The following is a 136,555-nucleotide window of genomic DNA, read 5'->3' as shown; positions in this document are numbered from 1 at the left end:
CAGAGAGTTCTTTGCCATGAAGTGCCATGTTGAACTTCCAGTGACCAGTATGAGAGAGTGAGAGCGAAAACACAAAATTTAACACACCTGCTCCCCATTCACACCTGAGACCTTGTAATACTAACGAGTCACATGACTCAGTGGACTGAAAATGGCTAATTGGGCCCAATTTGGACATTTTTTCTTAGAGGTGTGCTAGGTGTTTAAACATTAATGGCTGTGTGTTGAGATATTTTGAGGGGACAGCAAATTTACACTGTTATACAAGCTGTACACTCACTACTTTACATTGTAGCAAAGTGCCATTTCTTCAGTGTTATCACATGAAAAATTATAATAAAATTAGAGCTGCACGATTCTGGCTAAAATGAGAATCAAATTTTTTGCTTAGAAGATAGATCACAATTCTCTCACGAGTCTCGTGGTGTGACATCATATTTCACATTAAACAAAAAAAATGGGCTAACTTTACTGTTTCGTTTTTTTTTTTTAAATTCATTGAAGTGTATCTTTTCCCAACAAATTACATTTGAAAGACCGCTGTGCAAATACAGTGTGATATATAATATTGCAACAATTGCCATTTTATGTCCTAGGGTCCCTGATAATATATATATATATATATATATATATATATATATATATATATATATATATATATATATATATATATGTAACAAGTAATACAGAAATTAATCAATATGATTCCTGAAAATTTCAGTATTAAAACAGCGCTCTAAATAAAGTCCAAGATATATCCATAAAAAGTTATATCATAAAAGGTTAAAAAGAGTCCTTAATGTGCAGGAAAGTGACTGTAGTGATTTAGTCAACGTTGCAAGGTGATAACGGTGGTTGTTTCAAAGTGCTGTTAATATCGCTTCCACCAGATAATGGCAGGATTTCACCGTGTGTAATACGTCCCCCTTAGGGGGTTAAACTTACCAGACAAAGTTGAGCAAAAGAGCCTTAAGGAGGTATTCCCTCTCTAGGTTTACCAGATTTCATATGTCATCCACCAGGGTCCAGCTTTCAACAATGTTCCACAAATGTCATAAAGCAAAGCAGAGTGTGCACATAGCGTAATTCCGTTTTATTTAAAGTTAATTTCACAAGCTAGTAAAACATCCCATTTAATTATCTGCATACATTGTAAAAATAGATAAACAGCATTAAAAAGTTGTGTGTTTCACCATGTTTCCTAACGCCAGGACCGTCCACCTTTGTTCTACTGCAGACACTATGGGTGACTTCCTGGACCTTGGTTAGCGGTGGAACGCACTCCTCACTTCTGGGAACGCCGTGTAGGTCACGCACTGACGCGTTTCATCACTTCCGACTTCAACAGAGAGTGTGGCCACACAACACAACAGGCGAGCTTATATCGCCATGTCCACTACTATATATATATATATATATATATATATATATATATATATATATATATATAATGGTTGGGGGTTCCAAGTAATTTTCTAGCAAAAAATACAGATTTTTAACTTTGTAAGAAACAAGTGTCAGAAAAAGGTTTAGATTTTAAGTGCTTAAACTTCCTGCATTTACACACAGAAGTTTATCCCTTTGATCTAAGAAGGAAGAGTTACAATGTTTCTAAAACTCATTTCAAACCAACCCCAAACTGATTTCAAATGCAAAAAACGTTTGCATGCTTGGCTTGGAGTTGGAACACCTCGTAATCTAACCACTGATAACAGGAAATGTGGGGAGCTACAGGAAACCTTTACTTCCTTTAACCCAGGGTCTCAAACAGGTGGCCCTCCAGCTGTTGCTAAACTACAAGTCCCATGAGGCATTGCAACGCTGGCAGTTACAAACATGACTCCCATAGGCAGAAGCATGATGGGAATTGTAGTTTCGCAACAGCTGGAGGGCCACCAGTTTGAGACCTCTGCAAACCAAACCGACCATCTGATAGTAGTGGACAAATTACGTTGTATGAAAATTTCCACCTCTTTACATACTGTAAAGCGTGTAACATGAAGAAATGCCAAGTGCCTCCATGTTGTTACATTTGGAATTCAAAAACATATCTGTAATAGCAACTGGTTTGAGCTGTCTAAAGGCAAACTTTCATCTGTCTGAATAGTGGACTTTGAGATATAAATTTTCTTGCTGTCCTGGACCCCTCCTTGGCATCCTGTACATTATTCATATGAAATATAATGTTCATAAAGGTGGACAATACTAGAATATACAGCTTTATTTGAGCGTAACCAGGGTTGTCCTTGAAGATCACCAAAACATTAAACAAAAATATATGGTATTTCCTGAAGTTCTGCAAATTCTGCTTAGGCAATCAATTTTGGCCCTCTATACAGTATCTCACAAAAATGAGTACACCCCTCACATTTTTGTAAATATTTTATTCTATCTTTTCATGTGACAACACTGAAGAAATGATAGCTACAATGCTACAATGTAAAGTAGTGAGTGTACAGCTTGTATAACAGTGTAAATTTGCTGTCCCCTCAAAATAACACAACACACAGCCATTAATGTCTAAACCGCTGCAACAAAAGTGAGTACACCCCTAAGTGAAAATGTCCAAACTGGGCCCAATTAGCCATTTTCCTTCCCCGATTTCATGTGACTCTTTAGTGTTACAAGGTCTCCGGTGTGAATCGGGAGCAGGTTTGTTAAATTTGGTGTTATCACTTTGACTCTCTCATACTTGTCACTGGAAGTTCAACATGGCACCTGATGGCAAAGGACTCTCTGAGGATCTAAAAAAGAATTGTTGCTCTACATAAAGATGGCCTAGGCTATAAGAAGACTGACAAGACCCTGAAACTGAGCTGCAGCACGGTGGCCAAGACCATACAGCAGTTTAAAGCGGGACTGCACTGCGGAAAAAAAAATTAAAAGCCAGCAGCTACAAATACTGCAGCTGCTGACTTTTAATAAATGGACACTCACCTGTCCAGGGGTCCAGCGATCACTCGGCTCTCGGCTGCTGCCGTCACCATTCTAGGTGAGGGAATCAGAAAAAGAAGCGAAGCGGCTTCACTTCCCGGTTCCCTACTGCGCATGCGCGAGTCGCGCAGCACAATAGGAATTGTCCGCACTGTCTCTGGGACCCGTGTGTGTCCCAGCAGACAGTGCGCAGGGACAGGAAGAGGCATAGACTCCCGTGGGAGTCTATGCCTGGAAGTGGGTGTAAATACCTGTCTTTGACAGGTATCTGCACCCCCCTCCCCCCTGGAAGGTGCCAATTGTGACACCGGAGGGGGGGAGGGTTCCGATCAGCGGAAGTTCCACTTTAGGGTGGAACCCCGCTTTAACAGGACAGGTTCCACTCAGAACAGGCCTCGCCATGGTTGACCAAAGAAGTTTAGTGCATGTGCTCAGCGTCATATCCAGAGGTTGTCTTTGGAGAAATAGATGTATGAGTGCAGCCAGCATTGCTGCAGAGGTTGAAGAGGTGGGGGGTCAGCCTGTCAGTGCTCAGACCATATGCCGCACACTGCATCAAATTGTCTGCATAGCTGTCATCCCAGAAGGAAACCTCTTCTAAAGATGATGCACAAGAAAGCCCACAAACAGTATGCTGAAGACAAGCAGACTAAGGTCATGGATTACTGAAACCATGTCATGTGGTCTGATGAGACCAAGATAAACTTATTTGGTTCAGATGGTGACAAGCGTGTGTGGCGGCAACCAGGTGAGGAGTACAAAGACAAGTGTGTCTTGCCTACAGTCAAGCATGGTGGTGGGAATGTCATGGTCTGGGGCTGCATGAGTGCTGCCGGCACTGGGGAGCTACAATTCATTGAGGGAACCATGAATGCCAACATGTACTGTGACATACTGAAGCAGAGCATGATCCCCTCCCTTCGGAGACTGGGCCGCAGGGCAGTATTCCAACATGATAACCACCCCAAACACACTTCCAAGATGAACACTGCCTTGCTAAAGAAGCTGAGGGTAAAGGTGATGGACTGGCCAAGCATGTCTCCAGACCTAAACCCTATTGAGCATCTGTGCGGCATCCTCAAAATGGAAGGTGGAGGAGCGCAAGGTCTCTAACATCCACCAGCTCTGTGATGTCGTCATGGAGAAGTAGAAGAGGACTCCAGTGGCAACCTTTGAAGCTCTGGTGACCTCCATGCCCAAGAGGGTTAAGGCAGTGCTGGAAAATAATGGTGGTCACACAAAATATTGACACTTTGGGCTCCATTTGGACATTTTCACTTAGGGATGTACTCACTTTTGTTGCCAGTGGTTTAGACATTAATGGCTGTGTGTTGAGTTATTTTGAGGGGACGGCAAATTTACACTGTTATACAAGCTGTACACTCACTACTTTACATTGTAGACAAGTGTCATTTCTTCAGTGTTGTCACATGACAAAAATGTGAGGGGTGTACTCACTTTTGTGAGATACTGTATATATTGTACTATAGATACAAGTAGTACAAACAGCTATTACAGATACTGATTGATAAAAAATGAAACAATCTAACACAAGGCATTGCTTTATCTATAGATAAACTTGGATACAGTACATTGTGGTTAACACCAATGTCTTAGGGGTAATAGTTTTCCAATTAATTTCTCATTGCGATTTAATTGTGTTCACTTTGATTATGTTAATAACTTTACGAGATAAGAAGTGTCTGACTTTTTTGTATAGCTGGAGTTTCAATGAAAAAAAAAATGTTATGCCCCGTACACACGAGAGGGATTAAGTCTGACAGACCTCCAAAGGAGTTCCGCCGGAGTTCCGCCGGAGTTCCGACGGAGTTCTGGCGGACTTTTCGACCGAACGGACTTGACCACACACCATCACACCAAACTCCGACGGAGTCGAACGTGATGACGTACGACTGGATTCGACGTAGGAAGTTCCTAGACAGTAGCCAATAGCTGCCCTAGCGTCGGTTTTAGTCCGTCGGAGTAGCACACACACGAGCGGATTTTTCAAAGGGGACCGGGTCCGGCGGAGTTCCGTCGGGAAAATTTAAAGCATGCTTCATTTCTAAAGTCCGTCAGACTTTAGCTTCGCTAAAGTCCGTTGCAGCCCACACACGATCGGATAGTCCGCCGGACTCAGTCCGTCGGAGTTTGGATGTCGAAAAGTCCGCTCGTGTGTACGGGGCATTAGAGGGCTGAAACCCTTTGGGGGTTGTGATGGGAGCACCAGGGAAGTGAGATAGGCAGCGCTTGCTCTAACATATAAAATCCAACTAGTGCCTCAATAAAGCGGGAGTCCGCCGGGACTCCGCGTTTTTTTTTTTTTTTTAAAAGCCAGCAGCTACAATTACTGCAGCTGCTGACTTTTAAAATAGTGACACTTACCTGTCCAGCGCGCCCGCGATGTCGGCACCCGAAGCCGATCTCTCGATCGTCTCTCGGGTGCTGCCGCCGCCATCTTGGGTATGGGAATCAGGAAATTGAGCCTTTCGGCTTCATTTCCCGGTTCCCTACTGCGCATGCGCGAGTCGCGCTGCGCAATAAGGATGGACCCGCTGCCTCTGGGATCTGTGTGTTTCCCAGCAGGCAGCGGGGCACTTTCGGAAAGGGGCGTAATCTACGCCCCTTTCCGCAGAGAGCTATCCCGGAAGTGGGTGCAGATACCTGTACTGTACAGGTATCTGCACCCCCCTCCCCCCTGAAAGGTGCCAATTGTGGCGCCAGAGGGGGGGAGGGTTTCGATGAGCGGAAGGTCCACTTTAGGGTGGACCTCCGCTATAAATCACAAGTACCAAACTGTAAATGCCCTTATAGATGTGAATATAAATATATATAATATACAATGGGGCAAAAATTTTAAAGTGAAAATAATGCAAAAAGTCTTTATAGATTATGCAATCTTGAGTGCTTGGGTGGCTGGTTCCCAGGATATCCCCTGTAGAGAACATTCCACCTTGTGCTAAAAGTTTACTCACCACACTCACCAGATGTTAATGACTTCCTTATTGTACAGCAAGGGAAGTCATAAAGGCTTGAAGGTCTTTAACCACTTCAATACAGGGCACTTAAACACCTTCCTGCCCAGACCAATTTTGAGCTTTCAGCGCTGTCGCACTTTGAATGACAATTGCGCGGTCATGCTACACTGTACCCAAATGAAATTTTTATCATTTTTTTCCCACAAATAGAGCTTTCTTTTGGTGGTATTTGATCACCTCTACGGTTTTTATTTTTTGCGCTACAAATAAAAAAATACCGAAAATTTTGAAAAAAAAAATGTTTTTTTTTGTTTCAGTTTCAAAACTTTGTAAATAAGTACGTTTTCTCCTTCACTGATGGGCACTGATGGGGCTACACTGATGGGCACTGATAAGGCGGCACTGATGGGCACCAATGTGGCACCAATGAAGTGGCACTGATAGGCGGCACTGATGGGCGACACGGATGGGCGACACGGATGGGCAACACGGACGGACACTGATAGGTGGCACAAATTGGCACTGATAGCTGGCACGGATGGGCGGCACGGATGGGCGGCACGGATGGGCGGCACGGATGGGCATGGATGGGCGGCACAGGTGGGCATGGATAGGCGGCACAGGTGGGCATGGATAGGCGGCACAGGTGGGCATGGATAGGCGGCACAGGTGGGCACTCAGACGGCACAGGTGGGCACTCATAGGCGGCACAGGTGGTCACTCATAGGTGGCACAGGTGGGCACTCATAGGCGGCATCGGTGTTATAGTAATGGATGCCAATCAGTGCCAAACAATAATGCATGCCAATCAGTGATGCCCATTGTGGGCACTGATTGGCATCCATTATGGGCACTGATTGGCACCCATTGTGCTGACTGGCATCCCTGGTGGTCTAGGGAGGATTATGGCCTTTATTACCTTTTCCCTGGTGGTCTAGTGGCGTCCCTGGTGGTCCAGTGTGGGCATCCTTGGGGGGGCTGTGCTGATAATCGATTAGCACAGACCCCCCCTGTCAGAGGAGCAGCCGATCGGCTCTCCTCTACTCGCGTCTGACAGACGCGAGTGAGGGAAAGCCGATCACCGGCTCTTCCCATTTACACTGTGATCAGCCGTGATTGGACACGGCTGATCACATGGTAAAGAGTCTCCGTCGGAGACTCTTTACCGAGATCGTAGTTGCCGGGTGTCAGACTGACACCCCGCAACAACGATCGCCGCGATGCGCGCCCCCGGGGGTGCGCAGCGGCTCATAATCCTGATCACGTCATATGACGTCCGGTCAGGATTATGAAACCACTTTGCCACCGTCAATTCCCTATAGGGCGGGCAGCAAGTGGTTAAGGAGACCTGTCCCGGTGTTCCTGATGGTTTCCTAGTGCAGATCCTTACTTCTCCTCTGTGCAATCCCAGTGTTGCTCCAGATGGTTTAATTGGCAGGCAATATAATAAAAGTAAAAATAAAAATGGAGAGTGAGCCTCCCATAGTATAAAATCCCTTAGGATATATTTATTAGATAAAAATAAAAAAAGGCCACTTTTGCAATCATACAATGTAATACACTGTAAAAACTACTCGATCCAGGCGTGCGTTCCACTCGATGGGCCGGAAGTGATGCACGCAAACAGCCTCTTAACGTGTATAGTCATCAAAGAGTGACGTCTTCAGAAGCAGGGAAGTGCTTTGATTCCCCTCTCTACTCTATGGAAGGATTAAGCTAATTTCACATATAGATTTCCCTACACTTCTAAATTTGTAAAAATCTAGAGCCTACAGCCACTCATCCACCCATTAGTGCTCCTAATGTCCCGTACATACGATCGGATTTTCCGTCAGAAAAAACTTGGGTGGTTTTTCAGATGGAATTCCGCTCAAGCTTGGCTTGCATACAGATGGTCACACAAAAGTTCTCTGAACTTTTGACCGTCAAGAACGCGGTGATGTACAACACTACGACGAGCCGAGAAAATGAAGTTCAATGCTTCCGAGCATACGTCAAATTGTTTCAGAGCATGCGTAGGAATTTTGCGCGTCGGAATTGGTACAGACGATCTGAATTTCTGATCTGAACTTTTTTCGACTGAAAACTAGAGAACCTGCTCTCAATATTTTGCTGGCGGGAATTCCGCCAGAAAAGTCTTATGGATCATACACACGGTCGGAATTTCCGACCAAAAGCTCACATCAGACTTTTGCTGGCGGAATTTTTGATCATGTGTACGGAGCATAAGAGGGAAAAAGTATTCCTACCCTATAGTCACCATAGGGAGGATTAACTCAAACTGAACAGTACAAAATCTGGTGCAGCTGTACATGGTAGCCAATCAGCTTCCAACCTCAGTTTGTTCAATTAAGCTTTGACAAAAATCCTGGAAGCTCATTGGTTTCTATGCAGAGCTTCACCAAATTTTACATTCTCCAGTTTTAGTAAATCAATCCCAACCCCCCCATGGGAATGAGGGACACCTATTAGCAAAAGTATGTAGGCATAGGCCACGCCCCCTGCCACACCCCCTTAAAGGAGAATCGCATTGTCAGGCAAATCAGGTCCATAGTACAAATAAAGTGTCCTGGTGCATACATATGCGCATGCACAAACCCGGGGCAGATGTGCATGGACGTGGGCATTGGGCGCAAGTGCGGGCTATTGAAACAAGCTACAATATGGGCTCATTACTGTTTGGTTTGCAGCTTCTGTGTGTTTGTTTCCTGATTCCTGTGTTTGACCTCTGATCCTGACCCGGCTTACTCCTGATCTCGGCAATTATTGATTGCTAAGACACTTCAAGGTCTGGGGCGCGCAAGCGCGAAGCGGGCGACCCGCTCCCGATGTGATTGGACACAGCGGGAGCCAATCAGCTGGGCCAGCAGACTCAATGTCTGCCAGGACCTGCCGATCGTTCCCGAGAGAAGCAAAACGGCGGTCTGCCAATATAAAAAGACACACAAAATTTCTGCATTTGTAATTGCAAAAACCAATATAAAGGAATAGTAGTGGTAAAAAAAAAACACTTGTGGTTATTACCAATCTTGTTTTTTTTTGTACAGTTCTCTTTTAAGGGGCGTGGCAAGGGGTGTGTCCTATGCCTGCATACTTTTGCTGATAGGTGTCCCTCATTCCCATCTCAAAAAGTTGGGAGGTATACCTCCTGTATTACAGTGCCCCAACTCTGGATAAATGAGGGACACCTTTGGACAGCAGCATTGTCAGTCTTTTTTTTTTTATATATATATTCTTTATTTTTATTTTTCCTCTTTATACATACAAATTTATAAAAACATTTAGTACAATTTATTAAGAGGTCTTCTTTCACTTCCTCTTCTTACACCTTACATTCCTCTTAAGCACTCCTCCCATTATCCCCCCTTCCCCCGGGGCAAAAAAAAAGAAAGAGGTATGCCCCTCTCTCTCCCCCCTCTCTCATCCCTCTCTGTCCCCTTATCTCTCAAACATTGCACGACAGTCCCCCTTCTCCAAGAATGTCAGCCACCGTTGCCATATCCCTTGATATTTCCCTTCTGTGTCTCGTGTTTTATATATCGACTCTTCTATTAGCCTAATTTGTTCCACCCTCTTCACCCACTCCAGTATTGTTGGCACCTGTGTAGTCCTCCAGTGGTATGGGATCAACGCTTTGGCTGCATTCAACAAGTGCGGGACTATCGTGCCCTTATATTGCAATACTCCTTTCTCTGTATCATGGAACAAACATACCCATGGGCATTTTCTAATTCTATTTCCTGTCACCAAAAATATAATTTCTATTATTTTATCCCAATAAGGGGCTCTTTTAATACAATCCCACCATAGATGTTTGAGGGATCCCTGCTCTGAGCATTCCCTCCAGCAAGTTGATTGCTCTTCCCCTCTGAGCCTCCTCATTCTATGGGGCGTCATATACCACCTCACTATTAATTTGTATGACATTTCAAATGTTCGGGAATCTCGTGGGAGCAAGTGAGTCATTTTAAAGCGGGAGTCCGCCGGGACTCCGCGTTTTTTTTAAAGCCAGCAGCTACAAATACTGCAGCTGCTGACTTTTAAAATAGTGACACTTACCTGTCCAGCGCGCCCGCGATGTCGGCACCCGAAGCCGATCTCTCGATCGTCTCTCGGGTGCTGCCGCCACCATCTTGGGTATGGGAATCAGGAAGTAGAGCCTTTTGGCTTCATTTCCCGGTTCCCTACTGCGCATGCGCGAGTCGCGCTGAGCAATAAGGATGGACCCGCTGCCTCTGGGATCTGTGTGTTTCCCAGCAGGCAGCGGGGGACTTTCGGAAAGGGGCGTAGATCTACGCCCCTTTCCGCAGAGAGCTATCCCGGAAGTGGGTGCAGATACCTGTACTGTACAGGTACCTGCACCCCCCTCCCCCCTGAAAGGTGCCAGTTGTGTCGCCGGAGGGGGGGAGGGTTCCGATGAGCGGAAGGTCCACTTTAGGGTGGACCTCCGCTTTAAGTATTTTCACCCTGTGCTCTTCATTTCTTAGTGACCCTAATTCCCCTTCCCATTTTCCCAGATATGCCGGTAGTTCCAGATCTGCCTCCCGCCTTAATATTTTATATATTTTCGATACCCTTTTCACTAAACATTGTGAATCCTTAAGCAATTTCTCCAGTGGTCTTAAAAGTGTCTTTCCCTGTAAGGGCTGTGGGAGCCCTTGTGTGAAGTGCACTAACTGAGTATGTCTCCATCTGTCCAGTGGTTTGTGTCCCCACTCTTGTGTAATTTCACTATATGTGTATAACCTGTTCCCTTTAATCACCTCCCCTAATGTTATTTCCTTTCTCTTTGCCCATCTGCTAAAATATAGGCGTTCCTCCTTCCCTGGAAAAAAATAATTTGTGTCCAACAGTGACATTAATGGAGAATTGTGATTCCAGTTATGTGCCTTATTAATTTTATCCCAAATTTTTAGTGTATGTCTTGTTATAAAACTAGTGCTTACTCCTAAATTCCGCCAGTGAGGTGGTATCCATATCATTTTTGCTATTTCCGTCCCACACAGTCTAGTTTCTAGCTCTACCCAGCTCTTCTCTTTCTGATTATGTAACCAGTCTGCTACTCTGGATATTACTATCGCCTCATAATATTTTTTAAAATCTGGAAGTGCCACTCCTCCTCGGTCTTTTTCCTTTACAAGAACATTATGCGCAATACGCGGCTTTTTGGGGGCCCATATAAATGACACGACCAAAGACTTTAACTTCCTAAAAAAACTAATCGGTAGCGGAACCGGTATCATTTGAAATGTGTAAATTACAATTGGCAATATGAACATTTTTATTGCATTTATTTTACCCATCCATGATAATGCTTTGTACTTCATACTATTCATATGCACCTTTATTTTATTTAAGAGGGGAATATAATTAGCTTCATATAGATTAGACCCTTGTGCCGTTAATTTTATGCCCAAGTAACTTAACTCTCCTCTACACCATTTAAAGGGAAGGCTTGCGGAAAGAGATTTCTGCTCTATGTCTGGTAAGTTCAAGCATTGTCAGTCTTGTGGGGGATTGTTAAAGTGTTACTAAAACCAGTAATATGAAAATAGTTCATCTGCCCTCAAGTGCCCACAGCTTAAATCTTCTTTTTACATTAAAATATTGCCACTATATACCTTTTTGGATGATCTGTGTACCACAGTTAGATGATGAACTGCGTTGTTTCTCCAATGCTGAGAGTTCGGGTAGGAGGAGATTTCCACTACAGCCTGTATACACAACCCACATGTGTGATGTCAATATCATGTGACCTGGTTAGCTCCGATTAACAAGTAAATGTTCTCTCCAGCATAAAAAATACAACTGAGCATGTGCAGGTCGGCTACCCTGCCTGTGATAGCTGGCCTTCCCCAGATAGCCAGTGCAGGAGGGGAGGATCTGTGCATACAGGATAAAACAACCTTTTTACAAAATGCAGAGGATTAACCCCTTGCCAGAAACCAAGAATCAGACTGAGACAGAAGTACAGTTAAATCTCACTTGTTTAATAATAATAAAAAAAGGTAAACGGTGTAACGTAGTCAGAGTTCAGGAACCAGAATGGATAATCAGACAAGCCAAATGTCAGGAAGCCAGAGATGAGCGTAGTAGAACAGCAAGAAGGATCTGGAGCCAGAAGGAATGTCAGCCAAGCAAGTCTTTATTAGGAACAGAGGAGAGTGTCTCTAGAGTTATGACCAAGGTGAAGGCAGAGATCATCTGGGCTGGGTGGCTTAAAAGTAGGCAGGATTGACGAGCAGGATATCATCAACAGGTGAGTCACTGTGGAGAGATAGGAGCTGGAAATTAGCCGACAGCTGAGCGGCGGGCTCAGAGAAGGAAGGGCTGAACCCAACCATGACACCCCTTAAGTTCCACAGTGAGTCTCATAAGCATTCTATGCTGTATATACAGACTGATTTTACTGTTGTGGGTTTAGTAACACTTTATATACAGGGCTTGTTTTCAGTCAGGAATGTAGAGGGGGGGGTGCAGTTCTGACACCTCCAGCACAGAATGTATGTAATGGCAAGGGGTGCTAGAGTATGCTGGATGGTCTGTTGAATATGATAGCTTCTGGGGGTTCTATGGTCACTGGGGATCTATTGCTGTGGGGTGATTTAGTGTTGTTGGAGAGGTGGGTTATTGTTGCTGGCTGCCGGGAGATTTTGTTTTGCTAGGGGTGGGGGGATTTTTTTTGTGGCGGCTCTATTGTTGATGGGCTGATCTATTGTTGCTGGTGGGGTGTCTATTATTGATGGGGAGGGTCTATTGTTGATGGGGTCTTTTTTTTTGTTGGTTGTAGGAGATCGATTTTACTGATTTTCTTGTTATTAGTATCAAACTTCATACAAATTACTTGGTTCTGTATTCTGTGAAAGGGGTGGTACTGGAAGGTGGGTAGAGAGTGGAACCAAAGGACGATGCTCGGAGGTAGGTAGGGGGCGGAGACAAGGGTGATTCAGAAGGAAGGAGTATCTGCACTTATTCCCTGAGAAAAAAAGCACTGGCTTAGCAGATTTATTGTTTTTAATTTAATTTAAGGGTCTCTTAATTCAACATATTCTTGATTCTATGTAATATGTAGCACTGACTCCTGAAGGAGTGGCTGATTTTAATGGGCTTACCGTTACCTTCTTCACCTCGATTTGTGTCTAGGGGTTTCCTGTGGTAGATGGCCCAGAAACTATGGAGACTGACAACAGATCCGCTTAAAGGGATTTTTATTTGCAAAAACGTAGTAAACAACAATCTCTCAGTATAGGATCAGAGGGTTTAGGTGAAAAGTCCAGGTACTCCTAGTGTCAAAGTCAGTAATAAAGAACTTTCTTACTTTGAATAAATCCAGAGAATAGCCATTCACAGCTGGATGTTCACTCTAGTTGGATAGTCCTTCTCTTACCAGGCCTAGCAGCCAACAGGGTGCTTGAGTCAGGAACAAGTCTCTGCCACAGACTTTGTTATAGAACATGAACAAGGAAACTAGAAACTTGTAGAACACTAGTGTGGTACCAATATCTTGCAGCCGGTCCGGCGATACCGCATGAGATTGGATTCACTTAGGTCCTTCAGCTTTACCAGGCTCTTGCTAAGAAGCCAACCCTTGCGTGGCCTTCTTCTGAAGAGTCCTCCCCTGGATAACTACAAAGTTGCTGGGCCTCTCCACAACTTGAGACGGCACTGGACCACCTCCGAAACCTTTCCTTAGTTTCCTCTCCTTGGGCTAGCCAGCCCCGAGGCGTAAGGTCGGGTGAATCGGCACCCCAGGCCATAGGCATCCTAGGGGCTGGTCAGGAGGACCAGGACCATGGAGTCAGAACATACTTCTGGACCGGAACCCCGAACCACGGGAGATCCGCATCTTAAGTGCCCTCTCCTAGAAGGCACAGCAAGAGTGACACTCCCACTGGACTGACTCAGAGAGAAAGTAACCTTAAAGCACCCAACCAGACTGTGTTTCCATGCCTGCCAGAAGTGACAGCGCCTCCTATGGCCAGGCTGAACACCCTATAGTCTAGTCAGACTGATGCTGAGGTCAAAATTTGGAATAATTATACCCAAACCAAACTGAAGTTTAGGTGTAACGTTACATTTAAAAAACACATAGCGTGTGCTCTTCAGGAGCTGGCGCTACAAAAATATAAAAGAATTAATTGTTTTTCATAATTTGATATTTGGTTGCTCGATCTGATCAATTTGTATTTGGGTTTTGTCCCCCTTTTCACAACTCCCGGATAGGACGGTGTGGATCAGTTGGCCCTCCCCTTCTTTCATGTTTGTTGGGGCCATGTCATTTTTTACTGTTTGAACCGATATCCAGCATGTGTTGTTTCTGGATATCTTACTTTAACTCGTAAGTACATCTGTGGTTCCCCCCCCTTTTTTTTATATCTCTCTCTCTTTCTTTCTCTCATTTCTAATGTGAGTATAAATATGTTGCGCTTATAACATGAGTCACCCTGAAATAAAAAGGTGCACAAATTACAAAACCAATAAAAACAACAAATTCTGAGTGAACAAAATGTGCAGAATCTGTATGTGAAAGTCAATATGAGAAAAACCGATTGAGTCCATGACAAAAGGCAAAAAAAACTGTGTGATTCCAAAAGTATAAAAAAAAACAAAAATCCTTCAACCTTCACCCAAGAAGAGACAGAGGGTGAGACAGGGGGAGAAGTGAGGAAATCCTGGGATCAAAAGACCAAACACCACTTGGAATGTGAGGACCCTTACCAGAACTGGTGGACCCCCTAAAGAGCAAAGTCAAATGTGTCAGCATATTTAGCCCTCTGCAGGGTCTAACCAGCCTCCATCCTCCTGAAGCACTCAAAACGCAGCGGAAATCCTCTGTGATGTCCTGGTGTGGAAATGGAAAGTCCGGTCTGTGAACCGCACTCCGTACTCCTTAGCTCGTGCCTCACTCCCCAGCCAAGCCAGACACGCCTCCACATTGCTGGAAGCTCCCACTCGTCCGACAGACAAAACTAGGGGGAGTGGCTGCAAGTTTTGTCTGTCGGACGAGCGGGAGCGGGAGTGGGACGAGTGGGACGAGTGGGAGCATCCAGCTATATATATAAAAATATATAAATATATATATTTGAAACTTTAGCACAGTATTTATTTTACATTTATCATTTCTAATGCCCTGGTTTCTACCTGCAGTGCAGATATATGAGTTTTTAATTCTCCCGAGGAAGCGAGTATTGTCTCACAAAACGTGTCGGAAGAACACAATTCTCATGGAATTCCTGCAGTGTTGAAATTTACTTCTATTTCATGTATATCATTGCTGAGGTGTCCAGTATTTTAGATTTGAATCTTTTTAAGATATGTATCTTTAATAAAATGTAATCATTTTGTATCATTTTCAATGTGTCTCTCAAAGTCCCTTTGGGAATTGTTGTTTTGTGTATCCATTGTGTATTTAACTTGTTTACACTTCAAATAGATGAAAACCTAAATTTAAAAAAAATACCTTTTCTTTTTTGGCTATATGACCAGTGCCTACTGCAGAAATGTATGCAAAGTACACTATATCAGTGTTTCTCAACTCCAGTCCTCAAGGCGTCCCAACAGGTCATGTTTTCAGGATTTCCATTATTTTGCACAGGTGATTTGATCAGTTTCACCACATTAGTAATTACCACAGACATTTCATCTGAGGGAAATCCTGAAAACATGATCTGTTGGGGTGCCTTGAGGACTTGAGTTGAGAAACACTGCACTATATGACCAAAATCATGTGCATACCCATCTAGTGCAAGACATTTTAGACACCTGTGCGCCAACCTTCTGGAAACACTATGGTGAAGGCCTGTAACTGTTCCTGAAAGACTGTGTCCCTGTGCTCAACCCCTTCTTCATAAAGACATGGTTTGATGAGTTTGGTGTGGAGAACCTTGAGTGTCCTGCACAGAGCCCTAACCTCAACCCTAGTGAACACCTTTGTGAAGAATAGAACCACTCACTGCAAGTCAAGTTTTCTTATCTGACCTCAGTACCTGACTTTACAGATACTAGAGCAAGCAAGGCCATGGAAGTTCAGTTTGCTTGGTCTTCCTGCCCGGAAGTCTTGGATGGTTGTAGGTAGATCTCATCATCTCAATTTAGGAAAGGTCATCTAACAACTTTTTAATGATAAATTATACTGTACATTACCTGAAATGTTACTGAAAGGTTCACCATAAAAGGTTGAGAAGTATAAACAACACACAAAGCTTTTAAAACATTAAGATGTCTCAAAAAAAAAAAATTAAATTAGCATGATCATATTCACATATGTAAAAAGAAAAAAATAAGTATGCCTTTTAAGGGAGATATAGCAGAGTCAACAGTAACATTAGATGTTAGAAGATGCATGATATCACAGATATCCTATTAAAGCGGAATTAAACTCATTAATTTAACAGATTCAAAAAATAGTTATAGTGTGCTCTCAACCAAACTGTCAAACCATCAAATGGCTGGAGACATAACTGATCAGCACCATGGCAGGTAAAAATCAAACAGAGGCCAAGATGGCAACTTCCTTGGCTGAAAACCATAGAAAGGTTTAGTTCCGCTTTAATTTAGTGACATTACAGATAATTTAATTAACTCAGTAGTTGACAGTTGTCCACAATTTAAATCTGAGGGTTTGGGCCTGGAGATTGGAGGAATTTACCCGAGCTGATGAAGACCCTCTGACAAGTGTTGTAGGACCTTTTGTGCAGATAAGAGGTAGACAGCTCGAACCTCACCAGCCCTCAAAGGGATGCATCAGCCTGGAGTCTCAGAATTAGAAGGTAGATGACGGGCACCAGACTGTCTGTTGCAGCACTCATTTTCTAGAATTATGAAAGAACAGCCAAGACTAAGTCTATGACTAAGCCCTGTGTGTGGGATGAAACATGTCGGGGGTGTGGCCTGGGTTCAGCAGGGCTGAAGCCGTTCATTACTACGGACATGGGCTGAGCTGGTGTGCGGCGGATGGATGTTTTAGATTAGGAGTTGCATAGAGCCGGGAAAGCTCTCTCTTCCACCTGCACCCAAATAGTAGTAGTCACCGGACCATTGGATGCACATCCAGAGTGGCACCCTAGGTTCTGTGGTCATCAGAGGAATAATGTTTCATCTCTAATAAAGCTCAAAATGTTAGTCCCCAGGTAGATGAACTGATTCCTTCTGATAGTACATGCTTTGGGCTATGCGTGGATACTAAAATTATATGTCTTGGTTTTACAGAATCACCTAGGAAATGGTTATACGGGGCCTCCTGAAGGCAGCCATGCAGTGTGTAGACTTGTTGCAATAGGGCTGATGTTCTGATGTCAGAAATCTCAGCTCCAACCCAGACATCAGAACCAGCTGGACCATATAACCTATGGCAGTGATGGCGATCCTTGGCACTCCAGATGTTTTGGAACTACATTTCCCATGAGGCTCATCTACACTGCAGAGTGTATGAGCTTCATGGGAAATATAGTTACAAAACATCTGGGGTGCCAAGGTTCGCCATCACTGACCTATGGCCACTTTAGGAGGCCAGAACGTCTCCTCCCAGCAGGAGAGGTAATGACTCTAAAGGTGATTGTTCGAAGAAAATAAGTCCATCCCATCTCTTTCCTCTATATATTAGCTAGTCTAAAAAATTCACAATTGCATTTGTCTCAGAAAGTGTATTAAAGTTACACCATTTACAGATTTCTTTGCATTCTTCAATCAACAGGAAATTACAATATATTTATTTATATATTTTATTTTTCTGTATTCTCTCATTTTTGTATAGCATATAGCCTTTCTTTTTTTTTTCTTATATTTTTGTACATATTACTATACATTTCCTGCCTAGGAATAATAAATTATAAAAGTGCCTTCTATGTACTAAACTAAAATGTTATACTGCTAGAAAGATTTGTGCATTGTTTTACCAGTATCTGTATGTTCGGTAAAGGTTCATTGGTAATCTGCTTGAAATTGCATGGTGTATCTGTGGATTTCAATCTGATTAGTGCCAGCGTGTGTAAGTTAGCAGACCTACCAGTAGAGATCTACGCGTGTAGTTGCCTAGCAGATCAGTCAGCCAACAAACTACAGGTGGTGCCAAGCTAGTCTAAAGCCGGCCATAAATTAATGGAATCCCAACCGGTTCAGTAGGGACTGGCTAAGATTCAATCCATCTATGGGCAGGCTGGTTGTACTGAATTGATCCATGGATTGACTTCAGTACAACCAACCTGTTCGATTTTTGTCATGAGATCGCTGCCAACAGCTATAGCTGCCAGCAGTGATCATTGTGCTCTGCCAGCAGGGAATGCTCCCCACTGGCAGAACACAATAGCACTGGACAAGGGATTCCCCCATCAACACTGAATGTGTAACACTTCAAGAATATCTATCGTTATTGCATCATAAAAGCAATATAACATTGTGGGACATGAGAAAAGTCAACGCGTTTCACTCTACAGTAGCACTTATTCATGATTCATGTCATGATGTAGCATGAAACGTGTTGACTTTTCTTGTGCCTCACAGTGTTTTTTTTTTCTGTATTATGTTGCTTTCATGATGTAATAAAGATGGACATTCTTAACCTGTTCCAGCTGAGTGTACACAGATATGCGTACTCAGTTTTCGGGGGTTATACCGGGATGATGCCCGCAGCTGCAGACATCATCCCGGTACCTTGGTTTACAGCGGGCGATTGGCTATCCAGGGATAACAACCGATGCGGCTAAAGGCCGCTCGGCTGTTATCCCGGAGGAGCGGGAGGGTATGTCCCTCCATGTAGCCGATGAATGCCCGCTTCTTCCCCCTCCCTTCTGCAGACATTCAGAAGTTGCAGGAGGAAAATGGAGGGCATTGGTTCCTCTACATCAGGCATATGCACTTAGCAGACCTCCAGTTGTTGCAAAACTACAAGTCCCATAATGCCTCTGCCTCTGGGTGTCATGCTTGTGACTGTCTTGCGATGCCTCATGGGACTTGTAGTTCTGCAACAGCTGGAGGTCCGCTAATTGCATATCCCTGCTCTACATGCTACTCCCGCTGCTTTCTTTTCCATGTCCTGCTGCCCCTCTCCCCTCCTGCTCGCCCCTCTGTAACGCTACTGGGTTTCCCCCTCCCACCGGATGCTGCAGGGGATGTGTCAGATGTAAGAGCGGAGAAGGGGCTGGTAAATGTGTCATAAAATAAATGTGTCAAAATGGTAAAAAAGTGATAAAACAGCAACAACAAAAAAAAACTACTGACACCAGTAGTGGAACTACCAGATTTGCACTTGCAACTGGCCTCTGGTGTTCCACCACTGTGGGGGGACCCCAAGACAGCAGGAAGGTAGCCCGCTGCGGGACCATAATAAAGGGTCCCACAATGGGAGTACAGAGCCCTAGGATCAGTAGGAAGGGCCCCGGTCAGGGTGGGGGGGGGCCTTCGATGATTTCTTGCACCGGGGTCCTGAAGGTTCTAGTTATTTCTCTGCCTGACTCCATCCTATATGTCAAGAACTAATTTCAGTAAACAAGCCCCGGTCTAGTCACTTTGTGGAGGAATCAAATGTGTCTTTTACAGTGAATGCTAATGGAGAATGGAGTGTAAAGCCACGGTGATAATGAAGTAAGCAAAAGAGAGTAACATCTGCATAAAGACAAAAAAGCAGCCAATTTGGTAGAGGGAGCGATGGTGGTCAGTGTCAGAAGGCCCGTTGAAGAAGTGGACTGATGACTGTTTGATCTGCCCTTACTAACAGTTGGGACCCTATCTTAGGACTCGCATATTGTATTGTGGCTTCCCTCCATGCCCTTGAAGGCAACCCCCCTTATACCTACCTAAACCCAATCTCGATCCAGCGCTGACTACAGGAGCAGCCGTTCTCTCCCTCTTCACTGGCCATGAAGTCAGCAGTTGGAGCCATTGGATCCTGCTGCTGTCAATCACAGTACAGGGGGCAGGGCTGAACTATGATCTGTGTCTCTGCTATGGGGACACTCAGCAGGGGGAAGGAGCTAGAAGCCCTGGCAGGGGACATAAGAAGAGGAGGATCAAGGCCAGAGCAGGTAAGTATGACATATTTGTTATTCCCTTTAAAATCACTTTCCGTAAGCAAACATAACAGTTTGCTGGATTGCGTGCAATCCCCCCATGCCGCCAACATATTTTTCCTGTGTGTTGATCATCACTGCAAGTGAAAAAAAATCCCACATTTTTGGTTATACCCAGAACAGTAACAGAGTGGAACATCATTTAGTGGAAACAATATATTCACACTCTTTATTTTTCCTGTTTACCGTTATCATCGATTGTGAAAGTAAAAGAAAATCCTGAATTTTGGGCTGACACCAGTACAGTAATAGAAGGAAAATCTTCCAGTAGGGACACTAGTTCTGGTGACAACCAGGGATTCCCTCACTTTGTAGAGGCTTCCTCTCACTTCCTATGGAACAGGAAGTGAAGTAAAATCTCCCAAATTGCATACAGATGACAAAAACAAGCCAGACAGGGGTTATAATATTTAATTTTTGCCTTTACTTCTACTTTCAGGCACTCCTGTTATGGGTTGACACCTGTGTACCAATGGTGCCTCCTTGTTGTCACCCTGACACATGACCTTTCTATGGAGGTGGCTAGTTCAACTCACATTGCACAGGCATGATCAATATCACCATCATGTAATTCATTTAGGGTTTACATCTACTTTAAAAGTTTTGCGGAATGAATAAATGGATGTGAATAAATAATTGGAGCAAGTGGTCTGTCCAGTACTACTCACATAACCAAAATGGTTAGACCATTGGCCAGTCCAATAGACCTTTTTCTCCAGGGAAGGAAAGTGCTACAAATATTTTATTACTCTTTATTTATCTAAAAAATATTGTTAACCGCCTGTCAAACCCAGGAGACCCTTTAACAAAGTCTATACACCCCGGGGACGGGAAGAACTGGAAAGTCTCTATACCACTTTGATTGGCTGCCACAGAGGTCACATGAATGGAGCTGGTCCTACCAGCTCCCAATTGTTAGTAGAGACTGAGAGCTGTCTTTGACACCTCGGTGAGCGCGCTCTCATCACAGAAAGCTCTACCGCCCATTGATGCATATGGCGTGTTGGCGCTAAAGCTCACACTCTTTGCCAACCCACATATGTGTTATGTGGACGTCAAGAGGTATTCATAGTTTTATGGTAACATTTGAGTATCAGTCCACTTTAACAACGTAACATCAAGATTTAGAAGTCCAACTTTTCCACTTCTGGTGCCTCTTTCTACATCCAGTGGAGTCTATGATTGACGAGCCATAAGCTCATCTTTGTGCGTTCACATTATTCCTACTGATGAAATCTCTTCCATCAACGCGGCTTAATAACAGCATACTCCGTCTCAGGCTCCATCATCTCCATACTGGGTTTAGGTTTCATCATTGCAAAATTGATGCTGGCATACTGCACTTCCCCGCAGTTCATGTATACTGTCCCATCATCTTGCGCCAAGTTTTTATTCGGGATCTGCTGAGATATTTCACCATTCTGTTTCAGAAACAAAAAAAAAGTTGATAAGCTATTTATTTGGTTATTCTACTAAAGGCAGCAAATAGCGAGGTTCATGGAGGAAGGTAAGTCTTTGGGAATGTATGGTGGGAAATGATTAAAGACAATATTTTCAAAAGTACAGTTGTCCTTTATCACCCAACCTCCACTAATATATAAATATGTGTTTATGGAATTATATGGTCTCTATTTGGCTCTCCATCTTCCCATCAACTCTGACCAGCTCCCCTGTCCCTACTGAAGAAAAGCTTCCCCACAACATGATGCTGCCACCAGCATGTTTCACGGTGGGGATGGTGTGTTCAGGGTGATGTGCAGTGTTAGTTTTCCACCACACATAGCGATTTTTAGGCCAAAAAGTAAAATTTTGGTCTCATCTGACCAGAGCACCCTCTTTCACATGTTTGCTGTGTCCCCCACATGGTTTCCCACAAACTGCAAAGGGGATTTCTTATGGCTTTCTTTCAACAATGTCTTTCTTCTTGCCGCTCTTCCATAAAGGGCAGATTTGTGGAGAGCACGACTAATAGTTGTCCCGTGGACAGATTCTCTCACCTGAGCTGTAGATCTCTGCAGCTCCTCCAGAGTTACCATGGGCCTCTTGGCTGCTTCTCTGATTAATAATCTTCTTGCCCAGCCTGTCAGTTTTAGGTGGACGGCCATGTCTTGGTAGGTTTGCAGTTGTGCCATACTATTTCCATTTTCGGATGGTGGATTGAACAGAGCTCTGTGAGATGTTCATAGTTTAGGATTTTTTTTTTTATAACCTAACCCTGCTTTAAACTTCTCCACAACTTTATCCCTGACCTGTCTGGTGTGTTCCTTGGCCTTCATGATGCTGCTTGTTCACTAAGGTTCTCTAAGAAACCTCTGAGGGCTTCATAGAACAGCTGTATTTATACTGGGATTAAATTAAACACAGATGGACACTATTTACTAATTCGGTGACTTCTGAAGGCAATGGGTTCCACTAGATTTTAGTTAGGGGTATCAGAGTAAAAGGGGAGGGGGGGGGGGGGTGAATACAAATGCATGCCACACTTTTCACATATTTATTTGTAAAAAAAATTGAAAACCATTTATCATTTTCTTTCCACTTCACAATTATATGCCCCTTTGTGTTGGTCTGTCACATAAAATACATTTACGTTTATCGTTTATGGATGTAACATGACAAAATGTGGGAAATGATGGTATGAATACTTTTTCAAGGCACTGTACAATGATAGGTAATGTACTATAGACTCTACTTACATTACAGAATACACTGGCGTTACTGTATATGGCGTCCTGGCTGTTAGAAGTCAGCTCCTTCTCGTCTTTACTTTCTTGTTTTAACTTCCTCCTACGAACACAAAGACGCTGATCTTGTTACTTTCCAGGAACTGAAATGTTAGTACGGCGGTTTATAATAACCCCGTGTTTGTTATATATGAATAGTGCTAATTGAAGGATACGGTGACAGCCCACTTACCTCCTGAAGTATTGTAATACGATAAACGCAGTGCCCAATATCACTGAAACAGCGAGAACAACAGACACGGCAGCTATCATCCCCAATGAGGACTTTTCTGACAAAGCTACAAAAAAAAAAAAAGGTTATTGCATAAGACTTTTTCAGAAGATTTTTTTTCTACTTCTCCGACCCCCATTGGGAAATCTCAGGGCTCATTCAAACCAGATGCATTGGATTCTGCTTGAGATGTTATAGTGACAGGGATCCCAGCTGGAGGATTTTTTTCCCTCACTTCTTGCTCTAAAAAAAAGCATTAAAAAAAAAAACTCTAGATTCCCCATAATTTTCTGTCTCATTGCCCTCCCTACTGGGGATACAGACAGCAATAAAAACTCGACAGGGTGTCAAACCATTCACCAATTCACACAAAACAAATCAAAACTGTCTTTACATACACTTAAACTGCAGTAGGAAAAATTCAGACCTCTTGCCCTGCCACACAAGGTTGTACTGTGGCAGAGCTGTGTAAATTCAAGGACTGAATGTAAAAAAATACAAAAGCAATATTAAAAACAATATTATTTACCACCCCTGTTAGCCCCTGTACACACGGTCTGAGATTTCGACAACCAAATCCGTTGGATTTTGTCCGTCGGATCTTGTCCGAAACTGTTGCATACACACGGTCGGACTAAGTTGTCGAAAAATCCGATCATTCAGAACGTGATGACGTAATTTCGTTACGACGGGACTACGTTCAGGCTAGTAGCCAATAGCTTTGATGTAGGAATTTGATCTGAGCATGCGATCCGATCCGATCAAAATTCTCTACACATTATCGGAGTATGTCCGATCGAACCAGTTGGCCGGGAAATATTTCCAACATGTTGGAAAATTGGGTCCGACGGATATTCCGACGGAATCAGTCCGATGCATACCACACACAGTCGGATTATCCGACAACACGGTCCGATAGGACACATTCTAAGACTGTTGCTGGGTTCTGCTTCTCTGGATGTGATGTCAGAAACCCTAGTAAACGCAAAGCTGTCATTCAAGTGACACTCTATAGCAGTGTGGCAAACTGCCCAGGGGACAAAAGTGGCCCTTTGCCTGCCTTTATCTGGCCCTTGGGGCAGTATTACTCCCCCTGACACCAATGCAGGGTCACTGCTCCTCCCACTTTCACCAATGATGGGGCTCCATTCTTCCCAATGATGCCAATAATGATGCACTATTCCTCCCATGGACACCAACGATGGGGCACTATTCCTCAGTGATGGGGCACTATTCCTCAGTGATGGGCACTATTCTTCCCAAAGACACCATTGATCGGGCACTATTCCTCCCACTGACACCAGCAATAGGGCACTATTCCTTCCACTGACACCAATGATGGAGCACTATTCCTCAATGATGGAGCACTATTCCTCCCACTGACACCAACAATGGGGCACTATTCCTCCCACTGACACCAACAATAGGGCACTATTCCTCCCACTGACACCAATGATGGAGCACTATTCTCAATGATGGAGCACTAATCCTCCCACTGACACCAGCAATGGGGCACTATTCCTCCCACTGACACCAACAATAGGGCACTATTCCTCCCACTGACACCAATGATGGAGCACTATTCCTCAATGATAGGGCACTATTCCTCCCACTGACACCAATGATGGAGCACTATTCCTCAATGATAGGGCACTATTCCTCCCACTAACAGCAATGATGGGGTACCATTCCTCCCCCTGACATCAACAATAGGGCACCATTCCTCCTGATGACACCAATAATGGGGCACTATCCCTCCCACTGACACAAATAATAGGGCATTATTCTTCCCAATGACATCAATGATGGGATACAATTCCTCCCACTGACATCAACAATGGGGCACTATTCCTCCCACTGACACCAACAATGGGGCCCTATTCCTCCCACTGACACCAATGATGTTGCACTATTCCTCAGTGATGGGGCACTATTCTTCCCACTAACACCAATGATAGGGTGTCATTCCTCCCCCTGACTAGTGATGGCCGAACGGTTCGCCCGGCGGTCGTTTCGCGGCGAATTTCCGACTTTCGCCGTCCGCGGGTTCGAACGCCTTTTTCCGTCGTTCGCCCCGGCGGACTTACGTGTTTAATGTATACAAGAACTTTAACCTTTCGTGACACGTTTATCATGTGTTACAGGACAACCAATTGAGACATGACAGCTCATGGACACTTGGACATTCCCCCTAACCTATAAATACACCCGATCCGGTGGCCATTTTACATTCTTTCTTCTGTCACTGTAGGGAAAGGATCCTGTGTGGAGTAGGGACAGAGAAAACGCTAGCTATTTGGTACACAAAAGTTCTTTTCAGGACTGGTATAGGTGTTAGGTCAGCAGCCTGAGTTTCTTTTGTCAGTTTAGATAAAGGGACAGAGCGCTGTATGCTGCTATTTTAGGGACAGCTCAGCCAGATTAGTCTTTCTTCATCATCATCATCATCATCATCATTAGCTGTTACTATCAGGTCCACAAAAGAGCTGTTCCAGCTAATCGTTCCAGCCTACTCTTTTTTGCCAATTTGTATAGGGACAGGCAGGAAGCAGTGTGTCAGGCAGTGAGGATAATTTTAAAGACTTGCTGTTACTATTAGTTCCACAAAGGTTCTTTTCAGGACTGGTATCAGTGGTACGGTAATAGGCTTGTACACGTATAATATTCTTTCTTCCAAATATAGAAAGAATATTATACTTGACTGCTGCCCTTCTGCTGCAGTCTGCTAATCATTCACAACTCACTTGTTCCACAAAGCTCTTTATCAGGACTGGTAACTTGGTCTGTCTAGGGTGCTACGGTACATAGGCTTGGGTGCGGTACAGTCTGCTGTTCTGTAAGGACCGCTATCGGTCCACAATACATAGGGTTGCCGTGCACTACTGCTGACCGCTGCCCTATACTGCAGCAGTCCTTCAGCGGTATAGGGACTGACGCACAGTCTGCTAAACACTAATACACAACCTGCTTGGTCCACAAAAGTTCTTATAAGGACTGGTAACTTGGTATAGGGTGCTACGGTACATAGGCCTGAGTGCAGTACAGTCTGCTGTTCTGTAAGGACCGCTATCGGTCCACAATACATAGGGTTGCCGTGCACTACTGCTGACCGCTGCCCTATACTGCAGCAGTCCTTCATTGGTATAGGGACTGACGTACAGTCTGCTAATCACTAACACACAACCTGCTTGGTCCACAAAAGTTCTTATAAGGACTGGTAACTTGGTATAGGGTGCTACGGTACATAGGCCTGAGTGCGTTACAGTCTGCTGTTCTGTAAGGACCGCTATCGGTCCACAATACATAGGGTTGCCGTGCACTACTGCTGACCGCTGCCCTATACTGCAGCAGTCCTTCATTGGTATAGGGACTGACGTACAGTCTGCTAATCACTAACACACAACCTGCTTGGTCCACAAAAGTTCTTATAAGGACTGGTAACTTGGTATAGGGTGCTACGGTACATAGGCCTGAGTGCGTTACAGTCTGCTGTTCTGTAAGGACCGCTATCGGTCCACAATACATAGGGTTGCCGTGCACTACTGCTGACCGCTGCCCTATACTGCAGCAGTCCTTCAGCGGTATAGGGACTGACGTACAGTCTGCTAAACACTAATACACAACCTGCTTGGTCCACAAAAGTTCTTATAAGGACTGGTAACTTGGTATAGGGTGCTACGGTACATAGGCTTGAGTGCGGTACAGTCTGCTGTTCTGTAAGGACCACTATCGGTCCACAATAGATAGGGTTGACGTGCACCACTGCTGACCGCTCACCTATACTGCAGCAGTCCTTCAGCGGTATAGGGACTGACGTACAGTCTGCTAATCACTAACACACAACCTGCTTGTTCCACAAAAGTTCTTATAAGGACTGGTAACTTGGTATAGGGTGCTACGGTACATAGGCCTGAGTGCGTTACAGTCTGCTGTTCTGTAAGGACCGCTATCGGTCCACAATACATAGGGTTGCCGTGCACTACTGCTGACCGCTGCCCTATACTGCAGCAGTCCTTCATTGGTATAGGGACTGACGTACAGTCTGCTAATCACTAACACACAACCTGCTTGGTCCACAAAAGTTCTTATAAGGACTGGTAACTTGGTATAGGGTGCTACGGTACATAGGCCTGAGTGCAGTACAGTCTGCTGTTCTGTAAGGACCGCTATCGGTCCACAATACATAGGGTTGCCGTGCACTACTGCTGACCGCTGCCCTATACTGCAGCAGTCCTTCATTGGTATAGGGACTGACGTACAGTCTGCTAATCACTAACACACAACCTGCTTGGTCCACAAAAGTTCTTATAAGGACTGGTAACTTGGTATAGGGTGCTACGGTACATAGGCCTGAGTGCAGTACAGTCTGCTGTTCTGTAAGGACCGCTATCGGTCCACAATACATAGGGTTGCCGTGCACTACTGCTGACCGCTGCCCTATACTGCAGCAGTCCTTCATTGGTATAGGGACTGACGTACAGTCTGCTAATCACTAACACACAACCTGCTTGGTCCACAAAAGTTCTTATAAGGACTGGTAACTTGGTATAGGGTGCTACGGTACATAGGCCTGAGTGCGTTACAGTCTGCTGTTCTGTAAGGACCGCTATCGGTCCACAATACATAGGGTTGCCGTGCACTACTGCTGACCGCTGCCCTATACTGCAGCAGTCCTTCATTGGTATAGGGACTGACGTACAGTCTGCTAATCACTAACACACAACCTGCTTGGTCCACAAAAGTTCTTATAAGGACTGGTAACTTGGTATAGGGTGCTACGGTACATAGGCCTGAGTGCGTTACAGTCTGCTGTTCTGTAAGGACCGCTATCGGTCCACAATACATAGGGTTGCCGTGCACTACTGCTGACCGCTGCCCTATACTGCAGCAGTCCTTCATTGGTATAGGGACTGACGTACAGTCTGCTAATCACTAACACACAACCTGCTTGGTCCACAAAAGTTCTTATAAGGACTGGTAACTTGGTATAGGGTGCTACGGTACATAGGCCTGAGTGCGTTACAGTCTGCTGTTCTGTAAGGACCGCTATCGGTCCACAATAGATAGGGTTGACGTGCACCACTGCTGACCGCTCACCTATACTGCAGCAGTCCTTCAGCGGTATAGGGACTGACGTACAGTCTGCTAATCACTAACACACAACCTGCTTGTTCCACAAAAGTTCTTATAAGGACTGGTAACTTGGTATAGGGTGCTACGGTACATAGGCCTGAGTGCAGTACAGTCTGCTGTTCTGTAAGGACCGCTATCGGTCCACAATACATAGGGTTGCCGTGCACTACTGCTGACCGCTGCCCTATACTGCAGCAGTCCTTCAGCGGTATAGGGACTGACGTACAGTCTGCTAAACACTAATACACAACCTGCTTGGTCCACAAAAGTTCTTATAAGGACTGGTAACTTGGTATAGGGTGCTACGGTACATAGGCTTGAGTGCGGTACAGTCTGCTGTTCTGTAAGGACCGCTATCGGTCCACAATACATAGGGTTGCCGTGCACTACTGCTGACCGCTGCCCTATACTGCAGCAGTCCTTCATTGGTATAGGGACTGACGTACAGTCTGCTAATCACTAACACACAACCTGCTTGGTCCACAAAAGTTCTTATAAGGACTGGTAACTTGGTATAGGGTGCTACGGTACATAGGCCTGAGTGCAGTACAGTCTGCTGTTCTGTAAGGACCGCTATCGGTCCACAATACATAGGGTTGCCGTGCACTACTGCTGACCGCTGCCCTATACTGCAGCAGTCCTTCATTGGTATAGGGACTGACGTACAGTCTGCTAATCACTAACACACAACCTGCTTGGTCCACAAAAGTTCTTATAAGGACTGGTAACTTGGTATAGGGTGCTACGGTACATAGGCCTGAGTGCGTTACAGTCTGCTGTTCTGTAAGGACCGCTATCGGTCCACAATACATAGGGTTGCCGTGCACTACTGCTGACCGCTGCCCTATACTGCAGCAGTCCTTCAGCGGTATAGGGACTGACGTACAGTCTGCTAAACACTAATACACAACCTGCTTGGTCCACAAAAGTTCTTATAAGGACTGGTAACTTGGTATAGGGTGCTACGGTACATAGGCTTGAGTGCGGTACAGTCTGCTGTTCTGTAAGGACCGCTATCGGTCCACAATACATAGGGTTGCCGTGCACTACTGCTGACCGCTGCCCTATACTGCAGCAGTCCTTCATTGGTATAGGGACTGACGTACAGTCTGCTAATCACTAACACACAACCTGCTTGGTCCACAAAAGTTCTTATAAGGACTGGTAACTTGGTATAGGGTGCTACGGTACATAGGCTTGAGTGCGGTACAGTCTGCTGTTCTGTAAGGACCGCTATAGGTCCACAATAGATAGGGTTGACGTGCACCACTGCTGACCGCTCACCTATACTGCAGCAGTCCTTCAGCGGTATAGGGACTAAGAGTTTTGTCACAGGGTCATTTAAAAAATGACATGCAGAGGAAGAGGCAGGCCCTTCCGCAGGGGTGGTAGGGGTAGGGCAGGAGCAACAGGCTTGAGCCAAAGTGGGAAGTTGCAGAAGGTGCGTTCAATTACTTTAAAGGATGCACCAGACTTGGTTGAGTGGCTCGCTCAGCCTTACTCTTCTGCACCCTCCTCATCCTCTCGATCTGCACCCTCTTCTTCACTCTCTGCTATGTGCACCCCCAAAGACACTACCACCAACAACACGACCACCACCACCACCACCACATACCTTCCGCTTGAGTCACTGGAATTATTTTCCGATCCATATCAAGAGGACATTTCTGATGCGCAGCCACTCTTGGTATTGGATCAGGAAGAGGAGGTAGCAACAAGCGCTACTCAGCAGTCTGACGCCAGTACCCAGATCAGCCCAAGGAGGAGGTTGGTCCCCGGTGTTGCTGCCTACTCTACTTATAGCGGTGGGGAAGGTGACGTTGATGATGACGTGTCTAGTGATGTCACGTGGGTGCCCACAAGAGAGGAAGAGGAGGGGAGTTCAGAGGGAGATATGGACCAGCAGATAGGGAGGAGAAGCAGCAATGACTTACATTGCACAGCAGGGACAAAGCAGACTGCAAATGTATCAGGAGCGAGTCATCGACCATGTACGGTCACATCTGGCGCTCCCAGGACACCGGCACATGGCTCCGCAGTGTGGGCTTTTTTTAACGTGTCCGCTGCTGACAATAGCGTTGCCATCTGCAATCTTTGCAGTCAACGCGTTAGTCGCGGTAAGCCCAATACTCACCTAGGGACGACCGCCTTAAGAAGGCACATGAGCAGCCATCACCGAGCCCAGTGGGAGCAACGGAACACACAAAGCCACACTGCAGGCTCTCACCGTCCAGCCTCGTCTTCTACTTCTCCTTCTCCTCTCTCCTCACAATTGTCCTCCACTCCACCTTCCATCACGCCAAGCTCACATTTTTCTGCAAAAAGGCAGGCTTCCGTGGGCCTAATGTTTGAGCGTAAAAAAATGATGACGCCGGATAACCCTCTTGCCCAACGGTTGGCGGCTGGCTTGTCAGAACTCATAGCCCGCCAACTACTGCCATATAAACTGGTGGACTCGGAGGCCTTTCGCAAATTTGTGGCCATTGGAACACCACAATGGAAGGTCCCAGGAAGGAAGTATTTCTCAGAGAAGGGCATCCCAGAGCTATATGGCCATGTTCAGCGGCAAGTGAATGTATCTCTGGCACACAGTGTCGGTGCCAAGATACATCTGACCACAGACACGTGGTCTAGCAAACACGGGCAGGGAAGGTATATCAGTTTTACTGCCCACTGGGTGAACCTTCTGACGGCCGTCAAGCATGTAACCCGTGGCACCCGTGTAGATTTGGTTTTACCGCCACGGATTGCATGCAGGCCTGACTCTTCTTCTCCTCCTCCTACTCCATCCTCCTCCCTCTCCTCCTCAGCTGCCTCCTCCTTTTCCGCTGCTAGCGTCTCTTCCACTGCACCGCCCAAGCTCCCCAGAACCTATTCCACATGCCAGGTGAGACGTTGCCATGCCGTGCTGCGTCTGTTGTGCCTGGAAGCAAAGAGCCACACTGGCCCGGCACTCCTTTCAGCTTTGCGTTCACAGGCAGATGAGTGGCTAACACCGCTCAATTTGACAGTTGGTAAAGTGGTGTGTGACAACGGTGCCAATCTGCTTAGCGCATTGAAACAGGGCAAAATCACGCACGTGCCGTGCATGGCACACGTCTTAAACTTGGTCGTGCAGCGATTCCTTGTCAAATACCCTGGGGTCCAGGACATCTTGCGGCAGGCAAGGAAAATCTCGGCCCATTTCAGAAGATCTTACACGGCCATGGCTCGCCTTGCTGACATTCAGCGGCGACACCATCTGCCGGTCAGACGTCTTATTTGCGATTGCCCGACGCGATGGAACTCAACCTTCTATATGCTTGATAGGCTGCTCCAGCAGAAACGTGCAGTTAACGTCTACCTGTATGAACTCTGCGAAAGAAACGGTTCTGGGGAGCTGGGTTTTTTTTCACCGCGCCAGTGGCTGCTCATGCGCGACACATGCAGACTTCTGCGGCCATTTGAGGAGATCACCAAACTGGTCAGTCGCAGCCATGGCGCCATCAGTGACATGGTACCTTATGCCTTCTTTCTGGAGCGTGCATTGCGTCGTGTCATTGATCAGGCTGTGGAGGAGCAGGAGCGGGAAGATGAGGAAGTCGCAATGCTGGATGAATTCCCAGGGGGGGCTACTCTATCTGAGACAAGTCAACAACAGGAGTCTGATGAGGAGTCAGAGGAGGATGGTGCCGGGGCGGATGAGCAGGAGCAAGAAGAGCATGCTTTAAACCTTTCTGGGATCCCTGTTGTGCGAGGATGGGGAGAGGAGAATGAAGAGGACGACATTATCCTGGATGATGAGCAGGAGCCAGGCCACCACACCGCTTCCACTTTAGTGCAAATGGGGGCCTTCATGCTCCAGTGTTTTAATAGGGACCCCCGTATAAAAAGCATGAGGGTCAAGGACCAGTACTGGGTGGCAACGTACTTAGACCCCCGGTACAAACACAAAATGGCGGAAATGTTACCGCCGTCGCAGAGGGCTGTCAGAATGCAGCACTTCCAGGCCTTGCTTCGAGAAATGCTGCATTCTGCTTTTGCGTGCGCTGGCAGAGGAGCAATTCCCACTCCCAGAGAAGGATTTGCGGGTACCAATCCAACAGCGCCTGCAAGAAGAGGCCGGTTTGAAGATGTGTTGGTGACTTCGGATATGAGGTCATTCTTTCAGCCGACCCATCGACAGGTGTCATCCGGATCCAGCATCAGGGAACGCCTAGACCGTCAGGTGTCCGACTACATTGGGTTAACGGCCGATGTGGACGCTCTGAGGAGTGATGAACCCCTAGACTACTGGGTGGGCAGGCTTGACCTCTGGCCAGAGCTTGCCCAATTTGCAATCGAACTGTTGGCTTGCCCCTCATCCAGTGTCCTGTCCGAAAGGACGTTCAGCGCAGCAGGGGGGATTGTGACCGATAAGCGTACTCGCCTAGCTCACCACAGTGTTAACTACCTCACATTTCTAAAAATGAATGAGGCATGGATCTCGGAGGAATTCAACACATGTGATCAGTAGACCATGTATATGTCTATAAACAATTTTTGGAATCAAGCACACAGACCTTCTTAATTCATTTGGCTCACTTCCCTGACCCAAAAAAGCACACCGTACTATATGCCCCTACCCTCCTCTTTGAAGAGGTTGAGCGGTGTCATATTTCTACTGGGGCTGCTTATTATGAGGGGTTCCCACCATCCCTGTGCTGTGCTGACTTCCTCCTGGGTGTTCTTATTATGAGGGGATCACACCATCCCTGTGCTGTGCTGACTTCCTCCTGGGGGTTCTTATTATGAGGGGATCACACCATCCCTGTGCTGTGCTGACTTCCTCCTGGGGCTGCTTACGGTGCTGCTGTCAGCGCTGTATGTCACGGAGCTGCTGTCAGCGCTGTATGTCACGGAGCTGCTGTCAGCGCTGTATGTCACGGAGCTGCTGTCAGCGCTGTATGTCACGGAGCTGCTGTCAGCGCTGTATGTCACGGAGCTGCTGTCAGCGCTGTATGTCACGGAGCTGCTGTCAGCGCTGTATGTCACGGAGCTGCTGTCAGCGCTGTATGTCACGGAGCTGCTGTCAGCGCTGTATGTCACGGAGCTGCTGTCAGCGCTGTATGTCACGGAGCTGCTGTCAGCGCTGTATGTCACGGAGCTGCTGTCAGCGCTGTATGTCACGGAGCTGCTGTCAGCGCTGTATGTCACGGTGCTGCTGTCAGCGCTGTATGTCACGGAGCTGCTGTCAGCGCTGTATGTCACGGAGCTGCTGTCAGTGCTGTATGTCACGGAGCTGCTGTCAGCGCTGTATGTCACGGAGCTGCTGTCAGCGCTGTATGTCACGGAGCTGCTGTCAGCGCTGTATGTCACGGTGCTGCTGTCAGCGCTGTATGTCACGGAGCTGCTGTCAGCGCTGTATGTCACGGAGCTGCTGTCAGCGCTGTATGTCACGGAGCTGCTGTCAGCGCTGTATGTCACGGAGCTGCTGTCAGCGCTGTATGTCACGGAGCTGCTGTCAGCGCTGTATGTCACGGAGCTGCTGTCAGCGCTGTATGTCACGGAGCTGCTGTCAGCGCTGTATGTCACGGAGCTGCTGTCAGCGCTGTATGTCACGGTGCTGATGTCAGTGCTCTGTATTACGGTGCTGCTGTCAGTGCTCTGTATCTCCTGCACCCTCTTGTTTGCCTACCCTGGTCCCTGACCTTCCCTCTCCTCCATTGCCTTCATTAGCTCCATAGTCCTGAATTGTCAGAACAATTTCCCAAATAAAAAAAAAATGCTTGTAGTTATCGATCCCAAATTCACCTCATACATGTATTATGCTATTGTCCAGGTGGTGGGACTACGTGCTACCCCCTAATAATTACCCCGTGGCCGCAAATTCGACCTAAAGGTTTGCGAAATTCGCCTCCCATTGAAGTCAATGGAGCCCGCGGCGAACGGTCGTTTTCGCGAACGTTTGTGCCCGTTCGCGTTTCGCGTTCGCGAAACGTCCCGTCGGAAGTTCGTCCATCACTACCCCTGACATCAACAATAGGGCACCATTCCTCCTGATGACACCAATGATGGGGCCCTATTCCTCCCACTGACACAAACAATAGGGCATTATTCTTCCCAATGACATTAATGATTCCTCCCACTGACATCAACAATGGGGCACTATTCATCTCACAGACACCAATGATAGGGCATTGTTTATTCCACTGATGCCAAGATTATTTCTACTCCAACTGGCCACAGTTTGACACACATAAAGCCTTTAGGACAGCAAACTGTCCCTTTGTTTAAAAAGTCTGGAGACCCCGTTCTATTGTATTCTGCTTTGCTCCTCCCCCATGGTTATGTAGGGATGTGAGGGTGGAGGAGCTGGGCCAGCACAGAGAGTAATTAGACTCTCCCAGAAGAGGAGAGGGCCATCATCTGCAAGGAGGGAGTGAGCTGCGCTAGTGACTCAATACTTCCTGGAGTAGTCCAAATTCCTAACAAGTTCAAAAGAAATATTGCCAGTAAATATATTTAAAAAATGATAGAAATGAAAAACAAATGCAATTAGGCATTCAGAATACTTAATTTGTCTATACATTTGTCTATGCTTTTACTTGCAATTGAATAAGTCACTGACAGAGTCTATTTAAAACTCATCTCCAGGTAAAATCTAATAGAGTATAGATGGGGAGGGAGTTGGGCAGTCTGGAGAGCTGCTTTAAGAAGAAGGCACCATGATAAGAGATGGAAACAAATCAAACTGAACACAAGAACCATACAAATGATGCCCAAAGAAAAAAAGAAAAATCAAGAATAAAAAAAGTCTGCATTATGCATTCATTTATACATCTATGGAGTTCCTCATTTGCCCAGGCCATGGTTAGGGATGTGTTCAGATCCTAGTCCGATTCTACCCTTAGCAAGTCCACCAAGAAGTTGTCACCTGCACTGCCCCAATAATCTGCAGCCAGGGCATTCTCCATCCTGCAGTCACACCTATTATATTCAGCTACGGGCCGAGGAATGCCCTGGCTGCAGATGACTAGACTAGGAGAGGTGATGGCTTCCTGGTATGATGGCCAAAGTAGGTTCGGACTAGGATTCCAACATGCCTGAGCTCATCAGTAGTAATGGTATAGCTCCCTGGTATCAAACCTGTGGCTCTTTGGCACTTTTTGCACAGCCCCCTGAGCCCCTGCAAGCATTAATCTGTGTTTCCCTATTGCCCTGTTATGTAGTGATTTCTAGCAGACTCATGCCTCCAGTCGATGACTGTCTCCGAAAACATATCTCCAATAAGTCCTATAGCATGTCCACAATCCCTAACCATCTCATGTATCATGTTCACAGTCTTTGACCATCTTTTTAATCATGTCTATAGTCGGCTGGTGCTGTATAATTTGGGGGGGGGGGGGGGGGGGGGCAAACAAGAATATTCATTTGCTATTGTCACACAACTGGGTGGGCTCAGTACTGCGTCCTCGAGCCCACCCTTTTTTAAGTCAATTAGAGCCCCAGGCTCTAATCGTGTGCTTAAAAAAAAAACATTGGAATCCATGCGTCTGGTGCCCTGCACGTAGAATAGGGGTTGGACGCATGGATTAGAGGGAGCGGAGCCCTTGCGCCCCTAATGGATGAGCCACCACTGCTAAGGTCTCTGACCACCCCCTGTATTATGTCCACAATCTCTGACCATCTCCTGTATCATGTCCACAATCTCTGACCATCTACTGTCTACAGTCTCTCACCATTTCTAGTATCATGTCCACAGTCTCTTACCATCTCCTGTATCATGTCCACAATCTCTGACCATCTATTGTTTACAGTCTCTGACCATCTTCTGTATCGTGTCCGCAACCTCTGACCATCTCCCAGTGGCGTAACTAGAACCTTCAGGGCCCCGATGCAAGAAACCATGAAGGGCCCCCCTGAACCCCAGCCAGGGCCCTTCCCTCCGAGTCCGGCGGTGGAACTCCAGGGCGTGGTCACAGGTATGACGTTTGTGAGCCCTGTAGTTCCACCACTGGTATCAGTAGTTTTTATTTATTTATTTTTTTACATTTTTAGGTGCCCCTATTGGGGGACTGTCCCTAGGCAGGATTGGGTCCCCGTCCCCAGAAAAGATGAGGTCCTTTTCTCCAGGGCAGATGAAGTTACTGCCCCCAGGTGAGAAGGGGTCCCTGTCCCCGGGGGATGTGGGGGTCCCTGTCCCCAGGTGAGAAGGGGTCCCTGTCCCCAGGGGATGTGGGGGTCCCTGTCCCCACGTGAGACGGGGTCCCTGTCCCCAGGGGGATATGGAGGGGGTATGTAATAGTGTGTGCTAGCTGCCTATGCTGCTGCCGGCCATATGTAGAAGGGGCTGCATGGGCCCCCTGCATCACAGGGCCCAGTTGCAGTCGCGACTGCTGCACCCCCTATAGTTACGCCCCTGCCATCTCCTGTATCATGTCCACAATGTCTGACCATCTACTGTATCATGTCCACAATCTCTGACCATCTACTGTCTACAGTCTCTCACCATCTCTAATACCATGTCCACAGTCTCTGACCATCTGTTGTATCATGTCCACAATCGCTGACCACCTCCTGTATTACGTCCACAATCTCTGACCATCTACTGTCTACAGTCTCTGATCATCTCCTGTATCATGTCTGCAACCTCTGAACATCTCCTGTATCATGTCCGCAACCTATGACCATCTCCTGTATCATGTCCACAACCTCTGACCATCTCCTGTATCATGTCCGCAACCTCTGACCATCTTCCGCATCATGTCCACAGTCTCTAGTTATCTTTTGGATGATATCCAATTTCTGACCATCACCTGTATCATATCCATCCCCTGTTGTGTGTCTGCTGTGACCAGTGGCCCCCATATCAAGAAGTTGACCACCACTGGAATAGCTAGTAGTAGTTAAGCCCCGTACACACGAGCGGACTTATGTCCGACAGACGTCCGAAGGAGTTCTGCCGGAGTTCTGCCGGAGTTCTGACAGAGTTCTGACGGACTTTCCGAATGAGCGGACTTGGCCACACACAATCACACCAAACTCCGACGGATTCGAACGTGATGACGTACGACTGGACTCGAATAAGGAAGTTCATAGCCAGTAGCCAATAGCTGCCCTAGCGTCGGTTTTAGTCCGTCGGAATAGCATACACACGAGCGAATTTTTCGGTAGGAACTGGGTCCGGCGGAGTTCCGTCGGAAAAATTTGAAGCATGTTCCATTTTCTAAAGTCTGTCAGACTTTTGCGAATCAAAAGTCCGTTGCAGCCCACACGCGATCGAATAGTCTGCCGGAATCATTCCGTCAGACTTTGGATGTTGAAAAGTCCGCTCGTGTGTACGGGGCTTAACACTTTTAATTAACTTGTTCCTCAATATTTAAGAGATTATGATGAGCTTTTTCAAGCTGCTTCATATCCATCTTTTTAATTGTGATTTCATTTTTGTTTAAATGTTTTTTCCAAATGGCCTCACCTTCATTAGGTTGATCTGCCCATACATTTTTCAACATTATCCAAATAAAGTTTAAAAGAAAAAAAAATGGAGGCGAGTACTTACACTTCTTACTTAGCAAAGGTAGCATACATTTTTCATACTGATTAGAACTTATACATTCTATAGACGGGAAATCCTTTTGGTTAAAAGGAAGGCTCAGCGTGCTATTGGTCTCTGCTTTTATTCTAGAAGTGGTAATTTGGATGCCATTATCTGAAGTGTTGTAGGATTTCCCATCAATCTTCCACTGGATGTTGGCCACTGGAAATGATTCAACGATACAAGAACATTTTATATGATGTTCTGCTTCTTTGCAAGTGGAATTTTTTCCAGAAACAGACCTGGGTCCAACTGGCCAAACAAAAATGTGGGAAAAAAGATTATGCGTAAAAAAAAAGATGAAAATGTATTTGAAAAGATTATGATTTTAGGCCAAAATATACAGTATATGTATGATTAGAGAGTGGTACAGTTTCCCTTAAATCAAGATAAATGACAGTAACAACATATAATAACAATATCTTTTTTTTTCTTACGTACAGGTCACCTTGATGGTAACAGAGGCAGATGAATTCCCAAGTTTGTTTTCGGCCTGGCAAATATATGACCCATCATCACTGAGCAGTATTTCGGAAAAGCTGATTTCCCCATTTTGGTTTGTGTTGAAATGTGTTTGATTTTTGTAAGTTGTTGACCACTTCAATTTCGCTGGTGGAAAACTTTCCGCGGCACATCGTAGAGAAAGAGAAGATCCTTCTTTGATATAAATTGTTGTATTCCCATCAATGGGGCAGTCTGGAAGGTGAGAGAAGTAAGAAATTATATTGTTTAGACTTAGCAACTGTTAATTTCATTAAACAGTTGGGGATAGTCATTGACCACATTATCAGTTACATCCTTCTGGAAGAACAAGTGGCCAGTGGCAATGCTGAGATGGGCCAATTTGTGTGCATTTGTCTGCCTGGATATAAAAAAAAAAAAAAAATAACTCTTTAATCAATGCAAAGGCAAACGGTAAATTATGCTGAAGTTGATCCACTTTCCGGTCTAATGTCCATATACATCAGGGGCGGACTGGGCCAGAGGGCAGTTGTTCCCCCCCCCCCCCCGGGCCGCACTGATGCCCCATAACCACTTGACCTCTGGAAGATTTTCCCCCCTTAATGACCTGACCAGGCCATTTTTTGCAATATGGCACTGCGTTAATTTAACTGACAATTGCGCAGTCGTGCGACACTGTACCCGAATAAAATAAATGTCCTTTTTTTCCCACAAATAGAGCTTCCTTTTGATGGTATTTGAACACCTCTGCAGTTTTTATTTTTTGCGCTATAAATAAAAAAAAAACATAATTTCTTTTAAAACTTTATTTTTCTGCTATAAAACAAATCCAATAAAAAAATTGAAAAAAATTGAATTTCTTCATCAATTTAGGCCAATCTGTATTCTGCTACATATTTTTGGTAAAAATAAAAATTCCAATAAGCATTTATTGATTGGTTTGCGCAAAAGTTATAGCATCTACAAACGATGGGATAGATTTATTTATTTTACTAGTAATAGTGGCGATCAGTGACTTATAGCAGGACTTCAATATTGCAGCAGACAAATTGGACACTAACTGACGCTTTTGACCCTTTTTGGGGACCAATGACACTAAAGCCCTGTACACACGAGCACAATGTCGGGAACATTATATTGGCTGATATTCGACCCATGTGTCCGTCCATGCTATGTTTGAGCGGACTGTTTGCCAAAACTCGGTACAAAAGGTAAACCGCGCTACTCAAGCAACAAAAGAAAGCAACCTATAAGCAGCAACCCTAATCGTAATACTCCGATATCAAACTAAATAGGTGAACAAAATGAGCTGCGCTAAAAACAATGAAACTAGAAAATAATCAAACACCAAAAAACCTAATCAACCTATACCAATAAACGTAAAAACAATATTAAATTGACAGAAAAATGTGATTAGTGAATAGTATACATGAATACTAACGTATCGTCATAAAGTGAATAAAATGTATACTAGACCTAAAATGACATTAATGTGAGTATTACAAAGAAAACCCCCACAATAATTAATGTAGATTGACACAAAAAAAGGGTTATAATGTGTGCTAGATTTAAACGAATAGTATTAACTAAAATAATATTCAAAAAACCATAAAAAGTTCATATGTGATGAAAAAAATATTTTTATATAGTCCCAAGATTAATATTGGTTCTTCAAACTTGACATAAAGGTGCAAAAATATCCACAAATGCATCCCGTGAACACGTCCGTTCGTGACGAAACGCGCGTAGGGAGATAGGCGTTCTGACGTCTCCGCGTTCTACGCCCAACCAGGAAGTGCGGGCGGCACACGAGTCCGGCCGGCTCGTTTTTATATGATCGTTTTTTCTTTACGCATGTGAGTGTAAATCTTTTAAACTTTACTTTATTAAACCAAGTGGTTTTACGCTATGCGAGTGTCTTTGATTTTTTATATGATCCACGATACCTTCGTTCCCGGACTGGAGGCTTCGTATTGGAGATAGAGACAGCGTGGTGTCAGCAATCTACGACACCTTCGTTTCTTGATTGGAGGCTTCATATTGGAGATGGAGATGGTGGGATGCCTGTGACGGTTCACCCAGAAACCTCTGTGCTGTTGCCTTACTGATCTCACTAACACTGGGATCTAAAGCTCTGGTAAGCAGCCCCTCTTCTCACTGGTGGAGGATTGTTTTGAAAAAAATTTTTTGTTTTTATATACACGCATTTGTGGATATTTTTGCACCTTTATGTCAAGTTTGAAGAACCAATATTAATCTTGGGACTATATAAAAATATTTTTTTCATCACATATGAACTTTTTATGGTTTTTTGAATATTATTTTAGTTAATACTATTCGTTTAAATCTAGCACACATTATAACCCTTTTTTTGTGTCAATCTACATTAATTATTGTGGGGGTTTTCTTTGTAATACTCACATTAATGTCATTTTAGGTCTAGTATACATTTTATTCACTTTATGACGATACGTTAGTATTCATGTATACTATTCACTAATCACATTTTTCTGTCAATTTAATATTGTTTTTACGTTTATTGGTATAGGTTGATTAGGTTTTTTGGTGTTTGATTATTTTCTAGTTTCATTGTTTTTAGCGCAGCTCATTTTGTTCACCTATTTGTTTGCCAAAACTGTTTGACGGACAAAGTTGGGCGAACAGTCCGCGCGTGTGTACGCGGCCTTTGTCTTCTAGCCAATCCCTGCTGTGTCTGCACCAGCAGCCCCACCCATACTCCACCCCCTGATGTGGACAAAGGCGACAAATTGGAGGACACACACACGCCAGATCCTGCAAAATTGGTGAGTCCACCGTCCAACACGCCCCCCCCCCCCCCCCCAACCTTTACAATTGATTGTGTCCTTCCCTTGCCTCTGCTGCACTGAGTCTCTGATTGCAAAAGACTGCCATTCCTGTGAAAAGCAATCCCCACACAGATTTCTTTTTAGCCGCATTTTACAGGTGGTGACCACCTGTTTTAACTCCTTCAATGTTGCATCACCCCCACCACAACCATTATAATAAATAAATATTTGTACCTTTTGGTGTGAAACAATGGATCTGAGGTTCCCGAGGTGCATCTAAAATGAAACAGAACACAGCTGTAAAATCTGCTTTTCAAACTATTTGTATTTCTGTTCAGCCTGTCTTGTGATTTACACACCACTGCCAGGCACCATAGCCAGGAGGGTGACACCTCAAGTCATCATTGCAGCTTTTTAAGGTCCTGTGTCACTTACTTGCTCAATGGACTATGGAAGAGAATCATGACATTGTCCCTTGTGCTCATTAATTCTGATAGCTACCTGAACAGCTCCCTATGCAGCTCTCAGTGTATGAGAATTTGTTCTGGGTAATTTAATGTAGGCTTACACAAAGTGCCACATAATTGTGAAGTGGAAGGAAAATTCTAAATAGTTTTCAAAATGTTTTACAAATAATTATGTGAAAAGTGTGGCGTGAATTTGTATTCAGCCCCCCTTTACTCTGATACCCCCAACTAAATTCTAGTGGAACCAATTGCCTTCAGAAGTCACCTAATTAGTCAATAGAGTCCACCTGTGTGTATTCACAGTATAAATACAGCTGTTCTCTGACGCCTTCAGAGGTTTTTTAGAGAACCTTATGCCCTGTACACACGAGCGGACTTTTCAACATCCAAAGTCCGACGGACTGATTCCGTCAGACTATCCGATCGTGTGTGGGCTGCAATGGACTTTTGATTCACCAAAGTCTGACAGACTTTAGAATATGGAACATGCTTCAAATTTTTCCGACGGAACTCCGCCGGACCCGGTCCCTTCGAAAAATTCGCTCGTGTGTATGCTATTCCGACGGACTAAAACCGACGCTAGGGCAGCTATTGGCTACTGGCTATGAACTTCCTTATTCGAATCCAGTCGTACGTCATCACGTTCGAATCCGTCAGGGTTTAGTGTGATTGTGTGTGGCCAAGTCCGCTCAGCCGAAAAGTCCGTCAGAACTCTGTCGGAACTCCGGCAGAACTCCGGCAGAACTCCTTCGGAAGTCTGTCGGACATAAGTCCTCTCGTGTGTACGGGGCTTTAGTGAACAAACAGTATCATGAAGGCCAAGGAACACACCAGACAGGTAAGGGATAAAGTTTGGAGTAGTTTAAAGCACGGTTAGTTTATAAAAAAATATCCCAAGCCATCATCCGAAAATGGAAAGAGTATGGCACAACTGCAAACCTACCAAGACATGGCCGTCCACCTAAACTGACAGGCCAGGCAAGAAGAGCATTAATCAGAGAAGCAGCCAAAAGGCCTATGGTAATTCTGGAGGAGCTGCAGAGATCCACAGCTCAGGTGGGAGATTCTGTCCACAGGACAACTATTAGTTGTGCTCTCCACAAATCTGCCCTTTATGGAAGAGTGGCAAGAAGAAAGTCATTGTTTAAAGAAATCCATAAAAATTCCCGTTTGCAGTTTGCGAGAAGCCATGTGGGGACACAGAAAACATGTGGAAGAAGGCGCTCTGGTCGGATGAGACCAAAATTTTACTTTTTGGCCTAAAAGCAAAACACTATGTGTGGAGGAAAACTAACACTGTACATCACCCTGAACACATCATCCCCATGTGAAACATGGTGGTGGAGGTATCATGTTGTGGGAATGCTTTTCTTCAGCAGAGACAGGGAAGCTGGTCAGAGTTGATGGGACGATGGATGGAGCCAAATACAGGAAATCTTAGAAGAAAACCTGTAAAGCCCCATATACACTATCAGATTTTCTGCTGATTTTTTCCTTTATATTTACCAAAACCATATAATATGAGGTCAAACCTTAGGAGTTTCAATTTGTATGAAATCAGGCAGGCCCTTGCACTACATGGTTTTGGTAAATCTGAAGGAAAAATCTGCAGAAAATCTGATAGTGTGTATGGGGCTTTAGAGTCTGCAAAACACTTGAGACTGGGGATAAGGTTCACCTTCCAGCAGGACAACGACCCTAAACATACAGCCAGAGCTACAATGGAATGGTTTAGATTAAAGCATATTCATGTGTTAGAATGGCCCAGTCAAAGTCCAGACCTAAATCCAATTGAGAATCTGTGGCAAGACTTGAAAATTGCTGTTCACAGACGCTCTCCATCCAATCTGATAGAGCGTGAGATATTTTACAAAGAAGAATTGGCAAAAATGTCTCTCTCTAGATGTGCAAAGCTGGTAGAGACATCCCCAAAAAGACTTACAGCCGTAATAGCAGTGAAAGGCGGTTCTACAAAGTATTGACTCCGGGGGGGGGGGGGGTGCCATACAAATGCCCCCACACTTTTCACATATTTATTTGTAAAATATTGTAAAAACCATTCATCATTTTTCTTCCACTTCACAATTATGGGCCACTTTCTGTTGGTCTATTAAATAAAATCCCAATAAAATACATTTATGTTTTTAGTTGTAACATAGCAAAATGTAGAAAATTTCAAGGGGTATGAATACTTTTCAAGGCACTACATACAGTGGGGCAAAAAGTATTTAGTCAGCCACCAATTGTGCAAGTTCTCCCACTTAAAAAGATGAGAGAGGCCTGTAATTGTCATCATAGGTATACCTCAACTATGAGAGGCAAAATGTGGAAACAAATCCAGACAATCACATTCTCAGATTTTTGAAAGAATTTGCAAACTATGGTGGAAAATAGGTATTTGGTCACCTACAAACAAGCAAGATTTCTGGCTCTCACAGACCTGTATCTTCTTTTTTAAGAGGCTCCTCTCTCCTCCACTCATTACCTGTATTAATGGCACCTGTTTGAACTTGTTATCAGTATAAAAGACACCTGTCCACAACCTCAAACAGTCACACTCCAAACTCCACTATGGTGAAGACCAAAGAGCTGTCGAAGGACACCAGAAACAAAATTGTAGAGCTGCAACCAGGCTGAGAAGACTGAATCTGCAATAGGCAAGCAGCTTGGTGTGAAGAAATCAACTGTGGGAGCGATAATTAGAAAATGGAAGAAATACAAGACCACTGATAATCTCCCTCGATCTGGGGCTCCACACAAGATCTCACCCTGTGGGGTCAAAATGATAACTAGAATGGTGAGCAAAAATCCCAGAACCACACGGGGGGACCTAGTGAATGACCTGCAGAGAGCTGGGACCAACGTAACAAAGGCTACCATCAGTAACACACTACGCCGACAGGGACTCAGATCCTGCAGTGCCAGACGTGTCCCTCGGCTTAAGCCAGTACATGTCCGGGCCCATCTGAGGTTTGCTAGAGAGCATTTGGGTGATCCAGAAGAGGATTGGGAGAATGTCATATGGTCAGATGAAACCAAAGTAGAACTGTTTGGTAGAAACACAACTCATGTTTGGAGGAGAGAGAATGCCGAGTTGCATCAAAGAACACCATACCTACTGTGAAGCATGGAGGTGGCAACATCATGCTTTGGGGCTGTTTCTCTGCAAAGGGAATGGGATAACTGATCCGTGTACATGAAATAATGAATGGGGCCATGTATCGTGAGGTTTTGTGTGCAAATCTCCTCCTATCAGCAAGGGCATTGAAGCTGAAACATGGGTGGGTATTTCAGCATGACAATGATCCCAAACACACCACCCGGGCAACGAAGGAGTGGCTTCGTGAGAAGAATTTCAAGGTCCTGGAGTGGATTAGCCAGTCCCCAGATCTCAACCCCATAGAAAACCTTTGGAGGGTATTGAAAGTCCGTGTTGCCCAGCGACAGCCACAAAACATCCCTGCTCTAGAGGAGATCTGCATGGAGGAATGGGCCAACATACCAGCAACAGTGTGTGACAACATTGTGAAGACTTACAGAAAGCGTTTGACCTCTGTCATTGCCAACAAAGAATATATAACAAAGTATTGAGATGAACTTTTGATATTGACCAAATACTTATTTTCCACCATAATTTGCAAATAAATTCTTTCCAAATCAGACAATGTGATTGTCTGGATTTGTTTCCACATTTTGTCTCTCATAGTTGCGGTATACCTATGATGACAATTACAGGCCCCTCTCATCTTTTTATGTGGGAGAACTTGCACAATTGGTGGCTGACTAAATACTTTTTGCCCCACTGTATTTGGGTTGCGCTAATACCGGTATCAGTGCCAATACTAAACATTTGCAGGAGTATCATTTTTTATTTTTATTTTTAAATTAAATGTGCCTCTGCTTAACCCCTAATTAGCCCTTATTTTACTCTAAGCAGAACTTAATTAACTCCTTATTCTCCTTCTCCATTTAATTATTTTCCTGATGATTTTGTTTTCATTTCTATTTTATAAACTATTAATAAGTCAAATTTTTTTTGTTTGCTTTGTTCATTAATATTTTTATACCTTTAACATATATTTACATGTTTCACTTTCATTGGATCCTGGAATACCACAGGGTTCCTTCCGGGTTGCATGACTGATTGACAGGTTGTCATAACAATGGTGTGGGAAATTTCTCCAACGCCGCCATTTCTATGGCAACCTGCAATACACATAGTGCACATGCACGAGATCAGGAGGTGCATGCTTGGTAGCCAGCTGCAGCTAATCCCAGAAGAACTTACTAGCAGGCTTCAGATGGGTTTAAGGGCCAGTTCACACCATGCCTGCACATGATTCACACCGGAATGCACTGTGCGTCACTGTGCAGTCACACATGCGTCACACATGCAGTTGTGAATTCAGCCCATTTATTGTGAATGGGCTAAAATCGCACCGCACGGCACCAAAAGTAGTGCACGCGCTACTTTTTAAAATGCACTGCAACTGGATCGTATGGGCTGCAACTTGCGTTTGGGGTGTCATTCACTTTCTATTGACGCCCGCTTCAGAGCACAAATGGAGTGTGCTGAATCGCGTGTTCTTGATTTAAATATACAAGCTTAAAATGATTGTTTATTTTGAAAAAAATAAATAAGTGCATTGTATTTCACATAAGAATTGTGCTATACTTACAATGTACAGTGATGGTAACACTCCTGGTAATGGTTGAATGACTGTTAGTTGCTGAACATCGATATATCCCGGTGTCATTTGAATTAGCATTCTTCACACTGTAAATCGATGTCTGCCCATTCAATGTTTCAGGTAATGTAATGTCTTCTTTAGTCCAGGTAATAGTAGATTCGGGGTTACTGTCAACCGTACACTTAATAGTCTCTGAATCCCCTTCATTCACAATAATGGGTGTGTTCTCATTCTGGATGTTCTCTACCAAAACATGACAAGTAATGGGATTATTAATCATTGAAGGTTGTGTGCTCGCAATCTAACATATTTTATAGCATGGTCAACCTATGCAGGGCAGAGCCCAGTGCACCCATTTTATTTTTTCATTTAGTTTAACCACTTGCCAACCGGGCACTTTGACCCCCCCTTCCTGCCCAGGCCAATTTTCAGTTTTCAGCGCTGTCACACTTTGAATGACGCGGTCATGCTACACACAGTTTTTTTCACACAAATGGAGCTTTTTCTAGGTGGTATTTCATCACCACTGGATTTTTTATTTTTTGCTAAATAAACGAAAAAAGGCCAAAAATTTGGGGGAAAAAATAACTTATTTCATAGTTTGTTATACAATTTTGCAGGTAGTTTTTCTTCTACACTGATGGGCCTTGATAGGCAGCACTGAGAAGTGACACTAATGAGGAGGCACTGATGGGGTCTGATAGGTGGCAATGATGGGCACTGATAGGTGGCACTGATGGACACTGATAGGCAGCACTGAGGTGACACTAATGAGGAGGCACTGATGGGCACTGATAGGTGGCAATGATGGGCACTGATAGGTGGCACTGATGGGCACTGATAGGCAGCACTGAGAAGTGACACTAATGAGGAGGCACTGATGGGCACTGATAGGTGGCAATGATGGGCACTGATAGGTGGCACTGATGGGCACTGATAGGCAGCACTGAGAGGTGACACTAATGAGGACGTACTGATGGGCACTGATAGGCAGCACTGATGGATGGCACTGATAGGCAGCACTGAGAGGTGACACTAATGAGTGGGCACTGATAGGCGGCACTGGTGGGCACTAATAGGCAGCACTGACAGGTGACACTAATGAGGAGGCACTAACGGACACTGATAGGCAGCACTGGTGAGCACCAATAGGCAGCACTGATGGGCACTGATAGGCAGCACTGGTGGGCACTGATAGGCAGCTCTGATGATCACTGATAAGCAGCACTGAGAGGTGACACTAATGAAGAGGCACTGATGGGCACTGATAGGCAGCACTGATGGGCACTGATAGGCAGCACCGGTGGGCACTTTTGGGACTACACTGATAATCAGTGCCCGGTTTACCAGTGTAGATGTCACTTTAACAAAGCCGGTTATGGTCTCTCCTTTGCTCACACAGAAAGGGTGCGAAAAGGAATGCTAATAACCGCCTTCTGTTTACATCGTGATCAGCTGTCATTGGTTTTCAGCTGAATTAACAGTGTCTGTAAAGAGATCAGGGTGCGGCCTGGCCATCTCATGCCCAAGCAGGATGAGGCCCAAGGAGTAGTGACCCTATGCTTTTCATCCTCCTCAGGAACCTTTCCCTTAACGCCAGTACTGTTCCTAACAGGCAAGGTACCTGTCCCTACTCTGTCAACTCACAAATGCATGCTTAACCTGGTACCCAAGGCCTGAAATCGGAGCTCCACCCAAAAGAAGAAGTTCTGCTTGTTTGTACCCTCCCCCACTACATTGCCACATTTGGCACTTTTTGGGGGGGAGGTGGGAGCAGGCAAGGCCAGCCCTACCATGGGTCCCAGTGAGTCCATTGGACCCAGGCAACACTTTGAGAGGGGCAGCAAATTGAACCACGACCACCTCTCTTTCTCTTTTATTCACCCAGCAAATTGACGACTGAGATTTTTTTTCCAGCAGTTTTGAGTGTCGTGATGACAACTGCCCCCCTAGCCACTCCACCTGCCCCTATACTACTCTTGTCCGCCCCTATACTGCCCTAGCCTGTCTAAAACTACCCTAGCCGGTTTATATACTGCCCTAGCCTGCCCCTATACTGCCATAGCCTGTCTATATACTACCCTAGCCTGTCTATATACTGCCCTAGCTTGTCTATATAATGCCCTAGACTGCCCCTATACTGCCCTAGCCTGTCTATATACTACCCTAGCCTGTCTATATACTGCCCTAGCCTATCTATACAATACCCTAGCCTGTCTATATAATGCCCTAGCCTGCCCCTATACTGCCCTACCCTGTCTATATACTACCCTAGCCTGTCTATATACTGCCCTAGGCTGTCTATATACTGCCCTAGCCTGCCCCTATACTGCCCTAGCCTGTCTATATAATGCCCTAGCCCGTCCCTTGGAATTGAACATAATGGTATGTCATATAATTTTCCATATAGGCAAGGTGCTGTTGCATGTAAATCTGACCTCATGATAAATTTAATTTTAGCTTTAATTATCATGATATAAAAGAATGGATGTTAGGGCCTTTTGGTGGGCATGATTTATTTATTTTATTTTTTTTGGGGGGAAGGGGGGGCGGGCAGCATTTTATTCTTGGACCTTGGCAGCACAATGACTTTGGCGAGCTCTGGATGCAGGTACCTGCTTTTGACAGGTAACCGCGCTCCCACTTACAACTCAGACTGCCGCCTACCCCCCCCCCCCCCCCTTCACACATCACACATCCCAGGAGACTATAGGACCATTTACAAGGTGCAGCACGACTCCTGCATGCGCAGCAGGCTGTGATGCCACAAGGCTTCACTTCTAGTTTCCCTTACTTGAGATACCGACACCTGCACCCAAAGCCAGTTGAAAAAACGGGATCAAGGGAGGACAGCGCTTGAATCCCTGGACAGGTAAGTGTCTTTATATTAAAAGCTAGCAATTACAGTATTTGTAGCTGTTGACTTTTTATCCTTTGGGGGAGCCAATTGCTCCTCTTCAAATAAGCTCTGCCTGACCCAAGATGGCTGCTAGAGTCACATGGGGCGGCATAGCTTCCCCAGTGACCCAGGAAACCAAAAAGGAACTCCGTTCCTCTTGACTTCCTCTCCAACAACAGAAGAGTGCCACCTGCAGTGGAGAAAACAGACTACACCTGCCTACATGCCCTTTTTTTTAGGGGAAGTAAAACATTTTTGAGTTATCTCCAGAGAAAAATGCAAGGGGAAATCTAAATCCCCCAATGGGGTGAACTGTCCAAAAGGGGAATTTGCCTCATTTTATCTAATTTTACACAGGCTAATGAATATTGAATAAATAAATAGTGCCTGGGGTCCCCTTAGTCTGCCTGTAAAGTGGTGCATCTGTACTATATCAAGGAACCTGCTGCAGCAAAACGGGCATTTCAAAAAAAAAAAAAAAAAAAAAATTACATTTAAATTGGAAGTAATATACAAATGTTATAAATAAAAAATATAAAAAAAAAAATGTCATGGAGTCGTCCCAAAATCCATTCCAAACACTTATCCAAGCATGCAGCCTATGTAAATGAGTATGGGATACATTGTACCCATATCCATTCACCGAAAAAGTGTCAAAAATGAATAAAGACAAGAGGCAGTTTTTGACAATTCCTTAATAAAAAAATAAAAATAAAAAAACAATCTCCTCCAATAAAGATCCATCGCCAATCATGATGCCCACCACACCACTGAAAAAAAGAAAACACTCTGCCCGTGATGAAGGCTAACCGCCGAATGCCTGCTCCGCCATTTGCCGGTTCCTAAAAAGGTAAGGCTTCCCTTTAACAACCAGCTATTCACTGTGCCCTGATTGGGCAAAGTTTTGTCCAATCAAGACTTACAATGCACTGTGCAGTGCGCAGTGCATTGTGGGGTGCTTGGCAGGTGAACATCTCACCAAGCGCCCCGCAAATTCAGGCGTTCATCAAAATGGGCGAACATGCGTTGGGCCAAACCTTCGCTTGGCTCGAACTGTTCGCCCAACTCCGGTTTTAAGGTTTGAATTCTTCCCTTTTCCATCTAAAACCAAAATGAAAATTGGCCAAAAAATAGTAGACAAGACAATAGAAGAAAACAAGAGAGAAAAATAGCTATAGAGAAGCAAAACTATAAGAAGAGGATGTAAGAAGTAGAGATAGAGAATTAAGGAGATTAAAAAAAAAGATATACATGAAGATATAAAGCAGAGTAAGCTGGCCATAGATGGTTCGACCCTTGTATGGGCAGGCTGAATGTACCCAAGTTGATCGATCGAACAAACCGATTATTGCTAGAGGCTCCACCGAATGGAATCCACCATCAACAGTGACTGTGTTGATGGGCAAATCAAGCAATTTTCTTTTCCTGCAACCAAGAAAATCGCTCTGTCTATGGCCGGCCTTAGAAATAGAGAAAAAAAGAAAGAATGAAAATATAGAGGAAGAGAACAGAGGGGCAGAGATAGCAAGGAACAGGAGAGAGGGGTTATAAGATATATAAATGTATATCAAAAAATATGAGAGGTCTAATGGAAGAGGAAGTGGAAATAGAAAAGAGGAAGAGAAAACAAACTACCACAGATCACAAAAGAGGAAGAGAACATTGATACAGAGAAAGAGAGAGATAAGAAAGGAAGAGATAGAGGAAAAATAAGATAAGAGACAGTAATGCATTAAAGAAAGATATATATATATATATATATATATATATATATATATATATATATATATATATATATATATACATATACATATATATATATACACACATATATATATATATATATATATACATATATATATATATATATATATACACACACACACATATACATACTGTATAGATACTATATATATGTATATATATATATATCTATATATATACAGTATCTCAGAAAAGTGAGTATACCCCTCACATTTTTTTTGTAAATATTTTATTTTATCTTTTCATGTGACAACACTGAAGAAATGACACTTTGCTACAATGTAAAGTAGTGAGTGTACAGCTTGTATAACAGTGTACATTTGCTGTCCCCTCAAAATAACTCAACACACAGCCATTAAAGTGGTTGTAAACCCTTACAACACACTTTGACCTACAGGTAAGCCTAGATTAAGGCTTACCTGTAGGTCCAAGAAATATCTCCTAAACCTACATGGTTTAGGAGATATTTGCCGAAAGACAGGCACCGCTGTCTACGGCGTATGCGAATATGCCGATGGCGTATATGCCGCGCGTGGCGGCTCCCATGCGCATGCGCGGGAGTGACGTCATCTCGGCTTCGCCGAATGACAGCGGCGGAGCAGTGAGACCCCACCGAGAAGATGGATGCGGCGGACTACAGGGGACAGCGGTGACATTGCTGGCTCCTGTGTCAGGTAAGTGGCACATAATGGGCTACTATGCGATGCATAGTAGTCCATTTTGCTTTACCTTTGCAGGGAATGAAAGAGGAAGTAAACTCATCAGGGTTTACTTCCCCTTTAATGTCTAACCTGCTGGCAAAAAAAGTGAGTACACCCCTAAGTGAAAATGTCCAAATTGGGCCCAAAGTGTCAAAGTTTTGTGTGGCCACCATTATTTCCCAGCACTGCCTTAACCCTCTTGGGCATGGAGTTCACCAGAGCTTCACAGGTTGCCACTGGAGTCCTCTTCCACTCCTCCATGTCGACATCACAGAGCCGGTGGATGTTAGAGACCTTGCGTTCCTCCACCTTCCGTTTTAGGATGTCCCACAGATGCGCAATAGAGTTTAGGTCTGGAGACATGCTTGGCCAGTCCATCACCTTTACCCTCAGCTTCTTTAGCAAGAAAGTGGTCATCTTGGGGGTGTGTTTGGGGTCATTATGGTGGAATACTGCCCTGCGGCCCAGTTTCCGAAGGGAGAGGATCATGCTCTGCTTCAGTATGTCAAAGTACATGTTGGCATTCATGGTTCCCTCAATGATCTGCAGCTCCCCAGTGCCGGAAGCACTCATGCAGCCCCAGACCATGACACTCCCACCACCATGCTTGACTGTAGGCAAGACACACTTGTCTTTGTACTCCTCACCTGGTTGCCGCCACACATGCTTGACACCATCTGAACCAAATAAGTTTAACTTGGTCTCATCAGACCACAGGATGTGGTTCCAATAATCCATGTCCTTTGTCTGCTTGTCTTCAGCAAGCTGTTTGTGGGCTTTCTTGTGCATCATCTTTAGAAGAAGCTTCCTTCTGGGATGACAGCCATGCAGACCAATTTGATGCAGTGTGCGGCGTATGGTCTGAACACTGACAGGCTGACCCCCCACCCCTTCAACCTCTGCAGCACATACATCTACTTCCCAAAGACAACCTCTGGATATGACGCTGAGCATGTGCACTCAACTTCTTTGGTTGACCATGGCGAGGCCTGTTCTGAGTGGAACCTGTCCTGTTAAACCTCTATATGGTCTTCTCCACCGTGCTGCAGCTCAGTTTTAGGGTCTTGGCAATCTTCTTATAGCCTAGGCCATCTTTATGTAAAGCAACAATAATTTTTTTCAGAACTTTAGAGAGAGTTCTTTGCCATGAGGTGCCATGTTGAACTTCCAATGACTAGTATGAGAGAGTGAGAGTGATAACACTAAATTTAACACACCTGTTCCCCATTCACAGCTGAGATGTTGTTACACTAACGAGTCACATGACACCGGGGAGGGAAAATGACTAACTGGTCCCAATTTGGACATTTTCACTTAGGGGTGTACTCACTTTTGTTGCCAGCGGTTAAGACATTAATGGCTGTGTATTGAGTTATTTTGAGGGGACAGCAAATTTACACTGTTATACAAGCTGTACACTCACTACTTTACATTGTAGCAAAGTGTCATTTCTTCAGTGTTGTCACATGAAAAGATAAAATATAATAATAAATATAAAATATTTACAAAAATGAGGGTGTACACACTTTTGTGAGATATTGTGTTTTGTTGTAGCCCTGATGAAGAGGGAGTTTTTTGTCTGACCCCCAAAATGTTTTGGATATTTTTTTGTATAAACCAATAAATAAATTTGGATTCTTTCATTGTTTGGTTTTTTTTTTCTAGCAACTAGTAAAAGAGGGAGGGGAGAGAGAATCGTGAGAAGATAAGAAGTATAAAGATACAGAGAACAAGGAAGATAAGGGAGACAGAGATAGAGAAAGATAAGAAGGAGGCAAGGACAGGGTAGAAAAACAGAGCCAAGCTGGCTATACACCAACGGAATTTTGTTTAACCTCCTCCCCTCCCCCGTTATCCTGGGAGGACGTCTTTTTTCTTTACTGAGCAAAACAATAATATAAAAAAAAACTGTGGTGATTAAATACCACCTAAAAAAGTTATATTTGTGTTAAAAAATGATAAAAATGGGCACTTATAGCTGCACTGGTGATACTGGGCACAGATAAGCTGCACTGATGGACGACACTGATGAGTAGAGATAGGCTGCACTGATGAGCACAGATAAGCTGCACTGATGGGCACTGATAGGTGGCACTGATGGGTACTGATAGGCTGCACTGATTGGCACAGATAAGATTCAGTAATGGACACTGATAGGCAACACTGATGGGATCTGATAGGTGGCACTGATGGGCACAAATAGGTGGCACTGATAGGCTGCACTGATGAGCACAGATAATATGCACTGATGGGCATTGATAGGTGGCACTGATGAGCACTGATAGGCGACACTGATTGGCACTGATAGGCAACTTTGATGGGCACTAATAGGCTACACTGACGGACACTCATAGGTGACACTGATGGGCACGGATAAGCTACATTTATTGCCACTAATAGGCGACACTGAGGGGCACTGATAGGTGGCACTGATGGACACGGATAAGATGCACTGATGGGTACTGATAGATGGCCTTTATGGGCACTTATAACCTGCACTGATGGGCATTGATAGGCAGCACTTATGGGCATGGATAAGATACACTTATGGCCACTGATAAGCCGCACTTATGGGCACTGACAGGCAGCACTAATGGACACTGATAGGTGGCACTAATTGGCACTGATAGGCAGCACTGAGCGCCACTCATAGGTGGCACTGAGGGGCAATGATAAGCTGCACTGATGGGCACTGATAGGTGGCACTGATAAGCTGCACCGATGGGCACTGATAGGCGGCACTGATGTGTATGGATAAGCTCCACTGATTGCCACTGATAGTCGATACTGGTGGGCACTGATAAGTGGCACTGATGGGCACTGAAAAACTGCACTGATGGGCATGAATAAGCTGCACTGATGGGCACTAATAGGCAAAACTGATGGGCACTGATAGGTGGCACTGATGGGTACGGACAAGCTGCTCTTATGGGCACTGATGGGGCTGCACTGATAATCAGTGCCCTGATTATTAGTCTAAGCTGTGTGCTGACAGCTTTCTCGGTTAACGGCTCTCCTTTCCTCACTCAGCACATGAGGAAGTGACTGCCTATAATCGGCAAGTCTGTTTACATGTGACCAATCGGACACAGCTGATCACATGGTAAAGGGCTGCTTTGATTGGCCCTTTAACGCAATCTGTGTTCAGCTATGTCCAAAGGGCATAGCAGTCACAGAGAGTGCTGAATGTGCGGCCCAGGGGGCGTGCGGGAGGCAGGGTTCTGGAAGAACGTCCATGGACGTCCTCCCAGAACTGCAAACTTTAGCTGTCTTTTGGCCATAGGGTAAGCAGGGGTGCTGGTCCAGTCTTGTGCTGGAAAGATCTGAGGATTCAGAAAGTAAATCCCCTTTCTCCTCTCCCCTAGACCAAAAGGAGCAGCTGACCCGCGCAGGGCGGGCACATTCCATGGGTAAATGTTTCCTTGCCCGGAGATGGGCTTCCCAGTAGATCCACCAGTGCCAATTATCACTTGTATCACTCCAGCGCAAGCACGGAGCTTCAGAGCAACAGAGGGGAAAAGAGGAGAATGTTGTAGAGAAAAAATCAATAAAGTAACAAAGAAAAAAAGACGTAGAGAAAGAAGAAAAGACTGAAGAAGAGATAAAAAAAAAAAAAAAAAATTAAAACAAGATGCAGAGAGTAGAAAGGAGGTAAACAGCAAAAGAAAGGGACATTAATGGCAGAAACCAACTGCGGATTGTACTTCGAATGCTACATAACTTACCTTTAACTATGATGCTCACAACTGGAGGATCTGAAAAAGATAAAAATAGGTTATGCACACAATTTCAATAGAGAAACTAGGATAGGAGAATAGGATAGGATAGGAGAATATGGTATATAATAGTGTAGCCATAACAGCTGTGAATAATAGTCAACTGCGTTTAACCGCTTTAGGACCAGGCCTTCTTCTGACACTTGGTGTTTACAAATATTATCTGTATTTTTTTGCTAGAAAATTACTTAGAACCCCCCAAACATTAGATATTTATATTTTAGATATATTTTAGAGACCCTAGAGAACAAAATGGCAGTCGCTGCAACTTTTTATTGCATACGGTTTGTGCGCAGCAATTTTTCAAACAAAATTTTTGGGGAAAAAAAGAAACTTTAATGAATAAAAAAACAAAAACATAATATATACCCCAATTTTTTTTGTATGATATGAAAGATGATGTTACTCTGAGTAAATAACATGTCACGCTTTAAAATTACACATGCTTGCAGAATGATGCTTAAAAATCTCCATGGGCGACACTTTAAAAAAATCTATGGGTCTAGTGCTAGAATTATTGCTCTCGCTCAGACATTTGCGGTGTTACCTCACATGTGTGGTGAAAATATTGTTTAAAATATGTGGGTGTGACCTACGTATGCATTCACTACTGACGGGGGTGTTTTTATATATTTTTTTATTTTATTTATTTTTTCTTTTATTATTATTTATTTCATTAAAATTTTTACACTGTCCCTGTCCCAGGCAGCAGGGGGAATCTGTGCCACATTGGGTGTGCCCAGGTACCCCTGGCACCCTGTTTGCTCGCCTACGGATAAGACGTCTGACTTTCCTGATCTGCAGCACTGAAGCCAGAGATGACCAAACCTGACAGTTAGGACTTTTAGTTTCAGCAATGGCAGTTCACCTTATACTAGCACACATAGAGCCTTACAGCTCATGCGCAGAGCTGTATCTTCGCCGGGGACCCCACAGGTACAGCTGCCTATAGAAGTCATTGTCTGTATGCTGTATGCACTGATGGGCACTGATAGAAGGCACTGATAGGAGGAATTTATGGGCACTGATAGGAGGCACTGATGAGCACTGATAGGTGGGATTTATGGGCACTGATAGGTGGGATTGATGGGCACTGATAGGAGGCACTGATGAGCACTGATAGGTGGGATTGATGGGCACTGATAAGGGGCATTGATGGGCACTTTTATGTCACATTGATGAGCACTGATAGGCAGCACTGATAAGAGACACTAATATGCACTGATAGGCGGGATTGATGGGCACTGATAGGTGGTAATGATGGGCACTAAGGAACACTGATAGGCAGAAATCAGGCCATATGGGCACTGATGAGCAGCATTGAAGAGTACTCATAGGTGACACTGATGGACACTGTTAAGCGGCATTAATGAGCACTTTTAGGTGGTGCTGATAGGCAGGATTGATGGGCACTAATAGGCATTAATGAGCACTGATAGGTAACACTTGTAGGCGGAATTGATGGGCACTTATAGGTAGCATTGATGAGCACTAGGGATGAGCCGAACACCCCCCGGTTCGGTTCGCACCAGAACTTGCGAACGACCCCCGCGTTCGGTACGAACGTTAGAACCCCATTGAAGTCTATGGGACTCGAACGTTCGAATTGGAAAGTGCTAATTTTAACGGCTAATATGCAAGATAGTGTGCTAAAAAGGGTTTGGCGACCTGCCTCCTGCCTCAGGGGACATGGGTCACTGCAAAAAAAAGTTTTAAAAACTACCGTTTTGGCGGGAGCACTGATTTTAATGACGATTAAAGTGAAAAAAAAGTGAAATATTCCTTTAAATATGGTGCCTGGGGGGTGTCTGTAGTATGCCTGTGAAGTGCCACGTGTTTCCCGTGTTTAGAACAGTCCCTGCACAAAATGACATTAAACGGAAATAACACCATTTAAAACTGCTTGCGGTTTTAATGTTATATCTGGTTCCTGCAATATGGTTGAAAATCATTGAGAAACATGGCATGGGTAGCCCTCCCTGCCCATTACCAGCCTATTTGGGTCTTGTACACATATTAAGGGGAACCCCGTACCCATATTAAAAAAAGGAAATGCGTGTGGCCCCCAGGCCCTATATACTCAGAACAGCAGTATACAGGCGGTGCAAACAAGACAGGGACTGTGTAGGTTTGTTGTGTTAAGTTGAATCTGTTTGTCATTTTCAACCGGTACATTTTTAAAGTGTAGCTCCAGTCAAAAAAACTATCTTTAAGCTTTTTGGAAAACATAGGGAAGGGTTATCACCCCTGTATAATTTGTTTTGTCGTCCATCTTTTTTCATCTCACTTGCTGCTGTCTCCTTGCGTTTGCAAGTAGGAGATGTTTGTAAGTTGGATGTTTGAAAGTAGGGGCCTGCCCTATATTATAGCGGTATGTACTGGGTACAGAGCACGCAGACAGCACGCACTATCTCCTAACACTACTGACTGCAAGCTCTATTATTAACCACTTGTTAGCCCAATGTTTGCATAAAGTGAAAGATGAAGTTATGCTGAGTAAATAGATATCAAACATGTCACTCTTCAAAATTGCACATGCCCGTGGAATGGCGCCAAACGTCGCTACTTAAAAAATCCCCATAGGCGACGCTTTAAATATTTTTTTACTGGTTACATGTTTTGAGTTGCAGAGGAGGTCTAGGACTAGAATTATTGCTCTCGCTCTAACATTCTCGGCGATACCTCACATGTGTGGCACATGCGAGCACATGGGGACATGGGCGCTTTCATTTTTATTTTATTTTTTTATTGTTCATTTTACTTTATTTTAGTTTGACATTTTTTTTCCCAAAAATATATTTTTGATCACTTTTATTCCTATTACAAGAAATGTAAACATCCCCTGTAATAGGAATATGGGGTGACAGGTCCTCTTTACAGTGAAATCTGGGGGGTCAATATGACCCCACATCTCACCTCTAGGCTGGGAAGCCTGAAATAAAAAATTTAAAAAAAGATTCTGGCTTTGATCGTACTGGCGAGTTGGTAGAAGCACCGGAGGGCGGTGAGGGGTGGGGGGCGTCTATGGCTGGGTACTTCAGGGTATCACCGAGTATGGCTGGGTATCTCTGAGTATGGCTGGGTATGGCAATTTATGACAGGGTATTACAGAGTATTGGCGGGGTATTGGCGGGGTACTACAGAGTAATAGCAGGGTACTGCAGAGTATTGGGGGTACTGCAGAGTAATGGCGGGTACTGCAGAGTAATGGGGGTTACTGCAGAGTAATGGGGGTTACTGCAGAGTAATGGGGGTTACTGCAGAGTAATGGGGGGTACTGCAGAGTAATGGCGGGGTACTGCAGAGTATTGGGGGGTACTGCAGAGTAATGGGGGGTACTGCAGAGTAATGGGGGGTACTGCAGAGTAATGGGGGGTACTGCAGAGTAATGGCGGGGTACTGCAGAGTAATGGCAGGGTACTGCAGAGTAATGGCAGGGTACTGCACTGCAGAGTAATGGCAGGGTACTGCACTGCAGAGTAATGGCGGGGTACTGCACTGCAGAGTAATGGCGGGGTACTGCAGAGTAATGGCGGGGTACTGCAGAGTAATGGCAGGGTACTGCAGAGTAATGGCAGGGTACTGCACTGCAGAGTAATGGCAGGGTACTGCACTGCAGAGTAATGGCAGGGTACTGCACTGCAGAGTAATGGCGGGGTACTGCACTGCAGAGTAATGGCGGGGTACTGCAGAGTAATGGCAGGGTACTGCAGAGTAATGGCAGGGTACTGCAGAGTAATGGCAGGGTACTGCACTGCAGAGTAATGGCAGGGTACTGCACTGCAGAGTAATGGCAGGGTACTGCACTGCAGAGTAATGGCGGGGTACTGCACTGCAGAGTAATGGCGGGGTACTGCACTGCAGAGTAATGGCGGGGTACTGCAGAGTAATGGCGGGGTACTGCAGAGTAATGGCAGGGTACTGCACTGCAGAGTAATGGCGGGGTACTGCACTGCAGAGTAATGGCGGGGTACTGCAGAGTAATGGCGGGGTACTGCAGAGTAATGGCAGGGTACTGCAGAGTATGCACTGGTATTGCAGAGTATTGGCAGGGAATTGAGGGGTTAAATTCGGTGAGCAGCGATGTGGGCACTGCAGATGCAGCCCACATCGCTGCTGACACCGATCTCTTTCCCCTCCGCTGTACCGATCGGTACAGAAAGGGGAGGGAGGAACAGGCGTCATAACATGATGCCGGTTTGTTTCCAAGTGATCACTCTGTCATTTGACGGAGCAATCACGTGGTAAACGGCCGCTATGAGCGGCCGTTTATCGTGATGTGCCGGGTCCTATGGACCCGGCGGTCACGGATGCTCTCGAGTGCGCACACCTCGGGGCACGCGAGAGCAGAATTCTGGGAGGCCGTTAATTAACGGCCTCTCTGAGTTAAACAACCGCCCTGAAGCCGTTAATCGGCAATGGGCAGTTGTTAAGTGGTTAAAGCTAGATCACTAGCTATATAGGTGAGGTGAATATAGTGGTGTATACTGCAGTCAGGGCACAGACAACAACCACTACACAGCAGCAAGATAGGAAATCAGCCAAAAACGATTGGTGTGTACTGTGTTGAAGGTACACAGAACACCCACTGCTTCAGATGCAAAGTAACACACTACAGGAGGCCGCCTTAAAGGCGGCCTTATATAGTGTGGGGCGTGCACTACACAGTCTGAGCTATGATTGGCCACAGGCAGGATGCCTGTGGCCAATCATGGCTCTCCTCGCTGCCGGCGCTGCGATTGGCCAAGCATGCGGGGTCACAGTGCATGCTTGGCCAATCATCGGACAGCAATGCACTGCGCCAACGCAGTGCATTCTGGTCCGCGCGCGCGTCACTCGAATTTTGACGCGAACGGCCAAAACGTTCGGAATTCGCCGAACGCACGAACAGCCAATGTTCGAGTCGAACGTACGTTCGACTCGAACACGAAGCTCATCCCTAATGAGCACTAATAATAGGTGGCATTGATGAGCACTGATAGGTAACACTTGTGGGCGGCATTAATGAGCACTGATAGGTAACACTTGTAGGCGGAATTGATGGGTACTGATAGGCAGCATTGATGAGCACTAATAGTAGGTGGCATTGATGAGCACTGATAGGTAACACTGGTAGGCGGAATTGATGGGCACTGATAGGCAGCATTAATGGGCACTAATAGGTGGCATTGATGAGCAATGATCGATGGCACTGATGATTGGGGCACTGATTATCAGTGTAAACAAACACAGCAGTCCTTTCCTAACACAGACACAGCGTGGGAGGAAAGGGCTGCAGATTACCGGCAAGTCTGTTTACATGTGATCAGCTGATCACATGGTAAAGGGTCGCTGTGATTGCACTGGATGCATGTCCCAGGGGGCATGCGGGGAGCAATTTTTTGGGAGGATGTCCATAGACACCCTCCCAAAATTGAAGGCCCAGGGCTCGGGCAGAAGGGGGGCCCATCGTGGTTTCTTGAACCGGGGCCCTGAAGGTTCTAGTTACGCCTCTGGTTGGCAACACCATTCGGGAGAGAGGAGGGACTCCTATATGTGGAGCGCATCGAACTGTGTTAAATTCAAGATAGGGGCCTAGCCTGTAAAGGGGCTGTTGCTACTAAATTGTGCAGAATTCTGTGCTAAATTCCCAAGAAGGATCTGCTGAGTAGTGGAGCACGGAGCAGATCCACAGAGTGAGGGGAAACACTCCTGCCAGCAGTTACTGCAAGTTCATATTACTTTTCAAAAGGGCCCTTAGTCTGTGATGGGCTCTTGTCAAGGAGAATTGTACAAAAAAACAAGATTGGTTAAACCCTCAATTGCTTTTTTTACCACTACTATTCCTTTATATTGGCTTTTGAAATTTACAAATGCAGCAATTTAGAAATCAGATGAAAGGTTTAGCGCTGAGAAATCCCTTTTTGAAAGATAGAAAGTGCATTTTATTTACATATATAGATCAGACCAAAATGAGGGACACATGAGGAGGAATGAGGGACAGAGGGACATTGCTCCAAATCAGGGCCAGTCCCTCGAAATCAGGGACAGTTGGGAGCTATGCTTTAAGAAATGTGATTAGGCAGTCCTCTGCTAGAACACTAAAGGCTAAGGGATGGATTTACTAAGACTGTGCGCTTTGCAAGTGTAGTTGCTCCAAAGATTATTAAATGAAGTAAATCTTTACTTTACAAAAAATACCCAGTCACATGCAATAAAAATAAAATTTAAAAAACATAATTTTTGCTTGCACCTGATTGGATGATGAATTCCAACAGCGCTCCCCCTTATTTGCTAAGCTCTGGAGCAACTGCAGTTGCAAAGTGCACAGACTATTGATCTTTAGTAAATCAATCCCTATATTCACTGAGAGGCTCCGCTCTCCATTATGATCCAATGGGATATGCACATCGCAGCCCAACTCATTCATAAAATTGGGCCGCAGAGTATAGCTGGCAGAGGGGTTGATTGTCAGGCAATCCCCAGATGACGTCCACTTGTGACGAAACGCTGCATAGGGAGGTGTTTTGACGTCATCACATTTGCCTAGTTGGAGGTGTAGTTCTGCGGAGCACAGCAAGCAGGGAGAGTGTCATGGACACTGATGATTTTATATCTCGCTATATTGCAACTTTCTTGTAAGTGTGATATATTTATTTTTATTAAATTCTTTATTTAAATACTACACTAATGGGAGCTTTTATTATTTCCAAAATCTGGTCCAGCTCTGCATGGTAGCCAATCAGCTTCTGACTTCAGCTTGTTCAATAAAGCTTAGACCAATGATGGCGAACCTTGGCACTCCAGATGTTTTGAAACTACATTTCCCATGATGCTCCACTACACTGCAGAGTACAAGAGCATCATGGGAAATGTAGTTCCAAAACATCTGGGGTGCCAAGGTTCACCATCACTGGCTTAGACAATAAAACTTAGAAGCTGATTGTTTACTATGCAGAGCTGCACCAGACGTCACATTCTCCAGTTTGGGTAAATCAACCCCAGTGTCCAAATGTGCGCCAACGGACGGGAGACACTGCTAAGCTAAACTAAAGTAGGCAAATGAGGTCATCCAGGGCAGCGGCGTCCAATCAAACAGCTTCTCTCCCAAACCTCCCATCTTTTTGAGATGGGAATGAAGGACACCTACCAACAAACGTATGTAGGCATAGGACACGCCCCACTGCCACACCCCTTTAAAGGAGAATTAACCAAAAAAAAAAGTTCATTAAATCCACAAGGACTTTTTTTTTACCACTACTATTCCTATATATTGGCTTTTAAAATCTACAAATGCAGCAATTTAGAAATCATATGAAAAGTTTAGCTCTGGGAAACACTTTTTCAAAGATAAAAAGTGCATTTTCTATACATCTATATAGATCAGACCAAAATGAGGGACAAATGAGGGGGAAAGAGGTACAGAGGGACATTGCTCCAAATCAGGGACGGTCCCTCGAAATCAGGGACTGTTGAGAGCTATGCTCTCCTGATGATACCTTGGGGTTGATTTCCTAAAGGCAAATAGCCTTTGCACTTTGCAAAGTGCAGTTGCCCTTTGCAAGTGCAGCTGCTCCAGAGATTAGTAAATGAGCAGAAGCTCTGATGACTTCCATCATCCAATCATGTGCAAGCAAAAATGCTGTTTTTTTTAATTTTCCTTGCAGGTGATTGGGTATCCTTTGCAAAGTGGAGCCTTACCTCATTTACTTAGTTCTGGAGAAACTGTACTTGCAGAGGGCAACTGCACTTTGCAAAGTGCAAAGTCAATTTGCCTTTAGTAAATCGACCCTCTTGAGTTCCCCCCCAGAGCTGCACCGGATTTTGTACCCTCCAGTTGTAATAAATCAACCCCAAAGTCCCATGGAGTTCTCACAATGGGGCAGTGCAGCCATACAATTGCTTTTTAAAGTAGTACTTATATTTTAAAGCAACGGTAGGTATCCTTATTTTAGCCATCTGACTATCATTTTTCATTTTGCTGTAAAAAAGAAAAAAGCTATAATTTCTTGAAAATGACCTTCATGGACTGAGCCTGATCATGTGTTAGATGTAAAGACTTACCTGTACATTGGACTTACATTCAACATTTAAATTGATCTGAGTGCTGGTTGATGTAGAACTTGCTTGGAAGTTCACAATACAAGTTAGGGGTGACTGGTGGTCTTGCTTGGATGGAGTGAATGTGATATTGGAGTAGTATGTCTTGTTGCCATCTGGATGGATGGTCTGATAGGTGACACTTGACCCCTGTACTCGTCCTTTATTCCAGGTTATCAGAGGAGCAGAGCCATTGCACCTTCCAGGACTTTCACAGGTCAATGTCACCTCCTTGTCAGCCAATAACGCCGTCACCGGGGTGATCACTGGTTTATCCGTCAGTTCTATAAAAAGAGGAAGTGATTGGTTAAAAAGAAAGTTATCCAAGTTCCCATAATCAATATTTTATGGACTTAATATTTTTTTTTTTTTTAGGTTTTGATCATTTGGAAATAACCGTGTCTATGTGTATAATGTACACGTGACGCAGCCTCACACCTTCTGGTTTTCTACCGTGGCCTTCACTAGATACCCGACACATGGGACACATTCCTTGGGTCTCATAGATGGAGCTCAATACCTGAGAAGACCGCTAATGAAGCAAGAATTTCTGGTTGTCAGAGTGATTTGTCCTTTTGTATGCCAACAGAACTGGGTGAAGTGATCTTCCTCCTGGCGCTGCCTGCGTAGTGCCAACATGACCATCACTCAGCACCAGTGGTGAGGGACTTAGGCAGCTTCCCTCTAAGCTTCTGCTGACCACTATTGCATTAGAGATAATAGAAAATGAACATCAATTTATGGAGGGGGCATGCACCAACTAAAGAATATGTTACCCCAGCATTTCATTTTCCTAATATGTACCTGCTGTACCATGTACTTACATAGTTACATTGTTAGTAAGGTTGAATAAAGACACCAGTCCATCCAGTTCAACCTGAGTGAGTATCTACAATTGTCCCTATCCCTGTACATTGCACACTCACATCGGTCCCTACCCTACTTGTATGAAGAAGTCTCCTGTTCTCTTTGTATTGCTTCCTTTGTGTGAAATCCCTGGTGACCCTGACAATTCCTCTATGTTCCTATTAAAAACTGACCACACTAAGCAGGAGAGCACAGCATAGTCAGTTCCCTATGAAATCAGGGGGGTACTTATTAAAACTGGAGCACTCAGAATCTGTTGCAGCTGTGCATGGTAGCCAATCAGCTTCTAACTTCAGATTGTTCAATTAAGCTTTGGCAATAAAACCCGGAGGCTGATTGGTTCCTATACAGAGCTGCACCAGATCTTGCACTATTCAGCTTTAGTAAATAAACCCCTGTGTGAGCTTGTCTACAATGATCAGGCTTGTCCTGACAACCCCGCCCCCCCCCCCCCCCCACACACACACACACACACACACACATATCCATTCACTGGAAACATCAGTGTACTGCTGTTTCTCTTTCCCTAGCTCTTATGCAGCAGAGAACAAAGGAAATGTGATCACTTATAAAACAAAAGGGACAGAAAGGAGCTTCTAGGCCTCTTCTGCTGGTCACATGTTAAAAATAAATAAACAGCCTTTGGAATACAGAGTAAAAAGAAATAATTAACATCAATCAACTGTTTTAAATTATCATACAAATTTATATTTGAAATCAAATCTTTAGTATTTTCTTGCAGTAACATTGTGTGGGCGGATTTCTGCCAGTTACGGGCTCTGTCACACCCCTCCAGTCTGTTTCTTAAATTAAGAAGAGGGAGGTGAAGCCTCCATCAATCAAGATGCAATATCCCACCCCCCATTGTGTTTAACTTCAAATAGTTCAGGTGTTCACTCCAGGGCCGTCTTTAATATTGATTGGACCCTGGGCAAAACTTTTCTTTGGGCCCCTCCCCATGCAGTTTCACTTGCCACCTTCTCCGAGACATACAATAAATAGCAGCTAGACTCAAAATCTGTTTACTGAGTCAGATCAGGCAGCTATTGCGATTGGTTGCCAGAGGTTACAGTGTATCATTACCACTCACTGACTGGTTGCTAGAGGTTACAGCACACATTACGGCTCACTCATTAGTTGCTAGAGGTTACAGCACATGATTTCTGCTTGTTGATTGGTTGCTAGAGATTGCTGTGGATATGACCTCAGGGGGGCATGATATATATATCAATGCCGCCGGCCATCGCTATTTACATATAAATGCCACTGCTATTTACATATGAATGCTGGTAATTTACATGTAAACACAGGGTCTGCCAGTGAGTCACCTGTACACAACAATAGGGCAGAGCTGGGCAGCATTAGTAGCAGCACTTCACACTGAGATATCGGGACACAGCGCGGGACTAAAACCTCAAGGGATGTGGGAATTTAAACCCAGGATAGTTGGCAAGTATGAGGCAGCTGCTTTGGGCTCCACAACAATGACAGGGCCCAGGGCAGCTTCCCCTTTTCCCCTTCCTTAAAAATGTGCAAAACTAAATGGGCAAACTGACAGAGACTCCTTAACCACTTCAATACCACCCCCTTCCTGCCCAAGCCAATTTTCAGCTTTCAGCGCTGTCGCAATTTGCATGACTATTGCGCGGTCATGCAACACTGTACTCAAATTAAATTTTTATTTTTTTTTTCTCCACAAATAAAGGTTTCTTTTGGTGGTATTTGATCACCTCTGCGGTTTTTATTTTTTTGCGCTATAAACAAAAGAAGAGCGTCAAGTTTGAAAAAAAAAAACACTTGTTTACTCTTTGCTATAATAAATATCCCAATTTTTAAAAAAATAAATAAATTATTTTTTCCTCAGTTTAGGCCGATACGTATTCTTCTACATATTTTTGGTAAAAAAATTGCAATAAGTGTATATTGATTGGTTTGCGCAAAATTTTCTACAAAACAGGGGATAGATTTCTGGCATTTTTATTATTATTTTTTTAACTAGTAATGGTAACAATCTTTATTTATATCTTACGATTTTTATTGTGACTGCGACATTGCGGCGGACATTTCGGACACTTTTGGGACCATTCACATTTATACAGCGATCAGTGCTATACAAATGCATTGATTACTGTATAAATGTCACTGGCAGCGAAGGGGTTAACACTAGGGGGCGATCAAGGGGTTAAATTTGTTACCTATGGAGTGATTCTAACTGTAGGGGGAGGGGACTCACAAGGGGAGGAGACCGATCGGTTGTCCTCTGTACTGGGAACACAGGATTGGTCTCCTCTCCCCTGACAGGACGTGGATCTGTGTTTACACACAGAGATCCACGGTCCTGCTCTGTTAACAGGCAATTGCGGGTGCCTGGCGAACATCGCGGCCGACAGGCACGTGCATCGGATCCCGAGTGGCCGGGAAGCCCAGGACGTCATATGATGCCCGCCCAGGATGGGAGATCCCTCCTGCGGATGTCATATGATAATGGGCGGGATGGGAAGTGGTTAAAGCGGTATTAAAACCCAAAACCAAAAATGTTACATATTGCAGCATACCAATCATTAGATGTGATGGCTGCATTAGTGTTCTTTATTTTAGGCTTTTTTTCCCCTCTGTTTTCAGCTGGTGATCTGGCCAGTAACACACCTCCTGTATTAGAGTGCAGCCACTCTGGAGGAATGAGTACAGGGGGCACAGCAGCATTGTCACTCTGCAGGTGAGGGGAGTGTAATGCCCCGTACACACGATCGGATTTTCCGACAACAAATGTTGGATGTGAGCTTGTTGGTTGAAAGTCCGACTGTGTGTATGCTCCATCGAACATTTTTTGTCGGACAATTACGTTCATAATTGTTCGCTAACATTTGTGTATCTGTGTGACCGTGTGTATGCAAGACAAGTTGGAGCCAACACCCTTCGGACAAAATTCCACAGTTTTGTTGTCGGAAAGTCTGATAGTGTGTACGGGGCATTAGACGTACTAGCAGATTTAGATATACTAACAAACTGAATCCAAACTCCAGCTCACACTTTTTAATTACATTCAAATATAACATAGAATAAAAAAACACAGATTAAAAGAACATGCAAACTACCAAATACACCACTTTCTCTAACACCACCCCAAATAATAGCCAACACAATACCAACATACTATAAAAAGGGAAGTTATGAAATGTATGACTGCCCATACAAGACCTTTGTCATTGACTAAAGTTATAACCCCTGTCAGTTTTTTTTTTTCTTTTTCTATGTGTGTCCCAGTGGGGAGATTTCCCTTCACTTCCTGTCCCATGAACAAAACAGGAAGTTGGTGGAAATCCCTCCAAAGTGAGGTTGTCAGCAGAACTTGTGTCCCCACTGGAAGATTTCCCCTTCGCTCCTGTCGTGGTGACAACCCAAAATTTGGCATTTTATTTCAGTTTCAATGCGTACCTCCCAACATTTTGATATAGGAATGAGGGACACCTACTAACAAACGTATGTAGGCATAAGACACACCCCCCTGTCACACCCACTTAAAGGAGAATTAACCAAAAAAAAGGTTAATTAAAGTGGTTGTAAACCCTTACAAACCACTTTGACCTACAGGTAAGCCTAGATTAAGGCTTACCTGTAGGTCCAAGAAATATCTCCTAAACCTATACGGTTTAGGAGATATTTGCCCGAAGACAGGCACCGCTGTGTACAGCGCATGCACCGTAGACAGCGGCGCGCAGGCGCAGTGAGTGTGGCATTTCCAATAATGGAGCTGCCGCGTGTGTCGGCTCCCGTGCGCATGCGCGGGAGTGACGTCATCGCGGCTCCGCCGAATGACAGCGGCGGAGCTGCGAGACCCCACCGAGAAGATGGATGCGCCGGACTACGGGGGACAGCGGCGACTTCGCTGGCTCCTGTGTCAGGTAAGTGACACATAATGGGCTACTATGCGATGCATAGTAGTCCATTATGCTTTGCCTTTGCAGGGAATGAAAGAGGAAGTAAACTCATCAGGGTTTACTTCCTCTTTAAATCCACAAGGACTTTTTTTTAATCACTGCTATTCCTTTATATTGGCTTTTAAAATTTACAGATGCAGCAATTTAGGATTTGGATTAAAGGTTTAGCGCTGGGAAACACTTTTTGAAAGATAAAAAGTGCATTTTATATACAACTATATAGATCAGATCAAAATGAGGGACAAATGAGGGGGGGGGAGAGGGACAGAGGGACATCGCTCCAAATCAGGGACAATCCCTCGAAATCAGGGACAGTTGAAAGCTATGTCAATGGTATATTTATTTATTCATTTCAGGTTCTTATGCAGCGCCATTAATTTACGCAGCGCTTTACATATACATTGTCCATTCGCATCAGTCCCTGCCCTCAAGGAGCTTACACTCTACAGTGACGGTCCCCCTAACTCGCATTCATACACACTAGGGCCCATTTAGAGAGAAGCCAATTAACCTATCAGCATGGAGGAAGTCCACGCAGGGCTCAGGGAGAACAGGCAATCTCCAGGCCGGTAGTGCCGTAAATGATAATGATAAACAGGACAAATAGATAAGGGGTGTCTCTCTAATAGGGGCACAGGCAGATAAAAAACAGACAGGGGTTTTAATCCCTCTCCACTCTATCCAAAACGAAAGAAAAAAGCTTTGCCTTTAGTTATACTTTATGACATGGATCGGAAAAATCCAAATGGAAAATCAAAAATACAGGAACATGGGTTTATTGTCCTAATGATTGAAATAATGGAACTCACCTGTAACAGTTAATTGGATCCTGTAATTTATATAGTTGTAGCTTCCTCCTCCAACATCTTGAAGTCTAAATAAATAAGGTGTACCACCATCACTAGACTGGACATCATTTATAGACATGGAGCAGTCCAACTTTGGCGCGTCTCCTGTAAAGAAGATCCGTCCCGGATTTTGTGGAGGAGCCTTAGAAGGGTTTTGAGAAGAAGCAACTTCTCCGTTTGGATCGCCCTTGTACCAGATCCCATAGGCTTCCATTGATGGAGTTCCAGACTGCACAGTAAATGTGCATGGAATGTACACACATAGTCCTCTCTGCACCCTGATTTCACGTTGTACAATTACTGTGTATTTGGAATGATCAGTTTGCAAGATAGTAGTATCTGAAGAAAGAAAAATATATATACGTTATTCTTTTAAGGATAAACTGTAACGTTATGGAGTCAGTTTAAATTGTTTTATATCTTTTTCCTTTGCTCTGGACTTCCTCAAATCGGCTGCACCCTCCTCCACAAAGAGGCAGGGCCCGCCAGCAAGCCAACTCCAATGCAAGTCGGCTTCACTTAAAGTGTTCCTAAACTCACAACAGTAAAGCCTAGCTCCCAACTGTCCCGGATTTCGAGGGACTGTCCCTGATTTAGAACAAAGTCCCTCTGTCCCCCATTCCTCCTCATTTTGGTCTGATCCATATCGTTATATATAAAATGCACTTTTTATCTTTTAAAAAGTTTTTCCCAGTGCTAAACCTTTCATCTGATTTCTAAATACTTCCATTTGTAAATTTTAAAAGCCAGTATAAAATAATAGTATTGGTTAAAAAAAAGCACTTTTGGGTTTAACTAATCTTTCTTTTTTTTTTTTGTATAGTTCTCCTTTAAGGGGGCGTGACAAGGGGTGTGTCCTATGCCTGCATACTTTTGCTACTAGGTGTCCCTCGTTCCAATCTCAAAAAGTTCAGAGGTATGGTAAAATCAGTCTGCACATGCAGCATAGCATGCTTGTAATGCCCCATACACACGGTCGGAACTTCCGACGGGAAAAGTCCGATCGGATTATGTTGTCGGAAAATCCGTGTGTGGGCTCTATCTGACTTTTTCTGTCAGAATTTCCGACAGAAAAAGTTTGAGAGCTGGATTTAAAATTTTCCGACAACTAAATCCGATCGGACTTTTTCCGATCGTGTGTAGAGAATTCCGACGCACAAAGTGCCAAGCATGCTCAGAACAAAATTGGAAAAAAAAGCTATTGGCTGATGGCCTCTACGTAGTCCCGTCGTACGTTTTGTACATCGCCTCGTTTCCGAATGATTGGATTCTCCGACAACTTTGTGTGACCGCTTGTATGCTAGACAAGTTTCGGCCAAAATCCGCCGAAAAAAATAAGACGGATTTTGTGGTCGAAATGTCCAACTGTTTGTATGGGGCATTATACCCACTGTGGAACCTAAGAGGTTAATCCTAAAGCTGGTGATCCTGCCTTCTGTGATCCTCCCCTTCTTCCACAGTCCTCAATCCATCTCCTGATAGAACAGAGTCGTGGGGGCACTCTGTGCATTCTGTTGGTGTTTTGGGAGGGTGCATGTGATCAGCACAGGTAGGGTTGCCACCTGCCCGGGATTCACCCGGACAGTATGGGTTTTGAATCCTGTGTCCGCACAGGGCCAATCAGCGCTGTCCAGACAGAGGGTTAAGGGTCCTGCAGCCTCATAGGAGAGTCAGAGGGGAATGAAAACTCCTCCTACAAGCTTTAACCACACACTGATAGAAGTCACAAGACTGCTATATACTGCTGACGAGGAAAGGTGTTTAGCCGTTTATATTTACTAAATGAATTGCATTTCCATGTTCTGTGTACTGTGGGAGACCGGATATAATAAATATGCATAAAAGGTGAGTGGAGCACTAACCAAACAACAAGAAAAAATATTTTCAAAATGTATCCCAGTGCAAAAAAAAAAATTTTCATTATTTGCAAGGGAAAAATAAAAACTAAAGCAAAGTCCCAGTGCAAAAATCAATCCATATATAAGAAAAACAAACATCCATCCATGTGAAATGTTGGTGGCAAATTGTAAAAAATCGTGAAGAATCTTCAAATAAATGTGCATCCAGCTCCACACCCAAGTGACTAAGTAGCCTGCTTGCCAGCTATCTGTGACTGCTGAAAAAATAGATAGAATAAATGCAGGCTCCTGGGTTTAGTAACACTTTAAAATGGTTGTAAACCCTTACATATACCCAGTGAAGTGACTGGCCTCGAGTGTAAAATGTACCTGTTTATTTGCAGTCTTCTCTTCTCTATATCTGTTCAAAGTCAAGGATTTGTAAAGCATGTTTGAGCTTTCAGAAAACAGGGGGCAGAGAGCTGAAGTCCCACTCTGCAGAGCTCAGAGGAGAGCTCTGAGGGCTGATTGGAGGGAAGGGACACACCCCCTTCACACAGGAACAGACCCAGACAACCAATGGCCAGGGTTGTCGGGAAGAGGCCCTTGGCCTCATAAAAATGGGGACAAGGTGCTTTGGGGGGGCCGCAGGGCCCCCCCTTCCCCAAAGCACCCCCCCAGGTTGAGGGAACGCGGCCTGGTGGCATGCTAGGATAAGGGTCTGGTATGGACTTTGGGGGGATCCCCACACCATTTTTTCGGTGTAGGGGTTCCCCTTAAAATCCATACCAGGCGTCGGAGCTAGCAAGGTGTCAATCTTGCCGATGGAGGTGGCGATATTGACTTCCTTTCGCTAGTCCTGTCTACCTGGAGTCACGTTCAAAATGAACAGACTTTTCTCCGTGTGTGGGCAAGTCCGTTCATTTCAAAAGTCCGGTGGAAAGTTCGGTCGTGTGTGGGCGTGTGTGGGAAAGTCAGCTCGTTCACAAAGTCCAGCGGACCTCCGCTGCAAAGTCCGGGGGATTGTCCGCCATACTAAGTCCGCCAGATAGTCTATTCGTGTGTCTACATGGCATTAGTGCTATGGATTGAGACAAGTACACACTATAGAGGGATTTTGAACACAGGAGATCGGCTGCTGGACACAGGCAACATTCAGAGAACACTTTGCATTTTCTCAGTGAATGCAAAACACCTCACCACCACCTCATCCAATCTGCTTCACATTCACTGAGAAAACGCAAAAGTGATCTCTGAATGGTGCCTATATATAGCAGCCGATCTCCTGTGTTCATCACAATACACCAGGGCAGTTGTTTGGCACAGGACCTGGAAGCTGGTGGAGATCACCACAACTGTGCTGAATACAGTGATACCCAGCTTCTAGAGCAGTGATAGAGAACCTCGGCACCCCAGATGTTTTGGAACTACATGTCCCATGATGCTCATGCACTCTACAATGTAGTTGAGCATCATGGAAAATGTGTTCCAAAACATCTGGGGTGCCGAGGTTCTCCATCACTGGCCTAGAGGGATCTCATGAGGACGTTATATGCAGAGTTATATTGGTCCACGTTAGACCAGTGAAACTACATAAAATGTAGGTATTGTTGGACCAACAAAAACTATGTAACAATATTCCATTCCTGGATTTTTTTTCTTTAACGTCAATGTACAATATATGTGTAAAGCACTGTATAAATCTACAGCGCCATATAAGAACCTGAAATAAATAAATACGGAGTGCAATATTTTCCAAACACACCATTGACTGTCTTTGGCAAATCCATAGAGCTTGTTCGGCTCCTCCCCTTTGACAGTCAGGTGCAGCAACCCTGTGGGCTGGATCTGAAGTTCCCACAGCGCTGATCTGTGCTCAGCCATGTCTCATCCATCCATCCATACTCCATCCATGTCTCATCCATCCATCCATGCTTCATCCATGGCTCATCCATCCATCCATGCTCCATCCATGTCTCATCCATCCATCCATACTCCATCCATGTCTCATCCATCCATCCATGCTTCATCCATGTCTCATCCATCCATCCATGCTCCATCCATGTCTCATCCATCCATCCATACTCCATCCATGTCTCATCCATCCATCCATGCTTCATCCATGTCTCATCCATCCATCCATGCTCCATCCATGTCTCATCCATCCATCCATACTCCATCCATGTCTCATCCATCCATCCATGCTCCATCCATGTCTCATCCATCCATCCATTCTTCATCCATGTCTCATCCATCCATCCATGCTCCATCCATGTCTGATCCATCCATCCATGCTTCATACATGGCTCATGCATGTCTCATCCATCCATCTATGCTCCATCCATGTCTCATCCATCCATCCATGCTCCATCCATGGCTCATACGTGTCTCATCCATTCATCCATGCTTCATCCATGGCTCATACATGTCTCATCCATCCATAGCTCATACATGTCTCATCCATCCTTCCATGCTCCATCCATGGCTCATCCATCCATGACTCATCCATCCATCCATGCTCCATCTATGGCTCATTCATCCATGACTCATATGGGTACAATGTTGCATGACTGAGTAATTGTCATTTAAAATGTGAGAGCATCGAAAGCTGAAAATTGGTCTGGTTAGGAAGGAGTTTTAAGTGCCCAGTGGGTAAGTGGTAAAAAATAGCAAGGAAATGCTAATTATACATACGCAGCAGAGAAGACATGATGAAGAGCAGCAACAAGAAGTGGTCTACATCTGTAAATCCCATCTCGATGTGTATATGTGTATTCCTGTAATACAAATCTTGGAGTGAGTACGGCTTGGGTAGAAGTTTTATGTACAGTTCATTTTGCAATAATTGGCTCTAGTGACAATGTGAAATATGAAACAGCATCAGCACCCTCCAAAACAGGTCAGAGGCTTATTTGGTGGTAAAACCAGGATAAAAACGATGGAACTCTAACAGCAAACCAACAGTTGTGGTTCCCAAATATCTATTCTCATAGATTTACCTTAAAGAGGGATTCCACCAAAAAAATAAATATTAAAAGCCAGCAGCTATAAATACTACAGCTGCTGACTTTATTTTTTTATTTTATTTTTTATTTTTTTTAACTTAAAGGTTTATTGAAGTTATTTCCTGAGATACAATGTGTACAGGTTGTACCAAAACAAAAAAAGCAATTACATTCAATTACATTGATAAACACAAAGGTTGCTAAAGAGTATGTGGATGTCAACAACATGTTACGCTACTAATGCTAGCGTGCTTCTCAACAAAGAGATCAAATCTAGAATAGCAACAGTGTAAGATTCGATGGATGGAATAGGTAGCTATCATAGTGGATCTTACAATGAATTATATATGTCATACAGACAATATTAAAGAGGAGCTGCACCTAAAAAAAAAATATTAAAAGCCAGCAGCTACTAATATTGCAGCTGCTGACTTTTAATAATATCACACTTACCTGTCCCAGGTTCCAGCGATGTCGGCGGCAGATAACGAGCGATCGCTCGTCTCGCTGCAGCCACCGCCGCCATCCTCTGTCAGGGAATCGGGAAGTGAAGCATGAGGGCTTCACTGCCCGGTTCCCTACTGCGCATGCGCGAGTTGCGCTGCGCTTCTCTTATGGTCCCCCGCTGTGTCTCTGGGAACTGTGTGTTTCCCAGAACACAACGGGGGGGCGGAGCCATGCGGGGGTGGGCGGAGCCATGCGGCGGTCTGGCCGGAAGTGGGTGCAGATACCTGGATTATCCAGGTAACTGCACCCCCCTCCCCCCGAAAGGTGTCAATTGTGGCACCGGAGGGGGGAGGGATAATACTAGCGGAACTTCCCCTTTAGGGTGAAGAACCGCTTTAAGTATTGCCTGTATTCGTCATTAACCTATAGAATAAAACAATAAAAGTATAATATAAAACAGAACCGACCACTGGATTGGACTGATGTCAAAGTCATGTGAGTTGCGTGCTCCGCGGATCTTTAATCCACGGGTCCCAGTCCCTGAGAAACTTAGTCGTGGTAAGGTGGGCTTTAGAGAAGCTGTGTTCCATAATGAAGTTGGAGTTCAAGATTGTCAGTACTTCTTGGAGATCCGGAGGGTTAGGGCTTTTCCATTTGCGAGCAATCGCCAGTCTTGCTGCGATTAGGACGTGGGTGGACACTGTGCGGGACAGCTGCTGACTTTTAATAAATGGACACTCACCTGTCCCGGGGTCCAGCGATGCCGGCAGCCGAGGCCGATCGATCGCTCGGCTCTCGGCTGCTGTAGTCACCATTCTAGGTGAGGGAATCAGGAAGTATAGCGAATCGGCTTCACTTCCCGGTTCCCTACTGCGCATGCGCGAGCCGCGCCGCGCAGTAGGAAATCTCTGCGCTGTCACTGGGACCCGTGTGTGTCCCAGCAGACAGCGCGGCAGGGCAGTAAATGGCGTAGACTCCCACGGGAGTCTATGCCCGGAAGTGGGTGAAAATACCTGTCTTTGACAGGTATCTCCACCCCCCTCCCCCCTGAAAGGTGTCAATTGTGACACCGGAGGGGGGGAGGGATCCGATCAGTGGAGGTTCCACTTTAGGGTGGAATCCCGCTTTAAAGTGTTGGGAAAGTCGCATGGGGGTTGATTTACTAAAGGCAAACAGACTCTTCTTTGCAAAGTGCAGTTGCTCCAGAACTTAATAGATGAGGTAAAGCTTCACTTTGCAAAGAATACCCAATCACATGCAAGGAAAAAAAAAGTCAGCATTTTTGCTTGCACATGATTGGATGATGGCAGTCAGCAGAGCTTCTGCTCATTTTCTAAGCTCTGGAGGCACTTCTCTTGCAAAGTGCACAGTCTGTTTGCCTTTAGTAAATCAACTCCCCCCAAAGACTTTACTGGTACCTTCTCTGGATTATGCTGGCATTAACTACAGTGTATTGTTTTTTTTTCAAATGAAAAGGCTAAATACTATTTGGCACAACGCTGCTGTGCGGTCACATAATCACTCCCCGCTCTTCTTCCCCGATCTGTGGAGAGAGGCGGGACGGACAGAGATTCCGGTTGAGCAGCATTTATATTGTTTGCTGCCCCCCCAAAAAAATATACCCCTAGCCAGTGACTTCCCTCGGCTGGCCAGCTTATGTCACAGCGGAATCTCTGCCCGTCCCGCCTCTCTCCACAGATCGCAGAAGAAGAACGGGGAGTGATTATGTGACCGCACAGCAGCGTTGTGCGAAATAGTATTTAACAGTCGGGTCATAGGCACCCTCACGGTCGGTCGGTCAGTTACCAGCTCCGCACTTACCCCATCTAGGTTGCAGGCAGTGCTTCCTCTGGGCAGTGGCTTCACCCTGCGTCTCCTCCTCCTAGGCTTTGGTGGCTTCCCCTGCGTCTCCTCCCTGGTCCTGCTCCTTTGTGGCCAATAGGATCGGTTCTCCTCTTGGCCAATCGGGTGACAGGGACCCACTTCCTGATTGGCCCAGGAGGAGAATCAGAAAGACAATAGCGAATATTAATTCACAAATGGGTGGGCTGGGGGCGCTCAGTGCTCTGGACCCCGAGCTCACCCTTTTTTGAAGCCAATTATAGCCTCAGGCTCTAATCATGTGCTTCAAAAAAAAAACATTGGAATCGATATGTCCGGCGCCGTCCATGACAATTAGGGGCTGGGCGCATGGTTTAGGACGTATGGATGGGTCGCCACTGGTATAGCTCCCAACTGTTCCTGATTTGGAGCAATGTCGTTCTGTCCCTCTTTCCTCCTCATTTGTCCCTCATTTTGGTCTGATCTATAGAGTTGCATATAAAATTCACTTTTTATCTTTCAAAAAGTGTTTATCCAAATTCTAAATTGCTGCATTTGTAAATTTTAAAAGCCAATATAAAGCAAAAAAAAAAAAAGCCCTTGTGGATTTCATTAACCTTTTTTTTTGGTTTAAGGGGGTGTGACAGGGGGCATGTCCTATGCCTACATACATTTGCCAGTAGGTGTCCCTCATTCCCATCTAAAAATGTTGGAAGGTATGGCCACTGGTGACCACACCGCGGCAGTGTGGAAAATGGTATTTAGCCTTTTCATAAAAAATGAAAAAAAATACATATGCTGTAGTTAATTCCAGCATAATACGGAGGGGATACGTGTATTTTTGCTGCATATTGCAGCTGAATAGAGTCGGGAGGGGCGGGGATGAGAGCTGCTCTCACTCTGACAGGCAGGGAGAGAGGGGTAGAGGGGAGAGACTCTCACAGCAGAGAGCGGGATGATGGAGGCACGTAGATTGAACATGGTATCCTGGCTCAGCAGCCATGATTACCGTGGTCGGCACAGGGGGACACAGGAACAGGCAGGATCAAACACGTATATTGCAATATAATAAGGGACATTAAGCACTGTGCTATAGCTCACGCCTTAAAGGAGCAGGATCTTCTTTTTTTTTTGGGTTGCAACCACTTTAACTTCTTGCTGACCACACAGAGTATATTTGTGTTAACAAAGATGGTGGACCCTAACAGCCACATGCTGCAAATATGCGTCCATGGAGGATGAGGTTTTCATGCTGAGAGCATGCTAAGTGTGTGCTTCCATTGCAGTCATCAACATCTCCCAGTCTCTAGCTATGATTAACAGCCTGCAGGATGGCCCTCCCAATCATGTGACCTTTGGGACAACCCATGGCAGCCCGTCCCATGATGAACCATGGCAGCCGGCCCCCCTAATCCATGCTCCCGGACCCTAATCTACATGCAGGTCGCAAGATACATTGATTTCAATGTTTTTTTTTTTTCTTTGAAGCATGTGATTAGAGCTTGAGACTCTAATTAGCTTCAGAAAAGGGTGGGCTCGGGGTGCAAAGCACTGCATCCTGAGCCCATCCAGTTGTGTGACAATAGCAAATTAATATTCGCTATTGTCTTCCTGATTCCCTTCCCGGCCACTCAGGAAGTGGGTCTTAAGACCCAATTTGCCAAGACGGGAAGCGACCATATTGGCCGCTGAGGAGGAGGAGACGCAAGGAGAAGCTGCCGTGAAAGCCTCTGAGGAGGAGACGCAGGAAGGAGCCAAAGCTGCCTGCGACCTAAATAGGGTAAGTGCGGGTTTGGTGGGCAGACAAGCAAGCTACTGGGGGGTGGGGGGGGGGTTTGATTGATCGGCCCGCCAAGGAGGGGGGTTGGTGGGGGGGTTGCGGTTTGTTTGCTCCCAACCCCTCAAAAAATGGAGCATCAGCCACCACTCGTGACAACCAATCAGAGTGGTCACGTGATTAGGAAGTCCTCCACATCTTCAGACCTAGTTAAAGGGTTGTTGTGAGTAGGAAAGAAGAAAGAAATTTTTTTGCATATGGAGTGGACTGCTGAGGTCATTCTTCAATATGCTCGTCCCCACCCCCTTTTCTGACCGGCCGGGCTGCATGCTCGGATAAGGGTCTGGTATGGACTTTGGGGGGACCTCCATGCCATTTTTCTGCGTAGGGGTTACCCTTAAAATCCATACCAGGTGACGGGGCTCGCAAGGTGTCAATCTCGCCGATGGAAGCGGCGACATTGACTTCCTTCACTAGTCCCGTTGTACCTGAAGTCACGTTCAAAATGAACGGACTTTAGTCCGTGTGTGGGCTAGTCCGTTCATTTGGACTAGCACACAGACGAGTCCGGTGGACAATTTTGAGTCAAGTCTTCTTTCAAAGTCCACCGGACTTTTGGGAAGAAAAGGTACACCGGAGCCCACACACGATCTGTCGGATAGCCCAATCGTGGCATTCGATTTTTAAAAAAAGTAGCACCTGGTGTCCAGAGAAATGTGTCTTCTAAAATATGGCTCATAGACCTTTAAAGTGGTTGTAAAGGCAGAAGATTTTTTATCTTAATGCATTCTATGCATTAAGATAAAAAGCCTTCTGTATGCAGCAGCCCCCCTAATACTTACCTGAGCCCTCTCTCATTCCAACGATGTTGCATGAGAGACTCAGCTGCAGTGGCAATATCCGGTGCTTAATATATTGGGGGGGCAAGCAAACAAACCTGCCCCCCCCCCCCCTCACTGGCACTAACAACACCCCGGGAGACGGACAGTAAAGCGACGATCAGAGGCCTTACCTTAGGAAGCAGATGGAGAGGATCTGGGGCAGGGCTGCAGGGCTGCTGCTCCTCCTGGCCTAAGCCAGAGCCATTGCTTTTCCTCTTGGCCTAACAGGTAGTGGGTCCTGAGACCTGTATGGCTGGGAGTCCTAAGAGGCTTCATGGCAGCTTCTCCCTGCGTCTCCTCCTCCTCGGCGGCCAATATGGTCGCTTCTCGGCCAATTGAGTCCCGCTTCCTGTGTAGCTGGGAATGGAATCAGGAAGACAATAGCGAATATTAATTCGCTATTGTCACACAACTGGGTGGGTTTAAGATGCATGCAGTGCTCTGCGCCATGAGCCAATTAGAGCCTCAGGCTCTACTCATGTGCTTAAAAAAAAAAACATTGAAATCCATGCGTTCCGGCACCCTGCATGCAGATTAGGGACGGGCACTTGGATTAGGAGGACAGCCCCCTGCTTCCCTTATCAATGGGCCGCCACTGCTCGGCTGTATGGGACTATCCCTCCTGATCGGCTGAGACAGCAGTGGGGTGCCATTTGCTCCCGCTACTGTCAATCAAACTCAGTGAGCCAATGAGAATAGAGAGGAGCTGGGGCCTAGTCACAGCTTGCTCTGGGGGCACTCAGCAGGAGGGAAGGGCCAGGAGCGCCGGTGAGGGACCTGAGATAAGGAGAACAGGGGCTGCTCTGTGCACAACCAACTGCAGAGCAGGTAAGTACGACATGTTTAAAAACAAAAACAAAAAAAAAATCTACTTTAATATAACATAACAAAAAGTACATCAAGCCTATGCATTTCAGGGGGGTAGACTCCTCCCTTCTTCATGGCCTTTTATTTGGTGGGAACAATTCCCATGAGGGGTTATGTTGGATTAAGGTTTCTGAATGGCAGGATGTGGGAAGTTGTATAGGCAGTCATTCATTTCAGCCTAGGAAAAGTACCCGGACTGGAGATCAAGTAAGGCATTTTAATGAAATGTGGGGCTTATCTGAAAATGTATCTTGTTGAATATTTTGATAGGTCGGGAATTTGAAAAGTTACACTTTAATTTTATTATTTTGTATGCCAGCCCAATTTTTGATATACCAGCGATCAATAGGCTGATCGAATAGGTTGCTGCTACATCTTGTAATGTCCAGGTCATCTTCTACTCTGAAAGCTGAGCCTGGAGTCTCCCATTGTGAAAAATGATCAACAGCATTCAATACAGAACAGAGAGGACACAATGCAATCCAATGCCAAGCCAAATAAAAGATATGGTCACCATAGATCTACACTGCAAAAGAATGGATGTGAACAATAACAGTCATCACTATACTATCACAACAGTATCAAATGCCTTAAAATCTATGCAAAATAAAAAAAAATTGTATATTCAAACTAAAGCAGTCCATACAATGATAATTTTTTGCTGTTTGAACAAAAAAATTAAAAAAATAAAAAAATGATCCAGTTTCCCCCATTCATGGGGAGCCTTCCCTACCGGCAAAATACAATGATCAGTGTTGCCAACTACAGCCAACAACACTGATTGTACACACGTCGACCAATCCTTCCTAGGAAAGTAAAAAGTATTTTTTTTTTAAAATGCAAGAAAAAAAAAAACTGAATGCAAAAATCATTGTACATCATTAAGTAAAAAGTAATGAATTTTTATTTTTTTAAATGCAAGTGAAAAAAAAACTGAATACAAAAATCATTACTTTTTACTAATTATTTTTAGACCAATAACAATCAGACATGGTTCTAAGCCTTGAAATAGAAAAGGGCAACACAACATCATGGACCTAAAGAATATTTTGAGGTCGAAGAATGACATATAAACAAAAAAGATGCAAATAAAATCCTTCCTATAATAGTAAAAAGTCCTGATTATAAAAAAAAAAAAAAAAAATATGCAAGTAAAAAAAATTAAAATAAATGAGAAAAGTCATTACATTTTACCAATAAAATTATTTTTAAACCCATAAAAATCTGACAGGATTCTAATTTGCAAATGAGAAAAATCCTTTCTATTAAAGTAAAAAGTTATGAAAAAAATGCAAGTAAAAAAAAAAAATACTGAATATAAAAGTCATTACTTTTTACCAATAAAATTATTTTTAGACCAATAACAATCAGACATGGTTCTAATCCTTGAAATAGAAAATGGCAGCACTCCATCATAGACCTCAAAAATATTTTGAGATCAAAGAATGACATATAACAAAAAAGATGCAAAGAAAATCTTTCCTATAATAGTAAAAAGTCCTGATTATAAAAAAAAAAAATATATATGCAAGTAAAAAAAAAAAAAATAAAATTAGAAAAGTCATTACATTTTACCAATAAAATTATTTTTAAACCCATAAAAATCTGACAGGATTCTAATTTGCAAATGAGAAAAATCCTTTCTATTAAAGTAAAAAGTTATGAAAAAAATGCAAGTAAAAAAAAAAAAATACTGAATATAAAAGTCGTTACTTTTTACAAATAAAATTATTTTTAGACCAATAACAATCAGACATGGTTCTAATCCTTGAAACAGAAAATGGCAGCACTCCATCATAGACCTCAAAAATATTTTGAGATCAAAGAATGACATATAACAAAAAAGATGCAAAGAAAATCTTTCCTATAATAGTAAAAATTCCTAAATTATATAAAAAAAAATATGCAAGTAAAAATTAGAAAAGTCATTAAATTTTACCAATAAAATTATTTTTAAACCCATAAAAATCAGACAGGGTTCTAATCTGTGAATGAGAAAAATCCTTTCTATTAAAGTAAAAAGTTATGAAAATTAAAAAAAAATGCAAGTAAAAAAAAAAAAAAAATACTGAATATAAAAGTCATTACTTTTTACCAATAAAATTATTTTTAGACCAATAACAATCAGACATGGTTCTAATCCTTGAAATAGAAAATGGCAGCACTCCATCATAGACCTCAAAAATATTTTGAGATCAAAGAATGACATATAACAAAAAAGATGCAAAGAAAATCCTTCCTATAAAAGTAAAACGTTCTGATTCTAAAAATAAATATGCAAGTAAAAAAAAAATTATAGAAAAGTAATAACATTTTACCAATAAAATTATATTTAAACCCATACAAATCTGACAGAATTCTAATCTGTGAACGAGAAAAAAATCAGTGCTCCATCATAGACCTCAATAATGTATTGAGAACAAAGCAAGATATATAACAAAACCGATTCAAGAAGCATCCTTCCTATAAAAATGAGAAGTCATGATTATAAAAATAAATATGCACATAAAAATAATGAATAAAGAAAAAGTCATTATTTTTTTTCCTAATAAAATAATTGCAATTGTAATTAACAAAATAGATGGAAAAAAAGCATCCTTACTATAAGAGTGAGAAGTCTTGAGTATAAAAATAAATATGCAAATAAAAATAATGAACAAAAAAAGTCATTATTTTTTTTCCTAATAAAATAATTGCAATTGTAATTAACAAAATAGATGGAAAAAAGCATCCTTACTATAAGAGGGAGAAGTCTTGAGTATAAAAATAAATATGCAAATAAAAATAATGTATAAAAATGTTATTATTTTTTACCAATAATATAAATGAAATTATTTTCTAATTACCAAAACAGATGCAAAAAAAAAGCACCCTTCCTATAAAAAGTAAGAAGTCAAGATCATAGCTTGGACTTGATGGACTTGTGTCTTTTTTCAACCTCACCTACTATGTAACTATGATTATAAAAATAAATATGCAAGTAAAAAATAATGAATAAACAAGTCAACAATAAAATAACTTAAACGTTTTGACCAACAAAACATGGTTCTAGTCCTTAAAAAAAAAGGCCAGTGCTCCATCATAGACCTCAAGAATTTGCTGAAAGCAAAGTATAAAAGGTGCAAAAAACATCCTCCACCAAAGTTTTGGGTCCCTTTGGCTTGGTTCGGTTCTAACCCTTCCACATTCTATCCAAAATAATAAAATAAAAAGTTTTGGCACGTCAATCAACTTTTTCCTTAAAGTATAAGAAATACATTTTTAGCAAACGTCTCCCCCCTTCAACTGAGGTCCTTCAAGCTCTGTACTTGACCTTCATCAGGTCGTTTCTTACCTGTAAAAATTCAGTAGTCCATTTCATGGAGTCCACATCTTGGCATATTGCTTGTCTTCAGACGTTCTATCGCAGTCCACCAATCTACGACTTGTTCTTCAGAAATTGAATCATTTGGCAAACTCTTCTCCCCTTCTTGCTCTCTGACTGGTGTGGATATTGTGTTTGCACACACGGTGTGGTTACAAAATTCTCTAAGTGAAAAGCAGAAGTAAGAATACGAAACAAACACATGAAGCCGGCTTTAGCAAGAAGTTATGCCACTCTTGGGATCAGTTAACACGCTACACATACAGTAATTACATGCTAATATGTCAATTGTAAGGCTGCGTTAGCTTTCAATGAACGTTGTGACTAATTATGGAGTGCTGCTTAAGCAGGTGAACAAAAATATAATATATCGCAACGTACCAATCATTAAATGCTCTAGCTTTATTTTCTTCTTTTTTTTCATAGACCTTTTTTCTCTTTACGTCTGCCTAGTGTTCCAGCCGGTGACACCAGTGCTGGGACAAGGTCACCTAAAGCCCAGGATGACATGCCAAATTGCACCCCCCCACCTAAAGTGTATGATTATGTGTCAGCAAAAATCCCCCCCCCCAAAAAAAATATTGAGCACTAATCTGCCAGCTTAACTCCCCCCGCCCCCGCCTTCAGGCATAAATCCTCCTTCCTCCCAGTACAAATCCACCCCCCTGCTGAATTCTCCCCTCCTGGCACAAATCTTTGCCCCCCAAGTTCAAATCCTCTCTCTCCCCATATGCCCCCAGCACATATCTCCCCCAACAAAAAAAAATTCTTCCTCCCAGTACAAATCCTCTACCCCTTAAATTTCCCCTCCAAGCACAAATCCTCTCCATCCCACTTCAAATCCCCCCTCCTAGCACAAATACCCCCTAATCATCCCTACTAGCACAAATCCCACCCCCAACAAAAAAAGGGGGGGGGCTGCACACAGAAGGTGTTTTATCTTTATTTACCACTTTAACCTCTGTTTTCCATAATCCACTGGACTCCTGAGCATGCCTAGGGGATATACATTTCCCTTTCTTGGCAGCTCAGATGGACTACACCTAATGAGGCAGTGGTGGCTGGGCATGTGATCTACAGACAAGTGTACAATCCCCTACTGTTATGCACAGTATGTGGGCAGACAGCCAGGAGCCCTATAGCACAGTTTCTCTGGAAGAACCAGCCACTAAAGAGAGTGTTGTGCTTCAAGTGGGTTGGCTGGGTGTGTCTGTAGCTACCTATCTAAGCTACCAGCTCTGGGACTCCTCCAGCCGCTCACCTGTGGTGCCAGCTCAGAGTTCGCTACAGATATTTGCCTGTGTACACAGACCTACCTTGGACTTTACTATGAAAGATGCTGTGGCAAAGGTTAAGCTAAGTAGCATATATCATAGCTCCCAACTGTCCTTGATTTCGTTGGACTGTCCCTGATTTGGAACAAAGTGCCTATGTCCCTCTTTTCTCCTCATTTGTCCCTCATTTTGGTCTGATCTATAGAGTTGTATGCAAAATGCACTTTTTACCCTTCAAAAAAGTGTTCCCAAGTGCTAAAAGTTCTATATTGCTGCATTTGTAAATTTCAAATGCCAGTATAAAGAAATAGTAGTGGTAAAAAAAGCACTTGGGGGTTTAACTAATCATTTTTTTGTAGTATTCTCTTTTAAGGGGGTGTGACAGGGTGTGTGTCCTATGTCTACATACTTTTAATAATAGTTGTCCCTCATTCACATCTCAAGAAGTTGGGCGGTATAGTTGGGCCTATTATGAAGGAAGGTACATATGGGGGGGGGGGGTTTGCGATGTTGGAAGGTACTTAGTTGGGCCTAGTAGGAAGGAAGCTACACATGGAGGGCCTGTGATGTGGGAAGGTACTTAGTTGGGTCTAGTAGGTAGTAAGGTACATATGGGGGCCTTTGAAGTGGGGAAGTACTTATTTGGGCCTAGTAGGTAGGAATGTACATACCTGTAATGTGCAGTGTTGGTCATCAAGTAATTAGTTAAGTTACAAATTACTTCTCCCAAAAAGTAATTGCGTTAGTAACTCAATTACTACATTGGAAAAGTAATTAGTTACTCAGCAAAATAACTGTGACTTTTTTTTTAAATATTCTATAGACTAGCAAAGGAAGTGAATGTCACCGCCTATATTGGTGAGATTGACACCTCGCAAGCCCTGTCGCCTGGTATGGATTCAAAGGGGAAACCCTACGCCGAAAAAATACCCCCCCCCCCCCCGAACCATACCAGGCCACGTGCAGCTCAACATGGGGAGTGCTTTGGGGAAGGGGGGACCTTGAGCCCCCCCACCCCAAAGCATCTTTTCCCCCTGTTGATGAGGACAAGGGCCTCTTCCTGACCACCCCCGGCAATTGGTTGTCAGGGTCTGCTGGCGGGGGGCTTATCAGAATCTGGGAGCCCCCTTTAATAAGGGGGGCACCAGATTCTGGCCCCCTACCCTATGTGAATGAGTATGGGGTACGATATACCCCTACCCATTCACCTGGGGAAAAAAGTGTTAATAAAAAAACATAACACAGTAGTTTAAGTAGTTTATTAGACAGCTCCGGGGGTCTTCTTCCAACTTCGGGGGTCTTCTCGCGGGGCTCCTCCGATATCTTCTGCTCTTTTACCACAAGCTCTTTTACTAGCGGAGGATCCCGGCTTTCTCCTTCGTCGCCGCCGGCATCTGGGGGTCTTCTTCCGACTTCGGGGGTCCTCTTCTGACTTCGGGGGTCTTGTCACACTCGTTTCGCTTCTTCTGCCGGGCCTCCGCTATCTTCTTACAGCTCTTTTACTAGTGTTGGCCCAGTCTTGTCGCTGTCGCTTGTTGCTGTCGCCGCCTTCTTGTTCTTCATCTTCTTTTCTTCTTCTTCTTCCTTCTGATGTTGACACAACGCTCTCTCCGGCCTTAATGGTAGTTGCTCCAGAGCTTAGTAAATGAGATAAAGCTTCACTTTACAGAAGAATACGCAATCACATGCAAGAAAAAACAGCATTTTTTGCTTGCACATGATTGGATGATGGAAGTCATCAGACCTTCTGCTCATTTACTAAGCTCTGAAGAAATTGCCCTTTGCAAAGTGCACAGTCTTTTTTGCCTTTAGTAAACCAACCCCATTGCTTTCACAAGCTTCTGTTGTCAAAGCTTCATAATCAGTTTAACATTGTTCTGTACTGTATGCACACCTTTATGCCAGTTCAACCCTGTCTGTATCCCACTTTGTGCTTGTTTAATAAAGTTCAAATAAAAGCTACCTACTGGGGTTGATTTACTAAAGGACTGTGCACTTTGCAAGAGAAGTGGCTCCAGGGCTTAGTAAATGAGCAGAAGCTCTGCTGACATCTATCATCCAATCCCGTGCAAGCAAAAATGCTGTTTTTTTGTTTTTTTTTCCTTGCACATGATTGGGTACTCTTTGAAAAGTGGAGCCTTACCTCATTTACTAAGATCTGGAGCAACTGCATTTTGCAAAGTGCATGGAAAGGCAAATCCACTTTGCACTGAAAGTGCACTTGGAAGTGCAGTCCATCTAAATCTAAGGGGTAGATCTTAAATGAGGGGAAGCTCTGCTGATTTTATCATCCAATCATGTGCAAGCTAAAAAGCTGTTTTTTATTTTCCTTGCATGTCCCCCTCGGATCTACAGCGACTTTACTTCCAAGTGCACTTGCAGTGCAAAGTGGATTTTCCTTTAGTAAATCAACCCCTCTGTCTGATCATTCTGTCAGTTCCTCTACCTGTTTGAAAATTGCTTGAAAAGGATTTCCAGGAATCGTCCTCTAGTCAGGCAGACAGAAATAACCCACCATGAAAAATCATTCACACCTCAGGAATACTGATTTATCGCTCATGTGTGAGCGATAGCATCATAAACTGCAATGTGTTTTGGCTGGTACATTCTTAGTAATGTAAAGCTGGCCATATATTGGTCGATATCCAGCCAGTTTAGTAGCAACTGGCTGAATTGTGATCCATGTATGCAAGGAAATGCGGCGCTACCTAAAAAACTAATAAAATACAATAATAAAACACATATAATGCAACAGTGAATCCACCTCACTAAAGTGATAAATGTGCAATGTTAAACCGTGAATTCAGATATATATTTTTTTACACATTTAATAATAGTCAGGTGGAGCGCATTAGTTTCGTGCATTGATCCATGTATGGCAGTTCCCATTCACAAGAAGTCAATCTATCGATTGACTTTTCATGAACAGGCTTTCTAGAAAATTTCTGCTGGATCAGCGCATGCAGCCAGTGGGCCACAGCTCCGATGAGCCTATTCTGACAGCAGGGAGGTCTCACTATTGAAATACAATGACACAGCAGGGAGCATTTCCACATCCACCTTGAAAAAAAGGGCCAGAGTAAATCCCAAAGGCAATAAACAGAGGGCCGGTGTCATGTCAAATAGTGTCCCCCATCGGAAAGTGTCCGCTGTGTACTGCGCATGCGCAGTACACATGACAAGCAGATACCGAAAATATCCGAAGATGAACGGCGCCTGCACTGTGAGTCCAGGTTCAAGCCCCACCATCCAAGTGGACATAGAGTTAGAATAAAAAGTGCAGAGCGAAGCGTGGCGACTGAAGCGAGCCCGCGAGGGGCCCTCTAACTATGTGCAGCCCTATGTCCACTTGGAGGGTGGGGCTTGCACCTGGACTCACGGCGCAGGCGCCGTTCATCTTCAGAAGTTTTCCGAATCTCCTTGTGCTCTGTACTGCGCAAGCGCTGTGCCTGTGCATTACACAGTGGACACTATTCGATAGGCAGACATTTTTGGACAGAACACCGGCATGACAGGGGTTAAAGGGGCTTGGGACAGGGAAATAAGCATCAGTGGGGCTGTTGTAGGATGGAGTTGGTAGGAGACTGGCTGGGCATGGTCTGGATGGAGCATTGGGGGAGTGGTGAAGAGACCGGATGGGGAAGGTCTTCAGTCTGAGCAACAGGGTAGAACAACTTCTCACCATCCAGCCCTACATTGGGAGAGTATTGATGGTTTTGGATTTGGGTGATTGGTAGAGCCAGTAGTGGCAATTGGCAGGGTGCAAGGTCTTTTTTTAGGTTCATATGGGCACAAAATGTATGGTGTAGGGACCCATCTGAGGTACGGCTCCCAGTTGGTGGATGTGTACCTGCGGCTGCCAGTCGGTGGTTTTTGAGGCTGGAGGCCTGTGAATTGACAAGCAGGTACTGTCCTGGTTTATGCCTATTAGGACCTTGTGGCTCCTTTCTTTAATAAAATGTCTGGTCTGGTTTTTAGGTTATTGATCTGTTAATTATTGGTTATTTATATTTTGGATTAATAAAAAGGCTGCTACGGACAATTTAACTCCAATCTTGTGTGGTGTGGTTACTATTGGAAGGGTGGGGTTTTTGGAATAGCAGTCAGCAAGACTTATTTAATATCATAGTCATATGTGAGTAGGGAAACTGGCTTAATTTTTTTTTTCGTTCAGCCACTTCAGCCGAGCCATGTATGGCCAGCTTACGTACTAGAGAAACTGCATCATTGTCTCCAGTCACCCATATCCCTGCTATTCCAAGTGACCTGGGAAAAGTGTGTGTGCCCCTCAGGCTCGATAAGCAGGGGGTATGTAGACAGAGTGTCCGCAGCTGCTGCTAGAGTGCTGAACGGGGATGGAGCCTGTCCTGGCTCCTGCAAGAGTTCAAGGAACGAAGGGTAAACCTTAGAATTCGCACATCTATGGTGCGATGAATGGAGTGGCAACCTCAGCCTGGACTCTGTGTGGCATGGTCGCAGTCCAGACTGAGGTTGCCACTCTATTCATGGCAGTAGGACACCATAGATGTGCGACTTCCAGGAGTCACCCTTCCTTGAACCCCACTGTTCCAATCTTTGCTTATTTTTTCAGTATGGGGAATCGGTCATGTACTATCATGCACATGCAAGCTAAAAGCCTTTAGAAGCCAACAAATGAGGAAGAAGGTATTTTGCTTCCCCTCCAGTTGCACCCATCCGCTCGCCTAACACTAGTTTTTACTATTATTTTAAGCTTACCATTTCACCATTTCCACATCTCTTCAGGCTGTTTATGTAATGTTGAGATTTTCTCCAGAGGTGGGCAGTCTTCAATGACGCAGAAAGCAGCACTTATGTGATGATGTCAGCTCTGCTTTCTGTATCATTACACTTTAAGAGCCGGGTGCTGTGGTGACGCACCCCCGAGGGGGTATGTTTGTGGCACTCTGCACTGACAGGATGTCCTCAATCTCCTGGGTTGAATGACGCTGGAAGGAAGACTGAGAACATTTAATGTCGGAAAACAATTACTGTGGGTGGAAGTGGTGGAGATGAGGTAAGTCATGGAGCCGGAATTGCTTTTATGCTTTAAATCCATCTGCTAGGGGACTATTAAAAAAAGATGGGTTTTCATTTCATAATTCCATGAGTTGGGTTTTCATTTCACAATTCCATGAAAACTGAATGACTGAGTTGAACATTAGGGCAGAATGTCCCAGGTGACTCTATCCTTCTCTTGGGTGCCACCATTATGGTGCATGTACCCATGGGCTTTGCCTGGTCTTCAGGCTTGGCAAAGCCCAAGAGCACATCTGTGCATCCATGCACACACAAAGACAAGGAAGGTTTTGGGCTTCCCTGCTAGCAGTCTTTGGCACGTGCGTGGGAAACCTTGTGCATGTGCAGATGGCCTGGAATGAGCTCTCTCTGGACCTGAATCCTGTAGTACATGTGCACTTACACAGGGGAAGGGAAGAACTTCTCCCCCAGGCAAGAAATGTCAAAGTGTTGCTCTGCAGTACAAATAAATTACTTTGCCAAAATAAAAATAAAAATGTCAATTTGTAAGAGACGGAGAAGGGGAGGAGTTAAGGTGACACAACATGACCGTTAGGGTGAAGTTCTACTTTACGCTACCATGAATCATTGTTTCCTGTGAATTTCATTATTTATATAAAATTGACATCGTAATAACTTTTTGAACTGTTTAAAAAAAGTTATACTCCTCTGCCTATTATAAACCAGAGTCTGTGAGTCTCCAGACTAGGTTCTATTAAGCAAGACTTGGTAATAACATGAGGAAATAGTGCTGCACCAAAGGAGCTAAGATTAATACAGTATGTATTGAGTCAGTATGTGTCAACATGAAAACATTTTTGTGTAATGTGTTATAGAAAAAAAGCCTGTGTCACAGCATGACAATGTTGTGTAGTGGGGGAGCATGTGCAATATTTAGGCAGTTCCTGTCTGGACCCAGGGGTGTTGACCATGTCTTAAAAGTGTACTGCAAGCAAAGGGAACTAATATCCTCAGCCTTGCATATGGAGGCACTTATCGGATGACCTATCTTGGCTTAACCGGTAGCTGTTGTTAAGGTATCAGTTAAGTCATGCTGGCTGAACCAGAACCTGTTCCTCTACCCACCTATTTCAAGCTATACAACAATGAACCACTTCTGCAGGCACAAATATACAAATATGGTTTCTAGGAAATTGCCCCATACAGATGCAAGAGGAAGACGGGGTCCAAACCAAGAAAGCATTTTTAATGATTTAAGAAATACATAAAGCAATAATAATAATAATAATAATAAATATTTACACACTTTAACCATTCATTAAAGGTGGTGCCACTTGGCTTTAAGTTGCAAACATTTCAGAATTATTTAGAGAGATGTGTCATGAGAAGAAATACAAGAGACCCATTATCTATAGTAAGGGTGCCCCAGAGTCCAGCATCTCAAAGCAGGGGATAGTCTGGGGATAGAGTCCTTCCACTGCTACAGGGGTGTAGGTGGGGTAAAGCATGGTGTGGCACCAATAACCCATAATGCAGTCCAAGTGCAATGTAAAGAACTTGTATTGAAGTAATGCAGACAGTTCACAATAAACCCAGGGGGAAGACAACCCCAACCGCGAACATTTATGACTCCAAAGAGCAGGTTTCAGCCAAACTGAGAGTGCCTGTTAGGAGGGGCAGAATGAGGCCTGGCCATCTCCTACCCAAGCGTGAAGATGTCCAGAGAAGTTGTGAACCCCACGCTTTCCCACTTTGTCTGGAATCTTTCCTTGCTGTTAGTTCTGTCTCTATCAGATGGGAAACCTGTCCCTACACTACCTACTCGCAAATGCACCCCAAGCCTGGGAGCCAGGACCTTAAATAGGTTCTGCCTGACCCAATATCAGGACCGTCTTAATAGCATCATGGACCCCTGGGCAAAGTATTGCTCTGGGGCCCCTACAATGGAGACAGCGCAGGTAAACAGATATCAGGTAGGCAGGAGGCAGACAACTGGAGCTTCCCTTTTGGATGGAGATCCGCTTTAACAATCATTCTGTACAGCAACGAAACAGTGGGAAAATACTACATACATAAAGTAACAAAGCTGGTCTGTGCATACAATATATCTGCTAGAATGATGCTCAAAAGGACAGCTGTAACAATTATAGACACGGTCGCCAATAAAAATCATGAAGCCCCATCCAGACTGACAGGGGCCTCAGATACCCCCAAAATTGTAACCCCCTCTACATCTCTTATATACATCCAGCACTCTTAACTCTGCACAACCACCCCCCCCCCCCCCCACACCCACACACACACCAAGTTTCCCCCACCATTGTTATCCTGTTACCACCTCCACCCCCCTGTTTTCTCAAACCCCAAATACCTCCCCTGCACTCTGACCCCTCTACACCCCAGATACCCCCCAGCAATTTGACCCCTCTACATCCCAGGCATCCTCCCAGCACTCTGACCCCTCTACACCCCAGATATCCTCCCCCCAGCACTCTGACCTCTCTACTGCCTAGGGGCCCACCATGCAGCTGAGGCCCCTGGGCAGTGGCAAGGTGTGCCCAATATGGCTTCTAGAGTCACTGGGGTTGGCAGCATCCAATTGGATAGCTTCCCCAGTGACCCAGGAAACCATAGAGGAACCATGCTCCTCTTGACTTCCCCTTCAACTGCAATGCCAGTGAGGGTGAGAGCCACCTGCAATGGAGACAGTAGACTGCACCTGTCTACAGGCTTCCCCCTAAGGGGAAGCCCAATGAGTAATGCCAAACAGCTTATAAAAAGAATCTGGTCTACCCACAGAGACACGCAGTAATTTCTCTTAGCCACTAGTTCAGAAAGCTCTCTGCCTTCCTAATATGCTTTTACATTTTTTTACCTTTTTTTTTTTCCATCAGCCCACTCCCAACAGTTGCTATATCTTGCATCTCTTGACCCTCCCTTTTAGATTGTAAGCTCCAACGAGCAGGGCTCTCTGATTCCTACTGTATTAAATTGTATTGTAATTTCACTGTCTACCCTCCTGTTTCAAAGCGCTGCGTAAATTGTTGGAGATATTTAGATCATGTAAATAATATACAAATAATAATATTAATAATACTTTGGACTTTGGACCCCATGATACAGCCATTTTGGCAGATAGTTGAATCCTTCATTTTCATTCTTTTGCAAATTAAACTCCCTCTTCAACTGTCCATGTACAGTATCTGACAAGAGTGAATACACTTCTCACATTTTTGTAAATATTTTATTTTATCTATTCATGTGACAACACTGAAGAAATGACACCTTGCTACAATGTGCCATGTTGAACTTCCAGTGACCAGTATGAGAGAGTGAGAGCGATAACACCAAATTTAACACACCTGCTCCCCATTCACACCTGAGACCTTGTAACACTAACGAGTAACATGACACGGGGGAGGAAAAATGGCTAATTGGGCTCAATTTGGACATTTTCACTTAGGGGTGTACTCACTTTTGTTGCCAGCGGTTTAGACATAAATGGCTGTGTGTTGAGTTATTTTGAGGGGACAGCAAATTTACACTGTTATACAAGCTGTACACTCACTACTTTACATTGTAGCAAAGTGTCATTTCTTCAGTGTTGTCACATGAAAAGATAGAATAAAATATTCACAAAAATGTGAGGGGTGTACTCACTTTTGTGAGATACTGTATCTACTGGGTCTTCCTCCATCTGTAATCTCTAAAGGTGCTGGAAAGTTGCTTTTACATGTACTTACAGCCACCAGACCCTTGAACACCTCTCACTGGAAGAGGACACACAGACTGACTCAGACTCTTGCATTTGTGAAGTAAAACTCATGGAAGCCCTTACAACTATAATGAATAATGCCCACGCTGCTTTCGAATAGGTGTGGGATAACTATGTCCATGTCAAGGCTTCTCCATAGAATCCACACCTGAAATACTTCCTAGTGCAGCCTTTCTCAACCTTTTCAACACAGAGGAACCCTTGAAATAGTTCTCTGGTCTCCGGGAACCCCTGCTAAATTTTAGAAATCTACAACTCATGATACACTAGTGTGATGGTCAGTGAGAAGAATGGTCCTTACACTTGTGGTCATTGGGAAGAATTACCTCCTTACAGATAGCTAATAAGATCAATGGTGTTGGTGGGAACTTATCTGAGCGTCAGAAATTGCCCAATACTGAAGGAACCCCTAGCAACCTTTGGAGGAACCCTAGTTGAGAATCGCTTTCCTAGAGGCCGCTTCCGGCTGGCTGTCCTGCTTTCTCCCAACTCCTTATATCCCTCCCTATTTTCCATTTGCCACCTTCCTTTTCATGCTCTTACCATCATACTGGGGTGAAACTACCCATTCTTCTTCCTTGTTGTTCCCATGTTTTGATGGCACGTGTCTGTAATTACTCCTTTGCCATACCTTACCAGTAAACTTCTATTTGTAAGCCACAGGGCTTTTTTTCAGTGGGAACAAGGGGTTAACGCAGTTCCGGCACCTCCAGCACTGAATGTATGTAATAGCAAGGGGTGCTGGGGTGTTCTGGAGGGTCTATTAATGATTAATGCTGGGGGATCTATTGTTCCTGGAGGGGATCTATTTTTGCATGGCAGAAGTTTATTATTGTGGCTGTTGGGGGATCTTTTGTTGCCGGTGGGTTCTGTTTTTGCTCGATGAAATCTACTGTTGAGTGAGGGGTATAATGTTGGTGGCTGTTAGGGAATCTATTTATGCTGGAGGGCATATATTTTTGCATGGTAATCTATTGTTGCTGGTGGGAGACCTGTTGTTGTTGGTTGAGCTTATGTTGCGGGGGGGGGGGGTCAATTGTTGCTGGAAAGGGTCTACTTTTGAGGGAGTGATCTATTGTTGCTGGCTGATGGAGAGTCTATTGATGTTGGGCTGATGCTGGGAAATCTTTTGCTTTGGGGGGTCCATTGTTGCTGGGGGTCTATTGTTGGTGGGAGAATCTGTTGTTGCTGGGAAGGGTATTCTGCTGCTGGCTGCAAGAGATCTACTTAACTGCTTTTCTTATTATTATGAACAAATCCCATACAAATTACTTATCACCACAAAATGATACTTGGATCTGTATTCTCTAAAAGGGGCAGTGATGAGAGGTGGGTAGCGGGTGGAACCAAGCAATATTACTCAGAGGTGGGTAGGGGGCGGAGACAAGAAGTGACGAGTTCCTGCACCTATTCTCTGAGAAGATAGGTATATGTATAATTACTGAATGATGCCCTTGGGCTTAGTTCACACTCGGGAAGGTAGTAAAATATGGTGGTTGAGCCACCCCCTCCCCCGAAGGCAGGAGAGTGGGGGTGTACACGTACCATGGCAAAAAATATCCCCCATCACATTAGGTGGGCAGCACTGCCACCAAGCATGACCCATTCATGTGACTAGGCCCAAACCACAGCATGGAGCCAAACACTAGGTCTGTGGCACAGAACTCCCATTTCAAAAGGCCATTCAGCTGTCATTAAGAAAAATAGAGTGTCAGGATCCACCTCTGTTTACTTTTTACAGACCAATGCAGACGTAGAATTTAAGGTTATGCCTCAATTTAGAGGTGATGGTACCCGACCCTTAGTTTAAGATGGGGGCAGGTACCATCATCTACAATGGTCAATGTTGAAAAGAGAAGCCTGGGGCTGCTCCAAGCATGCCCCTGGCAGAAATAGAAAGAACTGGACTATCTCGGTACCCAAGGATTGGACAAAATGATCATAAAATATAACTATTTTTCAAAAAACATGATTAAAAGGGGGGAAGAGGAGGAGCAAAGAACATTTGTACAAAAATGTATATACAATCAAGGGTTACAACCGTGCATGATTCTTAAAACGATTCAGGGAGTCAATGAACCCCAAAAATACAAGGGGTACTGGATGTAGTAAATCTTGACGTGGTCCTCCACATGTTTCACAGCATAAGCCGCTTCCTCAAGAGGAGTCAATTATTGTCACCTACAAAAATAAACATGATCAACAGTTTAGCAAAAAAATTTGTAAATAGCAAGAAGTTAGCATAAATCCTTACATTGCTTACCCGGAGAGACCAGTGGATAATAGGACATTGTTGTCAGAATGTCCGATCGTCTATACGCGGCATTAAACAACGACATTTACATACATATGTATTTTAGTCACACACTCTGAGAATTAAGTAGAATTTCTACATAATTTCTCTATAAAATGCTTTTTTTATTTACTAGTAATTTGCTAACTCACTAAAATATACTGCATATCATATGGTCTAGCTTCAGGTTCCTCTTTTCAAAACCTACATATATGATGCTTGAACGCACTTCAAATTTATACAAAACACAAGAAAGTACCCTGCAATTTCAATTTCGTAGGAATCATTGTCTCTCATGTCTTTTCACAAGAGTTTATTTTAAGCCAAAAGCTTAGGAAAGTCTCACTTCCTAATACAGAGAATTGTGTTACTATGATGTAATGTAATGCTGACATTAGAGGGTGAAATCCATGTGTATTGCAACATAAAGAGATATTAAGCAATAATATGGTTATAGGATCTTTAGGGGAAATTTGTAATCTTTCCCATTAAAGTGGTTGTAAACCCTTACAAACCACTTTGACCTACAGGTAAGCCTAGATTAAGGCTTACCTGTAGGTCCAAGAAATATCTCCTAAACCTAAACAGTTTAGGAGATTATTATTATTATTATTCAGGATTTATATAGCGCCAACATATTTGGCGAAAGACAGGCACCGCTGTCTACAGCGCATGTGCAGTAGACAGCGGCGCACAGGCGCACTGAGCGTGCCGCAGTTAACGGTGATATGCCGCGATTGGCGGCTCCCGTGCGCATGCGCGGGAGTGACGTCATTGCGGCTCCTTTGAATGACAGCGACAGAGCAGCAGGACCTACCAAGAAGATGGAGGCTCCGTACACAAGGGGACAGCGGTGACATCGCTGGCTCCTGTGTCAGGTAAGTGACACATAATGGACTACTATGCGATGCATAGTAGTCCATTATGCTTTACCTTTGCAGGGAATCAAAGAGGAAGTAAACCCATCAGGGTTTACTTCCTCTTTAAGGGCTACTTTAAGTGACTGTTATGGGTTTTTTTTTTTTTTTTTTGGCTCTTCCCCTAGGTGGAGGCTTGATGGTTCCCAAGCTACTGGTCTTATTTTCTAAAGAAATATTCTCTGTACACTTGTATATTGAAAAAAATATGAGCAATGGTACACAATTTTAATATATGCATATGCTTTAATGTACAGTTATGCTTCTTTTTTTTTATTGATGTTGTTTCATATAACCTGAAGAAGTGGGGTTTCTGAACCCACAAAATACACTATGTACCGCCATTGGTGGTATCATCATGAGAAAAAGTGCCCCATTGTTGGTATCATTGTGAGGAATAGTGCCCCATTATTGGTGTCCCCTCAACTCTAGCAACATGCAAGATTTGGGGAATTGCTTCTTGCATAAGAAACAAACATATAATCAATGTGCTAAAGCAGGGGTCTCCAAACTTTCTAAACAAAGGGCTAGTTTATTATCCTTAAGACTATAGGGGGACCGGACTGTGGCCAGCTGAAGTGGAAATTTTCCGGGCATCAGTGGGATTAAACATCACATTTAGTATTAGTTGGAGGAACAGTGCCACATTGTTGGTATCATTGGGAGGAATAGTGCCCCACCGTTGGTATCATTGGGAGGAATAGCGCCCCATTGCTGGTGTCATTGGGAGGAATAGCGCCCCATTGTTGGTGTCAATGGGAGAAATGGTACCCCATTGTTGATGTCAGTTGGCTCTGTCGTGTCTTGTATCAGTGGGAGGAATAGTGCCCCAAAGGCCAGATAAAGGCAAGCAAAGGGCCGTCGTTTGGAGACCACTGTGCTAAAGCGTGGGAATGAGGATGGCAAGCCTGAAATTAAAGTGTATACATTTTTGTTGTTAAGTTTACTGTTATGTAATGATATATGGGCCATTGATTGCTAGAAAGTCTTATGCTCCGTACATATGATTGGACATTCCAACAACAAAACTGTGGCTTCTTGTCCGAAGCATGTTGGCTCCAACTTGTCTTGCATACACACGGTCACACAAATGTTGGCCAATAATTACGAACGTAGTGACATACAAGATGTACGTGATATCTCCATTACAAACGCTATATCTCCGGCTCGTAGTTGATTCCAAGCATGTGTGGACTTTTGTCCAAAGGACTTGTGTACACACGATCGGACAAACATTTGTTGGTGGAAAATTTGAAAACCTGTTAGCCAACATTTGTTAGTTCTCTGATGGGAACAAGTCCAATCCCATTGATGCTCTGTTGTAAAGAGCCAATATTTGCAGCTATGACTGAGATGGTGATCTCCATCCAGGATGCAGTGCTATGGCCTAAGACACCAATAACCAGACCCATGAAAAAGAAGACATTGAAGCAAAAGCGGTTAAGCTCTTCTCAACTGTCTGATGCTCCTAAGATATGGGTAGGCCCCCAGAGTACCAACCTACAATGAAGGGATGCTGATTGTAAATTGTACTTGATGATCATGGAGATCTAGGAATGGTTGGGCAATAAAGTGGTTTTGGGGGACTGGCCTGACTGAAGGGGCAAGGAATATGGTAAGCATTTCACCCAAGTATAATCTCCCTAGTCAAAGCAGGCAGGTAAATCTTGCAGTACGGGGGGGGGGGGGGGGGGGGGGGGTGGGTGCGCTCACTGCAAGGCTAACCTTTTCTCCAGCCCAGACTTTAGATATATTCTCCTGTAAATTTCAACACATTCCAAAGCAGAGCTTAAACATGGTTTGGACCCCTGTCTCCAAAAGAGAAATGGAGTGGGGAGGTTGTGTCGAAAAAAAGTGTTAAAAAAAAGCAGCTCAGTATGCAATGCTCACCTTCAATCCTGAGCTGCCCCTGTGATACCTCGTGTGCATCACAAGATTTCCACAGTGTTTTGGGTTGCTTTAACCCAGCAACACTCATGCTGCGTACACAAGACCAGACTTTCCGACAGACTAGGTCCGATGGAATCCGATGGAATCAGTCTGTCGGACAATCCGATCGTGTGTGGACTAGTCTGATTGTTTTTAAAAAAAAAAATCAGACGGATCTAGAAATAGAACATGTTTCAATTCTGTCCGACTGACTCAATTCCTATCAGGAAAACCGTTCGTCTGTATGCTGGTCCAACTGATCAAATACGACGCAAGGGAAACTATTGGCTACTGGCTATTGAACTTAATTTTTTAGTACCGTCTTAAGTCATCACGTTCAAAACAAACAGACTTTCAAACTGACTTAGTCCGTTCGTGTGTGGCCAAGTCCGTTCGTTCAGAAAGTCCATTGGAACTCCACTGAAAGTCCGTCGGGAAGACCGTCAGACCTAATCTGCCAGAAAGTTCAGCATTAAAAGACGGAGAACATACTATACCTGGGCCGGGCATGGACGCCCTTCATTCATAGTGTAATGCATCAAGGAACATGGTCAACTTCTGATAAAAGAACAAGGAGGAAATCTGTCCCAAGTCCGGAAGGTAAGTATTAACCCTTTCCCGCCGAGCGTACGCACATCTGCGTACTCGGCTTCCGGGGGTTATACCGGGATGATGCCCGCACCTGCAGGCATCATCCCGGTACCGTTTTTTACAGCAGGCGATTGGCTATCCAGGCATAACAACCGATGCGGCTAAAAGCCGCTCGGCTGTTATGCCGGAGGAGCGGGAGGGGACGTCCCCCCCTCCCGCCGCCTCTCGCCGCTGTTACCGGTGCTCCCGCTCGATCGGGAGCACCGATTAAACATCCGTCGGCTCTGGCTGCTGGGGAGGAACTGGAACGAAGCCGTAATCGGCTTCGTTCCAGTCTCCTCATCGTAAACACGGAAGCGACGTCATGACGTCACTTCCCGTTTACTCGGCTGCCAATGGCGCCGGTTTTAAAAAAATATCCGGTATTCAGAATCGCCGTTTTCGGCGATCTGAATACATTGAAGTGTAAAGGAGGGGTGGGGGGTCTTTTAGACCCCCGATCCCTCCATAAAGAGTACCTGTCACCACCTATTACTGTCACAAGGGATGTTTACATTCCTTGTGACAGCAATAAAAGTGATCAAATTTTTTTTTTTTTTTTTTAAACAATTTAGTCATTTAAAAATAAATAAAATAAATAAAAAAATAAAAAAAAAATTTTCAAAGCGCCCGCCGTCCCCGCGAGCTCGCGAAGCAAAGAAAACGCATACGGAAGTCGCGCCCGCGTACGTAAACGGTGTTCAAGTCACACATGTGAGGTATCGCCGCGATCGTCAGAGCGAGAGCAATAATTCTAGCAGTAGACCTCCTCTGTAACGCTAACCTGGTAACCGTAAAAAATTTTTAAAGCGTCGCCTATTGAGATTTTTAGGTACCGTACTTTGTCGTCAATCTACAAGTGCGCGCAATTATAAAGTGTGACATGTTTGGTATCTATTTACTCGGCGTAACATTATCTTTCACATTTCGCAAAAAAATTGGGCTAATTTTACTGTTTTGTTTTTTTTTTATTCATGAAAGTGTCCCTTTTCCCAAAAAGTTGCGTTTAAAACACCACTGCGCAAATACCGTGTGACATAAAATATTGCAACGGTCGCCGTTTTATTCTCTAGAGCCTCTGCTAAAAAAATATATATAATGTTTGGGGGTTCCAAGTAATTTCCTAGCAAAAAATATGGATTTTAACTTGTAAACACCAAATTCCAAAAATAGGCTTAGTCATGAAAGGGTTAAAATACGTCTTGCCTGAATCTGGAAAAGGTCATTATAAAAAATAAGAAGCAAAAAAAAAAAAAACACCAGAAGGGGGTAATCTATTTGGGGGGAGTTATGGAGCCCAGAGTTGAGCTTTAAGATGCAAATTCAGATATTTCAGAGTCAGTGCAGAAAGCAGAAGTCAAGGGAGGAGGTTACAGCAGATATAACAAATAGATAAATAAAATAAGATAAAGCGCACAAGTTCCTTTTTTTTTTTTGTTATATGAAATGCTCTTTTATTAATAATACAGTTCCGAAAACAAGCCTGAAAGGCTTCCATAAATAGCTCCTGAATCATTCTCCATCTATCATCTAGGTCATACCAATAAAGACGGATTTATATAATCACTAGCTGTGTGGAATCTGTAGAGCAACAGTCTCCGACACAGATCTACACTCACCGGCCACTTTATTAGGTCCACCATGCTAGTCCTGGGTTGAACCCACTTTTACCTTCAGAACTGCCTTCATTCTTCGTGGTATGGATTCAACAAGGTGTTGGAAACATTCCTCAGAGATTTTGGTCCATAGTGACATGATAGCATCACGTAGTTGCTGCAGATTTGTTGGCTGCACATCCATTAAGCTAATATCCTGTTCCATCACATCCCAAAGGTGCTCTATTGGATGAGATCTGGTGCCATTGGAGTACAGTGACCTCATTGTCATGTTCAAGAAACCAGTGGTGAGATGATTGGATCTTTGTGACATGGTGCATTATCCTGCTGGAAGGAGCCATCAGAAGATGGGGACACTGTAGTCATAAAGGGGTGGACATGGCAAGCAACAATACTCAGGTAGGCCGTGGTGTTTAAACGATGATCAATTGGTACTAAGGGGCCCACACCATTACACCACCACCACCAGCCTGAACCATTGATACAAGGCAGGATGGATCCATTTCATGTTGTTTATGCCAAATTCTGACTCGAAATCGAGACTCATCAGACCAGGCAACGTTTTTTCAATCTTCTATTGTCCAATTTTGGTGAGCCTGTGCAAATTGTAGTCTCAGTTTCCTGTTCTTAGCTGACAGGAGTGGCACCTGGTGTGGTCTTCTGCTGCTGTAGCACTGCTTCAAGGTCCAATGTGGTGATAGCTTGGATGTATCAAGTGGCTATATGAGTTACTGTTGCCTTTCTATCATCTAGAACCAGTCTGCCCATTCTCCTCATCAACAAGGCATTTTCATCCACACAACTGCCACTCACTGGATATTTTCTCTTTTTCGGACCATTCTCTGTAAACCTGAGAGATGGTTGTGTGTGAAAATCCCAGTAGATCAGCAGTTTCTGAAATACTCAGACCAGTCCATCTGGCACCAACAAACATGCCACATTCAAAGCCACTTAAATCCTCTTTCTTCCCCATTTTGATGCTCGGTTTGAACTTCAGCAAGTCGCCTTCACCCCGTGTAGATGCCTAAATGCATTGAGTTGCTGCCATGTGACTGGCTGATTAGCAATTTGTGTTACCAAGAAATTAAACAGGTGTACCTAATAAAGTGGGCAGTGAGTATATATGCTGTATGAGGGCCCACCTGAAATTCTATATGTTAAGTGTTTTTTCTTTTTTTAGGGCCCATTGACATCAGCCTAGTCTGCTGTCAGCTGCACTGTATAATGCCCTAGCATAGATTACATTAAGGCAGCCCATTCGTTTGAATATTTGGAGAGGAAGTCAAGAGAAAGATGGTACCTCTATGAACTCTTGGGTCACTAGGAAGCTATCCGACTGGATTTTGCTGCCCTGGTTCCCAGGCTTGGCACGCATTCGCGAGTGGGTAGAATAGGGACAGGTACCTCGTCTGTTAGAGACAGAACTAGTGCCAGGAAAAGACTCCGGACGAGGAGGGAAAGCATAGGGTTTGACACTTCTCAGAACATTTTCCCACTTAGGCACAAGATGAGCAGGCCTCATTCTGCCCTTTCTAACAGGTGCTGTCAGTTTGACTGGGACCTGATCTCTACGCGCTGTTGGAACCTGTGAGTGTTCCCAGTTGGGCTGTCCCCCCCCCGGGTTTATTGTGAACTGTCTTTGCATTACTTCAATACAAGTTCTTTATATTGCACTTGGACTTTGTGTGTTATTGCCACCACACCATGCTGCACCCTATCTACATGTAGGCAGGTGCAGGTTTGCCCTCCATTGAGTAAGTGGCACTAGGTGACATTATTACAGATGGAGAGGGTTTTTTTAGGGCAATTGCCCCCCTAGGGACTCCGTCAGCATCTCAGAGGAACCAGTTGTCTGGTGGAATGCTGCAACTTCTCGAGATCTCTAACGGCTATCTTAGTGTGGGACCCTAAACATTAGGGTAACTATGTCATTTGGGCATATTTGGAGTGATTGGTAGGTCAGAAACAGAGACCCCATTTGTTAGGGAGATGGTATAGTGCACAGAGATGTTCCTGGTGAGTAGGGTCAGCAGGGCAGAACTTAGGGTGATGGGGGCCCCTTGGCTTGAGTCACTTTCGGGCCCTAACTTCTATACATTACCGTATTTATCGGCGTATAACACGTGCCAGCGTATAGCACACATCCCAAGTTTAGGAAGGAATTTTAAGGAAAAAAACTTTTAGGAGGGAAGTTTAAGGAAAAAACTTATATTTAAACGCCCATTAATGCAGCCTTATCAGTGTCCATCTGCAGCCTTGCCCATCCATCTGCAGCCGTGTCAAGTGTCATTGCAGCCTTGTCAGTGTCGCCTTGTCATTTGCAGACTTGCCCCAGTGTCATTTACAGACTTGTCATTGCAGTCTTGAAGTTTAAAAATGGCGCCACCAAGATACAGAGTCCTGTGTATCTCGGAGGCTCTCGGTCCTCTCGGCGGCTCTCAAGTTCTCTCGGCGGCTCTCGGGTCCTCTTGGCGGCTTTCAGGGGCTCTGGGGTCCTCTTGGCAGCTCTCGGCGGCTCTCGGGTCCTCTCAGCAGCTCTCGGATCCTTTTGGTGGCTCTCGGGTCCTCTCGCAGTCCTGAGCGGAGCTGAGAGTAGCCGAGTGTACTCGGCTCGGCTCACAGTCACGCCCAGTCCCTGTGTTATGTCCATCGTAGGGTGGGACTGGGCGTAACTGTGAGCAGAGCCGGGCAGAGTACACTCGGCTACGTATGTCGGCGGGGCCGCAAGCCCCCTATTGGGCGGGGCCCATGGGCTTGAGCCCAGTCAAGCCCAATGGTAAGGCAAAACCCCAGCAAGGGATAACCCCTGTCTTGAGGAAACATCCAAGTATCCTGACCAGTAACGTGTTGGCAGGTGATTGTCTACTGCACACGTGGCACACATAGACCAGTGATGGCGAACCTTGGCACCCCAGATGTTTTGGAACTACATTTCCCATGATGCTCATGCACTCTGGAGTGTAGTTGGGCATCATGGGAAATGTAGTTCCAAAACATCTGGGGTGCCAAGGTTCGTCATCACTGACATAGACTAACCTTCCAGACACACCATACCTTGTCCTGTAGTACTCACTCTCTCTTGCTGTGTGGGTAGTGGCTGGAGACCGGACCCCCTTTCCATTCTCCTATTTGAATGACCTTACCCTCTCACTTCCAAGGGTATCCAGACACTGGCACCCATCCTTCCAGACCTCGACAGCCAAATGACATCACTGCTAACTCAGGTCCTCTGACTGTGATACCTGAAGAACTGCACACAGAGGCCACAGGTAAATGAACTCCTTTAATGAAGTATCTGGATTGGTGATACAGCTATTTCAAGTCTCAAACCCTCAACACAGTCAAACATAGAATTTTTTATCCTTAGGCCGCGTACACACGAGAGGATTGTCCGTCCAACTTAGTCCGCTGAACCGTGTTTCAGCGGACAGTCCGCTCGTGTGTGGGCTTCAGCGGACTTTTTCAGCGGACAGTCTGGCGGACTAAGGCCGCGTACACACGCGGGGACTGTTCGCTCAACTTTGTCCGTCAAACAGTTTCAGCAAACAGTCCGCTCAAAATTAGCATGGACGGACTTGCCCACACACAACGAACAGTTTGCTGAAACCGTGCGCGATGACGTGAACGGCACGTACGACGGGACTAGAAAACGACGTCCTATACACTGCAATGCAAACTTCGGCGTGTAAATCCTTTCTGAGCATGCGCGGAACTTAGTTTGACGAACAAGCCTACACACGAGGGGACTGTTCGCTGAAACAAAGTTTCAGCGGACAGTTTTTCGGAATTTCCGAAAAACTTTGTTCAGCAGACTGTTCGCTGAAACTGTCCGCTGAAAGCCCACACACGAGCGGACTGTCCGCTGAAACACTGTTCAGCGGACAAAGTTGGGCGAACAGTCCCCGCGTGTGTACGCGGCCTAAGTCTTTCGGAATTTCCGTAATTTTGTCCGTCCAAACTTGGTTTCAGCGGACAGTCCGCTCGTGAGTAGGCAAGTTGGACGGACTAAGTATGGCGCATGCTCAGAAAGGATTTACACGGCGAAGGTTGCATTGCAGTGTATTGGATGTCGTATTTCTAGTCCCGTCGTACGTGCTGTACACGTCATCGCGCAAGCTTTCAGCGGACTGTCTGTTCATCGTGTGTGGTCAAGTCCGTTCATTCAAAAGTTGGACGGACTGTCTGTCGGATTGTCTGACGAACTTAGTTGGGCAGATAATCCGCCCGTGTGTACGCGGCCTTAGACATGTCAAAATGTCTCTATGGGGCTGGTGGCATATCCCACATCACATATGAGCACTACAGTACAAATGACTGTTCCATGTGCTGCTGTTCCTTCTCCAAGTCTGAGTTCTGCCGTACTAGGAAATTAACCGCTTCACAACCACCCACTGCACATATACTGTGACAGGTCACAGACCTAGTACGTGATCTGATACTTCCGGGTCTGGGGCATGTGCACGCACTGCCGGCAAACCCACACCTGCTGTGATCACACACAGCGTGAGCCCAGCGGTGGGTACCACAGACTCGAAATCTGCCAGCATCCACTGATTGTTTATTGCACAGGCAGTGATTTGCCTATGTAAACAAGGCAGATCGCTGCTTTGTCAGTTGGGAAGACATTGATACTGTATTCCTGCAAAGCAGGAACGCGGATCTTTGCCTTCCCTTAGTACTTGTGGACCGCCCACTGTACATGTACTGCGGCAGGGCGACTGCTCTGTGCCAGATCATATACCTAGTACATGATCTGACACTTCCAGGATTGGGACCAGCTCCCGCTGTGAATGGCAGCCCAGCGGCGGGTATCGCGGACTCAATGTCCTCCGGCACCCGCTGATTAAACAGTACACTGGCAGACCGGCAATCTGCCTATGTAAACAAGGCAGATTGCCCTTCTGTCAGAAGGGAAGGTATTGATCCTTGCCTTCCCCTAGTCAAATTACCTCCCCTACAGTGAGTAAGCACTGGCTAGGCACACCTAAACCACACCTTAACCCTTTGATCACCCCTGCTGTTAACCCCTTCCCAGCCAGTGTTATTAGTACAGTGACAGTGCATTTTTTTTTAGCACTGATCACTGTATTAGTGCCACTGGTCCACCATCCTCGCATCTATGCGTCCGGCCCCCTAATCAACATTCAGGATGCCTGACCATGGATTCCACTGGAAGGGGTGTTTATTTATTTATAAGGACGTAATTAAAGCCAGAGGCTCAAATAGGCTTAATGCCACACTGATCCTCCTCCCGGCCAATCAGGAAGCCCTTATTGGCCAAGGACTAATAGGATCATCGCCTTTCATTACCCACGATGGAGGTGGCGGGGGGGGGGTGTTCATGGGTGATCGCCGCCGTTGGTCTCTTCGAGGAAGAGTGTTGTTAGTTTGTCCCGTCCCCACCCCCCCAAAAAAAATTTAGCGCCAGCTACCGCTGGTCAAATGCGTCAATTAGGTGTCTGATTTGTGCACCACAATATCGCAGTCCCGCTATAAATCGATGATCGCTGCTGCTAGTAAAAAAAATCTGCAAATATTGCATAAATAAAATCAATATACACTTATTGGGATTTTTTTTTTTACTAAAAATATGTAGCAGAATACATATTGGCCTAAATTGATGAAGAAATTAGATTTTTTTTCCATTTTATTTTATTGAAATTTAGTAAAACTTTTTTTTTCTTTTGATTGATTTGATTTGTTGATCACCCCTGATGTTGACCCTTTCCCTGCCAGTGTCATTAGTACAATAACAGTGCATATTTTTAGCAATGAACACTGTAATAAAGTCACTGGTTCCCAAAAAAGTGTCAAAAGTGTAAGTTAGGTGTCCGATTTGTCAGCCGCAATGTGGCAGTCCCACTAAAAATCGCTGATCGCCGCCATTACTTATAAAAAAAAAAAAAAAAAAAAAATGCCATAAAAATATCCCATAGTTTGTAGACGCGATAACTTTTGGGCAAACCAATCAAAATATGCTTATTGGGATTTTTTTTTTTTTTTTACCTAAAATATGTAGCAGAATACATATTTGTCATTTTTTTATTGAATATGTTTTATAGCAGAAAGTAAAAAAATATATATTTTTTTTTCAAAATTGTCACTATATCGCAAAAAATAAATAAAACCCGCAGTGGTGATCAAATACCACCAAAGGCCGCGCGGCCCCCCCTTCCCCAAGGCACCCCCCCATGTTGAGGGCACGCGGCCTGGTACGGCTCAGGAGGGGGGGAGCGCTCGCTCGCCCCCCTTTCCTGGCCGGCCGGGTAGCGTGCTCGGACAAGGGTCTGTTGTGGACTTTGGGGGGACCCCACGCCGATTTTTTTCGGCGTTGGGGTTCCCCTTTAAGTCCATTCCAGGCGGCGGAGCCCGCGACGTCTCCTTCGCGGGCCCCGCCTACCTGTACACGCGCTCGAAATGGGCGGATTTGCCTCCGCCTTACGTGGGCGAGTCCGTTCATTTCAAAAGTTGAGCGAACTGTTTGGCAAACAGTTCGCTGAAACAGTCCGCTCAAAAAGTGCCGTGTGTGGCCATGTCCGTCCATGCTAATTTTGAGCGGACTGTTTGCCGAAACTGTTTGACGAACAAAGTTGGGCGAACAGTCCGCCCGTGTGTACGCGGCCTTACACTGCTTCCATTAACAAAAAAAAGGCACTTGTGGTTTTTTGTACTAATTAATATAAAGTTGCATTAAGCTATGCTTGTTATATCTTCCTAGAGTTAAGGTTTAGATAAAAACGAATGCTCTTAGGGAAAGCACACAGTCTTTTTTTTCTATGCAGGGACTCCTTTCAGATGTACAGACAACCAAACAACAGGAAAAAAGAGACAGTTTAAAGTTTTTGTGAACTGGAAAGAGTTTATTGACTCCTCTCAACATCACCTGCTCTCCTTCCCCATGCAGTTATCTTGCTGAACTGAACCACAAATGTCAATAGGTGGGGAGAAGAAGAAACCAAAAGTTCTCATAATCTGAAATTGTTGAGGTTTGGTGCTTCCCCTCTAAGCGGGATGTTCCAGGTACAACGTCACAATTGATATTATTATAGATACAACCTTAAAAAACGTAAGAACTTGGTTCTCAGGTGCTCAACCTGCAGCTCGGGGGCCACATGCAGCCCTTTGGCACATTTTGTGTGGCCCTTGCTATCTTCGCCCAGGGCACCGGATGACCTTGTCCTGGCACTGATCTCTTGTATCATGTCTGCAGTCTCTGACCATCTCTTGTATCATCTCTGCAGTCTCTGACCCTCTCTTGTATCATGTCTGCAGTCTCTGACCACCTCATATCATGTCTGCAGTCTCTGACCATCTCTTGTATCATCTCTGCAGTCTCTGACCCTCTCTTGTATCATGTCTGCAGTCTCTGACCACCTCATATCATGTCTGCAGTCTCTGACCATCTCTTTTATCATGTCTGCAGTCTCTGACCCTCTCTTGTATCATGTCTGCAGTCTCTGACCATCTCTTGTATCATCTCTGCAGTCTCTGACCCTCTCTTGTATCATGTCTGCAGTCTCTGACCACCTCACATCATGTCTACAGTCTGTGACCCTCTCTTGTATCATGTCTGCAGTCTCTGACCATCTCTTGTATCATGTCTGCAGTCTCTGACCATCACTTGTATCATGTCTGCAGTCTCTGGTAATCTTCTGTACAATGTCTGCAGTCTCTGACCATCTCTTGTATCAAGTCCGCAGTCTCTGACCATCTCTTGTATCATGTCTGCAGACTCTGACCATCTCTATTATCATTTGAGCAAAGTAGAAAGATCGTGCTGGGCCCATAGTAGGTTTGTTTACTGGTATTGTTATCATAAGATATTGATATTGGTGTAAATGATCTGGTTCCTGGGTAGGCAGCTTCTACACCCCAGAGGATCTCCACAGTCTCCTTCGCTTGTAGTGTGATGTAAAAGGAGTTGAATTTGAAGCGCACACTGGAAAAAATACCACTGTAGGTCGAGTTCACTTATGGTTTGTTCACTTTGTTGATAGTCAAGGCCTGATGAAGGGGGTACATAGACCCCTGAAAAAGGTTGACTGCTTTTTTAATTGTACCTCTGACCTTTAATAGAATAAAGTTGTATCTGGACCTCTTAGCAGTAGTGTGGCACTTTAAGTTCAACTCTTTTTGCATCTCTTATATCGTGCCTGCAGTCTCCGACCATCTCTTGTATCATGTCCACAATCTCCGACCATCTCTTGTATCATGTCCACAATCTCCGACCATCTCTTGTATCATAGCCACAGTCTCTGACTATCTCTTATATCATGTCTGCAGTTTCGGATCATCTCTTGTATCATGTCCACAATCTCCGACCATCTCTTGTATCATAGCCACAGTCTCTGACTATCTCTTATATCATGTCTCCAGTTTCGGATCATCTCTTGTATCATGTACACAGTCACTGACCATCTCTTGTATCATGTCTGCAGTTTCGGATCATCTCTTGTATCATGTCCACAATCTCCTACCATCTCTTGTATCATGTCCACAATCTCCGACCATCTCTTGTATCATAGCCACAGTCTCTGACCATCTCTTATATCATGTCTCCAGTTTCAGATCATCTCTTGTATCATGTACACAGTCTCTGACCATCTCTTGTATCATGTTTGCAGTTTTGGATCATCTCTTGTATCATGTTCACAATCTCCGACCATCTCTTGTATCATAACCACAGTCTCTGACCATCTCTTATATCATGTCTGCAATTTCATATCATCTCTTGTATCATGTACACAGTCTCCAACCATCTCTTGTATCATGTCCATAGTCTTTGAAAATGACCTGTTTCGAGAATTCTTGCTTAAAAGGGTGTTAAACCCAAAATCAAAAATGTATTATATTTTACCAGACCCTAGATGTGGTGGCTGCATTTGTTTTCTGTTTTAGGCTTTTTCTCCCTCTGTTTTCACCTGGTGATCTGGCCAGTTAACACACCTCCTGTATTAGAGTGCCTACACTCTGGATGAAGGAGCACAGGGGGCACAGCAGACAGCGGCATTGTCAGTCTGGGGGGAGGGGAGTGTTGGATGTTCTAGCAGATTTAGATACACTAACAAATTGAAGCCAAACTCTGGCTCATACTTTTAAAGCAGTTACAGCAACGGTTTTGTTCATTTTACATTAAAGGTATTACATAATTGAATAAAAGCTCACCGTTGTAAGCACCTCTGTCAGCGGTAAATGGTTTGTCTCATCCCTCTAACTGTTACATCTGCAGGAGAGCTGAAACACAAAAGACTCACTGGCAGGATCACCAGGTGAAGATAAAGGAAAATGAACCTAAAGCCTAAAAATAAACCAAATGCAACCATCACATCTAAGAATTGGTAAGCTGCAATATAATAAATGTTTGCTTTTGGGTTTAATACAGCTTTAAAGAGAGTCCCGGAGCAGAAGGAGAGGAAAGGATTGGCGTAGGGACGGCATGACAGGTGTGGACAGCACAGTCATGCTTTTCAGAGAAAAAGTTGTCCCCTTTAAGAAAGGGGGAGTGGCCGAAGCAGGGGAGGCGCTCGAGTTAGGAAGCTTTGAGGAAGGAAGGGGAGTGACGTCATTAGTGAGCGGCAGAGGAGAAGATTCCACACGCTCCCACCGCTCTCTATCCCCTATCCCAGTACACGGGCATTGGATCCTGCTTGGAATAGCTTCTTGTGGCGGCGGCGGCGGCAGCGCGGGGCACAGGCTGGCTGAGGGCGAGTATAGCAGCCATTAAGGCTGAAGAGAGAGCGGCTTAGTACGGGGGACCGGTGGCTCCACATGCTCGGCGGTCCCTGCCACAGGTGATATTCGGCCCTGACACTTCTCCCGGTGGTCAGAGGCAGCGACAGCACATGGGAGAGGGGAGAACCTCCACCCCCCAGCAATCAGCAGCCACAGGGGTCCAGGAATGGGGGACTTCAGAAGGACACAGCACAGAGGCAGGAGCGCAGGGATGGGGGAGCCCGGGGTGATACAGATGCGGCACAGTGCAGCGCAGTATGGCACAGGGCTCTGCCCCCCCCCCAGCTCGTCACAGAGGCCAGGAGAAGACGGCCAGGGCTGCGGACAAGGTCGGAGCAGCCAGTCGGCCCAGCGAAGGTAAGCCATGTCTCCGGATGGTCGGGGTGACCAGTGGTACCGGGTCGACCAGAGGGGGGACCAGGACGAGCGTTGTGACAGCGGTGAGCGAGAACAGAGGGCGAGCGATGGATGCCCAGACTGGGAGGAGGACCGGGTGCCCAAGCGATGCGGGCAGCGGGCTGGTCTGGCATGTCGGGACAGAGATATGGAGGAGAACAGCACTGCAGACCCCCCCCCCGGCGACCTGAGCAGGACCCTCTGGTGTGCAGCCAGGGGTCATTCGGCCAGTGAACGGCGACAGACTGGAGGGAGAACTGTCCGGGTCGGAGCGGGACGAGGACCTGGGACATCCGGCAACGGTGGATTCCAGAGTGGCGGCTGGTGGGCCCAGGCCTGGGCAGCCCGGTGAGTGCAATTTATTTATTTATTTATTTATTTTTCTTTCTATGTTTCTTCTTTATTCAAACAAGAGGGAGATCGGGGTGGAAAGCGGGGTCCCCGGGCGAGGTTAGGTCATCAAGGGCAGGCAGTGACAGGCCCCAGGCAGACCAGCCCAGGCACCACGTAAGTGAGGAGCGGGCCACGGCGGCTACACCGCTGGCTACGGTCCAGGTTACATGCGATTCGCCGGCGATGTCAGTGGGACAGGGAAGGTGGTAGTCAATCCTCCCCAAGTATAGGCCAGCGTTCAGGCTCCTGATACCCGGGGAAAGCAGGCGAGAATTAAGCGAATTCGGTCAGGATGGCGGTTCCCGCAAACAAGAGAGGTTTAGGTCGGTTACGGGGCCCCCTGGGGTGACCATCTTCAATGGAGGTAACGGAAAAAGTTGGAATGGGGAGAGGATTTCTCGTACCTTTTTCAAACCGGTTACAGGCGTTCGCCATTTTGGTGAGCGTGGGGGGGTGGGGGAGGCCCCCTGTAGACTGCTCAACGTTGTTCATATATATAGAAGCCGTTAGCGAGGCACATCAGCCTGATGGCGGCAGGGCATAGCTGCGGTACGGCGGACAGGCTCGACAACAAAGGGCTGGCCGACAGTCACGACAATGGGATAACCAGGGTGTTAGCTAGTGGATGAAGCTTATGACGGCGGTGCAGTCCCCCTATAAAGTTCAGGCAGGGGTAGGAGGTACCGCTGCCTCGGGGCATCGACCGAACAGGATACGCTTGGGGTCGAGCTTCGCTTCAAACACACGCGTTTGGCCGCGGGGGATCCCGGGGGTTCGGAAGAGGAGGGACGATGCTGGTGGATGGACGGGACGCTTACTTTGCTCAATAGGTGCCCCCGACCAAAAAAAAAAAAAGAGCGGCTCAGTTTTTTGGAATTGGGTTTTTCTCGAGCGGTTTCAAAATTATGTTTGGCCCAGCTGTGGCCGACCGTGGTTTCTACAAAACTTCGTAAAGAGTTGTTTGGGCAGGATGTCTTTTTAATAGGGTTCCGCTTCCAGACCTGGTGGCCCATCAATTGGGCATAGTTCCCTGTAAAGAGCCAAACGAGTTCAAATTGATTCTCCACCTTTCTTTTCCATGTGTCGGTTAGTGATTTGATTGCCTTGGAGGGGCTTGCGGTAACTTATACTTGGGTGCAGCGATATCACGGGTGCTTCGACATAGGCAGGGGTCACTGGGGTCGAAAGCGGGTATTGATTCAGTTTCTTGTTTTTGCCAGTTCATCTGGACAGTTGCCATCTGCTAGGCAGTGCATTGATGTGGCATATGATGGGGATCGTTGTCTCCGGATGGGACGTTCCATCTCATGCGTTTTCTTCGAACCGTTCGCTCCTTTTAGAATAGGTAGTACGGTACGTCTCCGAGATCAACTCAGGCATTCATGATCGGGATGACTTCAGGTGCGTTAGCCTATGGGGTTTCAACTTCGGCGCCGTCCCGCTTGGAACATTGCAACATATAGCGGAACATTTCGGGGTCCGCTAGCAAAGGGATGAAATAGGGGGCCCCACGTCTAACATTGTTCCTGGGAATTGCAGTGGGGGTCGATTGGAATGGGATGCCATTGGCAGACTTGATTTTGCTTGCCATTTAATTCCCATGGGCATGGTTTTGCCATCGGCTGCCGACAGCGTCCCAGGTAGCTAAGTCCCATAGGGACTTCGTGTGTCTCAACAGGGAGCACTGGGAGGAATTGCGGGGTAGCAGGACGTCCTGGAGTCGTTTAATGGGAATGCTTATGAGGTCTGGGCCCATCGGTATGGCAAGTTAGATTGTTGACAGACGCTGCAGGCCCCACGGGCTATGGGGGCCTTCTTGTGGGAAAAAGGTAGCGCTGCCTTTTTGTCCCCAGTGGGGGTGGGAAGCCGGTTTTTGAAGAACTTGTTCTCCTGGAACTATTTCCAATCGTAGAAGTAATGGAAATGTGTGGGGAATCCTTCCGGACGTTAAAGGTGCGTCTCATTTGTGATTACCTGGGGGGGTCAGGTGGTAACCGCTTGTCGACAACATCCATGACAGTGGTCCGGGGGTTGTGACGTTTGGTATTGTGCTGATTGCTATTGAGCGCCGTCATTTCCGCTATACATTTACCGGGGCGGACAACGCCTTGGCAGGTGCTTTGTCTCGTTTTCGGCGGGTCAGGTCGGAGTTTTTGGCACCAGTCGTGGTACAATACGGGTCACCCGTCCCGACTTAGGAAACATTGATTCAACGCTCCGGAGTACGACAACTTGGGGTGGGCTACTACAAGGTTGGGCAGGAATGCAGCAGGCTGGTACAGGCTTGGTCCCGCCTCCAAGGGTCGAGATCGAGCTCATGTAGGCCTTTATTTATTACCACGGGTTTTTTGAAAGAGGTGACTTGGCAAGTGTCATTGGTCGGAACTTGGCAGGCTTGGCCTTTCTTTTCACAGTACGAGTTGCCCAGTTTCCATTGACATGCTACACGGCCTAATTCTTCGTAGCTGAGCATCGTTTGAGGTTCGGAGTATGAACATTCCCTATTCCGCACGGCCCTCGCACTGGCTTTCTTTGGGGCATTTTGGAGAAGCGAGCTGGTCTGCCCTTTGGAATGGTCTCACGGGGGGCTGCTGGTGGGGGTTATTTGCAAGATTCGGTCAGAATGTGGGTAAGATGAGCAAAAAACCGATCTGACCGGTAAGGACATGCGACTGGAAGTGTTCTGGATTACGGAGAAACACAATTGTTTGGTAAAGTGGAGAGCAACCCTTACGGGACCTGCGGCCTGGGTTCACAGACCCCCCCCCCCCTTTTTTTAGGATACAGAGTGATGGGTAGTCCTTGTCCAGGTTCCAACTTATAGCCATGTTTCAAGAATGTTTGACAGCGGTGGCTACGATCCAAAAGTTATGCCTCCCATTCTTTCTTAAACAGGGCGGCCACAGGGGCTTCCATGGCGGGTCTAAGTTATGTAACAGATAAGTGCACTGGTGGGTGGGACTCAGACATATGGGGTTTTTTACATTCACCCACATTGGTTGCAGAATTGGGTCTACAGATGGGTTTTCGGGTTTTTTATTTTAGTGTTCGCATGGGGGTACTTACTGTTAGGTGCTGTAATTTTTTCTTTTGTTGTGGGTGGGCAAGTTGGCCTAGTGTGGATCCTGAGTCCCTCATACGTTTAAGGGTGGTGGGCCAGAAGAGCTGGGGTTCGGACCAACGGTAGGCAGTTGGGCATCCCCGGTCAGGAAGCTCGGCCGGGAGGGTCATCGTTTGGTCAGATGTGGTGGGCAGTATGTCTTGGCCAGCAAAGGAAGGTTGCTTGGACCTGAGTGAAAGAAAATATGGCAGTGAATAGGTTTGTGATCAGGAACGGGGGTGTGGTTATACCTCACAGAGCGCTGCAGGTGGATATAAGGAGGTATTTTGGGAGTGGTGGTGTGCACCTTAACGAAGTGGGAACCAATCTTTGGGCTCTGGGTTTGCAGGAATGCATGCAGCGAGCAAGGAGGGTGTGGAGGTGCACGCAAGGGTAAGGTTTTACCCCTTTCGTGCTGTGGCAGTGGTTGGGGCTTTGGTTGGTACCCATCTGTGGGATGGGGGTTAACATGGTTGGTACCCATCTGTGGATGGGGGTTATCAGGTACCTTCCGGTTAACGAGGGGTTAACCAGGAAGGGGTAAAAGGTAGGTCACTGCGAAAGTTGAGTACCGTCTCCAGGTCCGGGGGCTTGCGACCGGAGGCCTAAAGTTAAAAGAAGTTTGGCGCAGTGACCAGTGGTGGGTGTTTCCCTCAAAAGACCCTAATAGTATATAAAAGTTGGTTAAGAGTTATTGAAAATGTTATTTACTTAATTGTTAATAAAAGGCCGTCAAGGCCATTTACTCCAAAATCTTGTCATGTCATTTGTGGGGGGATTTGGAGGGGTTAAATATTATGTTTAACGGGTGGCTGAAGTGACTGTGGTTTAGGTCCTTCACATGTCAAGCAACTGAGGCTTATTTGACTGCATTTTAATATTAGCTTTGAAAAGCAACCAGTGCAGTCATCTAAAGAACGGTTGAGTGGTTAAGTGCAAAATAAACAAAGCTGGCAGTTAAAAAGTACATTTCTTTATAAACCAGAGCAAAAAGAGGAACCTCTGCAGAGAAATGAAGGACAGAGGGATTTAGTTCTATAAGAGGGACCTTCCCTCCAAATGAGGAACTGTTGGGAGGTATGCCGCGTACACACGATCTGACTATCCGGCGGACTTGATCGGGCAGACAATACGACGGACTTTGCAGCTGAGGTCCGCCGGACTTTCAAGCGAACGGACTTGACCACACATGATCACTCCAAAAGTCTGGCGGATTCGAACGTAGAAAAAGTAAGTTCATAGCCAGTAGCCAATAGCTGCCCTAGCGTCAGTTTTAGTCCGCTGGACTAGCACACAGACAAATGGATTGTCCGCTAAAAGCCGAGTCCGGCAGACAATTTTGAAGCCAGTCTTATTTCTAAGTCCGCCAGACTTTTGGGAAGAAAAAGTCCGCTGGAGCACCACACACGATCGAATTGTTCCGGTGGACTCTGGTCCACCGGACTAAGTCCGCCGGATAGTCCGATCGTGTGCACGTGGCATTACTGTATGTACCATTCCAAGACAAATTCTCAAAAAGTGGATCTTCACTGCATCTGAGCAACACAAACCAAAAACACTTCCTGAAGTTCAAACCGAGCATCAGAATGGGGAAGAAAGGGAATTTAACTGACTTTGAATGTGGCATGGTTGTTGGTGCCAGACGGGCTGGTCTGAGTATTTCAAAAACTGATGATCTACTGGGATTTTCACACACAAACACCTCTCAGTTTTACAGAGAATGGTCAGAAAAAGAGAAGATATCCAGTGAGCTGCAGTTGTGTGGAGGAAAATTCCTTGCTGAGGTCAGAGGAGAATGGGCAGACTGGTTTCAGATGATAGAAAGCCACAGTAACTCAAATAACCACTCGTTACATCCAAGGTATGCAGAATACCATCTCTGAATGCACAATACATCGAACCTTGAAGCAGATGGGATACAGCAGCAAAAGACCACACCGGGTGCCACTCCTGTCAGCTAAGAACAGGAAACTGAGGCTACAATTCACACAGGCTCACCAGAATTGGACAATAGAAGATTGGAAAAACATTGTCTGGTTTGATGAGTCTCGATTTCAGCTGCGGCATTCAGATGGTAGGGTCATAATTTGGTGTAAACAACATGAAAACATGGATCCACCCTGCCTTGTATCAGCAGTTCAGGCTGGTGGTGTAATGGTGTGGGAGATATTTTCTTGGCACACTTTGGGCCCCTTAGTAAAAAAATGAGCATCGTTTAAATGCCACGGCCTACCTGAGTATTGTTGCTGATCATGTCCATCCCTTTATGACTACAGTGTACCCATCTTCTAATGGCTCCTTCCAGCAGGAAAATGCACCATTTCACAAAGATCAAATCATCTCACCACTGGTTTCTTGAACATGACTATAACGGAACCACTTCTCACACTCTGTTTGAGTGCTTCTGTGGGTGCTTCTGTGCCAGAGGGCTTTAACACTGGAGCGGCGCGCTGGCAGGGCATCACAAAATGTCCTGCCAGCAGCTTCTTTGGAGTGGTGGAGGAGCGGTGAACTCACTGCTCCTCCACCCCTGCTCCACCGCTGCTCCCCATTGAAATCAGTGGGGCAGCACTGCGATACCGCTGGCAAAACGCCCTCTGGCAGCATTTTGTGGGCGGATTTGACTCCTTTTCGGGCGCTAGCGGGGGGTTAAACCTGCCCCAGTTAGCGACCAAATAGTGCCGCTCTAACGACGGTAAAGTGGCACTAAAAATAGCGCTGCTTTACTGCCTAAGTCCCCCACTGCTCGATGTGAAAAGGCTCTTAGTTGGTTAAGTAAAATTAGAAAAATATATACATAAAACTATTTTTCAGAAATAAAAAACTGATAATTGGCATGTGCGTATGTATTCACCCCCTTTGTTATGAAGCCCAGCGCGTGGCGCTGTACGTCGGCAGAATGGCACGGACAGGCAAATGGGCGTACGGGTACGTCCCTTTGAATTTGCCGCCGTGCCATCGCGTGCACACCGCCAGCAGCACACGCGTGCCGGTCGGGACCTCCATGAGAATACCCGCGATCGTCTCACATAGAGGAGTTATGGGGAGATGCTGTTTACATCGGCATCTCTCCATAATTCCTCTATGTGAGACTAGCAACAAGTGACACTGATCTCTGCTCCCTGTGATTGGAGCATAGATCAGTGATCTGTAAAACACAGCTACGCCTCCCCACAGTTAGCAACACGCCCCTAGGACACACTTAACCCCTACACTGCCACCTCCTGGTTAACCCCTTCACTGCCAGTGTCATTTACACAGGAATCAGTGCATTTGTATAGCAGTGATTGCTGTATAAATGACAATGGTCCGCCATAATGTCACAGTCACAATAAAAATCGCTGATCGCCGCCATTACTAGTAAAAACAAAATTATTAATAAAAATGCCATAAATCTATCCCCTATTTTGTAAACGCTATAACTTTTGCGCAAACCAATCAAAAATCCCTTATTGCAATTTTTTTTTTACCAAAAATATGTAGAAGAATACATATTGGCCTAATTCATGAAATGATGTCACTTGATCTGTCATTACATATACACACCTTTTTGAAAGGCCCCAGAGGCTGCAACACCTAAGCAAGAGGCACCACTAACCAAACACTGCCATGAAGACCAATGAACTCTCCAAACAAGCAAGGGACAATGTTGTTGAGAAGTACAAGTCAGGGTTAGGTTATACAAAAATATCCAAATCTTTGATGTTCCCTAGGAGCACCATCAAATCTATCATAACCAAATGGAAAGAACATGGCACAACAGCAAAACTGCCAAGAGACGGCCGCACACCAAAACTCACGGACCGGGCAAGGAGGGCATTAATCAGAGAGGCAGCACAGAGATCTAAGGTAACCCTGGAGGAGCTGCAGAGTTCCACAGCAGAGACTGGAGTATCTGTACATAGGACGACAATAAGCCGTACGCTCCATAGAGTTGGGCCTTATGGCAGGTTGTGAGGCAACAAAACACAAAAAGATGCCAAGGGGGGCGTGAGTACTTTTGCGAGGCACTGTATTTTACTATTATTTATTTAGTATAGGATTTCCTGGCCCCTTTGTTTCTTATTGTGCTGAGTTCACGGCAAAATAAAACGTGAACAAGTCCAAACTTGTCCCTTTCATCTAATTAAGACTTATGGAGTTTCCAGATAATAATATGGAACTAAATCTGATTCAATAGCTAGTGCAAGTATCCGTGACTTGATTCTGATACATAAAATGCACTCATACTTGAACTTAAACACACACAACAAAATATTTTACATTATACCATCATGAATTGAGCACTAAAAGTGATTTAACTGCTTCAATACTGGGCACTTTTACCCCCTTCCTGCCCAGGCCCATTTTCAGCTTTCAGCGCTGTCGCACTTTCAATGACAATTGTGCGACCATGCAGCACTGTACCCAAACAAATTTATAATTGTTTGAGACAAAAAATAAAATAAAAAAAGACCAAAAATGTAAAAAATTAAATAAAATGAAAATAAGCAATTTTCTCCTTCACTGATGTTCGCTGATGAGCCTACACTGACGTGCACTGATAGGCTGCACTTGTGGGCACTGATGAGGCAGCACTGATGAGGAGGTGCTATTCATCCCAGAAGAGTTTTTTTTTTTTTTCTTTTTTTACCACTCAGTAAAATGCTTGTATATTGGTAGATTCTAATCAGTTTAATTATCAGAATCCTTATAATCTCTTTTAACATCATTGTGGTAAGATGTCTTAATCTTTTTCACTATCTCATTTTTTTTTTTTTTTTTAAACTTCTCAATTATTGCTTATATCTATTTATTATTATCCATTACAAAAGAAAAACCGTTCCAGTTAAAAAGAGATAAAAGACAAAGAAAAAACAGCAAAGACAACCGTTCAACTAACATCTACTTAGTTATCCTTACCAACCTATTTGTGCTACCAATATCTTAGTTATTTGACTTGATTACATTTAACCATTCCCACCCTTCCCTCTTCTCCACTATCTGTTGACCATCCTCGACTCCACTACTCTTTATTCCATTAATGCTTGTGTATAATGCTGCGTCTTTTTGAATAATCTCCATTTTTCCCATATACTGCGATATTTTTTCATTTTATTTTCTTCCATTTTTCTTAGATGTTCCATGTTATTGATGTATTCTATTCTTTGAATCCATTCGCGAATCGAGGGTTTTTTCACCTGTAGCCAATTTTTTGGGATTATGGCTTTTGCAGCATTGAGTAAAATGGGTACTAGTGAGTTTTTTGTTCTTCTGTTAAGTTGCATACTCGTTTTTTCATCTACTCCTAGAAACAGACACTCCCCTGGCGTTAAAGGTATTTTTTGCCCTGTTATTTTCTCTATATACTCTATTATTTTACTCCAGTATTGATTTATTACAGGGCATTTCCACCAGAAATGGAATATTGTTCCTAATGTACCACATTCTCTCCAACATAACTTAGAGTTGGAGGCGTCCATTTTATGTAATTTATCAGGGGTAAAATGCCATCTCGTTAAACATTTATAATTTACTTCTATTGATCTTATATCGAATACAGAGTCATATTAATCATTGGGTCTCATCCACTTTATAGCCCAAGTCTTTTTCACATTTAGCTATAAATGGGATATTTCTTTGGCCTTCCATTTCAGACAAACAGTCATATAGCTGTGAAACACCATGTCTAAGTGCTGTTTTCCTTATACATAGTTTTTCCAATGGCGTTAACCTATTTTCTTATTGGTTTTGGGATAGAATTAACAAAGTGCTGTATCTGTAGGTATTCACAATCTTTCAATTTTTGCCATTTATACTTCGTCATTAAGTCTACTTTTGACATTAGCTTCCCCTCCCTTATAATATCTTTTAATTGTAGATCCTTCAATTGGTTCCCTAGTGGTGTATCATATCCTGGTGAAAAAAAACTCGTGCCCCCGAGAGGGATTTGTGGTGAATTGTATTGCCATTTATTTTTACGGTGTATTATATCCCATTTTTTCAGTGCTGTTAGGGTGATTTCATGTGTAGTATTACTAATAAATCTGAATTTTGGTGGAATCCAGATGTCTTTTTGTATTTGTGACCCCATCGATATCTCCTCCATTTTTACCCATTTCTTTTTGGTGTTTAACCACTACAATACAGGGCACTTTCACCCCCTTCCTTCCCAGCCCAATTTTCAGCTTTCAGCGCTCTAGCGCTTTCAGTGACAATTGCGCGGTCATGCTACACTGTACCCAAATGAAATTGTTATCATTTTGTTCGCACAAATAGAGCTTTATTTTGGTGTTATTTATTCACGACTCAGTTTTTTTTTTTTGCGATATAAGCGCAAAAAAAGCGGAAATTTGGAAAAAAAACAATATTTTCTTTTTTCTATTTGAAAAGAAATCCAATAAAATCAAATTTTGTCATAAATTTAAGCCAAAATGTATTCTGCTACATGTTTTTGGTAAAAAAAATTCCGTTAAGTGTATAATAATTGGTTTGTGTGATCACGGACATATGTACGCAAATGATCATGTACATATGTGTGCAGGTGATCACGTACATATGTGTGCAGATAATCATTGGGACATGTGATTTTAGTGGGACATATGTGGGGGACATGTTTTTATTATTAGGGACATGTGTTTTTATTATTTGGGGACATGTATGTTTTGGGGACATGTGTGTTTTGGGGACATATGTGGGGACTGTGTTTGTACTGTGTGGTGTGTTGTGTGTTTACACTACACTGATGATCAGTGAGTAAAAAGCTGTAAAAAGCAGCCCATACTCACTGATCATCAGCCGGCTGCAGCGTTCTGCTCTCCTCTCCTCAGCGGTGACTTCCGTGTGAGGAGAGGAGAGCCGATTGCCTAGCAACCGGCTGTTTGTTTACATCACATGACGGCCGTGATTGGACACGGCCGTCATGTGATCAGGAGGGCCAATCACAGAGCCCTCCTGCCGATCTGAGATGTGCCGTGTTCGGGTGACACGAGCACATCGGGATCGCGCCGCTGCGCGGGCACGCGCGCGCGCGATCCCGCTACTGCTGAATGACGTTCCTGAACGTCCTATCAGGAGTAGACGGCTCCCACCCGGCCGTATATATGCATTGGCCGGGTGGGAAGTGGTTAAATTAGTGCTTTCAACCACTCTCGTTAAAATAATTGCTAAATAATATCTGTGTATATCTGGTAGTGCCACCCCTCCCCTATTTTTTTTTTCTAGTTAATAAATTGTGTTTTATCCTAGGTTTTTTGTTTTGCCATATAAATTTTAGAAATAAAGATCTTAATGTATTAAAAAAAACAATTGGAATATTTATCGGAAGCATTTGCATTTTATATATAATTTTTGGTAATACCATCATCTTCAGCACATTAATTCTTCCCATCCATGATATCGTTCCTTTATTCATCTTCATAAGTAACGCTTTTACTTCATTTATTAGTGGGATATAGTTAGCCTGATATAGCCCCCGAATTGTCTTTGTTAATTTGATCCCTAGGTATGTTATTTCTTTTTTTTCCCATGTAAAGGGGAATTTATGCCGTATCTTTTCCTCTTCCTGCAAATCTAATCCAATGTTCAGGATAACTGTTTTAGTTGGATTAACCACTTTCAGACCGGACCATTTTGCTGGTAAATGACCAGAGGTCTTTTTACACTTTGGCACTGCGCTGCTTTAACTGGTAATTGCGCGGTCATGCAATGTTGTACCCAAACAAAATTTGCGTCCTTTTCTTCCCACAAATAGAGCTTTCTTTTGATGGTATTTGATTGCCTCTGCGATTTTTATTTTTTGCGATATAAACGTAAAAAGACCGCAAATTTTGAAAAAAAATGATATTTTCTACTTTTTGTTATTAGAAAAATCCAATAAACTCAATTTTAGTCATACATTTAGGCCAAAATGTATTCAGCCACATGTCTTTGGTAAAAAAAAAGTCAATAATTGTATATTTATTGGTTTGCGCAAAAGTTGTCACATCTACAAACTAAGGTACGTTTTCTGGAATTTACGCAGCTTTTAGTTTACGACTGCCTATCTCATTTCTTGAGGTGCTAAAATGGCAGGGCAGTACAAAACCCCCCCAAATGACCCCATTTTGGAAAGTAGACACCCTAAGGAAATTGATAAGAGGCATGTTGAGCCCATTGAATATTTTATTTTTTTGCCTCAAGCGATTGAATAATGACATTTTTTTTTTTTTTTTTTACACAAAGTTGTCACTAAATGATATATTGCTCACACATGCTATGGGCGTATGTGAAATGACACCCCAAAATAAATTCTGCTGCTTCTCCTGAGTACGGGGATACCACATATGTGGGACTTTTTGGGAGCCTAGCCGCGTACGGGGCCCCGAAAACCAAGCACCGCCTTCAGGCTTTCTAAGGGCGTACATTTTTGAGTTCACTTCTCACTACCTATCACAGTTTTGAAGGCCATAAAATGCCAAGATGGCACAAAACCCCCACAAATGACCCCATTTTAGAAAGTAGACACCCCAAGCTATTTGCTGAGAGGCATGTTGAGTTCATGGAATATTTTATATTTTGCTACAAGTTGCGGGAAAATTACAAACTTTTTTTTTTTTTTTTTTTTTTTCACAAAGTTGTCACTAAATGATATATTGCTCACACATGCCATGGGCATATGTGAAATGACACCCCAAAATAAATTCTGCTGCTTCTCCTGAGTACGGGGATACCACATATGTGGGACTTTTTGGGAGCCTAGCCGCGTACGGGGCCCCGAAAACCAAGCACCGCCTTCAGGCTTTCTAAGGGCGTACATTTTTGAGTTCACTTCTCACTACCTATTACAGTTTTGAAGGCCATAAAATGCCAAGATGGCACAAAACCCCCACAAATGACCCCATTTTAGAAAGTAGACACCCCAAGCTATTTGCTGAGAGGCATGTTGAGTCCATGGAATATTTTATATTTTGCCACAAGTTGCGGGAAAATTACAAACTTTTTTTTTTTTTTTTTTTTTTCACAAAGTTGTCACTAAATGATATATTGCTCACGCATGCCATGGGCATATGTGAAATGACACCCCAAAATAAATTCTGCTGCTTCTCCTGAGTACGGGGATACCACATATGTGGGACTTTTTGGGAGCCTAGCCGCGTACGGGGCCCCGAAAACCAAGCACCGCCTTCAGGCTTTCTAAGGGCGTTACAGTTTTGAAGGCCATAAAATGCCAAGATGGCACAAACCCCCCCCAAATGACCCCATTTTGGAAAGTAGACACCCCTAAATTTAGGGGTACACTAGTGAGACTAGGTAATAAATGGCGGGTGCCCTGAAACTATAAAAAAATAACTAACCAACCAGCGTCACCTGTAACAGTTATATGGTGATCACTGGTGAAAGGGTTAACTAGGGGGCAATCAGGGGGCTTTATGCGGTAGTATATGGGGGTCCCTGGCGCTATAAAAAGCTGCGGCGAACCTAAATACCTACCTGCCTAACTAGCGTCACCTGTGACACTAATACAGCGATCAGAAAAACGATCGCTTATTAGGCTGGGTTCACACTGGAGCGATGCGGGAACGCCACGAATGCGCGGCGGGTTCCCGCATCGCATGCCTCCCGGCGGCAGTTCACACTGCCCTATGCGAACTGCTGGGAGTGTCAGTGAAATGTTACTGACACCCCCAGATCAGTTCGCATATCGCAGTGCGATCTGCAAACTCGGATCGCATGGTGTGAACACCCATGCGATCCGATTCTGCTGCGGGCCAAAAAAAGGGTCCCGTGCGAATTTGCGGCGGGTGCGGCGGGTGCGGCGGGTGCGGCGAATGGCTGAACTCGAATCGCACAGAGATCGGATGTGATTTGCACTGCAGTGCGGTGCGAATCACATCCGTTCTCAAACCGCTGCAATGTGAACCCAGCCTTAGTGACACTGGCGACGGGGGGTGATCACGGGGTTAAACCTTTATTGGGGGGGTTAGGGGGGTACCTTAGAACTAAAGGGGGCTAACCCTAACTGCCCTAACAGTTATTAGTCACAAATGACACCCGCCGGGTGATCAGGGGGTTAAACCTTTATTAGGTAATAAATGGCGGGTGCCCTGAAACTATAAAAAAATAACTAACCAACCAGCGTCACCTGTAACAGTTATATGGTGATCACAGGTGAAAGGGTTAACTAGGGGGCAATCAGGGGGCTTTATGCGGTAGTATATGGGGGTCCCTGGCGCTATAAAAAGCTGCGGCGAACCTAAATACCTACCTGCCTAACTAGCGTCACCTGTGACACTAATACGGCGATCAGAAAAATGATCGCTTATTAGGCTGGGTTCACACTGGAGCGATGCGGAAACGCCGCGAATCCGCGGCGGGTTCCCGCATCGCATGCCTCCCGGCGGCAGTTCACACTGCCCTATGCGAACTGCTGGGAGTGTCAGTGAAATGTTACTGACACCCCCAGATCAGTTCGCATATCGCAGTGCGATCTGCAAACTCGGATCGCATGGTGTGAACACCCATGCGATCCGATTCTGCTGCGGGCCAAAAAAAGGGTCCCGTGCGAATTTGCGGCGGGTGCGGCGGGTGTGGCGGGTGCGGCGGGTGCGGCGAATGGCTGAACTCGAATCGCACAGAGATCGGATGTGATTTGCACTGCAGTGCGGTGCGAATCACATTCGTTCTCATAAACCGCTGCAATGTGAACCCAGCCTTAGTGACACTGGCGACGGGGGGTGATCACGGGGTTAAACCTTTATTGGGGGGGGTTAGGGGGGCACATTAGAACTAAAGGGGGCTAACTCTAACTGCCCTAACAGTTATTACAGTCACAAATGACACCAATGCAAAAAAAAAAAAAAAAAAAAAAAAAAATGACATTGGTGTCACTGTGACTGGGGGGCAGGGGTAATTGGGGGGGTGATCGGGGGGTAAAGGGGGGGTGTGAGTGTGCCTGGCATGTTCTACTGTGTGTGTAGAGTGTTGGTGCAACTCACCGATCCGCTCTCCTCCGTGTCGGAACGAAAACTACCGACACGGAGGAGAGAATACATCACTTCCTCTCCTGTGTTTACATTACAGGAGAGGAAGTGATGTCACCGGGGATTTCCATTCGTCGAGAGCGATCGCGAGGGGGTGGCCATGAATGAATGGCCGCCCCCTCATCCCGGATCGCTCTCGACGGAATGCCGACCGCCGCAGGCACCGGGGGGGGGCCCGATCGGGCCCCCCACCCGCGGGCAGGCAGGGACTTATATATACGCCCATATGCCTGCCCGTGCCATTCTGCCGACGTATATCGTCGTGCGGCGGTCGGCAAGTGGTTAATTTTAAAATTAGAGAGGGCCCCATAATCTCTAATCTCCCTTATCAGGCCTGGCATCGATGTTTGGGGGTTGATCATATATAGGAGTATGTAATCCCAGAAGAGTTGAAGCTGTTTTAGCTGCAAAGGGCGGGCCAACTCAATATTGAATCCTACGACGAAGACTGGGATTCCATTAAAGTTCATGTGTGTGTAAAGGCAGGTGTCCCAATACTTTTGACAATATAGTGTATTTTAAAGTGGTTGTAAACCCTTACATGCACCTAGTCAAATGACTGGCCTCCTACATAAGTTGTACCTGTTTATTAGCTGCCATCTGTCCGGTACACCCTTGTATAACTCAGTGATGAAAAGGACCAGGAACAGAGCTGAGGCTGAGTCTGAGGCTGGAGCTTCCCACTCACACCTTGTCTCAGCAGTAAGCAGCAGAGAGGACAGAAGTCCTCCTCCAGATCCTGCACTTCTTCGTGCAAAGTCATCTCCATCTTCCCAGCCTTGGTATTCAGTAGTCTTCAGAAGCTAACTCTAGCCCACCTCTGGTCCTCCTCCAGACACGGCACTTTCTGATTCCCAGCACTGCCCCCCAAGCATCCACCTGGCAGCACAAGGTAAGGGAGGTGTGGTACTGTGACATAAGGGGGGGGGGGGGGGGGAGTGGAGGATTCTTGACTTCTAAAGGTCCCTGGATGGCAGTTTAGAAATGTGGTCACCCTAACTTTAAGCCTTCTGATAAAGTCAATTAACTATCTTTTCTGGGGACTGACAATTGTAACTGAGCCTCCATCGCCATTAGGAAGTGGCAAACTTGCAGATGTAATAAATCAAAGAGAAAATATATATAATTAGAGCTTAAAAAATGTAAAGAGGAAGTTGTGGTTTTATATTGGTTTCATACAATCTACTTGTATTCTTACCAACAATGTTGGCTTTTAATAACCGTTTTCTTAAAAGAACACGTCATCAACATTTTTTACAAACAGCAATTCATTTTAGCAGATACTGTAGATCAGCCTTTCTCAACCTTTTCAACACAGAGGAACCCTTGAAATAGTTCTTCGGGCTTGGGGAACCCCTGCTAAAAATTAGAAATCTACAACTCATGATACATTAGTGTGATGGTCACTGGGAAGAATGGTTCTTACACTTGTGGTCATTGGGAAGAATTACCCTTTACAGAGAGCTAAAAAGATCAACGGCGTCGGCGTGAACTTATCCCGAGAGGCAGAAATTGCCCAATGCTGAAGGAACCCCTAGCAACCTTTGGAGGAACCCTGGTTGAGAATCGCTGCTGTAGATTGTGTATTTAGGACTGAACGCATTTCAAAAAATATAAAAATGACACTAAACTCTGGTTTAACCACTTTAAAGTGGTTGTAAACCCTTACAGACCACTTCGACCTACAAGTAAGCCTAGATTAAGGCTTACCCATAGGTCCATGAAATATCTCCTAAACCTACACAGTTTAGGAGATATTCGCAAAAAGACAGGCGCCGCTGTCTACGGCGGTGTGCGCAGGCACACTGAGCATGCCGCTGCTAGCGGCGATATGCCGTTAGTGGCGGCTCCCGTGCGCATGTGCAGGAGTGACGTCATCGCTGCTCCGGTGCTGTGAGTGGCCGGAGCAGCGATACCCGGAAGAAGATGGACGCTTCGTGCTACAGGGGACAGCTGTGACATCGCTGGCTCCTGTGTCAGGTAAGTGATACATAATGGGCTAATATGCGACGCATAGTAGCCCATTATGCTTTACCTTTGCAGGGAGACAAAGAAGAAGTGAACCCATCAGGGTTTACTTCCTCTTTAAGGCTTCATTCCCATGAGGCGGATCCGCTGCCTCGGAGTCCGCCTCTGTCCTCCAGCTCAGCGGGAGATCTCTCTGTTGATCTCCGCTGAGCCGGCGGATGACAGGTTCCTCTCTGCTCACTGAACGGGGAGGGGCTTGTCGAGTGCCGCTGGTTTCTATGGAGAGATTGGATGAAAAGGGACAGTATGTCCTTTTTCATCCAATCTCATTCGATCCGATCTGCCAGCGACGGATCCAAACATAGGGCTACCCGGTACGTCACACTGATGTCGCAGAGCAAAGTAGGAAGAAAGTCGTACTACTGTCGTGTAGTATAGTGTGAACCCGGCCTTATTACTCATCTTTTGAAATTAGCTGTACTTTCTTGCAGTGGCTGGTGTATATCCACATCACTTTAGAGCTGTAGCAGTTGTCAGGAACACTTGGTAGGGTCCTTCAATCTTTGGTACCAAAGATACTTTCACATGTTCTTTTACTAGGACCCAATCACCTGGCTGTAAATCATGTGTTCCATTACTTGATCTGGATCTGGAATTGAAACAAACTTGTGCATCACAGAGTCCATTCACACAGAGGCAACTTTGGATCCGACTTGAAGTCGCCCCAAGTCGTGCAACATGATAAAATCAATGTAAGTGAATGAGAGCCGTCTTAATGCACACTACTGAAGTTGCTCCGACTTCAGAAAAGGTCCTGTACTACTTCATTCCGACTTCTAGGCAACTTGTACCCATTGGTTTCAATGGAAGTCGCCTCCAAGTTGGATCCCCTGTCTTAACTGAAGCAACTTTCCAGGAAGTAAAAATAGTTTTCTAGGCAAACCCCTCCCTCCCATAGAGCTGCTTATTATGTGATTGGTCACTGGCAAAGTCCCCTGTCCTGGAGGCAACTTCAAGTTGCCTTGTAATTTGCCTCAAGTCGCGCTTTGATTCACACTCGAATTGTGTCCAAGTTGCCTCCCAAAATCTTCCTGGAAGTCGTGTTGCCCCTGTGTGAATGGACTAGTTGCTAATGTTAAATAATTACATAACAAAACATAATCGTTATACATTACAGCAGTCTGATGTGGAAAATACAACCCCGTCTTAGGTGGGCCCCCCAAACAAAATCTTATAAGGGCTCGAGTTCTCTGACCTATAAGTAGGAGTAATCCTGATGTTGTACAGAACCAGAGGCAATAGTCCTGGCCACTGTTTCTTTACCGACCCTTCCTCCTGTTCCCGCATTCATTTAGCTAGCCTTTCTTTAACCACTTGCCGCCCGCCATATAGCAAAATGACTGCGGCAAAGTGGTTTCAATATCCTGACCAGATGTCATATGACGTCATCAGGATATCAAGCCGCTGCGCGCCCCCCCCCCCCGCGTTAAGCCATTGCGACACTGCAACTCTGATATAGGTAAAGGGTCTCTTACAGAGACTCTTTACTACGTGATCAGCCATGTCCAATCATGGCTGATCACAGTGTAAACAGGAAGAGCCATTGATCGGCTTTTCCTCACTTGCATCTGTCAGACGTGAGTAGAGGAAAGCCGATCGGCTGCTCCTCTGACAGGGGGGTCTGTGCTGATTATCAGCGCAGCCCCCCCCCCCCCACGAGGATGCCCACAATGGGCATCACTGATTGGCAGGCATTATTGTTTGGCACTGGTTGGCATCCATTCGTACCATTAGTTAGTGTACATTAGTGCCACCTATCAGTGCCCATCCATGCCACCTATCAGTGCCCATCCATGCCTCCTATGTGCAGCCATCAGTGCTGCATATCAGTGACACCTATCAATGCCCATCAGTGCTGCCTATCAGTGCCCCACCAGTGCCGCATATTAGTGCCCATCATCAGTGCCCCCTCATCAGTGCCTCAATTTCCCCATCCTCCCATCAGACGGGGCCAAAAATTTTCAGCTCAAAGCACGTGAGATCGGTTGCTTCTTTTAAGGGTGGACCACTAGTTTGCGGCTAAAAGCTTCTGACATTGGTCGCTCAGCCAACACGTTCAGCTGGCTGATGTCGTGCACAATTATAATGATGCGCTGTTATCCATCCTCCACAGAATGGGGGTGTGCAGCACTTTACTTTACAGAGCATGGTCACAGGGATAGCCAAGGTCAGAAGCAGGTGGGCAGTGAGGTACAGAATCATAAGGCAGAGACATGGTCAGGAATGTAGCCGGGGTCAGGAACTGGCAACAAGACAGAAGCAGGATCCAAGTTCAGGTCAGAGACAAGCAGAGTCAGCAACAAGGGGATAAGCAAGCGTAATAGTAGGACGCAGGCGATAGCTGAAAGACCAGTCAGCACTAAAGCCTAAACAGGAGCACCCTTAAATAGCCTGTCTGGCGCCAACATGCACTGAGGGCGTGCCCGTGCGCACTCCTGTATGCATGCGTAGGCCTGATTACTATTCTGCTGAGAATGTGCATTTCTGCTCGCCAAATGTCAGGCATTCTCTGACAGGTATGGACTGATGCTTGGACTTAAGGACTCGGAAGGACTTTTCTCACCGACTATCTCAAGGGGCAGCGGCACCAAGGGGACTTAGATGATTGTATTCAGAAATGTGTATTGAAGTAATGATTTTTTCCACCTTTACCTGCTTGCCAACCAGCCGCCATCATTATACTGGGGCAGGTCGCACAATCTCGCATGCCGTCGTAGCTATACGTCATCTCCTTTAAGCGGGATAGCAGGCGAGTGCCTCTGGCAGCTTCCCTGCAGGGGTGGCGATGCTCGTGACCGAAGGTCGCAATGACTGCCAGCCACAAGCGAACGTGGGCCCGAGAGGCAGAACAGGAACGGGTGTGTGTAAACACACAAATCCCTTTACTGTTCTGAGAGGAGATGCAGATCGTGAGTTCCTAATAGCTAGGAACCATGATCTGTTATTTCCTCTAGGTCAGTCCCCTCCCCCTACAGTTAAAAACACACACAGGTAACACAGTTAACCTCTTGATCGCCCCCTAGTGTTAACCCCTTCCCTGCCAGTGATATTTTTACCGTAATCAGTGCATTTTTATAGCACTGATCGCTGTATAAATGCCAATGGCCCTAAAAATGTGCCAAAAGTGTCCGCCATAATGTTGTAGACCTGATAAAAATCGCAGATCGCCACCATTTCTAGTAAAAAATAAAATAATAATGAAAATATTATAAATCTATCCCCTATTTTGTAGACGCTATAACTTTTGTGCAAACCAATCAATATACGCTTATTGCAATTTTTATTACCAAAAATATGTAGAAGAATACATATCGGCCTAAGCTTAGAAAAAAATAGCTTTTTTTGTTTTTTTTAAATGTAGGATATTTATTATAGCAAAAAGTACAAAATATTGGGGATTATTTACGAAAAGGAAACTCCACTTTGCACTGCAAGTGCACTTGGAAGTGCAGTTGCTCTAAATCTAAGGGGTAGATCAGAAATGAGTGGAATCTCTGCTGATTTTAACATCCAATCATGTGCAAGCTAAAATGCAGTTTTTTATTTTCCTTGCATGTCCCCCTCGGATCTACAGCGACTTTACTTCCAAGTGCACTTGCAGTGCAAAGTGGATTTTCCTTTTCGTAAATAACCCCCATTGTGTTTTTGTTGAAATTGTCGCTATTTTTTGGTTTATATTGGTTTATTCGCACAGCAAATCACATCCGATCTCCGTAGCGCTGCGAGTTCAGCCATACAGATAGTATGGCTGAACTCGCAGCGGTCCCGCAGCAAACTCGCACGGGACCCTTTTTTGGGTCTGCAACGGAATCGGATCGCATGGGGGTTCACACCATGCGATCCGATTCCTGTGCGAGTCGGCAGATCGCACTGCGATATGCCGACGGATCTGGGGGTGTCATTAACATAACATTGACACCCCCAGCCGTCCGCATAGGGCAGTGTGAACTGCCGGCGGGAGGTATGCGATGCGGGAAAACGCCGCGGATTCGCGGCGTTCCCGCATCGCAGCAATGTGAACCTAGCCTTAGGCTGGGTTCACACCGCTGCGGGGGGAGAACCGGATGTGATTCGCACAGCAAATCACATCCGATCTCCGTAGCGCTGCGAGTTCAGCCATACAGATAGCATGGCTGAACTCGCAGCGGTCCCGCAGCAAACTCGCACGGGACCCTTTTTTGGGTCCGCAACGGAATCGGATCGCATGGGGGTTCACACCATGCGATCCGATTCCTGTGCGAGTCGGCAGATCGCACTGCGATATGCCGACGGATCTGGGGGTGTCATTAACATAACATTGACACCCCCAGCCGTCCGCATAGGGCAGTGTGAACTGCCGGCGGGAGGTATGCGATGCGGGAAAACGCCGCGGATTCGCGGCGTTCCCGCATCGCAGCAATGTGAACCCGGCCTTAAACAGCATAAATCAAACAATTAGTAAACATTAGTCCATCTCCAAAAAGATTTCTATGATTCCTCGTGATCTTCACTGTGATAGGACACACTTCACCAGCGAAAAAAGTGTCCCCAAAAGAAGAAAGAAAAGATTCTTCCACCGCCAAAATTACTGCCTCTTACCAGCTCCTTTGATCCCATATAAGAGATCAAAAATCGCCAAACAGCTTGCCAAGTAACTCGCCACTCGGTTAAATATTAGACTGCATGGAGGATATAGACCGCATGGAGGATGTATCCTTCAGGGCGCTCCGCACAAATAGTTACACCGCTCATTTCATACCATATAAGTAAAAGAAAAGAGCCACCATAGCGTAATATTGCCAATAAATGTAATAAATGATAAAAGATTGCACTTACATAGTATGTATATCAAAATGCGCTTCAATAAAAACTTTCAGCCGGCCGGCTTCTAAATCACTGCCCGTTGCTTCCAGGATCAGAGTAGAATATCGGTGACGTCAGCACGCCTCTCCTCCCTACGCCGTTTCGTTAAAAATAACGTCTTCCAGAAGTGGTTAATAACTTGTGAAAATCCGTCTCCAGTGCTCCGCCACCACTACCGCTGAACTCCGGGATAAGCAAATACAAGAGTCATGTGTATTGTTCCTTGATGTTCTTTGTCTATTTCTTCCAGATCTGTGCTATGAAACTTTTCCTGTAATAAAGACCAATCTCTCTCTCTCTCACTCTCCTTGTGCAGGGTGACTGGTCTTGTCTCTGCCCCCTTCTATAGTGGGTGGAGCCTACTGGATCCTTCCCACGCCTCCGAACTTGTGCGCTGCTATGTGAGTAGACTAATTAATGTAAATATTTATTTAGCTAGGAACAGCTGCTACCATTCTAAAGTGACCTCACACTCATAAAAAAAAATTATATAAACCAAATAATGGTGCGCTTATTCAATCATCGACCTTCAAATTAATAAAAATGTAATATAAAAATACTAAATATTCCACATGTGAACTCATAAAGGTGTATCAAAGCGGAGTTCTGGCCGAAATCTGACTTTTATGATAAAAATACCCCTAAGGCCCCTTTCACACTGGGGCGGGAGCGGCGTTGGTGTTTTTTAGCGCTACTTTACCATCGTTTTAGCGGCGGTATGCAGCCACTAGCGGGGCGGTTTTAACCCCCCATAGTGCCCGAAAAAGGGTTAAAACTGCCCGCAAAGTGCCGCTGCAGCCCCATTAATTTCAATGGGTAGGAGCGGTTAAGGAGCGGTGAATACACCGCTCATTCACCACTCCAAAGATGCGACTAGCAGGACTTTTTTCACTGTCCTGCTAGCGCACCGCTCCACTGTGAAAGCCCTCCGGCTTTCACACTGGCGTGAAAGGGGCCAGATTTTTTCAGGCATTATACAGGCCCTATTTTTAGCGCTGTAGAGCCTGAAAAATGCCCCAGTGTGAAAGGGGTCTAAAATACTCATGCCTCGTGCGATGTAACAAAGGTATGCTATAAACTTTGCCAGGTTTTCTAACTGTGCAACATTGTTTTCTTACTGTGTGACGTTTCTGCACAGCTTGGCCATCTCCAGTGTGGGCATCTGAAACCACAGAGTCCTTCTTCCTGGATTCCATGCATGCTAGCTACCCAGCATGCACCTGCCGGTCTCACGCATGTGCAGCGTGATGCAATTTTGGTCAGCTTGGCATGGCACAGGATCGATCATGTCACAGAGCCGCAGAATAGCACACCGCCAAACTTTTAGAGATGAGGATGAGGGACACCTATCAGCAAAAGTATGCAGGCATAGGACACAACCCTTGTCACGCCCCCTTAAAGGAGAATTGTACAAAAAATAAAAGATTGGTTCAACCCACATGTGATTTTTTTACCACTACAATTCCTTTATATTGGCTATTGGAATTTACAAATGCAGAAATTTAGAAATCAGATGAAAGGTTTAGCGCTGGAAAACACTTTTTGATAGATAAAAAGTGCATTTTATATACATCTCTATAGATCAGATCAAAATGAGGGACAAACGAGGAGGAATGAGGGACAGAGGGATATTGCTCCAAATCAGGGGCAGTCCCTTGAAAATCAGGGACTGTTGGGAGCTATGGAACAGGGTTGCAGTGACGACAGATCTACATCAGGGGACTTTTTTTTAAAATAAAGGTTTTGTAAAAAAAACTGTGTGTGGGTTTTTATTTACTTTTTTAGTACTTTTTTGGTGAATGAGTATGGGGTACTGTGTGCCCCATACTCATTCACATAGGGGGCCAATATCTGAGGGCCCCTTTGTTAAAGGGTGCGTCCATATTCCAATAAGCCCCCCCCATCCGCAGAACTTCACAACCACCATCCAGGGTTGTGGGGAGGAGGCCCTTGTCCTTAGCAACATGGAGACAGGGTGCTTCAGGGGGGGAGTCCTCCTGCCCAAAACACCCCTCCATGTTAAGAGCCCATGGCCTAGTATGGTTTAGGAGAAGGGGCGCTCGCTCATCCCCCCTTTCCTGACCTGCCATAATGCATGCTCGAATAAGGGTTTGTTTTAGATTTTTGGGGGGCCTCACTTTTTTTAAATTATGGCATAGGGTTCCCCTTAAAATCCATCCGGACCTGAAGGGCCTAGTATGGATGGGGGGGACCCCCACGCTACTTTTTTTTCTTCATTTTTCATTGCCCGCAATTCTTTTGTTTGAATTCAGCTGTCAGCGGGGAATCATACTGACAGCTGATGACTTATTGGCTGAAAAGGACGTGGCGGCCGCCTGCTCCTTAACAACCAGCTATTTGAGTTAAGAATGCTGGCTACCACCAGCGTTAAATTACCGCAAGCTTTCAGTACTAAAATCCTGCATCACGTCATAAAATTGTGCATGCAGCATTTCAGTAGCATTTTTGTTGTGAATGCCAAAAACACTGATCGGTATTTTACCGCATTTCTTAAAGTGGCAGATACCGCTTTGTGAATGGAGACCTCTGTAAGCTCTCAAACCTCTCCCTTTTCACCCACTTCTTTTTAGAATGAGCAGTGCACTGTGCACATTAGCCAGGGGCATGAACACTGCTGTATGTACACTACAAATCCCATAGCCCACAGTCCATCCCAGGACTGAGCAAGAGATGGTGGCTACATTCCTGCATACAGTGGGACCACGGAGAATGAACGTAGCCACCCTCCAACCAGAAGTCAGTAAAAAAAAAAGAAGAATTTGTAGATTTGGAGGAGACTGAGAGCAATAGATGGGACTTTTTTTTGTCGACAGAAACCCTCTGTGTTTACAAGGGGCAGCTTTGCTCTCACTGGCTCCTGGATGGGGCATGGCAGGAACAGATCTCTAGAATATGAGAGAGAGAACAAACTCCATGCAGGGCGAGGAGGCAAGGCACCCCTAAACCCTGCACTCTGTACACAGAGCACCCTTGAACTCTGCACATAGCACACCCCTAAACTCTGCACTCTGTACATAGCACACCCCTAAACTTTGCTCTCTGTACATAGCACACCCCTAAACGCTGTACGCTGTACATACCACATCCCAAAACTGCACGTAACACACCTCTGAACTCTGTAGGCAACGCACTCCTGAACTCTGCACTCTGTACATAATGCGTTCCTGAACCCTGCACTCTGTACATAGAGCACCACAGATACAACCAGCCCATTGAGGGTAACCATGCTGCTGGTGTGGCCCACAATGAAATTGAGTTTGTCACCCCTGGTATAGTTCATGGTTTGTTCCTGCCTTTTGAATCCTCTGTCCAGGGTTTTTGTCTTGGTTAGCGGTTAGGTAGGAGATGAGTATTCTATATATAAGCTTTTATTGTGAAAACATTGATAAATAATTAATAAACATTGAATTTAAAAAAAAGAAGAATTAGTACATCAATGGCATCAGATTGGTTTAGTTATGTATATTCAACTACGATATGTTGAGTTATCTTTTCTATAAAGTCCAACTTGCTAATCAAGCATGTCTCAGACACTTTCTCTCGGAGTTACTAGACTGTGATCGGAAGGCCTTAGGTGGGTGAGTCCTCATTTTTCTATAAATGTAATTGGCATAGAAGTTCCATTCACAGCTGCAGTGGAACCATCCATGCATACACAATCTGTCTCAACTTCTTCCACAGAAGCTCTGGGTTTCAGCTGTGGAAAAATAAGCGTAGCATAACGTTCATCTTCCTCATCAGCTGCAGCCCGGTCTTCTTCTGGCATCTTCTCTGGCTTGTATCCTTCCTTTAAAAAAAACAAAAAAAAAACGCAGGTCATGTGTAGAGATGTTTCCACATTTCTTATTTAATGTAAATGAAATTCAGGATCTTTTCTCCATAAGGGCAAATTTTCTATGAATGGAATTTTCTTTCACTTAAATGTTGCTAAAAAAATAGTTTATAACCCAATGAAAGAAATCGATATTCAGCCAGAAAGAAATTGTAGTTACAAAAGCCATTTTCATAATCTTGCCAATATTTTCCTTTTGCAACAATGTGCGTCTTAACATGACTGGGCAATCCAATGGGCACCAGAGTGTGACCACACTGCCCAGTGCGTGCCTTGATCTAACGAAAACGCAAAGGACAGTATTGAACTTCTCTATTGGGCAGTGATGTCACATTGGGAACATCGTACTTTTGATTTTAATAAAAAGAAACTGTATGACAAGGGTAAAAGAAAATATTCAAGACGTTCATCTAAAATAAATGAATAAATGGAAATTCAACGCATCGGTGGCTAGTATTGCCTACACATTTTTTTGTAAAATAAATATTTAGCAGATGCCTAAGGAAGATATATTTTTTTATATTCACTTACATTGAAAAAGACTGTGTTACAGTAGATTTCTTTGCAGTCTGTGCTGCATCCCGTCTTTTTTTCAGCTATTTGCTTAAGTTTCCTCCTGAACAAAAAACAACCCAATCAGATTAAAGTGGTGTTCCACACAAAAAAAAATTATTAAAATTCCTAAAAATAAATAATAATAAAAATTTTTTGGGAAAAAGTATTTTTTTTTAACTCGCCTCTAAATGCCTGTTGCTAGGGGGGTCCCTCGTAGTCTGCCGCCTTCAGTGCCTGGGCTGGTGACATCACTTCTCCTCGGCGCAGGAAGGGCTCAGCTCTGCCCCCTCCCTCCTGTCAGTCATC

At 44.8% G+C, this 136,555-nt stretch overlaps 1 protein-coding gene across 3 annotated transcripts; it reads right to left on the bottom strand.

The window, feature by feature from the left end:
- Positions 1–20,370: 20,370 nt before the first annotated feature.
- On the bottom strand, positions 20,371–83,500 carry LOC143933770 (sialic acid-binding Ig-like lectin 16). 3 transcript variants are annotated; one of them, XM_077456768.1, is made up of 13 exons: positions 83,300–83,500; positions 82,889–83,082; positions 73,451–73,533; positions 68,880–69,257; positions 63,247–63,549; positions 55,136–55,165; positions 46,035–46,289; positions 41,123–41,164; positions 38,061–38,315; positions 37,584–37,871; positions 22,892–22,997; positions 22,672–22,762; positions 20,371–21,396 (listed from the first exon to the last, which is right to left on the bottom strand). In XM_077456768.1, exons 3-13 carry the CDS (start codon positions 73,509–73,511, stop codon positions 21,220–21,222), a joined length of 1,986 nt encoding a protein of 661 aa, XP_077312894.1. In that variant the 5' UTR covers positions 73,512–73,533; positions 82,889–83,082; positions 83,300–83,500; the 3' UTR covers positions 20,371–21,219. The 3 variants fall into 3 exon arrangements, with proteins under 3 accessions (XP_077312894.1, XP_077312893.1, XP_077312897.1); XM_077456767.1 differs by lacking the exon at positions 83,300–83,500 and having other exon boundaries at positions 82,889–83,243; XM_077456771.1 differs by lacking the exons at positions 37,584–37,871; positions 83,300–83,500 and having other exon boundaries at positions 82,889–83,240.
- Positions 83,501–136,555: the final 53,055 nt, after the last annotated feature.

The sequence above is a fragment of the Lithobates pipiens genome, unplaced genomic scaffold, assembly GCF_037356315.1.
Source record: "Lithobates pipiens isolate NorthernLeopardFrog02 unplaced genomic scaffold, aLitPip1_a1.2 Scaffold_27, whole genome shotgun sequence".
NCBI classification, from domain to species: Eukaryota; Metazoa; Chordata; class Amphibia; order Anura; family Ranidae; genus Lithobates; species Lithobates pipiens.
This window is presented reverse-complemented; position numbering and strand designations above follow the sequence as displayed.

Excerpts from the sequence above, each read along its gene's own strand:
- LOC143933770 (XM_077456768.1), bottom strand. The coding sequence starts at position 73,511 with ATGGGATTTACAGATGTAGACCACTTCTTGTTGCTGCTCTTCATCATG. Across the intron at positions 63,550-68,879 it reads GATCCAATTAACTGTTACAG|AACTGACGGATAAACCAGTG; the intron begins GTGAGTTCCATT and ends CTCTTTTTATAG. Across the intron at positions 37,872-38,060 it reads TGTTACCATCAAGGTGACCT|TTGGACCCAGGTCTGTTTCT; the intron begins GTACGTAAGAAA and ends TTGTTTGGCCAG.